General features: G+C 37.6%; 4 protein-coding genes and 1 long non-coding RNA gene across 9 annotated transcripts; 1 reads left to right on the top strand and 4 right to left on the bottom strand.

The window, feature by feature from the left end:
- Positions 1 to 24,293: 24,293 nt before the first annotated feature.
- Positions 24,294 to 36,546, bottom strand: LOC122651729 (eukaryotic translation initiation factor 5A-2). 2 transcript variants are annotated; one of them, XM_043845239.1, is made up of 6 exons: positions 36,528 to 36,546; positions 31,978 to 32,117; positions 25,051 to 25,173; positions 24,864 to 24,920; positions 24,705 to 24,779; positions 24,294 to 24,592 (listed from the first exon to the last, which is right to left on the bottom strand). In XM_043845239.1, the coding sequence occupies exons 2-6, from the start codon at positions 32,098 to 32,100 to the stop codon at positions 24,488 to 24,490; spliced, it is 483 nt and encodes a 160-aa protein (XP_043701174.1). In that variant the 5' UTR covers positions 32,101 to 32,117; positions 36,528 to 36,546; the 3' UTR covers positions 24,294 to 24,487. The 2 variants fall into 2 exon arrangements, with proteins under 2 accessions (XP_043701174.1, XP_043701175.1); XM_043845240.1 differs by lacking the exon at positions 36,528 to 36,546 and adding an exon at positions 32,261 to 32,282.
- A 5,654-nt stretch (positions 36,547 to 42,200) lies between these two features.
- LOC122651728 (eukaryotic translation initiation factor 5A-2) lies at positions 42,201 to 48,997 on the bottom strand. Of its 3 annotated transcripts, none has more exons than XM_043845236.1 (6): positions 48,974 to 48,997; positions 48,651 to 48,793; positions 42,812 to 42,934; positions 42,625 to 42,681; positions 42,466 to 42,540; positions 42,202 to 42,352 (listed from the first exon to the last, which is right to left on the bottom strand). In XM_043845236.1, exons 2-6 carry the CDS (start codon positions 48,771 to 48,773, stop codon positions 42,248 to 42,250), a joined length of 483 nt encoding a protein of 160 aa, XP_043701171.1. In that variant the 5' UTR covers positions 48,774 to 48,793; positions 48,974 to 48,997; the 3' UTR covers positions 42,202 to 42,247. The 3 variants fall into 3 exon arrangements, with proteins under 3 accessions (XP_043701173.1, XP_043701171.1, XP_043701172.1); XM_043845237.1 differs by having other exon boundaries at positions 48,651 to 48,780; positions 48,966 to 48,989; XM_043845238.1 differs by lacking the exons at positions 42,812 to 42,934; positions 48,974 to 48,997 and having other exon boundaries at positions 42,201 to 42,352; positions 48,651 to 48,929.
- Positions 48,137 to 80,039, top strand: LOC122651730. The gene is made up of 3 exons (XR_006331499.1): positions 48,137 to 48,276; positions 67,902 to 67,908; positions 80,030 to 80,039. It is a non-coding gene; the product is annotated as an uncharacterized LOC122651730 (long non-coding RNA).
- On the bottom strand, positions 59,255 to 62,491 carry LOC122651727 (probable LRR receptor-like serine/threonine-protein kinase At2g24230). Of its 2 annotated transcripts, XM_043845235.1 has the most exons (2): positions 61,360 to 62,491; positions 59,255 to 60,918 (listed from the first exon to the last, which is right to left on the bottom strand). In XM_043845235.1, exons 1-2 carry the CDS (start codon positions 62,179 to 62,181, stop codon positions 59,611 to 59,613), a joined length of 2,130 nt encoding a protein of 709 aa, XP_043701170.1. In that variant the 5' UTR covers positions 62,182 to 62,491; the 3' UTR covers positions 59,255 to 59,610. The 2 variants fall into 2 exon arrangements, with proteins under 2 accessions (XP_043701170.1, XP_043701169.1); XM_043845234.1 differs by having other exon boundaries at positions 59,255 to 62,491.
- LOC122651726 (ubiquitin carboxyl-terminal hydrolase 23) lies at positions 73,740 to 87,791 on the bottom strand. Its single transcript, XM_043845233.1, has 11 exons — positions 87,369 to 87,791; positions 86,903 to 87,017; positions 80,429 to 80,539; positions 78,587 to 78,759; positions 78,164 to 78,490; positions 77,361 to 77,486; positions 76,604 to 77,260; positions 76,364 to 76,481; positions 75,562 to 76,272; positions 75,085 to 75,178; positions 73,740 to 74,159 (listed from the first exon to the last, which is right to left on the bottom strand). The coding sequence occupies exons 1-11, from the start codon at positions 87,684 to 87,686 to the stop codon at positions 74,000 to 74,002; spliced, it is 2,910 nt and encodes a 969-aa protein (XP_043701168.1). The 5' UTR covers positions 87,687 to 87,791; the 3' UTR covers positions 73,740 to 73,999.
- Between the last annotated feature and the right edge of the window lie 18,873 nt (positions 87,792 to 106,664).

Here is a 106,664-nt window from a genome sequence, read left to right as displayed (position 1 = left end):
TCACTTATCCATGTGTCTGGGTGCAGGGGCAACGCACCACACGTGCCCAAGTGACGTTAATTTTCCCATATTGTATACTAATACTTAGGGAGAGGGTCTGAGCAAGTAGAGTACACTATACTTATATTATTTTTTTAAATCATTGTTTCTCTCTTTACAAAAATTAAAGGCAAGAGATCGTTGAGAGGACCAATATGAGCATGCACAAGGGTATCAATATGGATGAGATTTTTATTTCAATAGGGGTTGGGCGAAATAATTTCACATGCTCCTGTGTCTGATTGCAGCAGCCACACAACCAAGCAACATTCTTTTTCCAAAAAAATTAATATAATAATGCATGTGAGGAGGCGCAGACTTAAAAGATTCTTTACCCTAATACTTAATATTAATTTAGAATTATAAATGTTGGGTAATTGTATTACAATTCCTTACAAATAATTGAAACAACACGAATTGCAATACAATAGATTAAGCAGTAGAAACTAGGCTTGACCTTTGGCTGAAATGAGAAGACCAAAGCTTGGATTTGATGTAGAACCACACTCGTAACAACTTGAACAAGCTTGAGGTTGAGTCACACTTGTGGTGCTGCCTTTAAGGTAATTGATGCCTCCTACTGCCAATGAGTGTATTGCACCACTACCCCAAGATAAAACAACCTCCAACTAGAAGATGAAACAATCCTTCTAGTCCCTTGAAGGAGTCAAGAGCTTCAACACAACAACCCTCTAACACACTTAGAAGAAAAGAGAGAGAGAGAGAGAATAATACTCTTAGTGATTGCTAAGTATGGGTATGAATATGTATCCAAAGATATCTCTTTCAAAGCAATTGATTGGGTTTATATAGGCCCAAGACCAATCCTTGCACTCCCTTGGAATTTCCAAGAATAATCATGCACTTATGACCAAATTAAATAATAAGATTTATGGACATGAATTAGAGGTTAATTTCAAATTCATGGTCATTCCCTACTAAGGGTCATGAATGACCTTAAAATTCATTCATTCTCCACTAAAATCATAAAGGCCTTAAAACCCCATAAGGGGTCATTCTCCACTAAGGACCATAAAGGCCTTAATACCCCATAAAGGGAGAGACATCACCTATGTCCATGAATTGAGAAATCAATCTCATTCAATATCCTTGACCCACCTTCCCACTCATGATAGTGACCATGAATAGACTTTAGGGTACCCATAGAATGTTACAACCTTTGGAATTACTTCTTTGATCACATGGGTCCCACACCATAACAAAGCAATCAAAACATTTTGAAACTTAAAATAAAATAAAATATATTTTAAATATATTTTAAATCTAACAATCCCCCACAAGTTTCAAAACGACACGAGACATACATGCTGTGACTGAATTAGACACTATAGGATACATCGTTGTAGGTGTCTTCCGGACTTGAACCTACACTAGGTCTAATGAACCGCGCTACAGAGTAGAGGTGGAGTCAGACTCCTTGAACCTTTTCTCATTGGTGTAGCTGACCGTCCCATCAACCATATCCCATAGGTCGACTCTTGCGCTACCCATCATAAAATCACTTTGGACTTTTGAACCGGCGATATCCCTTATCTTGAACTCGTGAATGTTTTAGAGAACTCGCCTATAAGTTCTCATCGGCGGCGGCCACACCCCCTACATTCACTTAGGTTAGTCACTGGTGTGCACCACAACTGACACATCCCCCACATTTCCTGGGATGAGACTAATCAAGAGCTTTACCGCTCAACATCTTTCTTTGTGGTAGTACTACTTTCACCATCTACAGCTTGGAATGAATATTTATACAAGTAGTAGTACAAAACCGGTCAACCGGTGATTTTGTTTGTACCCCTTGAACCTAATTCAGGCATTTAGCCTCTTCACATAGGTAGGGTGTCCATCACATGACCTATGGATTAGGCATTAACCCCATTCCTATAGATGCACTACACAAGTTCTTGATAGACATAGGCTTTGTGAACATATCAGCTTGGTTACTTTATGACTTCACATAATCGATAGCTATCATTCCTTCATCTATGTATTGTCTCACAAGATTGTGTCTGAGGCGTATGTGCCTCCTCTTACCATTGTATATCCGGTTCTTGGCTAGATGTATAGCCGCTTGGTTATCACAATGTAGTGATACCGATGGCGCCGATTTTTGCCACAATAGAATACCCGCCATTAAATTTCTAAGCCATTCGGCTTCCGTTCATGCCTTTTTCAAGGCTATGAACTCAGCTTCCATGGTAGAGCCTGTCCCACAAGATTGCTTTGTGGACTTCCATGAGATTGCACCGCCTGCTAGTGTAAACACATATCCACTAGTAGCGAAGGACTCGTTTGTATCCGAAATCCAATTTGCATCACAATACCCTTCCAAAACTGCTGGTTTACCACTATAGTGCCTTTTAGGTACCTCAATAACCTATCAACCGCGCTCCAATGTTCCTTACTTGGATTATGAGTATGTTGACTCAACTTTCCTACCGCAAGGGCAATATCTGGACGCGTACAATTCATTAGATATGTGACCGAACAAATAATTTGAGCATATCTTTTTTGATTCACTGGTTTACCTAGGTTCCTTTTCAAGTGACACCCCATATCAAAAGGTATTTTAACCGCTGGAACTTCATGGGACCCATACTTTTTAAGTATGTTTTCTGCATAACGGACTTGGGATAATGAAATATGATTTTCTTGCTTGGTGATTTTGATCCCAAGGATCATATCAGCATCTCCTAAGTCTTTTGTGTCGAAACTAGACACCAAAAGTTTCTTAGCTTGATTAACCATTTCCAAGTTTGTTCCCCCTACCACCATGAAACCTGCTATATAAACATCTTTCAGCGTCGTTTACAACGAACCCATTTGAAATTAGAACCTTGTCTAATTTTTCATGCCATTGTTTTGGTGCTTGCTTCAATCCATATAAGGATTTCCGAAGTTTGCAAACCTTTCGCTCTTGGCCAATTACAACACAACCTTCTGGTTGCTTTATATAAATTTCCTCCTCTAAGTCCCCATTAAGAAATGTCATTTTCACATCCATTTGATGGATGATCAGGTTATATATTGACGTCATTGCCAACATAATCCTTATCGTGGCAATTCTAGATATCGGGGCAAATGTGTCAAAGTAATCAATATTAGGCTTTTGCCTAAAACCTTTGACAACAAGTCTGGCCTTGAAACGATCAAGTGATCCATCACTTTTTAATTTCTTTGGAAATATCCACTTGGTTTCCAAAGTTTTGGACCCGAATGATAAATCCACCAATTCCCAAGTGTTATTCGCCAAGATTGAATCTAGTTCACTCTTGATTGCCTCTTTCCAAAAGACATCATCCAGTGATGTAATAGCCTCTTTGTATGTAAGAGGATCCTTGTCTATTAAATAGACAAGCCACTCATCATCTGTATATTTAGGTCTTTTGAGTCGCTTGCTCATCCTAGGCCGACTTTCATCATCATTACTCAATTCTTGATTGGTAACCCTTTCATTTGACTCAATTTTCCCATTAGTCAATTGACTATCCTTACTTATAGGTAAGATGGATTTAAAGGAAAATAAATTTTCAAAAAACTCAACGTCTTTTGATTCTATGATGCTATTTGGTTCAATAACATCATCCATGGCTTTGATCACCATGAACTGGTATGCCGTACTATTTGTAGCATAACCCAAAAACACACAATCACATGTTTTTTATTCCAATTTTCTTTTCTTGGAATCCGGTAACAACACCTTAGCCAAACAACCCCAAACCCGTAGATGTTTTAGACTTGGTTTCCTACCAAACCATTTCTCAAATGGAACCATACCAGCCTTGCTATGTGGGATTCTATTTGATAGATAACATGCTGATAGCATGACTTCCCCCCACATATCAAATGGTACACCTGAACTCAATAACATAGAGTTCATCATCTCTTTAAGAGACCTATTTTTCCTTTCGGCAACCCCATTTGATTCCGATTGGTATGGAGCGGTTGTTTCATGGATAATTCCATTTTTCTCACAAAACTTATCAAGGTTAAAGTACTCAGTCCCTCTATCAGTTCTAAATCTTTTAACCTTCTTACCAAGTTGATTTTCAACTTCCATTTTGTAAGATATGAACGCCTTTTCGGCCTCATCTTTTGATTTGAGTAAATACACCATGGTATATCTAGAGTGGTCATCTATGAAAGTTATGATATAGTTGTTTCCTCCCCTAGACTCATATGACTTGTAGTCACATAAGTCACTATGGATTAATTCCAAGAGATTACTCTTCCTATCCATAGTCTTGTGAGGTTTTTTGGTTAACTTTGCCTCTACACAAGTTATGCACTTGTTTACGGGGGATTCCACCTTATTGGTGATCATGCCTAACTTGCATAGTTTGGTGATATACTTCATACTACTATGACCCAACCTACCATGCCACAAATCAAAAAAATTAGAAGAGACAATCATGTAAGCAGAAGAAGTACTAGTTTTTTCAATTACAATATTTCCAACACTTAGTACAAACAATCCCTCACTAAGGTATCCCTTCCCCACAAAAATATTATTTTTAATGATAACCGCCTTATCACTTTCAAAAGCCAATTTCATTCCTACTTTATTAAGCAAAGGAACTGAAATTAAATTGCGCCTAATATCCGGCACATGAAGAACATTAATGAGAACCATAGTCTTCCCTGAAGTGAGTTTCAAAGTCACTTTTTCTTTTTCCATAACAGGAGCACTTTGGGAATTCCCCATAAATACCTTTTCATCCTCTGTATTCATGGAATAAGAGAAAAACATCTTCAGATCACTACAAATATGTCTTGTGGCACCGGTATCCAATACCCAATCTTTTGATTTTTCAACCAAATTTGCTTCTGTGACCATAGTAATAAAGACGTTATCTTCAACTAGGTTCACATTTTCAGAATTTTTCTTCCTGAACTGACAATCTTTCTTGAAGTGTCCTAGCTTACCACACACAAAACAAGTAAGTTTCTTCTTCTTGAAAGAAGGTTCATCATTGTCTTGACGATTCTTCCTTTTCTTGTTTTGTTTGTTGGTCTCTACCAAGTTCACTTTTAGGCGTCTTTCCCCAAGGTCTTTTTTACCCTTGTCATTGTGCCGGTTTTTCTCCTCAATTTTGATCCTTACAATCAATTGGTCTAGAGTCAACTCCGTCTTCTTATGTTTCATAGACGCCTTAAAGGCATCCCAAGAAGATGAAAGCTTTTCAATTAAGGCACCGGTCACAAATTCTTCATGTAGAACCATCTTTTCCTTTGCTAGCTTTCCAACAAAAATTTGAAATTGATCAATTTGGTTTGAGACGGTGTCACTATCTTTCATAGCAAAGCTTAGAAAGTTAGCCACCAAGTACTTCCTTGAACCAGCATCCTCAAGAGAGTACTTTTTTACCAACGCATTCCAAATCTAACATGCATACTCCAAAGAACTATACACATGGTATAGGTCATTTGATAATGCATTCAAAATTCGATTCTTGCACTGGTAATCCGCTTGAATCCAAGCCACCCTTTTGTCCTCATTTTCAAGATCATTACTTTTTTCTGGCATAGGTTCAGTCAAGGCAAATACCACCCCAATTTGGGTTAATGCAAACAACATCATTTGCCTCCATCGTTTGAAGTTTTGACCTCCAAACTGTTCAATCTTGTCAAATTCAGAGATAATCCTCATCTTACCCAAATCCGGGATAAGCTCCGTCACCGACGGGATAACATTGGTGGGAATTGAGTCAACGGTAGGGAAAAGAGGAATCTCCTTACCATTGCGGCTAACAGGAACTCCGCCTTCTTGGTTGTTGATTGCTCCTTCAATACTTGTGTTTGAAGGATTTTCTTCATTGACAGCTCCATCAGCGGTGTTGTTGTTCGAAGCATCACCCTTGTTGCTTACAACTCCAAGATCAGCCATGAGATCTTATAATATCAATTACCTTAAACTTGTTGGGTAATTGTATTACAATTCCTTACAAATAATTGAAACAACACGAATTACAATACAATAGATTAAGCAGTAGAAACTAGGCTTGACCTTTGGCTGAAATGAGAAGACCAAAGCTTGGATTTGATGTAGAACCACACCCGCAACAACTTGAACAAGCTTGAGGTTGAGTCACACTTGTGGTGCTGCCTTTAAGGTAATTGATGCCTCCTACTGCCAAGGAGTGTTCTGCACCACTACCCCAAGATAAAACAACCTCCAACTAGAAGATGAAGCAGTCCTTCTAGTCCCTTGAAGGAGTCAAGAGCTTCAACACAGCAACCCTCTAACACATTTAGAAGAAAAGAGAGAGAGAGAGAGAGAATAATACTCGTAGTGATTGCTAAGTATGGGCATGAACATGTATCCAAAGATATCTCTTACAAAGCAATTGGTTGGGTTTATATAGGCCCAAGACCAATCCTTGCACTCCTTTGGAATTTTCAAGAATAATCATCCACTTATGACCAAATTAAAGAATAAGATTTATGGACATGAATTAGAGGTTAATTTCAAATTCATGGTCATTCCCCACTAAGGGTCATGAATGACCTTAAAATTCATTCATTCTTCACTAAGACCATAAAGGCCTTAAAACCCCATAAGGGGTCATTCTCCACTAAGGACCATAAAGGCCTTAATACCCCATAAAGGGAGAGACATCACCTATGGCCATGAATTGAGAAATCAATCTCATTCAATATCCTTGACCCACCTTCCCACTCATGATAGTAACCATGAATAGACTTTAGGGTACCCATAGAATGTTATAACCTTTGGAATTATTTTTTTGATCACATAGGTCCCACACCATAGCAAAGCAATCAAAACATTTTGAAACTTAAAATAAAATAAAATATATATTAAATATATTTTAAATCTAACAGTAAAATTATCTTAGTTTGCTTTGTTTATTGATTTTTCTTTTAATTTTTATTTTTACAACTTTATAAGAGAAACTATTCTCTCTCTCTCTCTCGCTCCTTATTGACGAACCATCTCCCACCCTCTCCATTGGTTGGTACCCCACCCCGCCAACTCGGAGAACATCGTACCAATTTATAATTTAGGGTTGAATTTATTTGCTCTCCTTCAAGGATTGATACATGACCTAATTGAAGGAGGGTTTCTTTAGAATTGTCATGGCTATTGTAGCTTATTATGATCTTGAGCTACATTAGATGAATGCCTAGACGATATTCCTAATTAATGTACTTTTATAGGAGGTATATATAAAACAAACAAAAGAGTTCTTATTGGATAAGTTAGATCAGTTATTAGTCTGTAAGCTCTAGAGACCCATATATGGATTGAAATTGACTTCTAAGTAGTGATATATTAAGTTTAATACCATGATTACTTTGTTTGGTTTTGTGGAGAATTGTATTGATCAGAGAATCTATATTAAGAACAAGTAAAATTGTTTCATTATTTTGATAATATATGTAGATGACATACTCTTGGCTAGTAATGTAATAGGGTTATTGCACAAGATGAAACAATTCATGATGTGTAATTTCGATATGTAAGATGTAAGTGAAACCTACTATGTTTTAGGCATAAAATTCATTGGGACTAATTTGACGAGACCTTAGTGTGAGGACAATGACATGGCAAGAGATCGCCACGCCTCCTCCACCTCATCCCTCTTTGGGGAGAAGAGAGGTGAATCGTATGTAAGGAGTTGCCACCTAGAGGAGGGTCTAGGACCCAAGATTGTAATGTAATGACTCTCATGCTATGCTTTTTGGGGATAAATGGTCCGTTGGTCTAGGTACAGATCAAGTTACGGTCCAGGAAAGGTATTAGGCACCCTAGTCTGCCCGAAATTGCCGATCTCTCTATTGCTAGGCAAAGTAGGGTTATAATATGCTTTTGGGAAGAATGTAAAGGTTCAGAAAATTATAAGAAAATAAAGTACAAGGATAAAGGGGGAGAAACGCATACCCGGAGGTTCGGCTGCAAGGTAAGGGTAAGTATACGAAAAAGTAAAATAAATGAATCAAAACCTATAAGACCTAGGCATGAATAACACTAGCTAGTTTAAGCCTGATAGAATGATGGATATATGAAAATAATGGAAACAACCTAATCTAAATGCACAACATGGATAAAGTAAAGAACACGAGAATGGATATGCAAACTGAAATTAAAGGTGTATGAGAGACATATGTACAACATATGAAATATACAATATTTACAACATTAATGTAAAGATGGGAGGTCTTAAACTAAAAGGGATGGGGCTCATGGATTGATGCATGCATGCAAAAGAAATTGTGATGTGAAAGGAAAAAGGAAGGTATGCGTGACCACGATCTAGAGAGATGGGATCACACTCCTTTCACTACAACAAAAAATGGTATTAGCGACGCTTTTTAGAGACGGAATTTATTTTTTTTGTCTCTAACGAAAATTGGTAGTTACGGAAATATAATTCCCTTCCCAAGCAATAGAAAATATTAGTTATTTTGGGACGGAACAAATATCCGTCCCTTAAAATTAATAATAGAGGCATAATTTATTATCCGTCCCTAATAAAACATCCATTTGGGTGGGAAATTATTTCCGTCCCTATAAACCAGGTATATAATTGGGACAGTTTATTTTTCCGCCCCTAAAGAATTTTAATAGCGACGGATATTTTGTCCGTGCCAAGAAGAAGTTAGACTGGGTAAGTTAGAGACGGAAACTTTCGTCTCTGTAATAATAATTTTATTTGAGACGGAGTATTTCCATCCCTATTATAACAAGTTTATTTGAGACGAAAACATTCTGTCTCCACAATAACAAATTTATTTGGGACGGAAATAATTTTGTCCCTATAATAACAATTTTATTGGGGATAAACATTTTCTTTGGGACGGAGAACTTTCCGTCCCTATTATGAATAATTTCTTTGGGGCGGAAAATGTTCCGTCCCTATTATAAAAATTTCCTTTGGGACAAGAATTCTTCTGTCTCTATGTAATGATTTCTTGGGGACGGATTGTTTCCGTCCCTAAAATACCATTTTCTTTGGGACACCAACCTTTTCCCCACTTTTGATAGCATACCCACCAATAGGGGGGTCAAACAGTCAGTTCGGCCTGGTTTCAATCTGGTTGAATCGCTTTCGGTATCGGAATGGGTGAGTCCATAACCAAATCGTTAAGAAACTTTAGTTTGCGGTCTGGTGCAATTTATTTTTATTTTGGTTTTTTAATATTGGGTTAATACTGATTTATTTTTGGGTTTGAACCACAATGAAATCTTACATTCATAACTTGTAGTGAGGATATTCAATAAATACACTTTAATTCATCTGAATATAAAAATTGATTCGATGTGTTCATATTTATTCGGTTTTTTAATTCACCTGAATGGGAAAATTGATTCGACTCTAAGGTGTCTCTTTCTAGCCAACAAGGATTTTGTACATAACCACCGGTCATGCCGAAGATGTCGTTGGTGGGCTTCGTGCCCAGCTCACCCACGTTATGGTCGTATACTAACAATTTCCATTACAACAAAAAATGCTCTCACATGCCAACACTCCTATGTGTCTATCTCTCTCCTCCTCTAAACAAGGGGGTAGAAGTGTCTTTTTATTTGGGGAGTAGAGAAATAGACTCATGTAAGGGTCTCTAAATCAAACCTAAACCATTTACCGAAATCGAACTGAACCGTTTAAACAAAAATCGTGAAAACAGTTTAATAAATGATTTGGTTATGGTTTGAAAATTGAGGCCGTTTAATTAAACGATTTAACCCAAACTGGACCGTTTAACTAAAAAAACCATTTAACACTCTTAAATGTACATAAATATGCCCAAATCAAATAGAAACCGTTTACTGAAATCGAATCGAACCATTTAAAATCGAAACCTTGAAATCGTTTAATAAATGGTTCAGTTTCTTTTGGTAGATAAATGGTTCGGTTATGGTTTCAAAATTGAGACCGTTTAATTGAACGATGTAAATCAAACCGTTTTAACATCTTGGCAGAGTGTTGGCGTTGGCCACACTCCTTGGCAGAGTTATTTTCCCCCCAATATTTATAGGGCAAGATATCTCTACTTGGTCGCATGGTCTCTACACAAGCATTTGGGCCAAGGGGGGAGCATGCCTGGGTATCTACTCAGGGGGCAGAGGCGTCATTTCATGGTTTCATGTGAGAAGGTGTAGAAACACCATCAAGTAGAGATCTTTTTCCCAAAAAATATAATAATATAAAGGCAGAAGATTGCTACTTGATCGCATGGTCCCTATAGCAGCATCTGCACCAATGGTGGAACATGCCTGGGTATCTACCCAAGGGGCAAGAATGTCATTTCATGGTGCTTTGTGAGAGGATGTAGGGGGTGTCACCAAGCAAAGATCTTTTTCCCCATTTGTTTTTGGGTTACGCGGCAATTGGTTTTATGCGCGCGGGAATGGTTTTTATTTTTCATTCCCGTTATTCTGCCTCTCTCTTCCAAGAAAATCCCTTCCTTACAGCTCTACACATCTCTCTCAGAACCCTAACAAGTTCTTCCCGCACGAAACACCCTCTATCTCCCATCGCTCTCCCTTACTCTCCCTCTTTTCGCTCTCTCTTTCGAAATCCCTATCTGTTTCTGCTCTCCCTTTCAGAACCCCTATCTCTCTCTAATCACTCTCGCCCTCTGCACTCAGCATATATAGAAATCCCTAGCTGACTCTGCTAGCTCTCCCTCTTGAAATCTCCTATCTCTCTCTAATCGCTCTCCCTTTCAAACTCTCTCTCTCACGAACGTTAACAATGTCGTCTTCTTGTAACATCATGATTTGCATCATCATCGTGGGAAGCAAGCATAGGTAAGAGGACAAACAGAGCTGCAATATCATCATCTTGGTTCTAAACACAAATCCAATCCTTATCTCTGTTGCTGGTGAGTTTCTCTCTCGCTGGTTTGATGCTTTAATGTAGGAGAATAACTTGATAAACTTTCTTGCGTTAATGAAGAGTACCTAACCAGGAACTGGTGTAGAATGGCCTTGCTTGGTTTCTTCTGTTGTTGATATTTAGGTTTAAAAGTTGAACCATCGCTCTTTCCCAAAATATGTATTCAAATGTGCCATATATTGGTCAAGTTTAGCTTCTGGGTTCCACTAACTCTTATAGAATTCCTTATATACCTTGTGAAGATAAACATTGGTGATATAAGGGGGTCTTAAACATCTTATTCTATTCTATGGTATTTGAGGCCAGCATTACAAATAATTTATGCTTCCTTAATATTTTCTCATTATAATTTCTCTCTTCTAATTGATAGATGTTTTCTCATAACAATTTTATAATTTCATTTGTGTAGGTCAAGAGTCATCCAGTGAAAGCTCAATCACCTGACCAATCTGAAAGTGTGATCCTTGCCAAGGAACCTACATTGCAAGTGTCTAAAACCTTACGATTTTTTTAAAGTTATCTCTCTCTCTCTCTCTCTCATATGAAGAGAAAGAAAAGTCCTTGCTTCATCACTGATTTCCTGTCTTATATTTTAGTAGGTGAAATGCCAGCCAAGGTGCAAAAATATAAAATCTGATGTGTAAGACTGGAATAACATCAGTAATTGAATCATTGTTGTCAATTACAGCCTTCTTCCCCCTTCCCAATATAGTGGGATGAAATTTTTTTTTTTTTTAAAAAGAGGCTGTAAAATGGTATGGGTTCCATTTTTGTAGAGTCTTTGTTTAGGAGGTGGGGTTGAAATTGTCTCAGTCCTAGCCTTTAACATTTTTGCATGAAGTGGTTGCTCCTCAAACTTGAACCTGCATCTTCATGTTGGGCTGAAATTCTTTGTGGTACAGGGTAGGGCAGGGGATAAACACAAAGAGAAATTAAAGGGTGGAGGTAGGGGGAGGGATGGTTTTGTAGAGGAGGAGGCAAAGAAGGTTTTGCAAAGTGGGAGAAGGGGTTGGGGCAGGGATTGAGTGGTAATCTGAAGGTACATATGGTCATGTACCCCTTACATTATGAGATCGGTTACTTTAACACCCTATTATATATTTTTTTAATGTAATAACCAAGTCTACAAAAACACATATGTGCTGATTCAGTAAAAAAGGGGGATGCAAACTATTTCTTATTTGTTATGTTGTGTGCTTCCAATTCTTAACCCACCGAAGCCCAATTATTTTTTAGAGAGAGAGAGAGAGAGAGGGGGGGGGGGCGGAGAAAGAGCTACCGGGTTGTATTTCCTACCCATCGAGATACAAAGAGAAGTTTAAGAAATATCCTTGCCCTACTTAATTTGAATATCTTGTTTACTTTGAATGTGTCATTGAAGTTGACATACTTTGATATATGGTGCTTGAATTTTGAAATTTGATATGGGTTATGGAATTTGGAATAACATGTGGAATTTGAAATAGATGCTTGATAATATAGTTGCTTTGAACTTTGGATACGGGCATTTAAATAATAAATCCTCCATTTATGGGTCTATATTGCCTAATATAGTTGCTTTGAACTTTGGATACAGGCATTTAGATAATAAATCCTCCATTTATGGGTCTATATTGCCTTTTTTTGGCTCCCGTACTAGAAAAATCTGAACCTTAAAAGGAACTTTTTTAAGGTTTTGACTTTATTAGTAGATGGGATAATAGTAGAGATAACAAAATTACATACAATCAATCAGTTTATGATGCTCTATTCGATGCCTATCTTAAAACCTCTATGGCTGGAAATACATTTGCAGCCATTTGCTGTAAAAATTCTCTCATTGCTAGCTTAGATGGACTCCTCAAGGGTTTATTGACTTGAATAAACCTTGGTTCCATCTAATGGTTCAACTGGAACTGTTTAAGGAGAATTCCAATTTGCATCAAAGATTTCCTGAAGCTGTGAGACTATGGCAAGATTGTATGTCCAAGCTCACACTTGCTGTCGTATAGAAGTAATCCCAAACAAGATTGCTGGTTCCAATGTGTATTAGGAATGTAAGTTAGTACAACAAGTCAAATGATACAATTGATAACAAATTTAAGATAAAAAGTAACATCCAAGTAGGACTATGTTGAGCTAGCTTATAGGCAAAAGACACACAACAACATAAAAAAGAGTGTCTAGCTCTTTCCATACATGAATTGTTTCTTGAATTAGTAGAATGGACCTCAAAATAAGTTTAAAAAAATGAATGAATGGAGCCTATTGCACATGTGCACTTGGGTCACAAGGTTGTTATAGGGAGTAGCATGATGGAATCCATCGAGCCTTATCCCAACTATATGGGGTTGGTTTCACAAATCCTACCCTGCCACCACTCTTTTTGAAGCATTATGGTATATTCGTATTGTCAAAACACACAACTTTCTATATTGTTACTATAGGTTTCAAAAAACATAACACAGAGCAGACCTGAATATCACATTTATAAGGGAACCTCTAGATTAACCATGTTTTTATTGTGTTCTTGTCTGATATAATTACCTTATCCTACGTGTCAATATTACATTTTTCATCGAAAGAAGCGTGGCAGATCATATGCCTTAAATCAGCTCAATGAATATAACAGAAACTCCTATTCCCAAACTGTTGCCCCATCTGATGGGGCTAGTTATATTGAGACCTAACACTGTTTCCACCCTTATTAGTCATATCAACTTAAAAGAGAAATAGCTACAGAGAGAGATAGGGAATTATAATGGAACATATGTAGATCAGATAGCCTAATTAAAGTCTTCCCTCTCATTATGTCACAAACAATATTAGAGACTTAAAAAGAGTATTAACCTAAGAGTCACAAACGACACTACTCCAAAGTTCATACCCATACCTTCCCTCTTTCCAAGCTCCCAAAAGCACACGCTATTACATTCCCTTACCACAAACTCACCTTCTAATTTCTTAGCCTATGAGATAAATCACCCAAAAAGTGTGTTTTTCCTTTCAACATTTTTGCACCAAACATGCCCTCTTTGACATAATAATGCCCATAACCATGTGTCCTAATGCATGAGAGTAGCTAACCCATAAACTATGGTTAGCTTGGTAGTCAACATCAAATAGCATTTCTTGTTTTCGACTTTCAGCTGAAGAGATTATTCCCATTGCCCTTGCAAAAGACCAAACAGTGCAAGGAGTCAGAGAGAAACAGAAAAGGTAAAGAAACGTGAGGTTGGGCAGTACATTTTTTTATGGTAATTCTTTGGGCATTGACTAAACCAATTGTTAAAGATGTTTTGCCAGTATTTTTTTGAGGAAAAGATGAGAAAATTTGTTTGTTGTTTCTCAAAAATCAAAACACTTGTGATTTGATGTTGACAAACTGAATAGTTGAGTGACAGACTCCACCAAGGGAGGATTTAGTGAAATTTAGTTTTGATGGATCTTCCTTAGAGGGACCCAGTCCATCTGGAGTTGACAGCATATTAAGATCTAGTAGTGGAGCTGTTTTGCATGTATTTAGGCTCTATTGACAATGGAAATTCGTTAAGAGCTGAAATGCTATCAACCCAAATGGGTTTGAGCTACAATATAAGGAAGGGATTTGATATTGATAACCATGGCAAGTGGAGATGTGGCAACTATCATCACTTGTCTGACCTCAAATAAAACACCTTATAGATTTGCCCATTTCATAATACACATTAAATTCCTTGCTTCCCTAGTGAAACTTTTAAGTTTCACTGGAAGGCAATGACAGATAATGATTACATGTTGACCAAGCAACGTGTGAGACGGTTGAGTTGGAGTAAACGGTCTTTTCCATTGTTTGATTAGCATTGTTCTGTCTTTTTCTCGTTTTCTTCTTTCTGTCTACTTGTAAAATTGTTGTGCACATTGTGATTCCCAGTAGTGGTTGTTGTAAGTTGCTGGTTCTGAACCTTTTCTACTTCCTAATAAAATCTTTGTTACTTGTCAAAAAAATAAAGCTGTGTATTTGGAGCCATCTAACAGGATACTTGTTATGCTGGGTGCATTCTACCTCAGCCTCACACATGCAGGGTTTGCTGTTGGAAGCCCCTCTTAGGGCTAAGCCTGGGATTCTGAGGTGGCTTACCATCTATGAGGCAGAAATTATTGTTATAGGCTGTCTTGGGAAGCCCCCAATAGTCGGGGTTGAGTGGAGAGGGTGTATACACTTCTGCTGTCCTTGAATCCCAATTGTTCTGTGGTCAGATCCATGTGAATTCTTTTAAGTATGGCTGAGATCGATCATTGGTAATAGGTCTTAGTTTTTGGTGAAGTATAGAAGTGGAGGTTTGGTCTTTTTGGGGAAGGGATTGGGAGATGGCTCAGAGGTAAAGGGAGTCAATCCATTTTTAATAAAAAATCATTGTACATTGTAACTTCGACCAAATAATATTTTCATTTTATGAACTTTATAGCATAGTATTCATTTTAGATAATGAATGAAAGTGAAGAATGGGGAATGGGAAGCTATAACAAACACTTCCTTATTCTTGCTTAGGTGGATAGCTAGATAGTGGTTGTTATCTTTTTCTATTGATTTTTTGGTTGTCATAACAGGTAGAAGTGGGAGATGTGATGTGTGAGATAGAGACAAATAAAGCCTATTAACATGGTTCCAGATATGCTGATAAAATTCCCTTTTCCATCTCAATAATATAATACTCCCTCCATCCTACAATGACTGTCCCTTTGAAAAAGCCCGAAGTGTTTGGATAATTGCTTATTGTAAGATCAATTATTTAATTATAGTGGTTTGTGTGTGTGTGCACAAGTCCTTATTTGTATTTCTGTTTGGATTGTTTGTTTTCATTACTTTGTTTTTATGAATGTCTCTCAAAATGATTAGAAATGTATATTCAGAACTTTGTAATTTATCTCTATCACTGACTCATTTCTTATTACTTAATTTGACTTACAGAAACAGATGTCAGACAAACTCAAGGAGAAACTTGAGGAAGTACAAAGGGATAAGGCAATGCATGAGGAGATCTTCACCGATGAAATGGGAGATGATATACATGGTCGAGTGTGCTTAGCTGGAGTTGGAGTACGTCTAGAACGGACATCAAATAGAAATATTGCTCCCTTTATGTAGGAAAATGCCGAGTTGCGGAGTGAGGTGAGAGATTTGAGAGGCTTGTAGAACAAAGTGAAGAAATCTCTTTGAGACGGTCCGAATTTAATATGTTAATGCAACTTGTGGGAGGAAACAATTCATCAAGCATGTAGTCCACAAAGGTTTGTATTTTCATACTAATTCACTACATCTTATAAAATCTTTAATACAATCAATTTATAAGTAAAAGTTTGATAGAAATTTTCTTTTTTTGGGCTCCAAATCATAGAGATCGTCCATCATAGATGTAATCATGTGATCATGTTGATCCAAAGCTTAAGGTGTGTGCATTTTATTTGTTTATTTAATTATTATTACTTGAGTTCCAAACGTTTGTAGTATATTATAGTAATGTTTATCCCATATAAATTGTTCAGGCTCATGCTGCTATTGAATGTCAAGGAAAGAAGTCAGTTTATTTTTGTAGAAGGAAACAAGCCAGTTTGTTTTGGTAGAATGAAAGGAGCTAGTAGGGGAAGAAGAACATTGTATACTTGGACAAAATGTTAGTGATTTTTTGATTATGTAAATATAAAAATTGGATAAAATCATCTTTTGTTCAGAATAGTTTATAATATTAAATTTGTATACTTTTATTGAATTTCATTTCAATTTATCTTTTTTAAATATGTAGATATTAATGTACAATGCATATAAAAGTGCATTTTAGCGACAGATATTATTGTCCTTACAATAAGGTAAATAGGTTTTGTATTGGTATAAACATAGCGACAGTAAATAATTGACCTAATTATGGATCTTTAGGAACAGAGAAAAACCGTCTCTATACTTTAACGATGGAAAATATACGTCCCTAAAATATATTTTAGGAATGAAAAATACCCGTCCCAAAAATTATATAGCGATAGTATGGTTGTTCATAAATATAACTTCAGAGACGGTGAGAATCGTCTCAAAACATAATATAATAGAGACAGAAAATTTCTGTCTCCAAAAAGTACAGTAATAGTGACGGTAATAATTGTCCTTGAAATATATTTTTTGAGACAATAAAACTGTCCCAACCTAGTGATGTAGCGACGGAAATTTTTCGTCCCTAAGCATTTTAAGCCACAGAAACTAACCGTCCCATTAGAAAAATATGATAAGAGACAGAGTACTTCCATCCCTAAAACCAATATATTGGGGACAGAAATAATCTATCCCAATTGAGTTTTATTTAGAGACGGATTAATTAACGTCCCTAATAAGTGTATTTAGAGACGGATACTTATTTCCGTCGCTAGCTTATGGGACGCCTATTATAGCGACGGATTAGGGACGGTAATTTCAACCGTCCCAAGATGGTTTTAGTGACGGAAAATACGGTTTTGGGACAATTTTTTTCCGTCTCTAAAAGCCCAATTTGTTGTAGTGTTTAGAGATGCAAAACGAATTAAATAGTAAAAACGGCGTAGTTCAAAGAAATACTTGAAAGTAAAGTACCACCTACCTAGTTAGAAGAAGATCGAAACGGAGATATGGAGGTTTCCCTTCGGTGACTTAGGGGATTCGTACGTTGAGCAAGTATCGCCGCCTGTGGTGGCTTCTCTTACCTCTTCGTATGCGACACTTCATTGTCAAGCTAAGATCATCGGGTGGGTGTCATGTGGCTTCGATGTTGAAGTCTTAAGTTGGATTGTTGCACTCAAGAGGTGGGAGAGGCTATAGGCTAAGGCCAAGTGAGGCCCAAAGACTAAGGACTCATGGCACTTGAATAGGGATCTAAACTTAGAGCATGCAAGCACTAAACTAGCATAGAAAAATCTAAGGATTGACTGTCTAACCCTCCTCAGCATGAGAAGGGGTGTATTTATAGATGTAGAAGGTGTGTGCACTCCCAAATTCGTATAGGGATCTTTGGATTGATCCGGATAGTTAAAAGGATGTGTCTTTGCATCGACGGTAGGTGTTTGGTTAAGGTATGAGCCAATGGGAGGTGGGCATGTATTTTATTGCCTTAGGAGTGATTTCTTGCTGGGGCCTAAGGGAGCCAAGATTAAGATCCAAGTTGCCAAATTTGAGCTTGGTCGTGAAAAGAATCAAGATCGGAGTAAAAAATGACAAATTCTGGCTTCTCGAATATGCACAGATTCGACAGTGAACTGGGGTTGAGTCGACATCGAAAAGGGATGAAGTTGACATGGAGTGGCTATCGATGAACAGGACTCGACATCGAGAGAAATAGCTCAGCTGTCGAAGGTTATTTTCTGAATTTCAAAGTTAGACAGTAGAAGTGTTCTGCCCGACAGTTAGAGGGCATGGTTCGATGTCAATGGAAGATGGGGTCGATGTCGACTTGAGGCCTTTGAGTGTCGACCTAGGCTTCGGTCTCGACAGGCATGGAATGGGTTATTTGGCCAGGTTCTGTGCTGGGCCAGGCTGGTTCCAAGGGGTCTGAGTTAGGGCTAGTCTTTTCAGGGGATCTTGGAGGGCTTGGAGGCTCTGGTTTGGGCTACGACAAGGGAAATCAACGATTGGTAGATGGATTCAAGCAGTGCACACTAACGCTACACCCACAGATACAATGACTCTAGGTCTTGGAGGGTACTCATCATCGTCACGAGAAACCTCCGAGGGGAAAGACAAAATGAGGTGTCTATACTTAGGATTGTCCCAAAAGATTATATCAAAAGCATACTATAATGTTTCAGGATACAGAATTGTTCATCAAAACTAGCACATATTATAATGTGTATAGACTCAATCTGGGATAGTATCTGATTATTGGCTTAGAGGAGCTAAGAAATGCATAGTATCACGAATGCATCTTCAATAGGCAATTTAATGTAAACACAAGATCAAACATTGCCTTTACAGTGGGAGTTTTAGGGAGATTCCACTAGAATCTTGGTATGCCACATTAGAAGGTAGTGAAGACAGTACTGAGATACCTTCAGGGCACCAAACATCACATTTTTGACACATCAATGTGTTAGTATTTTGAAGTTAACTGACTCATTGCACCCAGATTACATTCATTGCACTTAGATTACGTTGAATGCGGAGACACATAAAAAAAATCCACTTTAGGATATATTTGTATATTCGCTAGAGAACCGGTATCCTGGAAAAGTGTGAAGTGACCAAAGACTACATCATCTTCTATGAAAATAGAGATAGTGACATGCAATGAGGCAGTCTTTTTTATGTGTTGTGGTTAAGGTATTTTATCATAGACCTCCTGTTATACCCCATACCCAGAAAAGGACTAATTCAAAGTAGAAGCTTAACCTGACTCTAACGGCTAGTTAATAGCTTGGTCGTTTTATCTATAAAAGGACTGAAATTTCTTGATGTCATAATCAATCAACACACTTACAAGCAATTGGTGTACAAGCTTCAATCCAAATCATCTTGAGAAATATTGTTGTGATCCAGCTTCATTGTCTACATCCTTTAAAGAAGTTGTTGATATGTTGAAGCATGCTAAAAGCTACATCATTCTGAGAATGATTGATCAAAGACTTACAATGTATTAGGTACAATTGAATGATCATCTTGTATTTGATCATAAGTGTGCTTAAAAGCTTACAATAATCCAGCTTCAATCAATAAGAAGCCATTTTATGATGTAAAAGGTAGCCTGTGTGGCTAGTTTGTGTAAAATCCTTTGAGCATGTGTGTTTTGTGTACACAGCCCGTGGTTGTGTGTAAAGGTTCTTGATACTTTCTTATGAAAAGTATCCAATAATGGAGAAATCCTTGGTCCGGCCATGATTAGGGTAGTGGATGTAGGATAGGTTGTTCTGAACCACTCTGAATCCTTTGTGTAGTGGTGTGTGGATTGTCTCTCTCCCTCAAATTGGTAACATCCTTCATGGCATTACCTTTGCTTGTTACTTCTTTATTTCTATTATATTTTATTGTGTGATGTGCTTAGGAATAGTTTTGGGTTTAGGTTTAATTAGACAAAGTTTGTTTTATTGGGAAACAACCCAATTCACCCCCTCTTGGGTTGCTCTCGATCCTACAAATCATTTAATTTGACATGTGTAGCCTCAGTTATAGGCATTCCAAGGTCCTAGACAGATATTGGATAGGCTTTGCCTAGCCCAGTTACACTTGAAAACTAGCTCGGTTCATGGGTGAACCAGTCAAATCAGCACCAATAGTACATCAAAAAGAATTGACAAAAAGAGCTCAGTCAACATCTATATGATGTCGATCGACAGATTAATCTGTCAACTGGCTTCATAGAAAGTATCGAACAAAGAAATGAGTATGTCGAATTGTCAGGAAGGTCTATCGGCATAATAAAGATTCTGTTTGATAAATTATTGACTGTAATCGATATCGGTGCTTATAAAACTCAATGTTGACATGAGCCTTATCAATGTCGATTTCTAGGAATTTACCAGATAAGCATTGGCTCTTATTTTCTTCGAAATTGATCATCTTCACGCATCTTAATCCGTTCTTGAAGGCCATGAACCCATCTAGGTTCATTCCTTGGCTCCCCAAGGTGACTCTAGGATGTGATAGACATGGTTACTTATTCAAATTTTAAAGGTTGTGAGTGGTGGCACTCATTGACACCATAGATGAGCAATCAAACCATATGGATGGTTGGGATGGGTTGTGAAACCCTAAAACATGTTAAGGGAGTGATAGACCTCTTAGAATCTATGAATATAAGTCCTCTCACGTTGAGGGGGATCCTTTTGGCAATATCTCTTAGTATATGGAGTCTCTCCTTGGCTAAAGTGAGTCAATAGAGTAAGTTTGCAAACCCTAAGTGGTGGGTAGTTGGAATCCGAGTTGAAACCTCTCCACTAAGTCAAGAGCAGCCTCCAACCTCGTATTTTCGTAAGTCTTCAATAAGGTAACGTTCTAAACTCTTTGTTCCATTATTTTCATTGTGTTCTTCTCCTCCTTTGTTTGGTTCGCATATTCAAAGAGTGTGTGATCCTACCTTTGTAGGTGGTGATCATGCACCCATGTTTAATCAATTTTAGTGTGTTATTTAGGTTGTGTTCACATCTTCTAATCATGCATATTGTTTCCTTCTTTTCTTTTTGCACCTCCTAGGTAAGGTCTTATATGCTTGTTCCATGATTTAACACATGCTTAGACAAGGTCATGTTTTCTTTCTTTCATTATAATTCCATGATAGATATCTTGTTATTTGTATCATGTTGACGTAATAATGGATAGCTTAAGTCTTTTAACCTAGTATCTTATTTATTTCCATATGCTAATGGATAGCTTATGTCATATGTTCTTTGGTTGATCTATGATTCTTATGTCTTTAGCCTATCTTTTGATATGCTATATGATACTGATCCATGATCTTTATGCATGTTAACTTGCCTATATTTTGATATGCTCATGATGATGGTCTAGGGATTTATGTCCTTTTATCATCTTGGTATTAAATGTTTTCCATGATGTCATGCTTGTATGATAAGAAATTCGTCTTTTTTTTTCTTCTCATGTTCTTATTCTTATGATAGGTTTAGGTTTCTTTACAGGTCATATGTTTAGAGTGTTTCATGCATTGTTATTTTCATAAGCAACTTACATGTCTTCCCTTTTAATGGTTTTTACCGTTGGAATAGGAACTTTGCCATTTTTTAGGGTTTAGTTATGATTCTCACAGTTTCAATCTTCAAATTCATTTTTTCAATGCTTTTAACACGTTTTCACCATTGATTTAGTCTTAAAAGGGGTTTTCCTTTTTTTTTAGGGATTTTACTAGATTTTTTTCTAAGCTTGTTTTAGCCCAAGAGAAGTTTGATAATTTTACCATATTTTATTATTCATGAATTTTAATGCATATTTTATTTGTGTTAGGTCATAGAATGAGAGTTTCCTACTGTTTTAGGGCCTAATTAGCCTCATTATTCCTCAATTTTTGTGTGCATTAAGGGTTAGGCTTGAGTTTTTGTTCATGGCATATTGTATATTATGTTTAAATTCAGTATATTAACATTTGCCTTACAACCAAATCTCCAGGTATGTGATTTTTAATCTTAATTCTCTTTATTTCATGGATTCCATTGTATGGTAGTTTATACATGTGTTGTACGATTTAGCCAAGTAATTTGGAGATTGGTTTATCCAAGTAGACCAAGGTGCCTAACACCTTCCCTGGACCATAACTTAGACCCGTACTCAGACTAACGGTTAGACCAATCATTGGATAATTCATGTAGTCATTCTTTGTTTTATTTGGGTCCTAGACCCTAATCTAGTTGGCAATTCTCTCTGATTAGATTAATATCCATCTCGTCAGATGGAGGATGACGTGGCTATCCCACGACGTTTGCCTATGGTCCTCATAGGTTTTAGACAAAAATATTATCTCTAAATGATCAAATATTGATGCTACATATGTTTTGTGTCATGATCATATGGAATTGATATGACATATCTTATTCTCGTGTGAATTCTCTAAAAGGATATGGGCAATTGATCCTTTAGGTCCGAGAATTGAATTTTTAGTAAGTTCTTTAATTCAGGAGTTGTTGATTCTCATTTTGGGATCCCATGAGTAATAGGGAGCTCGAAATTGATGCCCCAAGGAGAATGTGCTCTACTGCACACGCTTAAACCAACTACGCTAACAATTGTCCTCAAGACAGGAGATACTTAAAACCATCTAAGCAATGGGATTGAGTATCTATTGGCATCAAACACATTTGCTTCATGGAGTGTTTTGACACAAAAAACGTATCTACAAGGTACTACTTTTTTTTTTTTGGGTAAGATCTACAAGGTTCTACTCTCGACGAACACATGCAAGAAAAGAACATGTTGGATATCTGATGAAAAAAGAGAAATTTCATCTGACGGGCAGAGAGAAAATTTTAAGTGGTTTTAAATTAATGTTTCAAAATATTAATTTCCTTTTATAAAGGTCTGGTAGAGGATTGTGTCTTTTCCTAATAGGCACCTAAGGGACAAATACATATGACTATTGGAACACTTGTTTGAATAATCAATAAACATATATTGTGGGAAAAGACGTTTTTTTTGTCTTTGGAGAACCATTGGTAGTGTTTTTTCCTCTCCTATTTATATAGAAGGGGGTTAAGTCCATTTCTCTAACAAATAAGAAACAGTCCCACCTTTAGTTTTCTTTTGGTTTTCTCTACCATTGTTTTGTGTCCAATTGAGCACAACTCTAACGTGTTCCGATGTGGCCCAATAAGCAAGTACATCAACTACTAGAAGGGCTTACGGTGCTGCTTTATCTTGAAGGTTAATTCGTAAAAACTTGATTTGCACCACAAATGTGTCTACAGTCTTAAGCAGAGTGACCAATGGCACGACTCAAACCTACCGATTCCTTACATTTGTCCATGTATTTTAGGTTCATGATAGTATGACACTATACTTGGTGCTTGAATTTGCTGTCATCAACCTCAATTTGTCTACGGTTTAGAAGTATTCTATTCCCCTTGTTATATATGTTTATATGCATGTTTTGGATGAATATTTTCAAGAGAGCAAGAGAGCTCTGACAAAACATACCAAATTTCTGTGAGTTAAGAGTTGAACGAGGGGTGACAACCATTGCAAAGTTTTTTTTTTTTGATGAAAGTGTAATCACACAAACCACACACCAATCCCAAAAGGTTAATCGATTTTTAGGACCATAGACTGGCAGATATACACAACACACACCACACTCACACACCCGATGTGAGATTAAACCCACGCACCAGCGCACACGGCACAAATTTGATTTGCTTCAGAAATGAAAAGACATTTTTAAAATGCTTTCCATTTGTACTTTGAAGGCCCATTTCACTTGTGAGAGTGACAAATGGATCCATACTACCAAAAGCATTTCCCATACTTCTGTCGCTCTTGCAAAGTACAAAAGTGAAACTCTTGTGTCACCAAACAAGGCCAAAATGTAATCCTGTGGAACCATTGGATCAGTATACAGAATAACACCACCTAAATTGGTATAATCGTCAGTCTAAGATATACAAGACAACTTGTCAGACTAGACTTTGAAGTAATTAGATATTTAGTTATGTGGCTATTACGTTTTGAATTGCTTCCCTAATATTATGGTTTTTGTGTGTGGCTTGTAGCTACCTTTTGTTCCATGAGGCACAATCAAATTTTAGGGTCCTCTAAATGGCCGACTCTGGGGTCCCCAAAGGCCAAGACATTTCCCTAAACTGGGTAGAACATGCCAAGCTCGATCTCGTAGCATGCGGCAATCCTACTTGAAAGATAAAATTAGAAGTAAGGAAGGTAAAAGACAGAAATAGTACCAAACAGAATGTAAAATATGAAATATGTAAATAACCATGTAATGTTGATACAGAGCTGAAAACAAGTCTTTTTTCTTTTTAACTACATACACTCCCAGATCATCTTAGCAGTTTATGAGTTGCACAACAGCCCACAGAACTCATCACTGGAGAAAGATAAAATAGTTTCTCTTTGCCTATATAGCTTTATAGTATTATAGAAATTAATTTTTCGGGCCAATGTCCTTGAGGGCACAGATCTGCTCCTCCCCCATTGCTGACATGACCGTAACCACAAGATCCTTTCCATCGCCAAATCCATCTTTGATCTACACAACAACAAAATAAAGAAAATCAACCCACAGGATCATGAAAACCTCTGCACCCTATTGTGAGGACATGACTGGAAGGTGCCCAGCGATGACAGGAAGTGCTACACACCTGGGTAAGCAGACTATCATCAGTTGGAAGCCTAAGATCGTCCTTGGTGTTACCATTTTCAGTCAAAAGACTCACCTAAAGAGACAACCAAGTCAATTGAATTGCCAAATAAGAACTAATAACCCAAAATAAGATCATAAAACTTCCAAAGCAACTTACAAAACCATCTTCAGATATATCAATCAGTTGATAGTCAGTACGATTAACATGGGGAACCTGCAAAAGGACAAATAATTACCCAGCAAATCAATTTCCACACCACGACCCACAAATCCATAATAGCAAATCACCTAAATAATCCTCTTAACAGAAAAGAACAAAAAGAAGTGAAAAGAAGAAGCCTTACATCACAGTTGTGGGACGAAGGCACAATATCTTCCAGCTTCTTTCCAGTGAAGATATCAATCCCCACGAAGTGACACTTGGCGTGACCATGCTTGCCAGTTTTGGAGGTGGAAACCTCAACAACCTGTATGATAAAGATGTTAATACACACAATTCTGGAGGCAGCAAATGTATGATGGTTCAGATTTCTCTATTTCCCATAATATAAAAAGCAGGTATAAAGTAAAAATCATAATGTACGAACATTCCCACAGGAGTCACTGACAGAACAATAAAAAAAACATGACAATATTAGGAATATGTCAACCCATTGTGAAATGCATATGTCAGCATCTCATAGCCTACCACTAGAAGTAATAGAAATTAGAAATGCAATACACACCTACAAATGAGTGAAGACCATACTTTTGGAGAAGATCAGACTTTTTTCTCTAAACAATGCCTACCATGAAGGTTAGAAAACAAGCTACCTCCACAGTCTTTGGATCCCCAGGCAGTAAAGCTGCACTGACCTCATACTAAAGAGAGTATTTGTCTCCAACCTAGTCTTCTGGCAAAGAAGCCACAAACAGGTCACTGTATCAGAATGAACCGAGTCCTGCATATGTTAAATGGAGAAGGGCTCTCTCCTGGTCGCAGTTTCTTCGACATCCAACACATTCCAAATTTTTTTTTGGTAGCACTTTTAAAGGCTATTCTTTCTTAACTTAATCATTAATTAGTTTGCATTAGATAAGTGAGCTTTGTTTGTCATGTACTTGAACTGGTGTGGTAATTTTCTTTGTTTGAAGTCACTGTTCTGGTTTTGCCTTTAAAAGGGTAACCCATAGCAAGTGTTTATGAGCTTTTTTCTTTATTCCTTTTTTCTCTGGGTTCTACTTTGTGTAGTTTCAATTGCCCTTTTCTCTTTATAAAAGAATCATTCGCCAACCCCCACCCCTTAAAAAATTAGGTAGGAACTTTAAGCTAGTCAATAATATATTTAAATGGGCTTAAATGATTACAAGATTGCCTCCCATTTATCCCTTCACTATTTTTTTCAAGCCCTTTCCCACCCAACCCCTAGCCCAAAAGATAAAAAGCAAATGTACTAGAGATTATCAGGCTGCTATTTTTGAATTCTCATACATTTTTAAATTAATTTGAAAGGTCACCCTAATAGTTTATTCTGATTAAAACTGCACTCCTGCTAAATCTACAAATCAAATAAAGATAAGAAGTAAATAATCTGTTCTGTTAATAAACCAATTGAACCAAGCAGAACTAGGGACATGTTGCACATATCGAGCCAGAGTCAACTATGAGGAGAACTGTAGTGACCAACTAGAAGTTAATATTCTGTTCTTCTTGCTAAACCAATTGAACCTAGCAAAACTAAGGACATTTTGCACAAATCAAGCAAGAGTCAAATATGAGGACTGTGGCAACCGACGACAGCCTGTTCAATGGATCGACTGCCAGTTCCAAATAGAGTTTTAATTTCCATTTGCAACTTCCATAATAGTACAACATTAAAATCTTTGTCTAAGAAAAGATGACATGCATGAATCATAGCAGATTCAGCAAGAAAAACACATGGGCCAAAAATTGGTAGTATATCTTAGTATTGATGACAGAGATGCTTTGTTTATGAATTATGATGACAATAGAAGGTGGCAGCACCAAAAAATTTCATTCCCAAACGTTAAATGACCACATAGACAGAGTTACTTCTATCAATATATTTCTTTTAATATATCGGGAAACAGCCTCTCCATGAAAGCGGGGGCAAGGTTGCTTACATTATGACCCTCCCCAGACCACGCAGTGGCGGGAGCCTTGTGCACTGGGACACTTTTTTAAGGAGGAAGAGCCCACAAAGCATGATGACAGCAAAGCAATAATGTGATACACGATCAGGCGATCAGCCCAGAGAAAGAGAGAGGGAGAAGAAAGACCAAGCAAACACACAGGGATCAGGCCACAGGATAAGGTTCACGATTTGGTACTTCTCTGCAGTTGCAAGATACCATTTTCACAAGAACAAACATACTCATGCACAAGCAAAAGGATCTAGCATGTCCGATCAAATGGACATGTTTCCTGTGTAAGAGGAGATAGATTACTTTTTAAAAGCTACAGAGTTCTGTTTCTTTTCTTTTTTTTCTTTTACCAGGGGGTTGTTGGGGAGAGGGGACAAATTTACACGCACACATGGACCAATCATTTGGTAGAAATATTATGGCTTTGTTTTGCACCTCTTCCCTTTTCCAATTTAGTTAGCAAACAGATAAATGATTTAATGTTTATTAGTCATTAATTTTTTTATTAAATTGGAAAGGAAAAGAGGAGAAAAACAAAGCTGTAACATTTCTGTGAAACAATTGAATCAAGTAGGAACTTTAATGAAGGGGGCCACAAAAGGTCAGGAAGTGAGTTGCAGAACACAATTTATACACTTGCAAATACTTGTTCAACCATTCTTTAAGCATCTTTATAGAACAACACATACAAAACCAAAACAGAAATATCCACCAAAAAGCAATAGAAGAAGCTAATGACTTAGAGGGAATGACAAACTTCAAACAAGAAAACCGAAGAGGTATTAACTTGACACAACTTGAATATCAGTTGTTATCAAACAATCAACAATTTCTGTAACAAAATTAAAACAATCGTATGGAAAGACTCAACAATTTACCTTATTGAATTGAGTATTGTATGCAAATTTTGTGCATGTGTGTGTATGTGTCTGTGGGTGGGTGGGGTGTTGGCGGGAGAGAGTTGTTGAAATTCGCTTCGTTGTCTTAGGCTAAACAATGAGACCATAAATTGTCCAATATTTTTCAAAGGTGAATAATAAATTACGAATTGAAATTTGAAATTAAATAGATCCTTTCCGAGAATCCAACCGGGACAGTCATCCTTGTTTCCTGTCATTTCTTTTGCCCTTCTTTCTTGTTTTCAGTAATGGCGAATTGCCATTGTACGCAACACTGAAGGGTCAAGTAAGGTTGATTTCCACCTGTCAAGCGATGGCGGTACTGAAGTCTTCCCAAATCCGAAGAGTAAATGTTTATAGAACCTTCTCCCACAATAATTAGTTGTTAATTTTTCTTAGCTAATCTCTGGATCTTTATCATTTTAAACCTAAAAATTAATAGACATTGTTGAAAATGTGATAAGATGATCAAATTGCATTAATGAGGTGGCCTTGCAAGAAGCTCACAAACATACAACTGTTGTCCCGGTGGTAACAAGTAGTAGCCTATGGGGAGATGAAATATAACTTTAAAGAAAAGGACGAAGCAGACAGCAGCTGCAGATGAGAGAAACTGGAAGATGTGAGCAGCAAAATCACTTGAATCAAATGCCCCGACAGTTTTCAAGCCACAGATAGCTCCCAACAGCACACAAATAAGTAAGAAAAAGATATGAACCTCAAGGAGATCTTTATTGGAAAAAGTCTGAACGCATAATATAGGCAACCACTCTACTAACAAGACAGAGCACTTGTCCTAGTGAAATTTATGATGCAACAGATAACAAAAGAAAAAGGAAAAGATAAGCATGGTTGGTAGAGGGAGGGTAGGAAAGGAGTTGCAGGGGAGAGAGAAAATCGCATAAAAAGAAGAACAGGAGGGGGGGGGGGGGGGGGAAGAAGGGTGCACACACACAACCACACCGGCTACTCAAACCATAACTATTCCATTCTATTCAATCTATCTCCAACGATGGGGAATTACATCAAATATAAAGAGAAATAAAAAACTCCTAAAACTAAAGACTTAACTCTCTAACTAGAACACTAATTCAAATAAGGAAACTAAGAAAAATTGGGAAACCAAGTACCCTACGTAGATAACTTCTAAAGTAAACAGAATAAAATAAACTAAAAGACATTATTTCCCCAAATAACAAAAATTCTTAAAATTCTAGGAGATCCAAAAACTAAAACTGGACCAGGTTCCTCTTCGTCTAGATATCCAACTGGGTTTGGGTCAATCCAAGGTAGTGTATCTGCATCAATTCCTCCAATGTTGAGAAAAATTCGTGAGTTTTGTAAAATGAGAGAATCAGCATCACTTGATCGGCATCCACAAACATCAGCTTTGATGGGGGTGATGATCCAGAGCATCTCATGATCAATCGTCATGATCTTCAGATGGTCGTTAGCAAACGACGTCTCTTCGATGGGATTCTGATCGTGGGGTTTCACAACTGAAATTGGACCATCGATCAATTCCTAAATTGCACCCTTGATCAAACCGTGTACTTCAGTGTGATCGTTACATTCATTGGCCACCTCTGATCCGCCTTCTGAATTCTATCATGTTTGACATCATAGTAGCGATTATTATTATCGGCAAGCTCTCGACAACCTATCTTGAAATCAAGAAGCCCTATATGGAGATCCCAAAGTTTTGCTTGTAGTGTACGAAAATCATCTCTAATCAAAAGAAGTAAAGCGTACCGATCAACCTCCATGATTTAGTGGGTTTATGATAACAGTGGCAGAATTGTACATAAAAGTAAAATCATAATTAGATGGCAGTATCGTAATTATGGGAAGTTTTACAAAAGAGAGTATAATGAATAGAAGGGTAGACTTGGAAACAACTTTTAAAAAAAAAGAGGACAAACAATGATAAGAATAGAGGGGAGGGGTAACTCTGGAAAAAGAAAAAAATTTAAGACTAAAAGTAACTAACACATTAGGGAGGGGGTCATATTGGAAAATGGGGAGATAAAGGGAGAACTTATCATTAAAGGAGGGTGGAACTTAGAAGATGTGTTGGAGATTTGGATTTGTCTTCTACCAGCGAAGAAACAGCATAAATTCAAGGAAAAGATTGCGATTTTGAAGGACGACTCTGGTGGAGGAGTTGACTGCAGCGAGGAATTAGGTATGTAATTTTTTTTCTTGATTCTCTGTCTCTCGTTCTTTCTGCTCCTCTTCTTTTTTTTTCACTCGTTGAACCCTAGGGGAGGGGGTTGAGAAAAGAAGAGGGGAAAGAATAAGAGGGCATTGGCGATTGGTCTGTGGGAATCAAAGGATTGTTCTCTATGGGGGATGGTGGGGTTATTGCAGGAGATAGAAGAGGGAGAGGGTTTCAATGAGCGAAAAGAAAAGGAAGGAAGAATAACATAATGGGGAAGGAGATGGATTCTTCGGCTTTGATACCAAATTGGTGGAGGGCCGGTAGGAAAGGAGTTGTAGGGGAGAAGGGAAATCGCATAAGAAGAAGAAGAAAGGCGGGGAGGGAAGGAAGAAGAGAAACAGCCACACAAGCTATTCAAACCATAACTATTCCATTCTATTCAATCTATCTCCAACAATGGGGAATTACATCATAATATCATATATAAAGAGGAATAAAAAACTCCTAAAAATAAAGGCTAACTCTCTAACAAACTAAGAACAATTGAGAAACCAAATACCCTACATAGACAAGTTCTAAAATAAACTAAAAGACATTATTTCCCAAATAACATAAATTCCTAAAATCCTAGGAGATCCAAAAACTCAAACTGGACCCAGTTCATCTTCGTCTGGATATCCAATTGGGTTCGGGTCAATCCAAGGTATTGTATCTGCATCAATGGTTCCACAATAAAAGCTAATAGAGCAAGTCTGCAAGCAAAACATATAAAGATAGATACATGCACACGTGACATGAATTATGCCGGACACATGTTATGCAGAATACATGGAGGTCAATGGAGCAACATCCCACAAATCATAATCTTGAATTCTGAAGTGATTTATCCTCACGGCATACACAACTTTTTTTTTTTTTCAATTCAATCCAAGGTGATAGTTTCATTAAGAATTAACTTCCAACCAAAGCTTCTTGCTGCAGCTTCTTAAGTTCTTACAACCCAATAATCAGCCATTAAGTGGTACATTGAGAACAGGCATGATATAATAGCAAGAGATGCAAAGGGAAATCTTTAAATGCACCCTGTCTTAGGAAGATAAGTCAGCAATTTGAACATCCAGGCCTTGGTTGAGCTGATCTACATATTGTAGCATAATCCAAATTAATTCTAAAACATGAAGTTCTAATGTACGGCATGATAATGCAAAATAGATAAGTGGCTAGTAGTAAATGGACCATTTCTTATCAGTAAAAAGATCCAGGATATGGTAAATAACAAAAGATCATCATCCAAGTCCCGATTAAACAAAGACCTTCAATTAAGGTAAGAGGGGAACAAAAGTTATCTGTAGAAAAAAGAAAGAAACTGCACCAAAGAGATAAATTTACTGTAAAAAAGTATGAGGAAAAGAGGACCATGGCAAAAATAAAATCAATATACCTATGATACAAACTCAATTAACAATCGATCCAAAAAAGAAGTCCAATTCCCATACGAATTTATGCAAGGAAAATAAAACCCTATGATCTTGACGGCAATCATAAAATCAACACACACCTAACCAGCAAGTGAGATCACCCAACACATGGAAGAGAAAAAGACCACCCCAAATAGAAACTGTTAATTCACTTGGCCCCTTAAAATAAATTATCTTCATACAACAATATACAAAATGGGAGGGCTGTGAGACGTTAGATACAGCGTCAGATACTGAAAGCGCTAAACCAACCACTACGAAAACGAACAAGCACAGAACACAGATAATAAAATTAGGGTAAGTACGAAGGAGAAAAATGCGAACATGAGGACGGAAAAAGGGAGAAGAGATAATACGGGTATAACTTGCAAAATTATTGATGAAACATAAATCAATAAAGCAAGAAAACTCCTAATTCGAAAGGAAGCACATCAGATTAACCATAAGATGTTAGAGCCCTCAAATATGCGAAGACACAATTGAGATCGCTCCACAAACACATGAAGCCCAAATTATCGACTTGACGAAGACAATTCAGAACATTAGTAAACACATACAGAAAGAGAGAGATAGATTGATGGTTGATACCTTGCAGGGCCTAGCCTTAATGACGATGTAACCGTTCTTGCGAATGGTACCAGCCTGCTGAGGGTAGGTCTTGGACGCCCCAGCGTCGGCCTTAGACTCGAAGTGATGCTCCTCGTCCGACATCTCTCTCAGTCTCTCTTCTCTTCTCACACACAAACACAGCGAGCGAGCACTACTTCTCTCCTTCCTCTTCTGCTATTCTGAGCTGAAAGAAGAGGAAGACCTCAGCAGGACATTTCCCTTCTAATATAACAAGTCTCTATCTTGCTGTTCCGTCTCAAACTCTATCCCTCTCTCTCTCTCTCACAGACACGCACACACACTCCCACGCGCACCTCCCTTAGGGCTTAGGGTTTCAAAGCTATCCACTGCTTTCCTTTAAAATAGATATTCTAATCCTGGCCGTTGGATGATGCATGCTCAATATTCTGTTTTTAAAAGGGAGGGTTGGATCTCTTGCATAGTTGAAGTTTGTAGATGCCTCGGATATGTGGCATCTTGCTTTCTATTTTAGAATAATATTTCATTGAGAAAATCAGATTACCCCGGCCCATAAAGGTTTTGGTCCATCAAATTCCCATCATTTTTTTCTTTGATTACAAAATGAAGGTATTATAAGGGGAATTAAAGTGAGGAATCGTGGTCCTACTATTACTCATTTACTATTCGCCGATGAGAGTCTTTTATTCGCAGAGGGATAGTTGGAGGAATTATGTGCTTTGAGAGATTTTTTTATACTCTATTGCAAAACATCTGGACAAGAGATTAATTTAAAAAAATCATGTTTGACTTTCTCTTCAAATACGCATGCAAAAATTAAGAGGTGGTTGTCAAGGGTCCTCAAAATTCCATATGGTTCTAATCCTAAGAAATATTTGGTTTTACCAATGGATTTTGGGGTTTCAAAATCAACTTTGTTTAAGGATCTGTCACAAAAGGCGGATGCCAAGGTACAAGGGTGGAAATCTAAATTATTATCCCATGCAGGCAAAGAAGTTCTTATTAAATCTGTGATTTCTTCAATACACAATTATACTTGTCTACACTTCAAATTACCAATGGCACATTATGATCATGTGAAGAAGAGTACTTCAAATTTCTTTTGGGGTGAATCTCAAGGTAAGCCTAAATTACATTGGGTTTCTTGGGATAGATTATATCTATCTAAAGATACTGGTGGATTGGGCTTTCGAGATCCAAAGAGGAATAATTATGCTTTACTCTCCAAAATAGCATGGAGACTATGGTCTGATTCTCATAGCCTCTTGTGTTGTTTCCTAAAGTCAATCTATTTTCCTCATTCTTCTTTCTTGAATTCGACGTTGGGTCATCAACCAAGTTGGGGTTGGAGAAGTATCATGGTTGGGAAGCAGGTTTTGTATTATGGTTTGTGTTGGAGAGTGGGTTGTGGAGATGGTATTCGTGTTTGGGATGATGGTTGGATTCCCACTATCCATGACTTCAAGATTACATCTAGCCAACCTACACTGTTTTTTGTATCTAATCTCATTGACCCACTTTCAAGATGTTGGCGTGGAGATCTTCTTTAATCTCTATTTAGTCCATATGAGGTTGGTGAAATCATGAAGATAAACCTCCCTTTGTTTCCTCAACAGGATACTCTTGAATGGGTTGCAAGCAAAAATGGTGTTTTTTCTATGATTCTTTGAAGGCTCGTGATTCTGCTACTTCTTCAAGAGTTCACTCTTGGGAATTGGTTCCCTCTTCTGTTTGGAAATCCATTTGGAACTGTCGAACTACACCTAAGATCCAACGTTTCCTTTGGAGGGCGTGTGCTGCTGGCCTTGCCACTGGTGATGCATTCCAACAACGTAATATTCGTGTGGATCCTATTTGCATTCGTTGTGGTGATCTGGAAACGCCTGTGCACATTCTTTTTGGGTGTAATTTTTCAAGGGCGGTGTGGTTTGGTAGTAATATTGGTTGCACTATGCCTACAACCTCACTTTCTCTGTCGGTGATTGGATCTATTGTTGGCGAACACTCACATATTTGGGGAAGAAGGAGTCTCGTTCTATAATTACCCAAATGGGTTTTCTCTGTTGGTACCTATGGCTTTCTTGTAATGACTATGTTTTTGGTCGTCGCTTATGGAAACCAGAAGAGGTGATCTTTGCAGCAAATAAGGCTTTCATGGAGTTTATGGGGATACAAACAATTCTATGTGATGCATCTATTAATCATATTGTTGTCCAGCAACAATGGCAGCCACTTGCACCTGGTTACATAAAATGTAACTGCGATGCAAGCTTGGCGTTGGACTCTACTTTGGGCGGTCTTGGTTATGTTTGGCGAGATTATTCTGGTTCGATACTTCAGGCTGTGTCAACTTCACTCAACTTTGCTGATGTCTTGATGGGAGAAGAGTTCCTATCGGATGGAAACACACCTTCGCCGTTGCTGATACGCTCTATAGTTGATGATATTTCTCATTTATCATCTCTGTTCACATCTTGTATTTTCCGTTTTATTCCGAGGGAGATCAACATTGTGGTTGACTCCCTGGCCCGAATGGCTATGTCGCTTACATGCTCAATAGTTTGGCATGTATCCTCTCCTTGGTTCCATGAGTTATGTTTGCTCTCCAACCTTGAGTTGTAGCATGGTAGTATGATACTTCTTAATAAATTTCCTCTATTTACCAATAAAATAAAAAAGATCAAAGAGAGTAGGTTCCTCATACGCTCATTTGTAGTTTTGGGCGTTGGAGGGGGTATTATGGGAAACTAGTCAAATAGAGGGGTATATAAGACATTTCATAGGTGGTGCTATAGTAATCTGGGTGGGGACGTGCATTTTTTGGTTTTATTGTGGCGTCTTGAGAATGTTTTCCTCCTAATCAAATTATTTTTCAAAATAAAGATGTAGGGCTGCATAAAGGGATTTCCACCTTTCTATGGGGGTGTGACTATCATCATTTCATGTGCACTAGTGTCTGGTGCAAGAGCCACACGCGACCAAGTAGCATTCTTTTCTCCATTTCAAAATGTCATAGACAATGCCCCCCCCCCCCCATACTATGGTGGCTCTACCTGAGTACATTTTTAAAATTTGCACATGACCATCACATTAAATTAAAATGTCCAAATGTGTTGTTAATCATATTACCAGTTACCACAGTGTGGTTGATGGTCATAACCACTCCGAGGAAGGAAGGGAAACTGTGGTCTGTAGCACAAATGTAGTACACACGATTAACAACTCCTTTGGATGTTTTTGCTACGATGTTTGATAACAAAAATGTCAAAAAGTATATGATGAAGATCTATCGTAGAGAGTGAGTATTGTCAATAATGGGGAAGAATTCTCTATAGGGATGCGTGGCCCCTGTGCGTGTGCGGGGCCAATGGGAGCATGCGAGGCATAAACAAGGTAGTCAGTACTGCCATTCACGAGGGTGATACGATCATTTCGTCCGCTCTCTCTGTGTTTGGGCACAAGATGCACAGTCCCCCATAGAAAATTTTAGGGTTTTTTACGGGTATGTAACGGTGGGGGTCAGTTAGTTATTAGTATGCAATAGGGGAGGGTAATAGTTGTTTGAAAGTTTTTGGGGTGGTAATTGTAAAAAACCCAAAATTTTATTCCTTCAATGTTATATATAAATAATTTAATCAAGGGAAATTTACACATACCACCCCTGAGGTTTGACGAAAGGATATTTTCACCCCCCAGTTTTGGAAAATTCAGCGTACCCCCCTGAGGTTTGCAAACGGTAACAAATAAGCCCATTCCGTCAGTTCATGACTAACACTGTTAAAAATTAGACTTGAACTGACGGAATTGCCCTTCTAAGGAGAACCCAAAAAAAAAAAGCAATGAATGGACAAAATTACCCTTACAAAGGAAAAAAAAAAAACCTGCAACTCATCTTCCCCAATCGAATTGGGGAAGATGAGTTGCAGGTTTCAAAACCATAAGGGATGACATACTTCAAATGTAATTCCAGAACAGCAATTCGATAGAAGGAAATCAAGTGTGCAGAATAGATGCACTTGAGGGATATGTCATAGGAAAGGTAGTTTCGACTTAATCAATAGAGGGTGGAAGTGTATTGATGATCCAAGAGTTAAATCACATTGTCCTATCACCAGTAGAGGAGGGGGGGTTATGAAAGTCCTAGGTAGATTACATAAGTGGTGCGACTTTATTTTCAACTGAATAACAAATATATGATTGCCAAAAAAAAAATTAAGTAATTTCAAGTCATTGAGTTTATCCCAATTATAAAGAGAAGGGAGAGGATTCCCAACGCTACTCGAGTGCAATTTCGGGCAAATGAGAAACCCTTTTTGGAATCTCATAATAGGGGGAGGGGCATTTATGACATATCACCCTTTTCACGTTAAAACTGATATGTGAGTGGGTGTGCAATTTCATTTTTTGGTGATTTTGTGTAAATCTTTTTCCCTAAAAAGTAGAAAACATCAAGTTCCCAAGACATAAATGGGATTGATTTGTCATAAAAGACTTTTTATATAATTTTGGGATTGATTTGTCATAAAAGACTTTTTATATAATTTTGCAACTCTCTCTCTCTCTCTCTCCATTCTCACTTGGCTCTTTGCAACCCCACTCTCCTTTTAATGATCACAGTTTAAAATCTTGATAAGAACATAGCAATGCGCCATTGCATCCATAAACCCCTATGACCCCATTTGATTGCAAGGGAAATTAAGTGGAAAGGATTTGAAAACTTCAAACATACCAAGAGTAGGTAATGATTTTAAAAAAAAAAAAAACATATCATTTAGGTACTAGTAAAAAAAAAGGGTTTTCTTTCGTGGCACGATGAAGAGTGAACAAACTCGTTTCATTATTCTTTTATTTGCCCTGGGCAAGTCTTTTTGTTGAGTGGAGTGAAGAGGTATAATTATGAATTTACTTTTTATAAAATCCTATTGAGAAATAGTATCTAAAGGGGCAAAATATGGAAAAAAATATTGATCCCTAAAACCTCGCGTTTTCAAGAATCATCTCCACCGGTACCCCTGCTTCATCAGTCACTCCTACTACTACCACCTGCGCATCTAACACTTCCCTCCACTCTCAATAGATCACTATTACTCTCACCTTTCGTTTCTTCTTTGCATGGAGAAGAAGCCAATATCAAAAGAGAAGAAAACTGGATAAGCATCCTTGACTATCTTGCGTTGTTGGGTTCCTTTGAGTGAACTGAAGTATTTGCAAATTTTATTAAAAATTAGAGCACTAGATTATCTTCGAGGTATGGATTTTGTTACAGTAGTTGCTTTGATTAAGTGAAAGGTTTTTATTGTACATCATCTGTTGAATTACCCCATTCTCTAGATCCTGCTCAAGTTAGTCCCCATGCTTTTAATTCCCATCGCACACAGTCCTCGTCCCGTGATTTGTTCGTTGGGATAGACCATTTGAGAAGCCAACTCCAAGAATCAAATGAAAGGGAATCGTAACTGTAGGTTGAGCTGAAGTATAAGAAGAATCCAAAAGTTTGGATCAAGAAAGGGATCTTAAATCAAAGAGGACTAAGTTGATAATCTTGTTCAGCATGTTCGTTTGCAAGATTTTGAAAATTCTTCTTTTTGAGCAAGTGGCATATCTATTGTTTGCTCTTGCAAAGGCTTTCGCCGCCACCGTAGTTTGAGGATACGCCACCCCTCTCTCCCTCTCTCTACCCACAAACACTATCTACCCTCCCCTCCCTCTTCGCTCTTTTGTCTTCTCTCTTCCCACGCTCATCCTCCCCTTTACCCTCACCCTGATCGGTTTTCTTGTCCCTACCCTACCTCTCCCCCTGTCGCTATTCATAGGAGGTATCATATTCTTCTCTGCCTCTCTCGTCAATTCATATAGTCTGTCGTTAGTAGGTTCTGCTATTAATATTTTTTCATGTTTGACCCCCCTAGATATGATTTCTCAACAAGATTCGACAAGGATGAATTTACAAATTATGCCCCCACCTCTCAACACAACAAGAAAATTGATGAGGGTAAAAAGGAGATAGTGAAGGAAATTGATTCACTCTTCATAGTGACATGTAGAGAGACCAAAAAAAAAAAGGACGTAATCATGTGGAGGTAATAGTTATAAAAATTGTGTATTTTTTTAGGTATGAAAATTTCACTTCCCTTCCCTTTAGATTCATTTGCAACAAAAGGGAGCCTCTCTCCCCCACAAATGAGTCATTTCAAAATCCATAAATCCCTCAATGCTAGAGACAAAGACATCCTTATATGCTAGAACTAGGAAGACCAACAACCCCAATGCAGACTAATAGACTAATTTAGTATTTGTACCAGATTTTCGTTGCTGCTAAGTTCTACCCCCACCGACAGTCTCCAACTCCCACAATTTGTCAACTTCTTGATGGAACCCCTTTTTTTAATGCAAAAACCCCACGAAGGGGGCGGAATTTTATTCATCCTTAAGGGGGAAAAATTATTACAATAGACGCGAGAGACTCTAAACAAGAGTTCTCCCATCAACCAGACTCGGGAAAAGAAATGGCCCATTTAGCAATGTTATGGGCACAAACATTAAAATTCCTAGAAATATACAATAACTCACAACTGTGGAAGCCTTGTTGGAGAAGCCAGATGTCTTGAATAACAGATGTGATTGACAATGAGGGCGGACGATCCTGAAGCTTTAAGGCTTCAATCAACACTTGGCAATCTGATACTTAAACTCTCAATGGTGTTAATGTAGGCTTTAAAAGTGGAAGCCGAAGCGCCGCTTGAGAAACTCTCCTTCTCTCAGATTTTCTTCTTTCATGTTCACTACCATTACTCCAACAGTCTTAGTTCTCAGTTAGACAAATATGTTAAAGAACCCATGGAAAGGAAAACTTAAAAATATAAAACATAATGATAAAAACACCATGATGATCAACTAGACAAGAAATAGGTGTTTAATGATATAGGAAATGTTGTCAAAATAGAGGGCTCGTTCAATCATATAACAAGTTTGTTGCTTAAGAAAAAGGTATCTCGTAAACAAGAGGTCTCGGAACTCATTAAGGATGGAGAACCATCAAATCTATGTTGTACATAATGATGATAATGACTAAATAGAAAGCCAATAACTTGTCTAAAATGCTACCCAAATAATCACTCAATTCCTTAGTAAAAATCTTGTAACTACGAACTTGATGGTGCTGCATATGTTGCTCTGTCAATGGTGAATGTGAGCTAAATCCCATCGCTTGTCGTTGTCCTAAAGACCAAAGATGCCTCCAATGGTGCAACCGGGAGAAATGTGAATTGCTCTCCAAGATAAAATGATTCTTGGATTCTACAAGTAGTAGTATACTCTCCTACTGCCGCCCCTTTGAGTTCTACAAAGTTGTGCTTAGACTCAAAGTAGACTTTCATAGAGCAAAAATTAAAACAAAGATGTGCTTTTTGGAAGTCCACACATACAAGAAGAAAGAGTGAGAGAAGCAGACATTTTGGGCTCCAATCATTGGCAGCAGAAAGGGGGTTGTTTTGGAGTGACAAAATTCACTGTCTACAATGGTAGAAAAATCTAAATCTACTCTTTGATGTAAAGTCGACATCATTTTGTCACCTTTTCACCCCAAAATTTATTTATAGGTCTCCTACTTTAAGGATATTTTTTGACATGGTTTCCAACATAATTTGCGTCCAATATTTACATCATCGGATAGTACTCGCAAAAACCTTTCCAGTGATATATGGATCTTCAAAATCCGACGATCGAATTAAAAAATATCATCTTCAGAAAATATCCCCCGAAAAGAACACACAATAATAAAAATGGGTGAAACACAAATTTTTCGTCAGCGGAACAATGGCTTTTTCACTAAAAACATCTAGGTATTGCCAATGAAATCAATTTGCCAAAACCTGCATTTCGCCAGTAGAAAAGGTCGGGTTTCACCAACAAATTGATTTTTTGCCAACGAAACCCAAGGTTTTTTGCTGGCAAAAATCTCAGTTCACTAACGAAATTCTCTCTCCTCTCTGGATATAAATAGCTGGCTAATTAACAAATAAATAATCATAATAATAATAATAATAATAATATAAAAGAGGGACAAAGGGAAGAAAAAGAAGGAGAAAATCTAGGGAAATTTCCCTACAATCCCAAAAATATCCTTGAGAGCCGGAACTCTGTTAGGATCGTAATAGGAGCACCAAAACTCGACCCGACTAGCTCGGTAAGGTCCTTTTGGGCCAAACAGGAAAATGTCTCTCTCCTCCCCTATTTAATTATTTAATATCATTTTCCAATTTTCCTAAAATACCCTATTCATGTCATTAAAATACTAAAATTGCTAAATAGGACTTTTACTAAAGTCTCTTATTTATGTCATTATAATGCCAAATTAGGGTTTTCAAAATAATAAAACACCCACTTATGTTGAATAACTGCCCAAATGATTTTCAAAATATTTAAATAATTGCCTTACATATGTTGTTATGCTGCCCAAGTGAAATTGTTGGTCCTTTATCACTAATTCCAACCCCAAAAGAATATATATTTTCTAGGAAATCTTATCTGACATATGTATGGTCATCATCAACGGATCCCCCAATCACCAAAATCAAGTGTAAAAATTCTTAACATGTCCAAAGTCATGCCCAATATCTAGTGTACTTCGCTTAACCAACAAAAAAAGCCAAAAAGAAATATTTTGTCACGAATCTCTGATCAATGTATGTCCTACACTTTTGGACTATTGATGAGGTATGTAGGTTTATGTTATTTATTTTCAGTACATTATCATGCAAAGTATAATAACTAACTGTTTTTCAAAATGTTCATGAATTACATTCAATTTGATCACTAGTAAGGCTATGTAGGCAACTTGGGCAGCTATACCGATATTCCCAGGTTCAGTTCCCCCATCCCCTTCTGGTTTCCCCATTTATATGTTACTACATATAATTCTTGATCTAGAAACCTAGATTAGGACTAGATTTACTACTTTATTATATATTTTAGTTAGTAGGAATAGTGAAATTAGGAATGGTCCAAGCAGAAAGAGACCAACCTCTGACTGGGTAGGGCTAGGTGTCTAAAAGCTTCCCAACACATAACTTTGAAATAAAAACAATAACGGTACGGTTCTAGGAAAGGAAGGTTCACTATACTCTCTTGTGGGAGGGAGGGGGGGGGGGGGTCGGGTTTATTTTCATACATACATTTGTTAAGCTGGGCATGGCAAGACAAGGCGAGGGAAGGCCTTGGTGCGGGTGACGTCTCTTCTTGCTACTGTAACGGATAGTCCTATGTATCAAAAGACAAAGGACTAATATTATCACAAGGGTTATCGAGGGGACGGGGGGAGAGGGAAATCGTTATCATCTACAGTTCTCTAACCGGTGCAGTTCCCTAATACCTCTCACAAGAGGGGCTGAGACCCACCCGGACACCTGACCGAACACTCTGCCTGGGTGGGGTCCACCTTCCTCTAGTGCCTCTCCCAAGAAGGGTTGATATTTTCTATGAGGATATGAAACGTTGATTCTAGTTATATTCTCTCTCTAACTAAAAACATGCAGTTAAGAGAAGTTGACTCACTTTTTCGAGTGCTTTTCCATAGAAAAAAATCTACATTTCTAAACAAACATATGAAGCCTTTCGAGTAAGGCAGGCTATGAATCCATGTCAGAGCAGTCCTAAGATGTCCTGCTTCCGACAGATTCATTTACTTTGTCGTTGGGATTAAACAGTAGGAATCTAGGATTCATACTTGGGTTAGATTGCCACTAATACACATATTCAGATTGGAATCCATTATTCCCTAGGGGCCACAATCTAAGTGTTAGAGAATCAGTTCGACCTTATGAGTTTGTACTTAACAGAAGACTAGCCAAACTGTCCACTTAGACTGTCACTTAAAGGGATAACACGGGTCTTATCAGGTTACACTATAAATCCAAGTCCAGCTCTGGATAGAATCAAATTTAATTAAGTTATCGAAGACATTAATTGCTTAACTGGTAAAATAGCTGGTTTGACTGCTATGATTAGGTCTAAAACTCCTTTTCATTCCTTAATTATGTTTTAACCTAGTCTACCTACTACCCCATAGGATTGAAGAGGAGTCTTCAAATCTATAAACTAGTAAAGTGGGAGGGTTGGATTTGAATATATTCTTGCAGAAGTGGTTCCATGAAGTACTCCCACATCTTTTTAGCAGTTTATGAGTTGCACAACAGCCCACAGAACTCATCACTAGAGAAAGATAAAATAGTTTCTCTTTGCCTATCTATATAGCTTTATAGTATTATGGAAATTAATTTTTCGGGCCAATGTCCTTGAGAGCACAGATCTGCTCCTCCCCCATTGCTGACATGACCGTAACCACAAGATCCTTTCCATCGCCAAATCCATCTTTAATCTACACAACAACAAAATAAAGAAAATCAACCCACAGGATCATGACAACCTCTGTGGCCTACTGTGAGGATAGTACAGGAAGGTGCCGAGCGAATGACAGGAAGTGCTACACACCTGGGTAAGCAGACTATCATCAGTCGGAAGCCTCAGATCGTCCTTGGTGTTGCCATTTTCAGTCAAAAGGCTCACCTAAAGAAACAACCAAGTCAATTGATTTGCCAAATAAGAACTAATAACCCAAAATCAGATCATAAAACTTCCAAAGCAACTTACAAAACCATCTTCAGAGATATCAATCAGTTGGTAGTCAGTACGATTAACATGGGGAACCTGCAAAAGGAAAAATAATTACCCAGCCAATCAATTTCCACACCACTACCCACAAATCCACAATAGCAAATCACCTAAAAAATCCTCTTTACAGAAAAGAACAAAATGAATTGAAAAGAAGGAGCTTTACATCACAGTTGTGGGACGAAGGTACAATATCTTCAAGCTTCTTTCCAGTGAAGATATCAATCCCCACGAAGTGACACTTGGCGTGACCATGCTTGCCAGTTTTGGAGGTGGAAACCTCAACAACCTGTATGATAAAGATTTTAATACACACAATTCCGTAGGCAGCAAATGTATGATGGTTCATATTTTTCCATTTCCCATAATATAAAAAGCAGGTATAAAGTAAAAATCATTATGCCTACAATACCAAGTACAAACATCACCACAGGAGTCACTGACAGAACAATAAAAAAAACATGACAATATTAGGAAAATGTCAACCCATTGTGAAATTGCATGTCAGCATCGCATAGCGTACCACTATTAGTAATAGAAATTAGAAATGTAATACACACCTACAAATGAGTGAAGACCATACTTTTGGAGAAGATCAGACTTTTCTCTCTAAACAATGCCTACCATGAAGTTTAGAAAACAAGCTACCTCCAGAGTCTTTGGATCCACAGACAGTAAAGCTGCACTGTCCTCATACTATAGAGAGTATATGTCTCCAACCCCTAGCCCAAAAGATAAAAAACTAATGTACTTGCCCAAGTAGAGATTATCAGGCTGCTATATTTATATGTTCATACATTTTTAAATTAATTTGAAAGACAACCCTATTAGTTTATTTTGATTAAAACTGCACTCCTGCTAATTCTACAAATCAAATAAAGATAAGAAGTAAAAAATATGTTCTCTTAATAAACCAATTGAACCAAGCAAAACTGGGGACATGTTGCACAAATCAAGCCAGAGTCAAATATGAGGAGAACTGTAGTGACCAACTAGAAGTTAATATTCTGTTCTCTTGCTAAACCAATTGAACCTAGCAAAACTGAGGTCCTGTTGCACAGAGCAAGCCAGAGTCAAATATGAGGACAGTGGCAACCGACGACAGCCTGTTCAATGGATCGACTGCCAGTTCCAAATAAAGTTTTAATTTCCATTTGTAACTTCCATAATAGTGCAACATTCAAATCTTTGTATCAAGAAAAGATGACATGCATGAATCATAACAGATTCAGCAAGAAAAACACATGGGCCAAAAATTGGTAGAATATCTTAGTATTGATGACAGAGATGCTTTGTTTATGATAACAATAGAAGGTGGCAGCACCAAAAATCTTCATTACAAACTTTAAATGACCACATACACAGAGTTACTTCTATCAATATATTTCTTTTAATATATCGGGAAACAGCCTCTGCACGAAAGTGGGGACAAGGTTGCTTACATTATGACCCTCCCCAGACCACGCAGTGACAGGAGCCTCGTGCACTGGGACACTTTTTTTAAGAAGAATGAGCCCACAAAGCAGGATGACAGCAAAGCAGTAATGTGATACAAGATAAGCCCAGAGAAAGAGAGAGGGAGAAGAAAGACCAAACAAATACACAGGGATTTCACAATTTAGTACTTCTCTGCAGTTGCAAGATACTGCTTTCACAAGAACAAAGATACTCATGCACAAGCAAAAGGATGTAGCATGTCCCATCAAATGGACATGTTTCCTGTGTAAGAGGAGAAAGATTACTTTTTAAAAGCTACAGAGTTCTGTTTCTTTTCTTTTTTTTCTTTTACCGGGGGGTTGTTGGGGAAAGGCGACCAATCATTTCGTAGAAATATTATGGCTTTGTTTTGCACCTCTTCCCTTTTCCAATTTAGTTTGCAAACAGATAAATGTTTAATGTTTATTAGTCATTAATTTTTTTATTAAATTGGAAAGGAAAAGAGGAGCAAAACAAAGCTGTAACATTTCTGTGAAACAATTGAAACAATTAGGAACTTTAATGAAGGGGCCCACAAAAGGTGAGGAAGTGAGTTGCAGAACACAATTTATACACTTGCAAATAATTGTTCAACCATTCTTTAAGCATCTTTATAGAACAACACATACAAAACCAAAACAGAAATATCCCCAAAAAGTAATAGAAGAAGCTAATGACTTAGAGGGAATGACCAACTTCAAACAAGAAAACCGAAGAGGTATTAACTTGAAACAACTTGAATATCAGTTGTTATCAAACAATCAACAATTTCTCTTGCAAAATTAAAATAATCATAAGGAAAGACTCAACAATTTACCTTATTAAATTGAGAATTGTATGCAAATTTTGTGCATGTGCGTGTTTGAGTTTGTGGGTGGGTGGGGTGTTGGGGGGAGAGAGTTGTTGAAATTCGCTTCGTTGTCTTAGGATTAACAATGAGATCATTAATTGTCCAATATTTTTCTAAAGTGAATAATAATTTACGAATTGAAATTTGAAACTAAATAGATCCTTTCCGAGCATCCAACCAGGACAGTCATCCTTGTTTCCTGTCATTTCTTTTGCCCTTCTTTCTTGTTTTCAGTAATGGCGAATTGCCATTGTACGCAACACTGAAGGTTCAAGTAAGGTTGATTTCCACCTGTCAAGCGATGGCGGTACTGAAGTCTTCCCAAATCCGAAGAGTAAATGTTAGAACCTTCTCCCACAATAATTAGTTGTTAATTTTTCTTAGCTAATCTCTGGATCTTCATCATTTTAAATCTAAAAATTAATAGACATTGTTGAAAATGTGATAAAATGATCAAATTGCATTAATGAGGTGACCTTGCAAGAAGCTCACAAGCATACAACTGTTGTTCCGTTGGTAACAAGTAGTAGCCTATGGGGAGATGAAACATAACTTCAAAGAAAAGGAAAAAAAAACAGCAGCTGCAGATACGAGAAACTGGGAGATCTGAGAGTAGCAAAATCACTTGAATCCAATGCCCTGACAGTTTTCAAGCCACAGATAGCTCCCAACAGCACAAAAATGAGTAAAAAAAAGATATGAACCTCAAGGAGATCTTTATTGGAAAAGGTCTGATCGCATAGGCAACCACTCTACTAACAAGACAGTGCACTTGTCCTAGTGAAATTTATGATGCAACAGATAACAAAAGAAAAAGGAAAAGATAAGCATGGTTGGTAGAAGGACGGTAGGGAAGGAGTTGCAGGGGAGAGAGGAAATCACATAAAAAGAAGAAGAGGAGGGGGGGGGGGGGGGAGAAGAGTGCACACGCACAGCCACACCGGCTACTCAAACCATAACTATTCCATTCTATTCAATCTATCTCCAACGATGGGGAATTACATCAAATATAAAGAGAAATAAAAAACTCCTAAAACCAAAGACTTAACTCTCTAACTAGAATACTAATTCAAATAAGGAAACTACGAAAAATTGGAAAACCAAATACCCTACATAGATAACTTCTAAAGTAAACAAAATAAAATAAATTAGAAGACATTATTTCCCCAAATAACAAAAATTCTTAAAATTCTAGGAGATCCAAAAACTAAAACTGGACCAGGTTCATTTTCTCCGATGTTGAGAAAAACTCGTGAGTTTTGTAAAATGAGAGAATCAGCATCACTTGATCAGCATCCACAAACATCGGCTTTGATGGGGGTGATGATCCAGAGCATCTCATGATCAATCATCATGATCTTTTGATGGTAGTTAGTAAACGACGTCTCTTCATGGGAATCTGATCGTGGGGTTTCACAACTGAAATTGGACCATCGATCAATTCCTGAATTGCATCCTTGATCGGACCGTGTACTTCAGTATGATCATTACATTCATTGGCCACCTCTGATCCGCCTTCTGAATTCTATCATGTTTGACATCATAGTAGCGATTATTATTATCGGCAAGCTCTCGACAACCTATCTTGAAATCAAGAAGCCCTATATGGAGATCACAAAGTTTTGCTTGTAGTGTACGAAAAATCATCTCTAATCAAAAGACGTAAAGCGTACCGATCAACCTCCATGATTTAGTGGGTTTATGATAACAGTGGCAGAATTGTAGATAAATTAAAATCATAATTAGATGGCAGTATCGTAATTATGGGAAGTTTTACAAAAGAAAGTATAACGAATAAACGGGTAGACTTGGAAACAACTTTAAAAAAAATAGAACAAAAAAAGATAAGGAGTAAAGAGGAGGGGTAACTCTGGAAAAAGAAAAAAAAATTAAGACTAAAAGTAACTTACACGTTAGGGAGGGGGTAACATTGGAAAATGGGGAGATAAAGGGAGAACCTATCATTGAAGGAGGGTAGAACTTAGAAGATGTGTTGGAGATTTGGTTTTGTCTTCTACCAGCGAAGAACCAGCATAAATACAAGGAAAAGATTGCGATTTTGAAGGAGGACTCTGGTGGAGTTGACTGTGGCGAGTAATCAGGTATGTAATTTTTTTTCTTGATTCTCTGTCTCTCGTTCTTTCTGCTCCTCTCTTCTTTTTTTTTTCACTCGTTGAACCCTAGGGGAGGGGGTTGAGAAAAGAAGAGGGGAAAGAATACGAGCGCGGTGGCGATTGGTCTGTGGGAATCAAAGGATTGTTCTGTATGGGGAATGGTGGGGTTATTGCGGGAGATAGAAGAGGGAGAGGGTTTTAATGAGAGATGTAGAGCTGCGGCGGAGAGGGTTTTTAGAGTTCTCTGTTTTTCAACAGTTTTTTTTTTTGTTACAGAGAGGAAGAATGGATAGGGAAAGGTGGGGTTGCTGTGGGTTGGGGTTTTAGTAGGGTGAAGGTGAGGGGTGGGAGATGGAGGGTACTACGCAGGGCTTTTTTTTCTTTTTTTTTGGGGCTTTGGGAATGAAGGGAGGTTAGAGGTAGCTGCTGGTGTTGTTTGATCACAACCACAGCGAAAAGAAAAGGAAGGACGAATAACATAATGGGGAAGGAGAACAGACATGATATAATAGAGTTCCATTGAGAACAGGCATGATATACTAGCAAGAGATGCAAAGGGAAATCTTTAAATGCATCCTGTCTTAGGAAGATAAGTCAGCAATTTGAACATCCAGGCCTTGGTTGAGCTGATCTATATATTGTACCATAATCCAAATTAATAAAACAGTAAGCTGTCTAAAACATGAATTTCTAATGTATGGCACGATAATGCAAAATAGATAAGTGGCTAGTAGAAAATGGACCATTTCTTATCAGTAAAAAGCTCCAGGATATGGTAAATAACAAAAGATCTTCATCCAAGTCCCGATTAAACAAATACCTTCAATTAAGGTAAGAGGGGAACAAAAGTTATCTCTAGAAAAAAGAAAGAAACTACACCAAAGAGATAAATTTACTGTAAAAAAGTATGAGGAAAAGAGGACCATAGCCAAAATAAAATCAATATACCTATGATACAAACTCAATTAACAATCGATCCAAAAAAGAAGTCCAATTCCCATATGAATTTATGCAAGGAAAATAAAACCCTATGATCTTGACGGCAATCATAAAATCAACACACACCTTAACCAGCAAGTGAGATCACCCAACACATGGAAGAGAAAAAGACCACCCCAAATAGAAACTGTTATTCACTTAGCCCCTTAAAATAAAATATCTTCCTACAACAATATACAAAATGGGAGGGCGGTGTACAGCGTCAGATACTGAAAGCGCTAAACCAACCACTACGAAAACGAACAAGCACAGAACACAGATAATAAAATAGGGTAAGTAAAAAGGAGAAAAATGCGAACATGAGGACGAAAAAAGGGAGAAGAGATAATACGGGTATCACTTGCAAAATTATTGATGAAACATAAATCAATAAAGCAAGAAAACTCATAATTCGAAAGGAACCACATCAGATTAACCATAAGATGTTAGAAGCTTCAAATATGCGAAGACACAATTGAGATCGCTCCACAAACACATGAGCCCAAATTATCGACTTGACGCAGACAATTCAGAACATAAGTAAACACATACAGAAAGAGAGAGAGAGAGAGATGGATGGTTGATACCTTGCAGGGCCTAGCCTTAATGACGATGTAACCATTCTTGCGAATGGTACCAGCCTGCTGAGGATAGGTCTTGGACGCCCCAGCGTCGGCCTTAGACTCGAAGTGATGCTCCTCGTCCGACATCCCTCTCCGTCTCTCTTTCTCTTCTCACACACAAACACAGCGAGCGAGCGAGCACTCCTTCTCTCCTTCCTCTTCTGCTATTCTGAGCTGAAAGAAGACAAAAAGGGGTACAAAAAAGAAGAGGAAGACCTCAGCAGGACATTTCCCTTCTAATATATTAAGTCTCTATCTCAGATTCTCAAACTCTATCCCTCTCTCTCTCTCTCTCTCTCTCTCTCACAGACACGCACACACACTCCCACGCGCACCTCCCTTAGGGTTTCAAACCTATTCTAATCCTGGCCGTTGGATGATGCTGGCTCAATATTCTGTTTTTAAAAGGGAGGGTTGGATCTCTTGCGTAGTTGAAGTTTGTAGATGCCTCGGATATGGCATCTTGCTTTTCTATTTTAGCATATTTCATTGAGAAAATCAGATTACCCCAAATAGGTTCCTCATAGGCTCGAGTGTAGGTTTTGGAGGGGGTATTATGGGAAACAGGTCAAATAGAGGGGTATATAAGACATTTCATAGGTGGTGCTGTAGTAATCTGGGTGGGGACGTGCATTTTTTGGTTTTTTTTTTTTTTTTAAGCAATCCCAAAAGGTTAATCGACTTTTAGGACCGTGGAATGGTGGATATACACAACACACACCACACTCACACGGTTTTATTGTGGCGTCTTGAGAATGTTTTCCTCCTAATCAAATTATTTTTCAAAACAAAGATTTATATTCCTAAAGGAAAAGAGAATTGTACCCTCTGCATGTGGTTCGTGATTCCTGCCAAGATATAGGGCTGCATGAAGGGATTCCCACCTTTCTATGGGGGTGTGACTATCATTTCAGGTGTCCTAGGGTCTAGGTGCAAGAGCCACATGGCCCACATGCGACCAAGTAACATTCCTTTTTCCATTTCAAAATGCCATAGACAATGCCCCCTACTATGGTGGACCTATCTGCCTCATAACACATTTTTAACATTTGCACATGACCATCACAATAAAATGTCCAAATGTGTTGTTAATTATATTACCGGTTAGCACTAGTGTGGCTGATGGCCATAACCACTCCGAGGAAGGAAGGGAAACTATGGTTTGTAGCACAGATGTACTACACACGATTAACAACTCCTTTGGATGTTTTTGCTACGATGTTTGATAACAAAAATGTCAAAAAGTATATGATGAAGATCTGTCGTAGAGAGTGAGTATTGTCAATAATGGGGAAGAACTCTCTATAGGAAAGCGTGGCCCCTGTGTGCATGCGGGGCCTTGGGAGCATGCGAGGCATAAACAAGGTAGTCATTACTGCCATTCACGAGGATGATACGGTCATTTTGCCCCCTCCCTCTGTGTCTGGCACAAGATGCACCGTGATAATTTAATTAATTAAAATTTTTTGATTGATAAAATATGAAGCGTGTAGATTCTCTCCCTAATCCTTTATTTTTCCAAAGATAAAAAGTTGTAAGAAAACAATGGCTTCCTAATCCAAGGAAAAAAGACTGGGTGGGGAAAAAAAAAAAAAGGAAAGCAATGGAAGAATGGATTCTATTATCTTTTTCGTGACGATGGAAAAAGATGGATGATAAATTCGCACATATGATTCAAATATTTTTGTCTTTCCCATATAAAAGTCTTTGTCTTGGAAATCTCTACTTATTCCACAATTAGGAAAAATTAATAGTCACTAAGGTAGAAGGCTTGAGTTTCTCTTCACCCATTGTGAAGAAAGAATCCGGTTACCATGGTTATTGGTACTGTTGGATTGGAATAGGAAGAATAGTTTCGACTTAATCAATAGAGGATGGAAGTGTATTGATGACCCAAGAGTTAAATCACATGGTCCTATCACCAGTAGAAGAGGGGGGGTGGTTATGAAAATCCTAGGTAAATTACATAAGTGGTGTGACTTTATTTAAAACTACCTAAATCACAATAAAATAACCTAAATCACAATAACAAATATATGATTGCCAAAAAAAATATGAAATAATTTCAAAAGCCATTGAGTTTATCCCAATTATAAAGAGAAGGGAGAGGATTCCCTACATTACTCGAGTGCAATTTCTGGCAAATGAGGAACCTCTTTTGGAATCTCACAATTGGGGGAGGGGCATTTATGACATATCAATTTTCCTTTTCACATGAAAACTGATATGTGAGGGGGTGTGCAATTTCAGTTTTAGGCGACGCTGTGTAAATCTTTTTCCCTTAAAGGAAGAAAACAGCATGTTCCCAAGACATAGATGGGATTGATTTGTCATAAAAGACCATTTATGTTATTTTGCAATTCTCTCTCTCTCCATTTTTGTTATTTTGCAACTCTCTCTCTCTCTCTCTCTCTCTCTCTCTCTCTCTCTCCATTCTCACTTGGCTCTTTGCACCCCACTCTCCTTTTAATGACCAAAGTTTCAAATCTTGACAAGAACATTGCAATGTGCCAATGCATCCGTAAACCCCTATGGCCCCATTTGATTGCAAAGGAAGTTAAGTGGAAAGGATTTGAAAACTTCAAACATACCAAGAGTAGGTAATGGTTAAAAAAAAAAAGGCATATCATTTAGGTACTAGTAAAAAAAAAGGTTTTTCTTCCATGACACTATGAAGAGTGAACAAACTCGTTTCACTATTCTTTTATCTGTCCTGGACAAGTCTTTTTGTTGAGTGGAGTGAAAGGGTATAATTATGAATTTATTTTTTATAAAATCCTATTGAGTAATAGTATCTAAAAGGGCAAAATATGAAAAAAAAATTGATCCCTAAAACATAGCGTTGTCATGAATCATCTCCACCCCTGCTTCATCTGTCACTCCCACCACTACCACCTGTGCATCAAACACTTTCCTCCACTCTCAATAGATCAGTGTTACTCTCACCTTTCGTTTCTTCCTTGCTTGGAGAAGAAGCAGATATCAAAAGAGAAGAAAACTGGATAAGCATCCTTGACTATCTTGCATTGTTGGGTTCCTTTGAGTGAACTGAAGTATTTGCAAATTTTATTAAAAATTAGAGCACTAGATTTATCTTCTAGGTATGGATTTTGTTATAGTAATTGCTTTGATTAATTGAAAGGTTTTTATTGAGCATCATCTGTTGAATTACCCCATTCTGTAGATCCTGCTCAAGTTATTCCCCATGCTTTTAATTCCCATCGCACACAGTCCTCATCTCGTGATTTGTTCCTTGGGATAGACCATTTGAGAAGCCACCTCCAGGAATCAAATGAAAGGGAATCGTAACTACAGGTTGAGCTGAAGTATAAGAAGAATCCAAAAGTTTGGATCAAGAAAGGGATCCTAAATCAAAGAGGACTAAGCTGAGAATCTTGTTCAGCATATTCGTTTGCAAGATTTTGAAAACTCTTCTTTTTGAGCAAGTGGCATATCTATTATTTGCTCTTGCAAAGGCTTCCGCCGCCACCATAGTTTGAGGATGCGCCACCCCTCTCTCCCTCTCTCCACCCGCAAACACTTTCTACCCTCCCCCTCCCTCCTCCCTTTTCTATCTTCTTTCTTCCCATGCTCATCCTCCCCTTCACCCTCACCCTGACCAACTTTCTTGTCCCTACCCTACCTCTCCCCTGTCGCTATTCATAGGAGGTATCATATTCTTCTCTGCCTCTCTCGTCAATTCATACAGTCTGTCGTTAGCAGGTTCTGCTGTTAATATTTTTTTCATGTTTTACTCCTCTAGATATGATTTCTCAACAAGATTCGACAATGATGAATTTACAAATTATGCCCCCACCTCTCATCACAACAAGAAAATTGATGAGGATAAAAAGGAGATAGTGAAGGAAATTGATTCACTCTTCATAGTGACATATAGAGGAGATAGTGAAGGAAATTGATTCACTCTTCATAGTGACATATAGAGAGACCCAAAAAAAAAAAGACATAATCATGTGGAGATAATAATTACAAAAATTATGTATTTTTTTTAGGTATGAAAATTTCACTTGCCTTCCCTTTAGATTCCTTTGCAACAAAAGGGAGCCTCTCTCCACCACAAATGAGTCATTTCAAAATCCATAAATCCCTCAATGATGGAGACAAAGACATCCTTATATGCTAGAATCAGGAAGACCAACAACCACAATGCAAACTAATACACTAATTTAGTATTTGTACTAGATTTTCATTCCTGCTAAGTTCTACCCCCACCGACAGTCTACAACTCTCACAATTTGTCAACTTCTTGCATGGGACCCCTTTTTTTAATACAAAAACCCCAAGAAGGGGGCAGAATTTTATTCATCCTTTAGGGGGAAAAATTATTCCAATAGACGCGAGTGACTCTGAACAAGAGTTCTCCCATCAACCGGACTCATGAAAAGAAATGACCCATTTAGCAATGTTATGGGCACAAACATTAAAATTCCTAGAAGTATACAATAACTCACAACTGTGGAAGCCTTGTTGGAGAAGCCAGATGTCTTGAATAACAGATGTGATTGACAATGAGGGCGGACAATCCTGACGCTTTAAGTCTTCAATCAACACTTGACAATTTGATACTTAAACTCTCAATGGTGTTAATGTAGGCTTTAAAAGTGGAAGCCGAAGCACCGCTTGTGAAACTCTCCCTCTCTCAGATTTTCTTCTTTCCTGTTCACTATCATTACTCCAAGAGTCTTAGTTCTCAGTTAGACAAATATGTTAAAGAACCCATGGAAAGGAAAACTTCAAAATATAAAACATAATGATAAAAACACCATGATGATCAGCTGGACAAGAAAGAGGTGTTTAATGAAATAGGAAAGGTTATCAAAATAGAGGACCCGTTCAATCATATAACAAGTTTGTTGCCTAAGAAAAAGGTATCTCGCAAACAAGAGGTCTCAAAAGTTATTAAGGATGGAGAACCATCAAATCTATGTTGTAAATAAGGATGATAATGACTAAATAGAGAGCCAATAACTTGTCTAAAACACTACCCTAATAATCACTCAATTCCTTAGTAAAAGTCTTGTAACTACGAACTTGATGGTGCTGCATATGTTGCTCTGACAATGATGAAGGTGAGCTAAATCACATCGCTTGTCGCTGTCCTAAAGACCAAAGATGCCTCCAATGGTGCAACCGGGACAAATGTGAATTTCTCTTCAAGATAAAATGATTCTTGGATTTTGCAAGTAGTAGAATACTCTCCTACTGCCGCCCCCTTCGAGTTCTAAAAAGTTGTGCTTAGACTCAAAGTACACTTTCAAAAAAAAAAAAACAGAAAGTACACTTTCAAAGAACAAAAATTAAAACAAAGGTGTGCTTTTTGGAAGTCCACACATACAAGAAGAGAGAGTGACAAAAGCAGAATAACACTTTGAGTAATTATCTAAAATTTCAGGGACGTCCTTTAGTTATAGAGGAGAGATGTCCCATTGAAACACCTTTTCAAAATATCTCAAAGGACGTGTTTCTCTAAGAGAGAAAACATAGAAACTAGTCCTTGTCAACATCCAAAACATTTTGAACACTGTGCAATGCAAGAGCATCGACGTCGACATGACCTCATTCAACGTTGGACAAAGAATAGAATAAGTCAATTTGGTCCCTAATAAACCCCAACTCATAATGCATTTTGCCTGACATCCAACTATCAAAATCCAACATTGGAAAAATGACAATCATATAAGAAAAACCTTATCTGATGCCAACAAAAATTAATTGAGATGCAAGTCCAGTCAGTTTACCAATAAAAAAACAGGGGGGGGGGGGGGGGGGGGGGGGGGGGGGGGGTGGAAAAAAAAAAAAAAAAAAAAAAAAAAAAAAAAAAAAAAAAAAAAAAAAAAAAAAAAAAAAAAAAAAAAAAAAAAAAAAAAAAAAAAAAAAAAAAAAAAAAAAATAAAAAAAAAAAATATATTTTTTAAATTTTTTTATTTTTTTTTTTTTTTTTAAATTTTTTTTTATAAAATAAATAAAAAAAAAAAAAAAAAAAAAAAAAAAAAAAAAAAAAAAAAAAAAAAAAAAAAAAAAAAAAAAAAAAAAAAAAAAAAAAAAAAAAAAAAAAAAAAAAAAGGGGGGGGGGGGGGGGGGGGGGGGGGGGGGGGGGGGGGGGGGGGGGGGGGGGGGGGGGGGGGGGGGGGGGGGGGGGGGGGGGGGGGGGGGGTTTTGGGGGGGGGGGGGTGGGTTTTTTGTTTGTTTTAACTATTTTTATTTTATTTTTGGCTTTTTTTGGTTTGGTTTTTTTTTGTTTTTTTTTTAATATCACCCCCACCCCCCTTCTTGAAAATATTTTTAACTATCCCTTCTTGGGTTTTTTTTTTTTTCTTTTTTTTTTTGAACCACATACAAGACCGGGGGGTTTTTTTTTTTTTTGGGGGGGGGGGTTTTTTTTTTTTTTTTTTTTTTTTTTTTTTTTTTTTTTTTTTTTTTTTTTTTTTTTTTTTTTTTTTTTTTTTTTTTTTTTTTTTTTTTTTTTTTTTTTTTTTTTTTTTTTTTTTTTTTTTTTTTTTTTTTTGTTTTTTTTTTTTTGGGGTATTTTTTTTTTTTTTTTTTTTTTTTTTTTTTACACCATGTCACGGCCCAACGAGCATGTGTAAAAATAAACTTTGAGCCCTCCGAATATAAGAGAGCATAGTAAGTCTTCCTTTCATGGAACCCTACCCTTATAATTCTATAGGTACCCTCGTCGGGAGGTGAATACCCGTAGGTGCAAACTGAGTGTTGTCGGTTCTGGATGATGATGTGATTGTGTACGTCCTAGGCCCAATTAAATGATCTAGGATGGTTCTACCTTGAAAGCATAGCCAAATAGTGTTTGATTTGGCACCAAATTTTAGGATATACTTTAATATGGTAAAATATAGCTTTCCTCCAAGTTTCAGCCTATTCTGATAGTGTTTGGGCATCCAAGTGGCTTCAGGGACAAAACGATCATTTCTACAGAAAAATGCCTGAGAGACATTTTGGGCTCCAATCATTGGCAGCAGAAAGGGGGATTGTTTTGGAGTGACAAAATTCAGTGTCTATAATGGCAGAAAAACCTAAATCTACTCTTCGGTGTAAAATCAACATCATTTTGTTGCCTTTTCACCCCAAATTTTATTTATAGGTCTCCTACTTTAAGGACATTTTTTGACATGATTTCCAACATAATTTGAGTCCAATATTTACATCATCGGATAGTACTTGCAAAAACCTCTCCAGTGATATATGGATCGTCAAAATTCGAAGATCGAATTAAAAAATATCATCTTCAAAAAATATCCCCCGAAGAGAACACAAAATAATTAAAATAGGTGAAACAAAGATTTTTCGCCAGGGAAACATTGGCTTTTTCACTAAAAAAATCTAGGTATAGCCAGTGAAATCAATTTGCCAAAACCCGCATTTCGCCAGTGGAAAAAGTTGGGTTTTGCCAATGAAACCCAAGGTTTTTTGCTGGCAAAATCTCAATTCACTAACGAAATTCTCTCTCCTCTCTGGATATAAATAGCTGGCCAATTAACAAATAAATAATAATAATAATAATAATAATAATAATAATAATAATATAATAATAATATATAAAAAAGAGGGACAAAGGGAAGAAAAAGAAGGAGAAAATCTAGGGAAATTTCCCTAAAATCCCAAAAATATCCCTGAGAGCCGGAACTCTGTCGGGATTGTAGTAGGAGCACCGGAACTCCACCCGACTAGCTCGGTAAAGCCCTTTTGGGCCAAACAGGAAAATGTCTCTCTCTTCCCCTATTGAATTATTTAATATCATTTTCCAATTTTCCTAAAATACCCTATTCATGCCGTTAAAATACTAAAATTGCTAAATAGGACTTTTACTAAAATCTCTTATTTATGTCATTATAATGCTAAATTAGGGTTTTCAAATAATAAAACACCCTCTTATGTTGAATGACTGCCCAAATGATTTTCAAAATATTTAAATAACTGCCTTACATATGTTGTTATGCTGCCCAAGTGAAATTGTTGGTCCTTTATCACTAATTCCGGCCCCAAAAGAATATATATTTTCTAGGAAATCCTATCTGATATACATATGGTCATCGTCAACGGATCGCCCAATCACCAAAATCAAGTGTAAAAACTCCTAATATGTCCAAAGTCATGCCCAATATCTAGTATACTTCGCTTTACCGACAAAGAAAGCCAAAAAGGAATATTTTGTCATGGATCTCTGATCAATGTATGTCCTACACTTTTGGACTAGTGATGAGGTATGTAGGTTTATGTTATTTATTTTCAGTACATTATCATGCAAAGTATAATAGATAACTGTTTTTCAAAATGTTCGTGAATTACATTCAACTTGATCACTAGTAAGGGTATGTAGGCAGCTTGGGCAGCGATACCGATATTCCCAGGTTTAGTTCCCCCATCCCCTTCTGTTTTCCCCATTTATATGTTACTACATATGATTCTTAATCTAGAAACTAGATTAGGACTAGATTTATTGTTTTATTATATATTTAAGTTTGTAGAAATAGTAAAATTAGGAATGGCCCAAGTAGAAAGAGACCGACCTTTGACTAGGTGTGTAAAAGCTTCCCAACATATAACTTTGAAATGAAAACTATAAGGGTAAGGTTCCATGAAAGGAAGGTTCACCATACTCTCTTGTGGGGAGAGGGCGAGGGGGGGGGGGGTCGGGATTTATTTTCATACACACATTTGCTGAGCTGGGGCATGGCGAGAAAAGGCGAGGCAAGGCCTTGGTGCGGGTGAAGTCTCTTTTTGCTACTGTAACGGATAGTCGTATGTGCCAAAAGACAAAGGACTAATATTATCACGAGGGTGAGAGGGGGAGGGGGGGGGGGGGCGGAGAGGGACCTCTCTAACATTATCATGAGGGATGTGGAAGGAAGTTGATGTTTTCCAGGAAACCAGATTTTTAATGAACTCACTTTTTCCAGTGTTTTTCCATAGGAAAAGAAATCTACATTTCTAGACAAACATATGAAGCCTTTCGAATAAGGCAGGCTATGAATCCATGTCAGAGCAGTCCTAAGAACTAAGAAGTCCTGCTTCTGACCGAGTCATTTACTTTGTCGCTGGGTTTAAACAGTAGGAATCTAGGATTCATATTTGGGTTAGGTTGCCATTAAAACACAAATTCAGATTTGAATCCATCATTCCCTACCCTAGGGACCACAATCCAAGTGTTAGAGAATCAGTTCGATCTTATGAGTTTGTACCTAAAAGAAGACTTGCCAAACTGTCCTCTTCGACTGTCACTTAAAGGGATAATTAAGTTATCCAAGACATCGATTGCTTAACTGGTAAAATACCTGGTTTGACTACTATGATTAGGTCTAAAACTCCATTTCATTCCTTAATTATGTTTTAACCTACTCTGCTTACTCCCCCATAGGATTGAAGAAATGAGTCTTCAAAAACTATAGACTAGTAAGGTGGGAGGGTTGGATTTGAATATATTCTTGCAGAACTGGTTCCATGGAGATTCAAAATCCAGATCTAGATTAGCTAACCTAAGAATTTCTCCCATCTTACAGAAGTTACCGACCCATCAAACTGTAACCAATCTCGGCACGATTCACCATTAATCGCAAATCTATAGACAAAATTCTGATGACCAAAAACTACTTTGTATGTTCTAAGTGCTTAAGCAAATCTCTTTGGCTTTCCAAGAGATTAATAATACTGAATAGAAGAAGACTCATGCAATACAGTCAATATGATAACATAAATTTAGGACCATTAACTGCATAATGGTTTTGCTTTCACTTACATCTAACCTAGCACTCTAGCAGGATTATATGTTAACACTCCATATGAATTAAATTCTAAAATAGTATTTTTGGTGGCAGACTATCATCACCTCCATCAAATGGTCCAAGAGAATCTGATCTCCCTTAGATCCTCTTTTGAAATTTCTTCATAGATCATTAGAACTTGTTGCTAATGAAGTAGGTATATAAATTTTTTAAAAGGAAAAGAAGGGTGCCTTCACTTCAAAAGTCCTTGAAGTCAAAGACATCCAATATGCCTGACAACCAAATTGAAACTCCAACTGTTTATAAAAAATTATCATGAGAAAAAGGGAGTTTGATGCTTGATGTGCTTGATACCAATTTTAGCCATTTAAAATCAAGGGATTAATAAGCATAATAAGAAAGTTTTGGTTTAATATTGGCAGATATGAAAGGGTGAGAAAGCTGGTGGCCTTGATTATGCTCGACTGCAAATATTCTTGCAGGCTTGGCACATTCATAGTGGTTGCATGCCCCACAAGAGAAATTTTTTAAGAGATGCAGTGGTGGTCCATATTATAGCATCTACTATGGTGATCATCTCCACCATCACTGCCACCACTTGTTCCCTTCTGCATATTCCTCCAAAAGAAAGGCACACTGAAAGACCTGCAAAAGCATATACCCTTCTCTCTCTCTCTCTCTCTCTCTCTCTCTCTCTCTCTCTCTCACACACACACACACACACACACACACACACACACACACACACACACACACTTGCTACTACCAGAAGCTAGAAGCCATACTTCCACAGAACTGGGTAAGAAACTAGGAACACCAAAACAGAAAACATTTCACTCATTATATTTAGATCCAAAGAATGGTTGCATTTCTGTTCTTACAATCCATGGAGAGAAGGAAAGCTAATAAATTAAGAATATAAGCCTGAATGACATATTCAAGGATCGAACTTTTGGTGCATACTACAACTTTCAAGTTTCCATCCTAAAATCAATGAGTAGGGGAAAATCATTGAAAAGTAAAGGGGGGGAAAACCCAAGTTCAAAGCAGAATCTCAGGGATACTGTACAGGTTCCTCCCATGACAACATTGGAAGACTGGTAAAAGAGCAGAGAAAAACATGAAAAGGAAAGAAAACCATCTAGCAGCTTTTCTTCTGTTTTCCATCATTGATGCTCCACTTGCTCAATGTCTTTAAGGAGCCCTACTATCTGATGCATACTTGGCCTCTTTGATGGAAGGTCAGCTGTACACAAATATGCAATTCTAAGAGCCTCTTCCATTTGGGTTTGTGGCCCCATTCCTCCTCGAATCTTTGGATCTATTGCACTCGAACCTTGGTTCTCTCTGACCAGTCCTCTCACCCAACTCACCAAATTTGAATGTTGTCCATCGGGATAATCATCTCCTACAGGTTTCTTCCCTGTAATCAACTCAAATAGAACTACTCCAAACCCATACACATCTGACTTTGGAGTTGGAGAACCTGCTTCTGGCTGAGAAAATTCTGGAGGTGCATACCCCTGTGAACCACGAGCCATCTCATCCTCCAAACCATTTCCAAAAATCTTAGCTAATCCAAAGTCTGATAGCCTCGGGTCCCAATTTGAATCAAGATAAACACTACTAGCCTTAACATCTCTGTGAATTATCGGAGGGGAGCAACCATGGTGAAGGAAGGCCAGAGCTCGTGCTGTACCTAGTGCAATCTTGTGTCTAAATCTCCAAGTTGTATGTAGCCCTTCAGAACCAACATGTTGAATAGCATCAATATTATCTTCTTCCCATGTATCTGTGCTCCAATCCTCTGTTGTTTGGACCCCAAGTGGCAGATCATGAAGTAAATTCTGCAAATTTCCATTCTCCATATAATCATAGATGGCAATCCTCTGATCTCCAGCTAAACAATACCCTGTCAAGGGAACAAGATTGGGATGTTTAATCCGACCAAGGTATTCGAACTCTCTTGCAGCTTCTTGGTCAGTCATGGTTGATCCGTGTACCAAAACCTTTACAGCTACATGGATCCCTCCAGGTAGAAACCCTCTATAAACAGGCCCAAATCTCCCTTCTGCTAGCAGAGTTCCCCGATCAAAATTTGAAGTTGCAGACAAGAGGTCTGCAAAGGTGAAATTCAGCAAAGGTTTCTCAAAAATTACTACAGGGACCGATGTTGCAACCTTAACATCAGCAACCCAAGTTGTTGAATCGGTCTGAAACGAGAAGGGGCCTGAGATGTTCTGTTCTTCTTTGTAAGAGTGTTGCTTAACTACCCACATTCTAGATTTCCTTCTACACCCAAAGGCTAGACAGAGCAACCCTGCCAGCAAACAGACGAGTGCAATGGATATAGCAAGAGCAAGCTTGAGTACATTATGTGTAGTGGGTTTTCTTCTGAAGAGATCTGGGTTTGCAGTAATGGGGCAGCTGTTTAGTGACCCAAAGAATGCAGATTCAAGGGTCTCAGTAGAGAACTCTGAAGCACAGAAGGTAAAGTTGTTGTAAGAGAAGTTGAATTTCTGCATCTGCGTTAGTTTCTGTAGCAGAGAATATGGGATTTCCCCAGTTAAATTGTTCAGTGAGACATCAAGAATTTGCAGATTGTTGATGCCAAGATAAGTAATTCGACCAGTGAGATGGTTTTCAGAAAGATCTAGCGTACGTAAGCTAGCCAACTGTGAGATTGCCTTGGGAATGCTCCCTGTGAGACCAGTTTGGGATAGATTGAGATACTCTAGGGAAGATAGCTTTTCAATTTGTGGGAATTCCTGCTTGGAAAATCTATTATGTGCAAGATTGAGGTACCTTAGATTCTGGGCTTTGTTTAAATCCTGGAAGATGGTTCCGCTGAATTGATTGGCAGACATGTCAAGAAAAACCAAGCGAGACCAATTGAAGCTAGAACTGGAATGTACCTGGGAGATGTGACCTTCAAACAGATTCTGGCTCAGGTCAATAACCTGCAATTGCTCCTGAAACACACCCAACACAGACCCCTGAAAAAGGTTCCCAGAAATATTAAGATACGTGATTGATTGCAACCCAACAAAATCTGAAGACCTGCCATGGATCTCATTCACAGCAAGGTTCAAAGTTCTGAGCTTTGGAAATGCAGCACCAAAACCATCTGGAAGAGACCCATTTAGCAGATTGAATGAAAGGTCAACTGAGACCAGAGATTGGCAGTTCAGAACCCCCGATGGAATGCTCCCCGCGAACTCATTTCGATCAAGTTTGAGAAGTTGAAGGCTCGAAAGAGAGCTGATAGATGCGGGAACCTCTCCGGAGAAGTTGTTGAAGGAAAGGTCGAGGCTTTGTAGTGCGCCGAAGTTGCCGATGTTACTCGAGAGGGACCCAGAAATCTGGTTGTTGGAGAGGTTCAGAGTCAAGAGACTGTTTCCCAAACCCCAGAAATCAGAAGGCAAACCAGTGATTCTGTTGCTACTCAGATCCAAAGATTCAAGCTTGCTGAGTTTTCCAATAGTTGTATCAGGGATGACACCAGATAGGCCAAAACCAGAGGCTACTAACCCAATGACATTTTCTTGATTGGCATCACAGAAGACCCATTTCCATGAACACACAGAAGCAGAAAGGTTGTTAGCTTCTGAAGATATTACACCTATTTTCTGCAAGAAATCATAAACATAGAACCCATCTGTATTGGGTTGTTGAGAAAATGATTGCCTGAAGAAGAGAGCGAGAAGCAGAATGGAACCGAAGAAACCAAGACCCATTTGGGTAAAAATCCTGCACCTCAGCAACAATAGAAGAAAACAGAAGACCTTCCAACTACTTCAAAAGCCACACTAATCTCAAAGCTATTTGTTTGAGATAAAAGGTCAGTAAAAATACTAGTAATTGCTGTCTCTAACTCCATGAAGTCCAACCCAGTTAGTGAAGAGTGAGTTAAGCCTTCGAACAAGGACGCTGTGTAGATTCAAACTAATCTCAGAATATTCATTTCTCATGAAGGTCCTGTTATATCCAGAAACACCCAATTCTGACTTCAAGCTAACCTGTCAATTGGTGAAAAAGAAAAATGACACCCAGCACTAAAGCAGAGAAACAAAATGCCTTTCTGATATGGAGTTTTCACTTATTAGGTTTGAATGAGAGAACGTGAGCTTACCTTGTCCGGTTTTGCAGGTCCAAGAAAAACAACGAAGACACCCACCCGACTGATGCTCTTTTGTCTCTGCATAGAAAATAAGAAGCTCTTTTTTCGGTAATTTTTAATTAACTTCCTGTTTCAAACGAAAACAACGAGAGTTGCAGGGAGGGAGGAAAGGAGGGAAGGAGAGCGAACAAAGAGAGAAGGGGCATATTGGGAACCAAATTTGATAAGTTGGGTTGGTCAGAAGTTGGGCTTTCATAAATGGAAGGATTGAATGCAATATTTTAGGTTGGTGAATTCATCTGAGCTGTTGAGGATTTAATGACTCTCTCTCTCTCTCCATTGCATTGGAAGATGTTCGATTTCCTCTGAAGCTTCTTTTGCATAGGGGATTAGGTAAGGGATTTTCTTATGGATTCTTCTCAAGATGTGGAATAATTTATAATCTTATTTGTTTTTAATCACTTTAGTATGTCATATCATTTTTTAAAGGAGGTTAATAGTGTCATTTCACATGTATATTCACAAAATGTGCATGACAATGATATTTTAAAAAATGAAATTAAGACAAAAGAAAATTTAAAAAAAAAAAACAAAAATATCAAAATTCTAAATACACCTACAGATGTGTCATTCAAATACTTTCTTTAGGTAATTATCTAACAGACAAAAGCAAGAGGGGTAGCCAAGTACCTTCCAATATCTTTACCTCCAAGAGTGAATTACTGAGTTATGTCCTTCAAGTGGCTTCAACCTACAACAAAGAAGATTTATTGGAAAATATGAGTAAGAAGTTATAATATATTACTTTGAGGATGCTCAATATAGACCTAAATTTTGATTTTAATATGTATTTATATCGTTTTGGGTGAGTTTGGATTTTTCCTACTAATGGCAATGCTGAAAGTGGGGTTCCCATTCTCTCTTCGATTTTGTATTCGTCTAAATATATTTTAGAAGGCTGGCAAGTGTCACGAACGACATCAGAATATATCCACATCCTCTACTTTCGTCTGCCCCTATTTTCATGTGCGCCCTACATACAAGGGGGCTCGTAAAGACCGCTTTACCCCTGCTCAGGCAAGACGCGGGCAGGGGTAAGATGGTCTTTGCGCATCCCGTTGTATGTAGAGTACACATAGAAGTACAGACAAGTGGAAGTAGAGGATCCGGACTCAAACTATCGAGTGTTCTTTTGTTAATATCTCTAAGGAGGAAAACTCTGTTGTCCATACTCTAGCCAGGACACTGTTTCCAAATTTAACCTGGAACCCTTGAGCTTCTCTTGCTTCATTTTGCAATAATACTTCCTTCAAAAAACATTTCTCCAACTCCTTAGTTTAATTACCATTAATCATAAAAACATCAAACTATAGAAAAAAACAGAAATCAGCCCGCGGATTCTGCGGTAACCAAGGTGAACTTCTAAGTTCTACCAAACCCAATTTATGATTTTATCTTTCAAGTCCACTACTCTACTCACTAGGGCTTTTCTCTGCCTTCCTGATTATATGGGTAAAGTGTACTTTGTTGACTTTAATCCCTTCTTTTCTTCATAATGAGCATGTTTGGTTTTTCTTATCTGTGATAATATGGCTGAAGAGGAAGTATCTTATGTCTTTCAATCCCATACAATGGTCAAAGGGTCTGACCTATCAAAATCTATCTTAAAGGTAGGGGTCCACCAATTGGACCATCTTGATCAGCCATCAAAAGAATGTGGGACCCAAAATTCTTCTGGGGTTGCTAGTTTGGCCCCAATGCCATATTCTAAAGCTCCCACTCTTTTTCATTTAAACATGTAGTTAATGATGTTTGATGGAGAATAATTATGGCAATGGATTAAAGAGATATATTGGTGCATGCCAAGACCGACCAACAGAGAGAAGTGAAGAGCTTTCATGATTTGCAGTCATTGAGGTGGTGGAGTAATGAGGAATCAACCGACATGATTAATCATCATCTAAAACTGTACATGATGCATGCCCAGTCTAGCAAAACTTATGCTTCAAACAAAGAAGATGTAGAGTAGTACTGTAGTAGACCAAATCACTAAAAAAAGAAAAAGAGATGATGTAGTGCTTAACAAGCATAAACAAATTGGTGTTTAAGAGTTTACAATAGATTAAAATAAGTAATAGCTTAACCCCCAATCAAATCATCTATTAAGTATGGATGAGTGATGATGTATTTTTCCTTAAATATATTTTGCAGAAAGGAATTGATATACCAATTATAGAATGGAATCTCCCAAGCCAAATCAATGGGGGCACGGGAGAGCCGTACCCAGTGCACAAGGCTCCCGCATTTAGTAGGGTCTTGGGAAGGTCAAATGTACGCAGTCTTACCCCTGTTTTTAGAGAGGTTGTTTTTAAGACTTGAACCCATGACCAAGCGTTCAACAAATGAGTACTTGACCAACGCGCCAAGCACGACCTTCATGGTCAAGAAGAGAGAGTGTCAGGAGGAGCGAAAGTTTGACCATGTTGCTGATGTGGTCATCATTTCCCCTTATATCATATGGAAAAAAAAATTATATGCAGAGCCCACATGGTCAAGAGGAGAGAGTGTCCGGAGCAACGAAAGTTTGAAAGGGATGGCCATTTTGTTGATGTGGTCATCATTTTCCCTTATATTATATGGGAAAAAATATATTGATTGATCGCATGGATCCCATGCCTAAACACAGGAGCATGCAAAATTACCACTTCTTCCCCATGAAATAAACAATCACATCCATGTTGATACATGCATCTATGTTCATTCTCATTGTACCTTGTGCTGGTGCTGGGGTCAGGCAATCGCAACAACCGCTTGCCCTATATTATACGAAAAAAAGAATGTTACCTGGTCCCATGTCTCCTATGCTCTGACACAAGAACACGTGAAAATACTACCTTTTTCCCCATAAAATCAATATGACATTAATATTGATACCCTTGCGTGTGCTTTCATTGACTCCCACACTATCTTGCCCTATATAATGAAAATTAATGGGGGGGGGGGGGGTTCACGGCAATATGCTCAGGTGGTTGTACCACATAATAGTGTCATTACTCACCACATAAAGCCACTAACAAGATCCATGTGGGGGACTGGTGTTATAAAAAAGGATGCTTCCATACAAAGCTATTGAGCTACTCACCCTTTTTAGAAAAGCACTCCATGGAGTATGGTAGGGTAGGGAATGGAAAACTATACACCATCGTCTATTTGCCATCTGATATCTAATGATTCCAATAATGCATGGAAGGTGAAGCCTATATTTATTAAGGGAAACAGTTTTTTGTACAGGAGTGTGGTCTACACCAGCACTCTTATGTGTCTATCTCTCTCCAACTTAAAATAAGGGGGGTGTTTTTTCACATAGGGAAGAGAGATAGACTCATGAGAATACTTGCATAAACCACACTCCCTTACAGAGAACTTTTTCCTATTTATTAATTATAAATTATATACTCTACCGTATTGCAAGGGTATATATGGTAATCGCAGCCTAAGAGGGACGGAGGGAGTGACGTCACACATGACTCATTTTGAGTTAATTTGAATCGGTAATCACAACCTTTCAATTGCATCGTTCCGAGTCTGACCTTGTGTTCAGTGATGTTTGTCGCTTAGTTTCGGTGAGTTTATTAATAACCGAATCTAACCAATCGCTTCTATTAATAAGTGAAAGAGGCTGAGAGAGGAAGAGAGTTCAAATGGGTCTAAAGGTGTGGTCAAAGGTCAAATGGGACAGTTCTGGGTTAAGTTTGTTATTGGTTCCGGTTTCAAGAGGGACTGTCTGGGTTCATTGTGTTATTGGTTCCGGTTTCAAGAGGATCAATCAAAAAACTGTCTCCATATAATATACTATAAATAGTCTCAAAAATTATGATTCGGTCCCATTTATTAATAATAGAACTGTCTTTTCTATTTTCGTTAACAGTTTTCAACACGGTTTCGATTCCGTAACCATGTTGGGCCCTTAAATCTCAAACACTCACCGACTCAAGTGTAGTCTTTCTTTATAATTACGACATAACTCTTATAATTACAACATACCTCTTATATTAGTTATGAGAAAAAGAAGGTTGCTTGGTTGTGTCCCTACCCCCGACACATAGGTGGTGAAATGATCACCTCACCCCCCATATTGAATGCTTGGCTGTGTATTTTCATTGGTCCCATGGTATAGGGGCCACATGATCGATCAAGTGAAGTAGTGAAGTAACGTTCTCCCTCATGTAAGTTATATAACTATTTACTAACCCTCAATAAGTAAATATGTATTTTAAACGAGTCCTAGATATGATCATAGTAATAAAAGGGGGTGGTCAAAGGTCTGGATAAGATTAGAACACAAATTCATGTTAAATACTTAAATGTGAATAGACATAAAACTACAAAAGATATGTTAAATTCCATATTTTGGCTTAACCGCTTATTTTATCAATAAAAACTTGAAATTTGCAGGAAATCGTAAACCAGGAGTGTGCATGGCAACGATTATGTTCCAAATTATTATTATTATTATTATTTGTGCTTTTGAGGGCGGGCCTAGGTGCAATGGTAAAGTTACTCCATTGTGACCAAGTGGTCATAGGTTTGAATTTGGAAACAGTCTCTCTGCGAAAGTAGGGATAAGACTGCATACATTATGAATCTCCTCAAACCCTATAGTGGCAAGAGCCTCATGTGATGGGTACACCATTTTATGGAATGCAGAGAGGATCCAAATCATACTATATCAAGGTGTCACTATGTTTGGTTTTAATAAGATCCATTGAACCTATATTATCATCCAGTCAATGCCAGACACAAAAGTTTCTTGAAATTGAATTTCTATAGTAGTAGAACATACACTAAAATCAATTTGAATCCTCTACTACCGAGCTGTCCGGCAGGACTGTGCTGCCCAGACACGGTGTTGCGCCCAATGTCTGCCTTACCCCTGCCCAAATGCCTTACCCGAATGAGGGTAAGGCGGTTATGGCGCGCAGCACTGTGTCTGGGCAGCACGACCCTGCCGGGCAGCTCGGCAGTAGAGGATCTAGATCCAACTAAAATGGCATTCAAGCTTGAATTTCAAAACACAAGCTAGCCTAGGATAGGATGAGATGCCATAGAATTTTGAAGTTTCAATGCTCCTCTGATGTTTATCTTAAAAACATAGTTTCGCACGTTTTTTTTTTTATGAAAGTGTAATCACACAAACCACACACCAATCCCAAAAGGTTAACCAACTTTTTTTTTTTTTGGATGGAAAAGATTAACCAACTTTTAGGACCGTGGAATGGCAGATATATAATTTCACATGTTTAACTTCAGTAATATGGGCTAACAAAGGACTAGGAGGTAGGAGGTCTTAATAAACTATCATATAAGCAGTGAAAACCCAAATTGAACGGATCCAAATCGTCTCCAATGAGTAGATCGCCCAATGAGCATCCAACTGCTGGGCTGGCTGGCACATATCCCTATACTTGCCCTGTTAATGTGCCCAACCAGCCTAGCCATTGGATGCTCATTGGACATGCATTGGGCACGCTCCTCATAAGAGAGGATTCGGATCCAAATTGACCAACCAAAATTAAGCTATTATGTTCATGGGCAGCATAAGAACTCTGAAGCTATGAGAGAGAGAGAGAGAGAGAGAGAGATCTTGGAGTCTTGAGCAAGACCAAAACACCCCAGCCCATGGGAGGGCTAATGTTGAAAAGTCCCAGCCCAAGAGGAAGGGCCAGAATGGGTTAGGGTTAAAGTCTTGAACAAGACTAATCCAAGCCCTATTTACAAATAATGGTCAGATCGTCTAACTCAGTAACTCGTGATGGAAGTTTGGCAAGTTTGACTTTTAAGCATCTTAAATTTACAATCACTCTGTTGGCTACACATGTGTTGGATTGATAAGCACATGACAGTGTATACCTGTATGGTCATGGACTCGTGGTCCTACTCCGTCCATGTTCACACTATGAATGACAATGACAGAACAAGTGAATAAGCCTTGGAACCAGGTTGGTTTTTTCCCTGGGGCTGGGTGGGGAAAGGATTTTTTGTTTTTGTTGGTTTTTTCCTGATGCAACGATAAAGATTGCACCATTGTGATCAAGTGGTCATGGTGTAGGGGTAAGGCTACGTACATTATGATCCTTCTCAAACCCTACAATAACGAGAGTCTTGTACACTGGGTACACCTTATATTTATAATAATTCTGATGAATTTCTACCAAGTGCGGCCGCCACAGAGAAACGGCTGCCCTTTCGGCGGGATCCATATTTTTTATTTTTAAATTTTAATCCCACTGAAGAGTCTTATTTAAAGGGCCCAGTGCTTCTTACCCAAGAAAAAAGGCCTGTGACCTCAGATTTTCCTTGAGCTGCCAACTAATTTGTAAGAAGGGGAAAATTTTCTTCACCCACGGACTATGATCAATCCCAAATGTTATTTTCAGTGTTTTAAGAGTCCCACCCAACCTTCAAAAGTGAAGGATGAAGAGATTCCCTTTTCACTGTAGGTGAAAGAACACTCACAATTTTTCTAGAAAGTGAGGAAAGTAGAGTGAAATTCTTTATTGGCTGCTTGGGTCCACTGCAAAGTAGAAAGAAAGTGAAGTTAACTTGTAGCTATTGAATTGACAACAACCAAAAAAAGAGAGAACAAGCTCAAATTCTATTGTAAATAGGAACACCTTAATAAGAGAAACTCAATAACATGTTTCAAGGACATAGATGGGATCATCCTCCTTGATCATCAAAAGCAAATTGGTTTTGCTATTGCGAAACATTTGATGATGTTTCCCAAATCATCAATGCCAATTTTCAACTCTTGACATCTCTAGGGATGTAATCGGATTGTTTAAAATTTGAATTCGATTCATATTCGTATCTGTTTAGAATTTAGGGGGTATTTATCTAGTCAGAGGGTATTCATGTCCGAATTCAAATAACCCGAAAAAAAAAATTCAATTTTTAGGATTTGATTAATTGTCAATAAATTTTTAAAAAATTAAATAACTAATGATCTTGAGGGTTCTTGAAAATTCGACAAATTTTAAAGAATGAAGAAAAGGGCTAAGACAACAAACTCTACTGCAGTGCTGATCATTGAGGTGCTTATAATTATATTGCGATTGGAAGGTGGTATTACTGACTTCTAGATTCTACATATGATTATTTGCTCAAGGTGAGTTTCTTTTGGTTGTGTCTATCTCTGTTGTTCTAAGTTGAGACTAGGGTATACATATGTTTCAGCTTGAAGGGGAATGCTAAATATTATACTGTGCGAGGGGGAGTGGTTGGTGATGAGTTATTGTCTTGCTTTAAGCTATTGAATCAGTCATTGAGTCATTGTTAGTTACTTTAAGTAGTCTATGTCTTTATTTGTCATTAGATTCCTAGGAGGTTTCCTATTCTTGGTAGGTTTCTTAAACATAATATATTGTGGGATTAGATCATGGTAGGCAATGGTCGGAATCCTTCAAGTTCTGCTTCCAAGTGATCAATTCCCACTAAACATCCTTCTCTTCGTTGTTTATCACATTTTAGCAACTAATTGCAATCCATTGTGATTTCAGCCTCCAGCCATGGTTCTAAATCTCAAAATCAAGATGAAATCTAAGTGCGTATACAACTTAGTATCTGGTTTTGATCAGATTTCAACTTATTTTGAACATTTCGCAAGTTTTGACTTGAATATGGTTGAACCACCTATATAGATTCACTTATTCCCATTGAAACTTGATGAAACCTGGGTTTGCAATGGTATTGAACCAGGTTTGGCACACTTATTTATGTCAAATATCATTTAAGTAAATGTTTTTATATTTACTTAAAATGTAATTCATAAATAAAAAAATACCTTCTATTTGAATCCAATAAAAATAGTTAAAAAAATTCAAATTTCAAAAGGATAAAAATCAACCTCCATTTAAAGAACAAAAATTGAATTTTCGATTGTAGAGGCCATTATCAATTTTCAAATGCTAGGGTTTTTCTCAATTTAAAATTTTCATAAATCTTATCATGATAAAATATCACTAAAAACTGAAAAAACAACAAAATAATCTTTGTCTTGATGTTAAAAAATTTATTTCCATTCAGGGCGATTTTAAATAGCATTTGCACACACCAAATATGATTTGATCAGAACATAATACCTTCAATATAAATTATATCAGATTTAAGCAATCTTGGATTTGTTGGAAAGATGATTTTGTGCTCTACCCAAAAATGGTTTGATACCAAGTCCGAGAACAGTATATACTAGCAAACTTGGTTCAAAACCACAAGTATCATTTTGAATGTTCCTTTTGTGAAACTAATTCATGGATTGAGTTTAAAATGTCAAAAATAAACAGCATAGAGAAAATTAGAGCCAAAATCCACTTTTTGGGCCTCGAAACCGAGGCTTCGAATTGAGCTGGAAAAATAACAAGTTTCGAAAACCTGAGACACATCGGTTTTGGGGATGACTGAAAACAACCTCGAAACCGAGATTTCGAACCTTGCCTCCAGCAAATGGTCAGATGATCGATGATTTTAGTTAACAAGATGAAAGTCTATGTAACCAACTTCATTGAAGTCTCTGGTGGAGCAAGAGAGATTATTATTTGACTCCAATTCAACAGAGTATACATCTTTCCTTTGCATCCCATCTTTAATTTCTTTGAGAATCATTTCCATTTGTGTCTGCAGCTCCATTATCTTCTTCAATTCACTTTTACTTGTAGCAATAACAAAAACCAAACCAATTCCAAGACCCAAATTGAAAGATAGTTCATTTGTAAATCTTCCAAGAAGATTCAATAAAGGAAAAGATAAGATGTAGCTTCTGAAAATTGCACAATCAAGATACCAATCTCCACTTTATTGTTCCATTTTGCATGCCAAAATGATCTATGCTGGAAATCTGTTCCCCTTTATTATTACATAACTTCCTGAAGAATTCTACTTTAGTGAATGAGTAGAAGAATGCTGATGTTTAAGGGTGTTATTCTATTACAAATAAAAGAGGTCCTGATCCTACAAATACATTGAAACCTTTAACTTGAATGGTTTGAAATTCTGCTTTTTAGGGCATTGCTCAAGGGGTTGTTTAAAAGAAGAAAAAATGGCCATAAACATACATTCAAATACATTAAGGAATGTTTATGCTTCAAAGTTTAAATGTTATATACTAGTCAACCATTAATGGGGCAAGACCTACTACAGTTAGGACCCCATGATCCTGGTTTTTAGTGAACCAGTAATACCCAGACCATAGGCTTGGTCTGGCCTGAACCAAAAGGCCCAGTTGAAGAATTGTGGGCCTAAGTATGGGCTTAGTTCTTCTTATGCCTACGACTGTCTTGTTTGTAGTACTTGTTCACATCATCCATACACTCATTTAGCACTGAAGTTATTAGGCAAGTATTGAGGCCAGAGTTGCAGTTATAGAAACTCATTGGACCAACTCAATTGTTTGGTTAACTGAGAACAACTCCTTCAATGAAAATTTCAAGTAATTTAACTGGTTTCTAGGTTTAATCCAAGTAAGAATTGAAAGAAACACCAAAAAAATATATATATATCGAAGAATTTTATGGCCTACAAACTATAGCACAAATGATAATTCCCCCCCCCCCCCCCCCCCCAAAAAAAAAAAAAAAAAAAACTCCCGCGGCCTTTCTCCGGCATTTTTCACCACCCTCCGCCCCACCTTCCCCTCTACCGTAAGCCACCGCTTTGCACAACTCCTATTTCGGTCTTCTCATCTCGGTACAAGCACTTCAACAAAGCATTGTAGGCAGCTACATCAATGGAACATTTCCAATCAAGCATTTCATCGAACAATTTCCAAGATTCTATAGGAGTTGCCATTGTCATCCTATCCGCTTATAGGAATGCTTATAAATTTTCTGACTTGGTGAGTATTTATATTTCGATGCCATTGAAGAATTCTTGGGTATACTTCGCATACTTACTTTTACATACTTTTACAAAGCATGAATAACAGCTTGTCAAGATCTTCGATGCTTGGCTCAAGACAAAAATCTTGCCTTTTCTTGTAAGCCATGATTGCATCCATTGGCAAATCAGCTCTGTTATAAGCCTCCGAATACAATCTTGAAAATTTCCGGTATAATTCATGACCTCCATCTTTCATCTCAGAAATAAAATCTCAAATCAGCACAAATTGTTTGCTACTGCCAAGAATATCAACTAGAATGTGGTAGATCTCTCTGCTGTGACTGAAAACCTGCAATTTTTTTTAAGCACACAGCAAGAACATATGTCCAGAGAAACTCAGATACATACAACTTTTCAATACTGGATCAACCAAATCAGTCGAAATCTTTCCTGAGGAACAAGCAAGTGCAGATCCAATGTCGTGATGTGGGCTGCGGATATCACTCCACAGCCTGCAAAACTTATTCAAATCCTCTGATGATGATGGATTTGGGTCCAATCCTCCTGTTTGTGAAGAAAGCCTCCGAAACAGGGATTATCTAAAGCCAAAACCAGGGGCTGAAAAATCTGAATTGAAATGTTAGAAAAGATACAGAGCAATTTGATGGGTCTGGGAGATTTGGGATTGAAGAGGTTGAAAGAGGTAACGATACAGGTTCCCATTTCGTTAAATAGCAACAGAGCTTCCTTGTCTTTGTCTAATCTCCTATGAATTTCTTAAATTCAAATAATTTTATTTCCTTAGGTGCTGGAACGAAATTCTAATAGCAGAGATCGAAGTGTTCTTGACACACCCATGGGAACGAATTCACTGACAATAATTGGTTGTGCAGGCAAAACCATTAGGACTTGATCAGCAGGCCCAGGTAGGGGGCTTATGTAGCTATTTTACAGTTTCTCTCTCTATCTCTCCCCCCCCTCCCTTTTCCAACCCAATTTTTAGACATTCTGAAGACCCAAATAAGTGGTCCAGTGGCATTCTGGAGGAAAATATAATCCTAATTAAGGATACAATTGGTGACAAGTGGAGAAAACAGAGATAAGATGAGTGGAACATTCCAATTGTTATCAGGAGTGATTAGATCCACCACCTTATTGTCCTCTAAATTCTTTTAACAACATAGTCAGGTAGGTTGCTCCATTGCGACTTGGTAATCGCAGGTTTGACTTGGAAAATAGCCTCCGCAAAACTGGGTAAGGCGGCGTACATTATAACCCTTGGTCATCTGATACAAGATTCTAGATAATACAATGGAGAGAAAGCTCCCTCTCAGCTTATGTATCTCTTCATACATTAATCAATTAACCCCATACTAGTTCCCCAAGTGTCTTTGCACAGCCTCACTCTCTCCAAAGAATAAAAAGCGAAAAAGGAAAAAGGGAAAGAAATAACCGGAAATTCAATTGCTTCGAGAGCTTCTCACTGTTACAATCTCCACCGCACAGCCATAACCTCCTCTACATTTATAGTCGAAAATAGGAGCAGGCCAACGCAGCTTCCTTCATATCCTTATAGGTTGGTTTCCAGAGCTTGTCTGATCCATCTTCACTTTCTTCAGTTGTGTCTTCATAGCGGCGACTTCCTGGAAAGGGTTGGGTCCCCCAAAGCTTCTCTTGTTACTTTTAACCTTTTTTCTCTTCCCACGATCATATTCTTCATCCCTGTAATGAATGGATTAAACAGGAAAAATCAAATGAAGAAAGCAGCTAATCAATGTTTATCAAGTTCCACCACATCAACAGTAGACCAATTTCATCAACGTAAGGATATTGCCACAAGTATCTCCTGCACAATCAGAGGCTCACTTCAGTGAACACCCTTGAAGATAACCAAATGATTGATTTTCAGTACCCAAGTTCTTTCAGCAAGCAACAACCTAAAGGTGTGCTTCACAATGGGAAAGCTGATCCGTATACCCTAGATGAATGATACTACAGTATAATGATAGAAAAGGGCAACATGTTTTCGACGCCAAGCATCAGGCAAAATAGATTAGTGTTTTGTGGTCACACCTATGAGCTATGAACACCCCCCTCCCCTGGTTGCAATGCAGAATGTCAATCAGTTTGAGATACAGATTAAGTTTAAAATCAATATTAAAAAAAAAAGACTAATTTTCTTTGCTTTACATGCAAAACATGCTTCAAGTTCACGTAACTAGGGTGAAGGTGCCAGCAGCACAGCTGGTAAGGGCCCCGGCTGGTTGTGGCCAGGTTTTGGGATTGAATCCTACTTTCACCTCGGGTATAATATCTGCTTCCCTATTAAGAACTTATAGAGATTTGAAGGGAATTTTATGCGACTTATAGGGCTGTCAAACAAAGGGTCACTCTTGAAAATCCCCAAAGCTAGATCGCAGCCTAGTATTACAGCACCATAATACTTTCAGGATTTATGAAAGCGTGACCTAGGGCCCACGACACCATCATATCCATAAAGAGCAACCCAGTGCACAAGGCTCCCGCTACTGCAGTCTGCAGGGTCTGGGAGGCTGTTTCCAAGTTTCCACAGACACCATCATATCCATGATTTCAGAAAACAAAATCTAGTACCAAGAAAATAGGCTTATGTCATGGGGCAACTCACCATTCATCTGCTACATAACCAATGTTGGCACTCTGTCTGCTGCTTGATCCTAGAATCTGTGATGTAGGCAATTCTATCCCATCCCAATGTGCAACTAGATAAACAAAGTGAACCAAGTCAGCAAGCATAAACAAGTACAAAATTATAAAGGACACTTGTGTGAGCAAATTAATTTCGACCTAGCCCATACATGGGGGACAATAGTTTGCAACCAGCAGTTTGTATGACATTAACGTAAGTGAATTTCATACAAAAATTAGGTAAAATCAAGTGATAAATCTGTCCAAAAAAGGGGAATAAATGCAGTCTACAACTACCCCTTCTGCCCAGTATAGAAGAACTCAATGGAATGCAAGGAATTAGTAAAGAGTTAGACAGCTGTTAACAAGATAGAGAATTCCCAAGTATTGCCCAAGAATTCAGTATAGCAGATGTAATCAGAAAAGACCAGGAAAAAGCATTGCAAAAGATACTCACTGGTCTCCTCAAAACCTCTCATAAGCATATTTCTCAATTGACTCTGAACCAAAGTCTTCTTCTGATCTTCTGAACCTTCAGGTTCTCTAGTTCCTACATTGTTCGCTGCTGAGATTAAGCTCACACTCTTCTGTGGAGATTCATTGGTTGAAAGCTCAGCATTGTTCTGATCAATTCTCTCTCTGTGATCTCCATCTATATTGCTGGTACAGAAATTCCCATTGGTAACTCTGGAATTCTTCTTAGTCGCATAACCATTTGCTTTGTTTGCACCAGACCTTGACTTCTTCTTTCGTACACCAGTTGAATCATGGGAAAGCATAATGGTCTTCTCCGATGTAGATGGCCCAGGATCTCCTGAGATACAATTTCCATCCAGTAACTCTTCTTGTGTGATACCTCTGAGCATTACATTGAGGTGTTTGCTTCTTTTGTGCTTCTTTCTCTTCCTCAGGGTCAAAGATGTCCTGAAAAGTAGGTTGGAGCCAAGAAACATTCTAGCAACACGAGATTTCTGAAGTTTCTTCTTTGTCTTGGTCACCTTCCAGTGGTGCTGGTGATCAAAATCTTCCTTCTGGACATGTCCATTTATTTTGTTTGATTGGCTAGAATTCTCTACCCAACCAAGTTCTATTGATCTAGGATCATTCTTTCCTGTCTTCAGACATTTTGCATCAGTAGGGCTCATCTCACGGGAGATAACTTCAATCTGAAAGGACAAACAATAACTCATATTAAAGTTTGACTAACCAATTAAACTTGGAAGTATTATAGGTTCTGAAGATATCGAACAAATTTACAGGATTGTTTACCACAGTTGACTGATATGACTGACTGACTGCATTTACTTTTTCAGGCTTTTTATCACAACCCAGCGCAGGTGGTGCTTTGCTCACTTCTATCTCATTCATAACACCAATCTGGAATAACATGAAAGAGGAACAGATCAAAATAAGAAGACAAAAGCAAATGCCTAAACATAGGGCAAAAAGAACAGAGAGAAAGGCTTCGACCTTGAACTGAGGAAGAAGTAACCAATTACCTTGTCCGCCACGTTCTCTGTGATGGGTTTCTCGGGACAAGAAGTTCCAGCAAAATTATGATCAGATGGTGTAGCAACAGAGACACTCAACTCTTTCTTGGAGCCTTCACTCCCAGTTCCATTAATTTTGTCACCATAAGGTGTAACAGTGGCATCATTTAAATGAGCAGCAGTACTATTATAGCCTTTTACTGATGATTGAGCAGATTGTAGCATGATTTCTGACTCGAGGTGCCCATTGGTAGGGTGTGAAACAGATTGCCCCTTCATTGGATTTTTCGACGAATTCTGCTTTGGTAAAAGCACCTCATGGTCTTTTGATACAACAAGACCTGGCACAACCAGGCCATTAGATTTAACAAAAAATTCTTTTAGGAGAGGCCCCTTAACTGCACTACCACTTAATGCATCTCTTTGAGCCGCAGTACCAGAATAATCCATACCACATGATCTTTTCTCAATCAGAACATTTTGAACTGTTTCCTTAAGACTGAAGGCAGAATTAGGCCACCCTTTGTTTTCAATGATATTTGATACCATGTTTTCTTTGTGAAAACCATCAACTGGTTTCTTTGGCACAAGGCTTCTCCTATCACGAACATAGAACAACATGTACGCCTTCTGCTCTAACACTGTCCTCTCGCTTACCTGAACAACCTGAACGTGTCCATCAAGAAGGATTAGCTTATAAAGGTACTCTCAAAGAAAATATAATGAGATAGTGATGTGCAACATAAAAAACAATTTAAATCTCTACCCGATTGTCATCTAGAGAATACCACATTCCGCTTGATGTGCGAACAAAGCAGTAATAGTGGCCTGAGTGAGTACTCCAACCGGCATGAACCAGAACTCCATAAAGAGTATATTTCAGTTCCCCTTCCTGTGAAGTGTGAGAGATCAACAGTAAGAACAATGCATCATCATTCAGAGAATCTAAAATACGAATCTCTGAAAATTTTTTTTATCATTTGAGGTATAATCATATGGATGGAACACTCGACAAAAACTCAACAAAGCTTTTGCCGAACTAATTTCAACGTTACATGGGCCCTGTTTTGTCGTTAATTCTGCTTAAAGCCATGTTTGTTGTCAACCCATAGTCATTTTTGTCTTTTCTCACCAGTTCTTCCCAAGTCATTTAGGTCTACCCCTTGGTCTTTAAACTCTAACCTGCATCATATCACCCCCCCTACTGTACCCTCAATGACCTCCTGTAGCCAAACAGTATGGATCCCTAATATATGAGAACCATTGGAAATATCTACTTAGTGTCTTAGTAGAATAATAGTGCAATCAGACATCCTGAACAAGCACTCTTCCTCAGACCATCGACAGTCAACAAAATAGGAACATAATTTAAGTTAGAATTCCGGCACAATGTATGTTAAAGCAGAGAAGTATTAGACAATTGATCAGACAACCTTAGGGGATACATGTTAGTGTTACGCCCTTGGTCAGACATGTCCATAAAATACACAATGGTAGCTTCAGAATCCTGATTGTACCAAATAAATCTATGGGATAATATAATGGTAATGAAAACAAATTCAAACTCACATAGGTACCACTGACGAAGGGTTTCAAGTCCAATGTAGGTCCAAACTCAACTTTCTTGTCAATCTTCTGTCCAGGAATATGTGAACCAAAACGCTTCAGATGGATGGTGAGGACATAAGGGGCCTTATGAACTGTAAGTTGTTTATAAGCCCTGACTTTTTGCTTGCAGCGTTGACACTGGTACTGCCTCTCCCCTCCATCTAATTGCTCCATGGCTGTGAAATGCCTGAGTGCCTTAAGCAATGAATCTGCCTTGACTATTTCAAGACTTAAGTCCAAGAATGGATCAAATGTATTGGAGCTGTAAGAACATTGCATGCATTTCACCTAGAAAAAGAAGAGAAACAAATCACAAATGAAACTTAGTAGGAGTGATTCAAGCTACAGATCTTGAGTATTGTCTTTAAGGGTGTGGAAAAGTACCTGACTCCTGAGACGACCACCAAAGATCTTGTGGACCAAGCTTTTCTCATAAGCACTAGGGGATTCACTTGGTACCCCAGAAGGCAAGCAGCATTTATGCATCGATTCCAGCAAGTTAACCATATACTCATGTGCATCCTCTTGTCTAGCATTACGAAAATTCCTAGATATGCCTGATTATGTTGTCAAGAATAACAAACTGCAGGCTAGGATAGTAGACAGAAATGTAGAATTTAAAATTTAAGAAACAATAATAGATATGCCTTAAGGCACCAATTATGAGACTCCTGTAAAGTGATAGAAGGTGGCACCCATAAGATTTTATCAGCCCAATACATCTGGCTAGAAGTGACTAGTCAAAATCAGACGGCATAAATTAGCAGAAAGAATAAAAGGAACAAGTAGAAGAAGAGAAGCACTTGTTGATAAAGAGAACAAGAGTGCTGCTGTCAAGGTATAATGACTTGGATTCCATTGTGTTAAGTTTCAGTAAAACTCAGATCTTGTTTAGAAATGCCCACCAACCAAAGCATGACCCAAATAACGAACAGGGAAAAAGGGAGAGCTTGGACAGAAAGAACAGAAAATCTTGGTTGAAGAAGGTGCAGCAAAATTTACATTGTTGTGCAATTAGGCAACCCAAAACCATAATGGGAAACTTAAGGCAGTTTGGCATATTGGGTCAAGAACACAACAAAGTCTGAAGTTATTTTGATACAGGAACTCAATACACAAAACAGGAGTTTTTGTGTATGGCAGACACATGTAAAGGGATCGATACTGGCATAACCTTAATTTTAACTAGGGATGTAAATGAATAGCCGAAATCCGTTTCCGAATTCGTGTCCGTATCCGTTTAGCACTATCCGAATCCGTCCGAAAGCTAAACGGATACGGATATGGATAGGCTATAGCTATCCAAAAAGCTATATTTACATGTAAATGGATAAAATATCCGATCCGTATCCGTGTCCGTATCCGTTTAGCACTATCCGAATCCGTCCGAAAGCTAATCGGATGCGGATGCGGATGCGGATATAGCACTATCCGAGCCGAATCCGATCCGTTTACATCCCTAATTTTAACAAACAAAACATAGTTGAGAGATCAGGGACAGGTAAAAAAGGAATGAGAGGAAAGAAGAGAAGAAAAAATAAAGTCAGGGTAGAGGGATCCATGGACAGATAATCTCTTCCAACCCAGAACTTGCCAGCTCATCCACAAGGCCACAGACTGGAATTGGTATCGACTATAATAAGGAGTTGATGGCAGATGTGAAGGATCAAGCCACTTTTGATGTAATAAGACAGACTTTAGGAATGACTTGTTCCAAATACAAATTAAGTAAACACATTTGCTAAATCTCCATGATCTGGAGAAAATTGCTGCCAAGGAAACTGGCCACCCATAAACCAAAGAGGAGGGCCTAAGCAACTGCTGAAGCTGGAACCCATGATACCCATTGAACCCAAAGAGACCTGTATCAAGGCTCCACTCAATCTCTAAATGCTCCCACCAATCCCGGAAGGCCACAGACTACAGATGGAGAATCCAGGTATTGCATTCATGTTTTCAGATTCTTCCATAATCATATGTCTTAGCTCACTATTTAATTGTTCTGCATAATTTACATTTTTCTAAGAGTGCATTTAGTTTCTGCACCATATTTTAACTAACATAACCCGAATAACCTTTTCTAAGAGTGCATTTAGTTTCTGCACAATATTTCAACTAACTAACCCTAATAACCACCACTGCCACAAAATAAAACAAAATATGTTCTTTGAAATTGCTTGTTTCAAACTGAAGTCCTGAAATGTGAATCATTTAGTATTAGGATACACCGCAAGTTCATCACGAGATGTTTTGGGGCTAATATTCTCCCACTGGATTGTAGAGCACGCCTTACATGATCTTGGATGGCACACATTGCACAAAATCCAGCAGTGTGACCTTCAAACATTAACAGAATCAGAATTAGGAGAAAAAAAATGGACAATGAGCATGCAATTTACAACTACTTCACAAGACTTTTAGAAGAAAATGGTAGAGATAAAATTAAGATAACATTTTGTTTCATTAATGAAGATCAAACTTTCCATCACCCTTTGAAAATGGTTGCTTCATAGAATGAATATAAAAGAATCTCAGAGCACCCCTACAGGCAGACCTGGAAACATCCTAATTTTAACATATAAAGTGATGCATCAGCAATGCAACATACATAATATGACTAAGTTTCCCTTCACCCATGGTGAAGGATGAATTCCTTCACCATGAGCATCGGTACCATCAGATGGCCGCTACAGGGGAGGGTAGTTTTGACTTCTTCAGGTGGGAGTGTAATGATGACCCAAGAGTCCAACCATGAAGTCACTTCATCCATGGTGAAGGAATTCTTCCTTCACCCGTATTTCACCTATATAATAATATCCTTCAGACTTATATAAACATTAATATCAGAAAGAAAGAAGTCCATAAGGGTGTCCAATTTATACTGTTAAAGAATTTAACTATTGAAAGACCAACTTAAGTACAAAAGAATGATATTTCCACTAGAAACACTAAGAAGCTAATAGTGTGGCCATTAGCAGATCAATGCTGGCTAGTAGCCTAGTACATAGACTACTTTAACTTATTTGAAACACATCAAACACAGTTGATGTCATATTTGGGTCGAGTGCTTTTTGGTCCAACAGCCCCGTTAAGGGCCAAAATGGCAAACCCAAGTTGGTAGGAAGACAGTATGCCTTTCAATGGAGTTGAATTTGAACATAGGGAATAAGAAACTAGATGTGCAAAAAACAAAATTCTTAATCCTCAGAAGTAAAACAACATGTCATGAAAAAATGCTTCACATAAAATTTCAGTCGAGTTCTAAACATGGATTCTCTTATGAGAACAAGTAGACCAGTTGCACACCGGGGCACTAGCATCAGATCTGCCATGGAAGTCCCAAGAAATATCATTCACAGGGAATTGTTTGCTTTCATCATCACACTCTATTAGACTGCATGTTTTACACTAGGTTCCCCTACTGTGTGTAGCAACGCTCAATTTTGACCGTTGCTTGCTCAGTCCCGGATAGATGGCTCAGTCAGGGATTGCAAGTTATTGGGTTTGTCTCAGTGATGCAGACCATGGGGCACAGGATTGGAGGCCACTCTGTCCAGCCCCATGCTGACTATATCTGTCATGTGACAGTTTCAGTTAGCACTAAACATGGTGAACAAGTTATCCACATCATAATTTTGTAATGGATTTTTAGTCGAATCTGACTTCGTTAGGCGTAGCAATCAGGCTGGGTATCCTTTCATAGATGCCCCGCTGTGATAAGATCACATAAGCAGCTTTTAAAATTGCTAAAAAAACATAAATCCACTTTAAAAAATTTGAATAGTTGATGGGAAAAGGGGAATAGCCCTATAAAAAAATTCGGCTATACAGTTGAGATAGGCCACTATATTTGACATGAGGCCAATCATGTCAGAATGACAAAATCACACCTACACAAAGTGAAAATAGTAGTGCTGGAAACCATTTGAGCCCACCAATGCTGAAACTGTTTTGTCCAAAATGTAGGAACTTTGTTTGTATCTTTTCTTGTTTAGTAGTTTGAGTCAGTCAAAGTTAGGATTTGGATTTTCAGCTAAGTGTTATATAGCAGTCGTAGTTGCAATAGGACTTGAATGTTCTTCAGTTCATTGGTTATTATAAATAAAGAGCAAAAGGCACACTATCCCACAGATTTGATGTTTTTGAAAACAGTGATGCAGTACTGAAGACATACCAGCGCAAGAGGTCTTCAATATCTCAGCTGCTCAAGAAATTGGACTAGCTGCTCCTCCGACCTGGAGTGGATTTTAGGAGAAGGGCAGAGGCTCACCTTGCTGTAGGAAGGTATTCGTTGCAGAGAGGGGTTCCAAAATATCTGGACCGAAGGGAGGAGGAATTCAATACTTCGATCTTCCAGGGGAATAATCACTGGCTAGGGGTTTCAAATTAAAGCATGGGCATGTGCAACTAAGAGGGAGCAGTAGATCGTCGAAAGAAGAGCCAGGTCAGTCAACTTCTATAGGGACTTCTATTGATTATTGATTTGACTAGAGGAACTCCTAGCAGCAAACTTGGCAGAAGGGGGCCCCATGGAGACGCAGGAGATGCTGGAGCTGCCAGCCAGATCAACCAATGAATGATAGGCCAGAGGGAGGGACTCATTCGACTAATCAGTGATCCCTGGACCTGCTTAACACAGCCCAGCCTATTTCAAGGCTTGGGTCCTTTGTTTTAAGTTTAGTCCATTTGTTTTATATTTTTAGTTGTTTGAGTCAGTCCCAGTTGAACCTGTGGTTCAATTGGTTCAGCTTAGGTTAGATAGTTTGTTTCTTTTCGTTTTAATTAAAGTTTGGGAACACAGCCTTTTTAAAGGCCACTTAGACTTTAAAAAAGGAATGGCCACTTGTAATAGGAATCGGCTAGGGTGTTTCCTAGCTGGATTCAATCACTGCTTTACTAGCTTTTGTAAATAAAGACAAGGGGCTCTCCATAGCCCATGATTTGCTTTGTTTTTAAACAAAAAAAAAATTTAAAAATTCTGCTACTTCTGCTCTTTGCATGGAAATAGTTCTTCCTTGTGGAATCAAAGTGTGATTGGTGTGAATCAAATCAACGGCTTGCAGTGGAAAGCCCAGGTATTATTGTCTTCATTAAGGTACTGTTCTGTCCATATATTTCTCTGCAAGTCTGTTCTGTTCTAGCTCCTCCGATATTCAGTCCTATCTCCACTAGGACTGCTGTTTTGACTGAAATGTATATTGCTGATTTTGATTCTGTTTACAGAATTCTCCGACTGTCAGCGTCCACTTTCACAATCTGTTTTCAAATTTCAAATCTGCTGGTTATTCAGAGTCCAACTTCAAGTAGGATTGATCCTTGTGACCATAAAGGCTGAAATCGACATAGGCTGTTTACTATTCTGTTGGGTCTGAAATTAATAACCCATATTGATGTTCTATTGGGTCTGAAATTAATAACCCATAATGATATTCTGTTGGCATATAAAACCCTGAAATCCGATTATTAATCTGAGCTTCAGTTTAACAGATTAGCCTTGTCCTAGTGTCACTAGGACTTGTCCACATCAGCAGATCTGACCATTGGATCTTGCTGAGATTTTCAGCAAGGCTTATACCCTCTAATAGTATAACTCGACCAGGCTTTCAGCCAGATCAGATTGACTGATTTCATTCTATATATTTTCTCCCTATTCTAGAATTTTTTGCCTCTGTATTGGTTCTGTTTTTAGTACTGGCTTATCTATTAAATCAGAACTACATTAACTACCTCTTATGTGAGTGTGTGTGTGTGTGTACTGAAGTGAATCAGTTACAACCCTTGCAGTGAAGTAAGTGGAACCCAAGGTGGTGAATCCTTGGTTTGGGACTGGTGGTGAAGCCTTTCCTGCATCCCATAGGTGGTGAACCCTATTGATCATATCCCTTCTACCTTCTCGTCTTCTTTCTTTCTCTTTCTTCTTCTTCCATACTGTTCTGTCAAATTCCAGCAACCATCTTTGTCTCTATCATGGTCATCAGTAGGTAATCTCTATCTCTGTTCGTGTCTTCTTATTATATCTTTAATATAGCTATTAGTAAGTCACTTTTCTGCAGGATTCTATTCTGGCTTTCCCCCTGCAGTTTCTGTTTTTAACCCTATTCTAACTGTGGCTTTGTCATAATGTTTCTGCCAATCCAGCCATTGGATGAGGCTTAAACTTTCACCACATATTCCCCTATTAGTTCTTCCTTCAACCAGAACCGGAGGTCCATCTGACTTCTGGTTTGTGAGTTATTATTATTTATTTTCTGTTTCCAAATTCTGTCTTCTTAAGTTTCTAATTTCTATTACCTACTGTTCCAGCATATCCAACCAGTGTATCAGCCTGATATTTGAGGGCTGAAACAGCCTGTTTAGAGGACTATTTGATTCTAAATTTACCTTCACCCGACAATTAGATTCTGAGATATCATAGTTTTAATATTCTGTCTCAATGTGATTCTGTCCTCTGTGGTTTGTTGTCTAGTAATATGTCCCACAAGTTATTAGTCTTCATCAGAATTGTTTGCTTTCACCATCATACTCTATAAGACTGCAAGTATTACACTAGGGTTCCCTTATTATGTGTGTAGCAAAGCTCAATTTTGACAGTCTCTTGCTCAGCAACCCCAGCTCTTGAATAGATGGCTCAGTAAGGGATTGCAAGTTATTGGGTCTGTGTCCCAGTTATGCAGACCATAGGCCACTGTCCACCCCCATGCTGATTACATCTGTCAAGTGGCAGTTCAGTTAGCACTCAAACATGGTGTTGTCTACATCATAATTTTGTGATGGATTGATTTTTAATTTAATTAGTTTTGTATTTCTGGTAGAATTCTAAGTCTTGAGTTAGACAGGGGCAAAGAAGCATCCAATCATGTCTCACATATGGATGTACTGAAATTGTCTTTTTTAAGTTTATATATGATTATGGTTTGAGACTTTTGATTAACGATAATGGGTCTAATGCTAAACCGTTGATGGTCGGTCTTCTTCTCCACAGAATCAATTCACTGTTTGACTAGTTTTACTATGTCTCTGCTACTGCACTTCAAAAGAGAAGTCAGATTCTGATTTACAGTCTTTTGGATCACATCCTTCTGTAGGTTTAAGCAAACTGATAAGGTTCTCCCACTTAATTGATAATTCAGTTCTGATTTGATTGATTCATTCAAATCTTGAATCTGGAATTTTAGTTTCTTTAGTAAGCTATTACTGGAATTTGCCTAGAATTCAGTTTTGTTCTTCTGATTTCCACTCAATGCTAAATACCTCTTTAGTTTTATATTTTAGGGAAAAGGAACTGCATGATGCCATCATGCGGATTCCTATACATGCCCCCCTCACAAACAACCAGGCCACACTATCTCTCCTCCATTAAAAAACCCCCATTTGACGGTTCAAAATCCACCCGACCTTCGCCCCAAATTGCATGCTGACGTGCCCTATATTTTATTACTAAATGTCTAAACTTAAAATTGATTTTCATTTTCAAAATCTGTTCTAGACTATCAAAAAACTGGTTCTGTAGATTGGAGTGAATTCATTAGCTGACAAAGAATACGCAAGTTCTGTTTTTGATCAATTTTGATCGCATTTTCTACTTGTGTTCACCATATACATTCAAGGATTCTGAACTCGTTTCTGGCCACAGACTTTCACTTCCTTGATCTGAATTTGATGATTTGTTATTTCAGTGCTTGTTTATTGCTCTGTTGTTATAGTGAGCTCATACCCACTGGCCAGTTTAGCTTATTTGTGGTCCAGATATGCTTCGGCTGATGACTTAGTCAAACAGAGTATAGATTAGGTTTGGCTAGCTCTTATCCTTGATAATTGTACTGCCATATGTGGGCTCATGCTTTTATCGTTTTTTCAGTTTTGGTTTTGTGTTGGAACACTCCTTAATGGCCTTCCTTGGTGTACCTCTCTTCCTTTTCATTGTCAATAAAATCTATCAGTTATTCAGAAAAAAAGAATCATACAATTACCGCCTTAAAAAAAAAAGGCCCAGGAAAGCATTATGTTTAGTTAGGTAAACTACTTACATGCCAAAGTATGTGGCAATATTTGTTTTACCTTAAATTTTAAATAAAATGTACTTGTCTGATGATGTTCACAGAAGTCCACTCCTCATGGTGTTCATTCATACAAACAGTTATTGCTTTCCCTAATGGTCCTTTATCAGTTGTAAGTCGGTTGCAGAAGTCAGTTGACAAACACACAAAATAGTTCGTATTAAAGATATTAATATAGGTCATGCATATTTTGAAAAGAAACAGACGAAGAAATATTAATTCCCAAAAATTGCCTTCTAGCAATCAACTATGAGTCCACATATAAACTATAATCAAGTTATATTTATGAAAATGGTTAAGATGATAAATAGTATACTTGACCTAATTTCCCCCCCTCTTTTTTTGCATACATCCATCACTACAAAGGACTCAGACATGCAAATGGACGGGAAACCTTTGTATGTAATCTACAGGGTCTCTGACAAAAAGCAAAACTAAAACACACTTTGTGTGACCTCATTAGAGCAATTAAAAAGAACATTTGCGTATCATACTTTATGGACATTTACATCTACAACATCTAATAAATTCCAGCAGAAGAATTTGACAAATTAGACAGAAGGAAGAACTCATCTTTCCTGCCGATACTATGTAGAGAGGGAAAGGGAGAGAGGGAGAGAGGGAGAGAGAGAGAGAGACTCACATGAAGACTGATGCTTCCCACTCTGCAAATATGCGGCAAAGGGCTCTGTATATGTCAGGCATTGCAATACTGAATTCAGAAAACAAGTATTCCCCAGATTTTCCAACCCAGCACCCTGCAAAATATTCTATTAATTCCTACTCAAAGAGAACCGGAACACAACGAAAGCGAATTGAGCTTCTACCAAATTTGATGATCAGGGAAACACAACTAATGAGTAAAGTAACAAACTAGAATTACAACCAGGCAAACAAGCCAAGACCGACGATAGTATTCCTATGAGAAACCCACAACAAATACAAGGGATCAACGTAGATAAACCAAACTTAATGCAGTACTTGAAACACGTTCAATAAACGGTGACAAATGGAAATTCACTTTATCGGTTTCAATGACAGTGAATCCCAAAACCCAAATTTTTAAAACAGAATCAAATTAACGAAAAAAACCCAAAGAACAAACTCACGATTCTTCGAAGCGTAGTCCCAGAAATAAGCTCTGGATCCAACCCAATTTCAAAAAAATCACCGCCCTCTGATTTCTTCCCCACCGAAGCCAACGCAACAGCCTTTTGGGAGGCGGATCTCTGAGAATCCGAGCTGGGATTCAAAGTCTCTATACGGAAATCTTCACTGCCATTACTAAAACCAGTGAAAGGCTTCCGAGCGGGATGAAATTCGATCCTCCTCTGAAACAGAGTTCCATTAGAAGAAGATGAAGCAGAAACAGAGAACCCATCTACGGGTTTCTTCATTTCCGAGGTACAGATCAAGCTTTCTATCATTGAAACTGTGAGATTGAATTCAGAAAGGTTTCAGATTTCGTCTCCTTAGGGAAACAAATTCCAGCCGCCGCAGTTGAGACTCTCTCTCTGTTTTCGCATTTAAGCTTTGGCCCCTAAAGAGGATAGCATAGATGGGAGAGGATTTAGTATTAAACCCTACAACGCCCACTCTACTCCTTTGGGGCTTTTGATCCTTTTTATGTACATAAATAGATGAGTCTCAGGCAATCGCTTTTTCAATCGCTCCATCTAACTCTCCCTTAATTATCACCACGTGTCCTCCAAAAGGGTGATATTGTAATTCGACATTACTAATTTCATGTCTATAAAGATAAGTCTGTCGTACACGTGGATATACTGTGAATCGAGTTTTATGAAGCCCCCCACTGTTCGTTACATAATCCTACATCGAAAGATTTCTTTTCACACGTTTTGCTTTTGGCGCGTATTTTACCGTTGAAAGTACGGGAATCAGGTATCTGAAGATACGTGATTCAAAAGAAAGAATGTTTTCCCAACCGTCAGATTAGAATCTACGTTGCTACAGTAATTTTTCCACAACTCTATGAGTCTTTTGATGTATATCGTACGGGTCTGAACTGCAAAATATGAATGCTTTCGTGAAAGTGCCCTCACTGAATCCTTAAACTAGAGTTGCACCTGAACCAACCTAGTCTTCTAGGTCATAAATATGGTATATAATTATAGTAGACCACACCAACATCTGATTTAGGATGAATTTTAACGGCTTCATAACCTCTAACAAATTATGAAAACTTACAGGAACTGTTTTATAACCTTCATTATTTTGTAACTGATATAGCTAAATTTTATAAGAATTTATTTGGTTAGTGGAATCTTGAAGTGGTTAATATTTGGGAAAATATCATCCCCCTCTAAGTTTTCTTAATATCAATCCAATCCCCAGGTTTTGAAAAATGATAATGCCCTCTCCTATTTTTTAAAGATTATATCAGCCATATCCTAAGTGTTAAAAAACGTCATTAATTGATGACATGGACATGTCCAATTTTTCTAAAACCCCAGATTACCCTTAATCTAATTTAATTCCATTTTTACCCTCTTCAATCCCAAAACCCCTTTTTCATCTTTTTGCCCCCAAAACTCCTTTTTCGTTACTGTATCTTCTCTTCTTCCTCGCACGCCTCACAGCACCACCATCATAGCCACCACTACTGTTGCCGATCTTCTTCCACCGCCAGCACCAGCGCTGTTACTTCCTTACCTTACCTTCCCTTCCCTTCCCTTCCATTAATACTACATAGGTCCAGAATCCAAAACTAAGGCATGTCGTTCCTATGATATCTATCTCCAATTCTGTGTCTCTGCATCTCAATTCTCAAAACATCAAACACAGAATTCATAGCTTGTGAGTCTTCCTAGATTGATCGTCTCTGTCCACTTGTTTTATGTTCCGTAGTCAGTTCAGTTTAGCTGCTTTAGCTTAGATTATAAAAAACCCAAAAAGGGCAAAAAAAATTATTCCCTTCATCGATGCTTTTGCTTCATAGTCTCTTGGAAACATACAATCATTCATACTTCTTTTCTTCATAAACTTACGTTCTGTGACCCACCATCTCTGCAACCCCGATTCCTTTTATTAGTTTTCAATTCAATTCAATACAAGTTTCTGTAATTTAATTATGATATGAGTTTCCTCGGATTGTGCTCCGCTATTGACGACCTTCAAGGTATGTTAATCTGTTTCTTCTCTCACTCTCAAAACTTGGGAGAGGCTGTTTCTTTAGGTTAGGGTTTGTCCTCCGCCTTTCTCAGTTCTCATTCATTCGTTTCTCACCATAAACCTCGGTCCTTGGCGGAAGGACAAGATACAGAGTGCCACGGAATTGATAAAAAAAAAAAAACCTGATGGTAACCAGGAAACAAAAACCCATACTTTGACCATCACAGAGACAATGTAACGAAGGGGATATAACTCATGAGAGGTTCGCTATTAGGGCTAGGGTCTGAGTAAATTTATAGAGAGCGAGAGAGGCGTCAGGAGGATTCAGGAACCCAAGTAGGGCAAACAAGCTAGCTGGCGCCTTCTTCTTTCTGCCCCTTCTTTCTCTCGATTTCCCCTGTTGCAAGGGAGAAAGGCAGAAGCCTTTTTAATAAGTCTTATTAAAAAGGGTAATATCGTCTTTTTATAGGTTTTTGCTTTTTAAGTCTAATTAAAAAGGGTAATATTGTCTTTTCATACTCTGTTTTAACAGAGTTAGTCACTTAGGGTACGATTGATATAATTTTTAAAAAGTAGGGGAAGGCATTATCATTTTTCAAAACTTGAAGATTTGATTGATATTAAGGAAACTTAGAGGGGAGGGGGATGATATTTTTCCTTAGTATTTTTATCCAATAGAAAATTTTCAATTGCACTGGAAAAAAAAAAAATGGAATTTTAATTTTCAAATGCTTAAGTAGATATGTAATACAAATCTTTTATAGCTTTTTTGTAGGATCATAAAAATATATGATGTTCCTTGTAGTCTTCTTTTGATTGCCACTTGTCTTATTATCAAAAGCCCTTCAAATCAAGGGTAAAAATAAATTTTTACTATTATATCACTATCAAGAGCATCATTGGTTTGCATGTTTGTCGAATTCATATATGAAATGATAGATTATACTCTCATTGAAGGGGGGAAATGTTGGGAAAAAGAATGCTAACCTAGCCGATTACGTGGTTCTTGCGCTTAGACATTGGAGTGTGTGACAAGACCATTCAAACCCAAGTGAAATCGAAAATTACATCTAAACCAATGTTTCTGTATGCACTTTCATTGGCCTCCAGAATGGTACAGGGCCTACATGATCGGTTAGCGTTCTCTTACCCAAAAATGTTAATACTAAAAGGGCGAACAGTAAGGTTATAACTTTCTTACAACAAGGTATTTTCCAAAATAAAATAATGAAGAGGATTTCCCACAAGACCTGTAAGAAGGAATTTACACATCACACCAATGAGGATTTGGAGAAAGGTATCATCTACATGGGGCGCACATGTTCAAAATACGAGACAGAATGTCAAGTCCTACGGTTCATTATGTGAAGAACATAAATTGGAATTTGTGCAATATATGGAGTGGTATTTTCTCTACAAGTGTGATCAGTTCTAGCTCCTCTGATATTCAATCCTATCTCTATAAGTCTGTTCTGTTCTAGTTCCTTCGATATTCAGTCCTATATTGGAATTTGTGCTTTGACAATGTATGCGTCTTTCTCTCATTAAATAATTGTCCAAGATATAAAAAGATACTACGAAACGTACGTGATAAAAACCTCTCAAAATCTTTATTTTTTCCTTCTCTTAATTAGATTTTATGAAGGTAAAGAAAATTGTAATGCTTTTTTTTAATTGATTAAGGTTCTAAGTGACATCCTTTCATCCATACTTGGCTTCCATGCCAAGTTTCCATGCACACTCTCATTAGCCCCCACGATGGTGCAGGGTTTACACGACCGGTTAGTATTCTCTTGTCCAAAAATATTATACTAAAAGGGGAAACAGTAAGGTAATAATTTTTTTGTGAAGCTTCAGAACGAACTTACAATAAGATTTTTCCTAAAATAAAATACGGGAGAAGATTTTCCACAAGGCCAATTATAAGAAGAAAATTTATAACGTTTTTTTTTAATTGATTGAGGTTCTAAGTGCAATCCTTTCATCCATACTTGGCTTCCATGCCAAGTTTCCGTGCACACTCTCATTAGCCCCCACGATGGTGCAGGGTTTACATGACCGGTTAGTATTCTCTTGTCCAAAAATATTATACTAAAAGGGGAAACAGTAAGGTAATAATTTTTTTGCGAAGTTTGAGAACAAACTTACAATAAGATTTTTCTTAAAATAAAATAAGGGAGAGGAATTCCCACAAGGCCAATTATAAGAAGAAAATTTGCATGCCACACCAGTAAAGATTTGGAAAATGGTATCATCCACATGGGACTCACATGTTTAGAATATGAGAGAGAATGTCAATGTGAGTCATACGGCTCATTATATGAGAGGACATATATTGGAAATTGTACTCCGACAATGTATGTTTCTTTCTCTCATTAAATAATCATCTAAGATATAAAAGGATACAATGAAACATGATAAACTGCCCAAAAACTATTTTTTTCTCCTCCTCTTAATCGGTTTTTATGAAGGTAAAGAAAATTGCAATGTTTTTTTTTAATTAGTTGAGGTTCTAAGTGACATTCCTTTCGTCCAAACTTGACTCCCATGCCAAATTCTTATGTGCACTCTCATTGGCCCCCACGCTAGTGCAAAGCCTACACCAGTTTTCTCTTGCCCAAAAATATTATATTAAGGTCACAACTTTTTCATCAAGCTTGGTTACAAACTTCCAACAAAAATTTTCCCAAAATGAAATAAGAGAGAAGGTTTCTCACAAGGCAAGTGTAAAAAGGAATTTACACATCACGCTAATGAAAGTTCAGAAAATAGTATCATCCACATGGGACCCACATGTTCAGAATAGGAGAGAGAATATCACTGTGAATCCTACAACCCATTATGTGAGGAGGGGACATTAGTCTTGCATGTACATAATGCATTCAGGTTTTATGGTTTTTGGTAATCACAAAATTTCCCTAGGTTTGTGACTTAACTAACCAACAAATACATTTTAAGTGTTCTGTACAAATGGTACAATTAATATGCTCCACTAATGTCTAACCTTAACCTTATGTCCTTATCCCACCTAGGAATCATAGAAAGCACAAAACATGTCATGTCAGCTTTTACCAAAGAAAGAAGATGATGTTGATGGGCACTTGGGATTGGTAATTTGAATGGAACAAATCTGGCGTTTGGTGAATGTTGCATTAATCTTATCTAGAGTAAAACACAACCATGCACATGGACTGATGGAGTGGCTAGTTAATTATGAGCCATTTTTAAAGTAAAGGGGAAGTGGGTTTCATGCATGGTTCTAAGTATCGGTATCGTATTGAGTGATACATACCGGTTTTGCTAGTCATAATGTTCCCCATATCGTGCCAAATTGTATCGATAGCACGGTATGGATAAGGGGTAAAATGGTTTGAAAACTCTTTTTTTAAGAAAATCAAGGAATAATTTTGTCCGATCCAAACCGATATTATATCGATATCGCATTGGTTTTCCGTATTACCGATAACCGTTCCAATACCGTGCACTAAAACCATGGTTTCATGGAAAAACCTCCTCAGTGGAGTTAAAACTCTTATGAACATGTATTTCACACAAAACTTTAGTTGCGTGGTGCTCCTCTGTAGCGCGACACAACGTGTAGTGTATATCCGATGGTCTGCAGTGCATTGGCATGCAGCTCAATAACCCACCTATGTGTTAGGCTGTGTGCATGCCCGTGCGTTGCAGACCAACGGATGGTGCGCTACACGCTGTGTTGCGCTACAGAGGACCGAATCCACTTTAGTTCAAGTCAAGAGGATTTTGGCATGAGTTGTAATGGACCACCCATTAAAAACAAGTCAGAATCTCATAAATTTTAGATAGGGTTTTGCAGGTGATGGATCTGATCAGTGTTTAATAGTTGGTTCATTGGGTTGGTGTATTTTGTTTGTTTGGTTTCCTACATTACTCTCTCGTAGGACGCCTTCAGCTTCCCCCTTAACTGCATGTGGGAACTTGACACGTTGAGAAATAATGTAGCATGTGAAATTATACAAAAAGAAAAGGGCAAATTTCACGGACACCCTTTATAACTATTCGAAATGATAAGAATATCCTAAATTTTATCAAAATGTCACAGACACTCCTGATGTTAAACACAATTAATATTCAAAGGTGAAATATCCATTTTACCCCTTAGTTATTTAAATAAAAAAGCTATCATTTCATCTTCTTCCCTCTTCTTCCATATTCTTACCATTTTGGATAACTGTTGCAAATTCATTTTGGGCTAACAACAATCAATCCAATAGACCTTGTAAACGGCGAGGCGAGCCTGAGGAGCCATCCCAACAGCAATGCCACTCGCGTAACCCAAAGTGGAGGCAAACCAACAATCAATTAAGTACAGTCACTGATAAGTTGAAATCTCTAGTAAAAATCTCAAACTTAAGCCTCCAGCGAATAAAGAAAGAACAAATGCAAATCAAACTTGAACGACAACCCAAAACCTTAAATTTTTAGAACTGAAAAAAAAAACCTCAGGGGAGGAGAAATTTCATCACATTACCACAATCCACCAAACAAAAGCACCAAATGATGGAGAATTAAAATGAAAAATCAAGCCAAAATGATCAAAACGAAAGTTTAGCAAGTAAATTACCTTGAATCTTGTAATGAGTCTTTCTCGTGGTAGGGTTGATAATCGAAATAGACTTCCCTGAATATGATTTTTTCCACTCACCATCGGAGTAGTACTTGAAGACATCACCGTTTAAGATATCTAAAAACACTCCAGTCCCCCATCATTCTCGATGGTTCAAAGAAGAAAACAGAAATTGATGTCGGGGAACCTAATGAAGTGGATGATTGGAGATTATCGGAGGGAAACTGAAGCGACCCACAGCAAGAAGCGAGTGGATCTCTGCTCTTTAAGAATCAGCTCTTCACTATGATTGAAGAAGGCCTTAACTCGAAAATCTCTGAAGCGCGTCCGTTTCAGCGACGGCAAGACGTTTCCATGATTCAACTTCCACTACAGAAAATTTACCGGAAAGGGAAGGTAAGGGAGGAATCAAAAAGATTTTGCAGATGGATTTGAGGGAAGATTCGTACCAGGAACTGAGGGGATCGCATGGTTTGGAGATGGTGGACCTGTTCAGGAATGACGGCAAATACGTCAGTGACGTCTTGGTGCCACACCATTTTTCGTCCCAAGCTCCGGCATGGGAAGCTTTCAAGTCGGAAGACTTCGGGGATTGGGAAACATTTGGAACAAATTTTTTTTTTACGGTGTGGATGTTCTTCCTTCTCACGCCTTAGAGCATGAAAATTGGTCAATAATGGCATCCATTGCAGGTGGAGGAATTCTCTCTTCTTGCTTCTTCCACCTTCAGCCAAGCGAAAACGATGAAAAAAATCTGGTTTGTATTTGGGATATTGGGGATTTAACCTTAAGGTATAATAGGAACTTCATCTTATGATAAGGGTAATTTTGCCATTATAAAAGAGTTAACAGCCACTTAATTGCACAGATCTAACGGAGTGGACTAAGTTGAAATAAAAATATAAAATAAGGGTAGTCTGTGATATTTTTTCAAAATTTAAGGTGTCCTTGTCATTTCGAATAGTTATAGGAGGTGTCCATGAAATTTACCCAAAAGAAAAAGACCGTGTTTTCCTTTAAGTCATTTTGAAGGAGAATTCCTTCACCAGTGGCCATCATTGCGTTAGTTAAAATTGATGCCAGGAAACAATGAAGGGTAATTCGAACATCCAACAAAATAGAGAGAGTAATAGTAACCCTAGATTTATGGGTGTTTCCTTCATCGTGGTGAAGGAAAAAGGTTTCTCCAAGAGGAAATGTTCAATTATGTGGAATTTCTCTCTATTAAATATACAATGATGTTGTATGATCTTTGAAGTATCACTTTCTGATTACTTCTATGATGATGATCTATAGTCTAGCAATCATAAATAATCTGAACAATACATTTGTTTGGCAACAACTTTGAACGATATTGGTTCAGGTCTAATCTGTGTAGAACAATTGTTTTCAAACAAATTGAAAAACAAGTATGCAATGCAATGGAAATCAAACAAGCTCCCAATGTTACCTGTTTTGTTCTTGTTTGTTGATTAATTTTATAATTTTTTATTTTTTTTTTTGCATGGGACCGTGTGAATGACATCTTTATAGGTGTATTTTTATTTTGCTAAACCTTTATAGGTGTATCAACTATTAAGAACACGTAACCTGCTTTTGATTGTCTGTTGTCTTTTTCTCAAAAGTATTTTTAATTTAGGGGTAAAAAAACATTGAAAAAAAAAAATCACCTGGTCACATGGCCCATATACTAGTGTGGGGCCAATGAGAGCACATGTGGGGGCATCAACATGGATGAGATTTTTTATTTCACAGGGAGTGTGATAGTAATTTCACGCACTCCTATATTTCTGGATGCAGGGGTTATTCAACCAGGAAACGTTATTTTTCCTTAAATAGTTTTCAAAAATAATTTGAAAATAACTTATCATCATGTCATTATCAGAAGCTATCATTGTTTCGTTTTAATTTAAAATTTAGTTTTTGAATGCATGTGAAGTGATAAGATTAACTCTCTGTTAGCCAAAGAAATAGGATCTTAAAGGGTATTTTAGAAAATACCAAAACTTATGAAGGTATTTATGAACCCAAAGGGGAGGTAAATCATTCCATTTCCTTGGCTGCCAGCCTTGTAGCAAGAATTCCTGCTACAAATGTAGCAGCAAAAATCCCCCCCCCCCCCCGCGGGGGAGTGTAGCTTGTGCGCCCAAATACAGAGGAGCTGAAATGACCGACCCGCCCCCTTGAAAGGCAAAAATGCTCACTTCGTTGATGCTTCTATGCACACTCCCATTGGTCCCTACACGACGCTCCCCCAAAGAGAACCCTTCCCCATAAGAAAATCATTTTTTTTTTATAAGGGTACATCTTATTGTAACCAAAGTGGTGAATTAAGAAATTGTAACCTTCTTCCCGTGTTCTATGCTCAAAAGTTCTTTAATGGAAAGGTAAAAGGGATTTTCAAACTAATCTGAAGGCGACTTATCGTTATGTCATTGCAATAACTATAATTTTCTTGCACACTTTACGAGTGCATATGTATGTAAAATGAGAAGATTTTACCATCCTTGAAAGAAGTGTATAATATTAAAGGATCTTTGTAATTGACACCACTCAAAGTGTCTAATAATTTGTAGGGGCAATGTTCTATGCTAGGGAGCGCACAAGGCACAATCTGTGCCTTGACACATGGGACGGGACGGGCACATCATTTCGGTCATTCAAGGGGGCAGGTTGGTCATTTTGCCCACCCCATGTGTCTGGGCAGATCATTCGTCCTCCACCAATGCATAGAACATTTTCCCTAATTTGTAACCTCACTTTTTTTATCCTTTTAGAATATGTATATTTTTTTTAATAAGGACAATGTCATCATTTCATATGTAAACTAAAAAATGTGCATGTCAGTGACACCTTTTATATAATGACCTAATGATATGTCACTTTCAAATGATTTTTGAAAACCTTTTTATATCTCTATCAAATATCGATAGTAGATCGACTTAGCTAATTCCATATCGGCTTACCGATTCATTGTAAATGGGCAGGGCAAAAACCATCTAAAATATATATATTTTTTTTTAAAAAATGAGGGCAAAATCATCCGACACAGCCGATCCGTATTAGTATCGATATTGACTAAGACTGATATCGATCCCAATACTGATATTGAAAACCATCGCCTTTTGGTTTCTTTATAGTTTTTTTTTTTTTTTTGGGTAAATTTAGCAAGTTAGATATGTTGATTAGCTAAGATACCTATCCCTGGGATCAAAAAGGTAGCTTTCAATCTAGGAAATAGGCTTTAAAAAAAGAGAGGCAAAAACCTAGGAAATGGCGTACGACTTGTGATGATTTTTTTTTTTTAATTTTTTTTTGGTAAAGACTTGTGATGACCATTCATGATTGTAAGATGACTTAACAACATGAACAACTAATCACATGTGATAAAAGGAACCCATAATCATCCTATTGATCCAATTTTAATCAAAAGAAGTAGTGGAAAATTCCTTAAAACACAAAATTACAATAATATTACTAGATTCTGTTATGATAATTATGACATTCTAGAAATATTACAAAACTTTCTCCAAACTTTAAATGCAACCTTTTTAACCACTTCCTTGCCTATTTGAAGCTAAAACTTTCACTAGTGAGAGTGATGAGCATAGCACCTTTGTAACATGGATAAATCCTCATAGGTCAAGTCTACCATTTGACAAGAGAAGAAGGCTATTGTAGAAATATAAAATCACAGACAGTTGCCTATTTCTTAGACCAATTGACTTGGTGATTCGCCACATGTCAAATTCAGTCCTAAAAATTAATTTTCCAAATTCTCCAAGTTTCATTGATGGTTTCTATAATTAAAAACAAAAAAAATTTAAAGAGGAAAAGAAGTGCAATGTAATTCCTTTCCAACTAAAAAACCTTTATCCCAATCCAAAAGTTGCAATCTTTAGATCATCCATATCTCAAATTCTGTGGATCTTAACCATATGGTTAGGGCTTAGGGTGGCAACAAGTAAGATAATATCGGTAAGGGTAAAAATGTACACTATTCGATCCATTTGTTTTTTCAGTTCAATCCGATCGGTTTTTCCTTAGGGCTCCATTTTAGCACATCTAGGATTGATTCACATACAATATTGCATTATTTTTTTTCAAAATGTATAACATATATGGGGTTTGTTAAGATATTATTATTATTATTATTTTTTTGGTAAGAAGGATTTGTTAAGATTCACCCTTAAGGTGAAACCTCACTAAAATTCACCCCACCACATTACAGATAAGGGTGAAAATGTGGAGTTCGGTTCCTCTACACGTACATGTGAGAAGCAACCACCTGTCCTATTTTTACCATTTACAAGGGAAGAAAGGGGTATTTATGAAAACAAAATAAACATGTGATTGACTCTGAGATGTATGTTCACCTCCACGTATGTGTAGATGATCCATGTCCGGACTCCGGACATGTGATATGGGGCTTCACAAAGAACCCAATATTTCATCTTTTATTTCATGCCACATGCTTCAAAAGTGAGTGTAGAGTAATAATAACAAAACACTACCACTAGAGAATTGTAGTTTTATTGTGACCAATGTGATGAATTAAGAAGTTGTAATCTTACCTTTTTTGCCTTTTTAAGATAACATTTTTTATTTTCAATGAAGGTAAATCCTATTATTTTTCCATGTTCTAAATGGCCCATGACCCCAAACTAACTCATGTAATGGTTGAAAGACATGCCAACCTTATTTATTAATCAATGCCAAAAGCCAAAAAAAAGTCTCCCCAACTATATATAGTTAGAAGCCTTGCCCCATCATAGATCTCCTACATATGGATGAATCAGCAAAAGAAATCAGTCCATTAATAATAAGAACTTTGGCTTAGCACATTCCAAACTAAGCCCAACTTGAAGCCCAAAATAATTAAAAGTCCAAACGAGTAAAAGCTTTTGGCAACCCTAATTCATAGCCCTTGCCTGCATATTTGGATTTAAATCTCAATTACCAGATGAAATGGAATCTCTTCCAGTTTGGTCTGTACACTAAAGGAACTTATAAAGAGTTGAGGCAGAGTGGCATCCCATTAAAACCTTATCAAACCCTAACTATACAATAGAAAGAAGAAAAGAGGTGGGCCAAGAAGGAAGGTGTTGTTTTGAATGTAAATGGTTTGCGCTATTCTAAACCCAGCCCAGTCCATCTAGCCAGACCAATTCTGCTTGTTCCCACCCACTCAACCTAACCCAACCTGTCCAAACATATAATGGGTTATTCTCATGTTTGGCCCACTAACTTAACTACCATATGGACTGAACATGGGCATGGATTTTGGAACTGGCAATAGTCCAATATATCCCTTCAGCCCCAACCCAAAGGTCCCAAGACTCCACAACCCATGGGACTGCCTTATTAGCAAATTTTATTATAAAATAAAAAAGGAAGAGGGTTTTATGTGCAAGCGGCATATGGGAGTGCACCAATGAGATGTGACAAAATGGAATAAACAATCGGAGGGTCTTTGAAATTATTTTCTGTAAGGAAGAGAGATACAAACACCTAGGGTGTTAGCGTACCCTACCCCAACGGCTCAAAGACCCTTTTCCTAATAAAAAACCATCTAAATAGGCTATTGTATTATGACCAAAATTTCATGCATAGTCATGTCCCCCACCTCATGCAGCCGTGTATGAAAAGTGAAAACCCTCCCCTTATGTTATACCACCTTTTTTTTAGGGGTGTGTGAGAAAAAGCTAATATTCATTTTGGTTGTTCCATACTTAGAATAGTTGTGCATGGATAGTAATCAATATCGATCTTGGCTAATACCGATACCAATCCAAATCGGCCCGTATCAGTCCTATACTCCTATATCACACAAAAATAAGGAAAATACACATTTTTTTTATCAGCTCCCAAAAATAATGGTTCAAAAAATCAGCATTGAATTAGCCAGGAATCCAATATCGATACCGATACAAATCAGCCGATCCGATACCCATTTTTAGAACCATGGTAGTAGTTGATAAGTCGAATCCCCTCTCTTCTTTAAATTCTTAGTTCTAGATTTATGAATTTTATTCCAAGATGCCTTATTGGATTTTTTAAATTTATTTTTGGTATTTATTTATTCATGTGATCTATGATAGAAAATTTCCACCAATGAAACACTACTTTTTGTTAGGTCAATTTCAATATCTTACAAAAAAAAAAAACATCAATTTCTAGGAATTCTCCTCTCTTGCATATCCCCATGCCAACCCATCATTGAAGAGCTCACATATGTATATATATGTCCACAACTTCTATAAAGCCTCATTAGGAAATAGGAAGGAAGGAAGACTGGCTTTGACAAATGGGCCCCATAGATTTCAGACAACGTGGGCTGGACGCCTAACGTGGCTTGGCCCACATCATATCTATTGGGCGGCGTTCACATTTACCTATTCTCTTTATTTAATGCACTAACTAGCGTGAGTTTGTGTTTGGATTTGGGAATTTTAAAAAAATTAATTAAACTATAAGCCTATAATTAAGCAGGCCAATGAATCCATATGATCCCCAGAAGCACACTACTCAAAAAAAGGCTGAAAGAAAGGAAGGGATTAAAACTACTTAAAAATTATTTGTAACGAATCAGAATATTTAAAGCAAAGTAAGTGAAGATTAAAGATGTATTAATTAGAAAATGGACCGAGTTGGCCGCCGTGACATTAGGATTTTGGAATATGAGGGCAGACAAACAGAGAAGGGAGACATTCGAGGTTGGCTAGAAGAGGAAGTAGACATTTGTCTATTTGCCTTTCTCCTTTGTTTGACCAATTCCCTTTTTTTTAATTGTTTTTGAAGGGAGGAGACTCGGAGGGTTGTGGCCTTGTGGGGTTAGTAAGGCCGCAATCTTTTTAATTAAAGTTCATGTCTTTGGACTTCTTGTGGAGGGTTCTGGCCCTTGTGGGGTATTATCTATATGGGAAAAAGATTGCTGCACTGCCTTTGTATAGATTTTTTTTTTTTAATTCTTTTAACATAATAAATAGTAGGACCTACATTGATATTTTTCTAAAATGTGGGTCTCATGAATGATACCATTTTTCAACCTTTTATTGGTTGTAGTGTGTAGATTTTTTCTTATACTATGGTTGTAGTACATAAATCATATATATAGATACATAAGAAAGTTAACGTAGGCCACAGTCTCGGACAGAGTTTTTTTTTCCCATATAAATATTACAAAAAACCATAATTCTAGGTGGATCAATTCGATTTAGAGAGGGTTGGTTCTTCACGTGCGTCTTGATTTTGCCATGTGAGTAGTTCACACAAGTCTATGATTTTGTGGACAAATGGAACCTAGGGTCCTTTATTTACATGTCAAGTTTCATTGCAACTGGAATTGACCAAGTGATAAAATCAAGTATTGAAAAGAAATAAGGATTATGGAGGATGCCTGCAAAAAATGAATAGTTAATTATTAATTATAAAGATAGAAGACAATTTTCAATTTTTTGAAAAGGTATTTTGGATATTTTTCCTGAATTTTGTAAATTGCTTTGTTGGAGGATCAACAATGGTTCCAAAATCAATATTTGGGTTGACCCTTGGATTCTAAAATCACTCCTCTTGGTAACTTAGATCAGCATAGGGACCAGCTTTTGCTTGTTAATTTTTGCTTTACGTTATGATATAAAAAACAACTCTTTTTTTCGGTCCGTAGTCGTTAGTAAAATTAGTAGAAGTAAATTAAATATGGTTCACACTTATGCTACATCAGCTAGATGTTTAAATTTCTCTGATAGTCTTATTGAGAGCAATACCATCTTATGTATTTTTTTAGTTTTTTATTAATAGTTTTCTTTCCAACGCCAAAAAAAAAAACTATTACAAAGATGCATTGACATACATGGGCGGTTTTTATTGAATTCGACCATAAAAATTTGAAAAATGACATATCCAAATTATTCCTTTGATATTTGATAGTCAAAATTGCTACATACAACTGGGCAAGAGTACTGATGGGATTATACTAAATTTTTTAGGTTCATCTTGGATGATCTACTTAAGAAGGCTTTCTTTTATGATTTAGTTGAGCCCTGGCTTTTTGAACTAGTAGCACCCCCTGCCAAGTCATATATTTAGTTTCAACAAAAAATGAAGTTTGTCGCATGGTAAAATAAAGCTTTGGAAAATCTACCAAGTAGCGATGAAACTTTTGAAAAAAATAAAAAAAACAAATCAAAAAATCAAAAAAAATAAAAAAAAATACTAGGGAAGATGGCAATATGGTAAGGGAATATAATATGAGGGTAAAGGTTCTCTAGACCATGAGGATTTCCTACCGCCCTCATAGGCTCATATGAAATCTTTTAATAATTTTTTTCTCATAAAAATAATCAATAAAAATTATAGTGTGAAAAGGTATAGGAAACCCTGGTAGGTCAGAGAACTAACCCTAACCCATGATTGAATATAAGAAGAAAAAAAGTTCTCTGTCCGGGAGTGTGGCCTACACCAGCACTCCCATGAGTCTATCTTTCTCCTCCCTATGTAAAAAGATACATTTGCCCCCTTGTTTTAAGGAGGAGAGAGATAGACACATGGAAGGGCTGGCGTAGGCCACACTCCCGTACAGAAAACTGCTTCCCATATAAGAATTTTATTTTGAAATTTGACACATGACTACATACCACAAACTATCTATCCAAACTTATTCATTGGATAGATGTTGATGGAGATTTCATGCCATTGGAGATTGAAAGTCATGAGAATGCACTAAGAACAACTACTTGAAAATTGAAATTGAATTTCTAAGGAAGAGATACAACCACAAAGTCAGGAATCAAAGAGGATTGATTATGCTTCTTAGTATTCCAAGGCAGAAACTCTCATTGGTACCTAAGGCTTAATTTCTTACAAATATTAAACTTCAGAGAGGGATGTCATTTTCTATTTATTCTAAGCAATAAGGAGTAAAGGCATGAAAAGTGCATTGCAAGACCCATGATTGTGACAAATCCCCACTAGTGTCAAAACTGGAAGAATAATTAAGAGATAAGAGCCACAATTATGGTCTTCAAGAAATGTTGGTAAATTTGACTAAGTAACCTTTTTTATTTTAAATAGAAAGATTGTCTGTCTATTAGACAAGATAATATCTTTCTATCACTTTAAGTTGAAGATAACTAGCTGCTCATAATGGTATCATGAAATTCAAGCAAAGCCAACCATTGCCACTTCAAGTGTCAAGTTTATCTTACATAATTCATACCCACCACCTTTTTATCTTATTACCTTTGTTTAATTAGAGGATAATTCCAGTGTTTAAACTTTATTCCAGCCAATCCCAATTCAGCAAAGTGCCCAAAGTAGGGTTTTTGTCTCTTCATGTATAGTTCTCACCAACAATAAGGATCATATCAGGAGGAAATGGTTCATTCAAGCAAGAGTTGCATATTGTTTAAAAAAAAAAAAAAAAAGGGTAATCGATATCATACATTAAGGAGCTCACAATCTCTCTTATAAAATCACGGGAAAAAGAATTTTGCTCTATCGCATGGCCTCTGCATCTTGACACATAAACACATAAAATTACCATTTCATCCCTGTGAAATAAAAAATTTCATACATATTATACCCCTTGTGCACGCTCTCATTGGCCCCCATGTTTGTGCATGGGCTGCAAGACCAAAGAGTAATTAGAGATGTAAACGGATCGGATTCGGCTCGGATAGTACTATATCCGCATCTGATTAGCTTTCGGACAGATTCGGATAGTGCTAAACGGATATGGACATGGATACAGATCGAATATTTTATTCGTTTACATGTAAATATAGCTTTTCGGATAGCTGTAGTCTGTCCGTATCCGCATCCGTTTAGCTTTTGAAAGGATTTGGATAGTGCTAAATGGATACGCACACGAATACGAAAACAAATTTCGGCTACTCATTTACACCCCTGAGCATAATCTCTTTCCATAAAATTATATATCTAACCAAGTAGGCTTTATAAGGTATGCCCTCATTCTCCATGCTTGCTTTCCGCTTTTGGCACTAATGAGCTAGCTTCTTTTAACCAAAAAAAAAATTGACCTAGCTTCTTTGCTTTTGACTAGACTAGTGGCACTAACTAAATAGCTTCCTTACTTGCCGTGCTGCTTTATTGTAGCTAGTATTATGTGCAAGAAGGCCAGAAGCCACTTTTGGCTTCTCATTTGAAAGCATTTAGCAATAATCTTTGGGATAAAGAACGCTAGCCAGTCAGGCAGTGTGACATGTACATGCACTTAAACATAGCTGTGCGTGAAATGATCGATGTACCCCCTGAAAAGGTGAAAAGACTAAGGGTATGCACAACTGTGTGTGAGCACAAGCATACGCCACACTACACCACTGATTAGCATTCCTTTTCCCATAATTTTTTTTATAGGAAAGAGTTCCTACATTACCATTGTGGGGGGAAATTTGCACACCACATCAATGGGTGCCTTGAAAAAGGTATCATCCATATGGGGTTGATACTTTCAAAGCAATTGAGGGAAAACTGCACATATTGGCATGGCAATCTTTTCCCTTTTTTTTTTATTTAGATTTAATCATTAAAACTAAAAATAAAATACTTCTACAATTCCATCTGTTTTTATATATTAGAAATGGGGTTTTAATACTTCACCCAAAAACCAATATATATATAGGGTTATTTCCAAATCCCCCCCTAAAATGGTTAAACTTACAATTGTTTCCTTGAATTTTCATTAATTTCACGTGCACTCCTATTTTTCAAACTAAGTATCACTATAGTCCCTGCCGTTAAACAGAGACGTTATAACATAATAGATCCCAATTTTTGAACATCAATGAACCATTCTACCCCTTAATAAGGTAAAATGACCAAAATGATCTGAAGAAAAAAAAAAACAAAAACTTACAAATCATCTTCCCCAAATCGTTTAGGGTTAAGGGTTTGGGGAAGATGATTTTTTGAATCATAAATCAAGAAGAAATTCAATTCTACCCCTCTTGATTTTCTCATGGAAAACTCAGGAATCTGCCGAGGCATCAGTTTGAAATTTTGAATTTCTTCTTCAATCCTCCACCACCGATCCTTGGAACCCTATTTGAGACCGACAGTAGTTTCCTTTCTCCATGAAATTGGAGCTCCCTTCAAGCCAACAGCCCCAGCCAGCAGACACAGCTACTGCTGCCTCGGGCATCACCGCCAATGATTATAGGATCACCTCGCCGCTGGGCCAGAGCATTAGTGGATTATTGGATGCTCTGTTGGGTGAATCCCACGCTATTATGGGCGGCGACGATTCGAGGAGAGGTGGTTTGTTGGAAGAGAAACGTGGATTAGATGGATTGGTCGTCAGTGATGCACCTCCTTCTGGGTTAGTTTTCTATGAGAGCACCACCACCGTCCTTTAGCTTCTGCCAGTCAATGGGATGATTCCAGCTCCGCCCATTCCTCCGCTGGTAAACTCTTCCTCCTCCTCAATTGGATTTGCTTTCTTTTACTTCAAGTCAAAATTTTTGATTGCCTTCAAGGGTATCTCTAGATTAATTTCACTGCAGAAGGATTGAAATATAGAGTAAAAATAGAGAATGAATTAAACTCCCAACCAACAAAAATAGTAGCAATAATGAAATATTTAAACTCTGTTTTGATCCGCTGTTACCTTTTATATTTATATCGTACACAGATCTGCTGATGCTTCCCATATTGTTCATTTTGTTCTTCCCATTTCAAATTTCGTTCATCTGTATTCCTTTCTGCTTTCACTTTTCAGCTATTCCTATTAAGTGCTCGATTGTTTTTCCTTCTTGGGGTAAAGAGAGAACTTGTGAGTCACAACTTGTGACGAATAAGATGTATAAATATGAAAATTTCTGCAACTGAACCAGGCGACGAACTTTGAAGAATTCTGATTCAAGAACTCATCTTCCCCAAACCCTAAACGATTTGAGGAAGATGAGTTGCTGGTTTTTTTTTGTTTTTTTTTTTAGATAAGGTCATTTTGATCATTTTACCCTTGATAGGTAGAATGGTGATGTTCAAAAACTAGGATCCGTTATGTTGTCTAACGGTAGAGACTATAGTCATACTTAGTTTGAAAAACAGGAGTGTACTTGAAATTAGTGAAAGGTCAGGGGAGCAAATATAAATTTGATCATTTTTAAGGAGCATTTGAAAATAACGCATATATATATATATATGGGTTTTAAAAACTGACACATTGATACCGTATTAGCTCCTGAGTAATTAGTTTTGGAGAGAAGCTAATACATAAACATAAAAAAATAGTAAGGAAAAGATTCTTTGAGCCGCCAAGGTAAGGTACGTAATACTTCTTGTCTCTCTCTCTCCTCCTCACATAAAATGGCCTCATTGTCCTCTAACATACGATACCATTTCATCGCACTTCCTTATACCACTTGCTCGAAAACCCCTCTCCCAAAAATATATTTTAAGAAGTGCATAGAAGATTGTTTGGAAAAAGATTCCTATAACGGGTTACAACCTACACAAAGGGGGAGAGAGAGAGAGAGAACAGTGATTTAATTCATGGTATTAGTGGTATCGGTCGTTGTGGTTACCAAGTTTGATATTGATCAGCCTTATTGGATCGGATCGGACCGTTTTGCCCCATAAAAAGACTGATACCTAGGTGTTTTTGACCATTTTACCCTTCTCTGATTTGATACCACCAATAAAATAT

The sequence above is a fragment of the Telopea speciosissima genome, chromosome 2, assembly GCF_018873765.1.
Source record: "Telopea speciosissima isolate NSW1024214 ecotype Mountain lineage chromosome 2, Tspe_v1, whole genome shotgun sequence".
In the NCBI taxonomy this organism is placed as follows: domain Eukaryota; kingdom Viridiplantae; phylum Streptophyta; class Magnoliopsida; order Proteales; family Proteaceae; genus Telopea; species Telopea speciosissima.
Note: the sequence above shows the minus strand (reverse complement) of the source record. Positions and strands in the feature narration are given on the sequence as shown.

What these genes read in the sequence shown, in the direction of transcription:
- LOC122651727 (XM_043845234.1), bottom strand. Translation starts at nt 62,181, where the DNA reads ATGGGTCTTGGTTTCTTCGGTTCCATTCTGCTTCTCGCTCTCTTCTTC.
- LOC122651729 (XM_043845239.1), bottom strand. Translation starts at nt 32,100, where the DNA reads ATGTCGGACGAGGAGCATCACTTCGAGTCTAAGGCCGACGCTGGGGCG. An exon ending in ATATATCTGAAGATGGTTTT is followed by an intron (nt 24,780 to 24,863) that starts GTAAGTTGCTTT and finishes TTGTCTCTTTAG; the next exon opens with GTGAGTCTTTTGACTGAAAA. An exon ending in ATGATAGTCTGCTTACCCAG is followed by an intron (nt 24,593 to 24,704) that starts GTGTGTAGCACT and finishes GTTGTTGTGTAG; the next exon opens with ATCAAAGATGGATTTGGCGA.
- LOC122651726 (XM_043845233.1), bottom strand. Translation starts at nt 87,686, where the DNA reads ATGATAGAAAGCTTGATCTGTACCTCGGAAATGAAGAAACCCGTAGAT. An exon ending in CCTTCGTCAGTGGTACCTAT is followed by an intron (nt 77,487 to 78,163) that starts GTGAGTTTGAAT and finishes CACACTTCACAG; the next exon opens with GAAGGGGAACTGAAATATAC. An exon ending in GTCAACTGTGGTAAACAATC is followed by an intron (nt 76,273 to 76,363) that starts CTGTAAATTTGT and finishes GTTTGTCCTTTC; the next exon opens with AGATTGAAGTTATCTCCCGT.
- LOC122651728 (XM_043845236.1), bottom strand. Translation starts at nt 48,773, where the DNA reads ATGTCGGACGAGGAGCATCACTTCGAGTCTAAGGCCGACGCTGGGGCG. An exon ending in TTAAGGCTAGGCCCTGCAAG is followed by an intron (nt 42,935 to 48,650) that starts GTATCAACCATC and finishes TTTATCATACAG; the next exon opens with GTTGTTGAGGTTTCCACCTC. An exon ending in ATATCTCTGAAGATGGTTTT is followed by an intron (nt 42,541 to 42,624) that starts GTAAGTTGCTTT and finishes TTGTTTCTTTAG; the next exon opens with GTGAGCCTTTTGACTGAAAA.